The 121896-nt window shown below is 39.2% G+C and overlaps 2 protein-coding genes across 13 annotated transcripts; one reads left to right on the forward strand and one right to left on the reverse strand.

The window, feature by feature from the left end:
• Positions 1 to 74637: 74637 nt before the first annotated feature.
• Positions 74638 to 92668, forward strand: HNRNPA3 (heterogeneous nuclear ribonucleoprotein A3). Of its 11 annotated transcripts, none has more exons than XR_009743532.1 (14): positions 74985 to 75131; positions 78724 to 78835; positions 79346 to 79369; positions 83295 to 83417; positions 83508 to 83654; positions 83738 to 83948; positions 84185 to 84274; positions 84336 to 84443; positions 84554 to 84634; positions 85728 to 85874; positions 86787 to 86912; positions 87002 to 87073; positions 90144 to 90218; positions 92352 to 92668. XR_009743532.1 is itself a non-coding variant. In XM_061454340.1 (13 exons), the coding sequence occupies exons 2-12, from the start codon at positions 78770 to 78772 to the stop codon at positions 87052 to 87054; spliced, it is 1176 nt and encodes a 391-aa protein (XP_061310324.1). In that variant the 5' UTR covers positions 74638 to 74763; positions 78724 to 78769; the 3' UTR covers positions 87055 to 87073; positions 87160 to 89592. The 11 variants fall into 11 exon arrangements, 9 of the variants coding, with proteins under 9 accessions (XP_061310324.1, XP_061310366.1, XP_061310395.1 ...); XR_009743533.1 differs by lacking the exon at positions 92352 to 92668 and adding an exon at positions 90422 to 90711 and having other exon boundaries at positions 90144 to 90230; XM_061454340.1 differs by lacking the exons at positions 74985 to 75131; positions 90144 to 90218; positions 92352 to 92668 and adding exons at positions 74638 to 74763; positions 87160 to 89592.
• Positions 92669 to 95622: 2954 nt separating this feature from the next.
• NFE2L2 (NFE2 like bZIP transcription factor 2) lies at positions 95623 to 119950 on the reverse strand. 2 transcript variants are annotated; one of them, XM_061454312.1, is made up of 5 exons: positions 119798 to 119950; positions 100026 to 100286; positions 99763 to 99858; positions 99096 to 99275; positions 95623 to 97171 (listed from the first exon to the last, which is right to left on the reverse strand). In XM_061454312.1, exons 1-5 carry the CDS (start codon positions 119825 to 119827, stop codon positions 95966 to 95968), a joined length of 1773 nt encoding a protein of 590 aa, XP_061310296.1. In that variant the 5' UTR covers positions 119828 to 119950; the 3' UTR covers positions 95623 to 95965. The 2 variants fall into 2 exon arrangements, with proteins under 2 accessions (XP_061310296.1, XP_061310305.1); XM_061454321.1 differs by lacking the exon at positions 119798 to 119950 and adding an exon at positions 119304 to 119538.
• Between the last annotated feature and the right edge of the window lie 1946 nt (positions 119951 to 121896).

Below are 121896 nucleotides of genomic sequence, written 5' to 3' on the forward strand. Positions count from 1 at the left end.
ACTCGTTACTGGTCTCCAGCCAGACACTGAGCCATTGACCACAACTCTTTGTGTGCGGCCATCCAGCCAGTTCTTTATCCACCGAGTGGTCCATCCATCAAATTGATGTCGCTTCAATTTAGAGACAAGGATGTCGTGTGGGACAGTGTCAAGCGCTTTACACAAGTCCAGGTAGATGACATCAACTGCTCTACCCCTGTCCATCAGTTCTGTGGCCCCATCATAGAAGGCTGCCAAATTGGTCAGGCAGGATTTCCCCTTAGCGAAGCCATGCTGGCTGTCACCAAGCACCTTGTTGTTTTTCATGTGCCTTAGCATGCCTTCCAGGAGAATCTGCTCCAAGATTTTGCCAGGCACAGAGGTGAGACTGACTGGTCTGTAATTCCCCGGGTCATCCATTTTCTCCTTCTTGAAAATGGGGGTTATATTTCCCTTTTTCCAGTCATCGAGCTTTAAAAACAAGACAGGGTCTCAATATGAAAATGTATAGAGGCAGAACATACTCACCTGTGTGATGTCTGTTACATCTAACTGCAATTCACCAAAAAGATACATTTTAGGTATTTTTATATATGAAGAACAGTGGCCTGCATTCCTTACTGAAGTTAGCAGAAGGTAAATGGGTATTTCTTGACTTTATATTCAAAACCATCACTCCAGAACCGTTTGTTCTGATCAAAAGAAGTTGTTTAGACCTATATGCAGGGTGATTTATGCTCAACAACAGTAAAGTTGTAGCTCTAACTTATTAGTCTGAAGCAACTTATTTTTTCTTGATCTGCACATGCTTTGTGCACAGTCTTGTTTAAGGAATACACCCAGTGAATCTTTCCTGGAATATTATACCCAAAAGAGAACAGGTCACTCCACTTCCACACAGGTAAGAAAAGGTGCTTTACTCTATTCAGAATCACCTTCAAACTGTCAAAACCTAGAAAGCAGTCAAAATAGCAATTCATCCTTAAACTAACAACTACCCATACTCTCTGTTTTGTTATGAAAGACTGACATATTTCTGGTCTCTAAAATTGCTTTTCAGGATTTATGCTACATCCAAATAAAATTAAATCTCCTATATAAAATAAAATGAAGTATTGCAGTAGGATTTTTATCAGTAGCTGTGCTACTGGCCTCCAGAAAACACTTTCCCCTTTTGCTTCCATGTCCTTACACTTTTTCCAATGTTCTCCATTTAATCACCCTATCTTTTAGTGTGGTCTCCCTATGAAGACACGCCACACTGTGGTATGTGGACCTGACAAGACATATGCTTGTAATAATCTTCACTGCATTGGTCATATATGTTCAAATCCATTACAGGAATTATTCTTTCTTTTTTTTTTAAAGACAAATATATAAAAGTGAAATATCCCCTCAAAAAGTCATTTGCATGGCATCTAAGCAGAGGGTGTAATTCTTTGACCAACCTAAACGAACTGAATTCATGGTTCCAGGTGAAGTTTCAGCCTATTGCCATTACAATTAATCTTACAATTGAAATGATAAGTGATACTTGCTTCAGACCATTCTTGCCATACCAAGAAGTGAAGGGTAAGGTTGATGGTATCAGGGACAACTGGAATCTTGGCATCAGAAACACATTTGTTACAGTAGCAGTAATAAACAAAGTAAAATTAAGAATAGCAGTGGACCAGAATCAAACTTCTAATTCCAAATGTCACTGAGCTTTAAAAGCCAGTGAAGTCCACATTAAGATTCTGTGGATAATTCTCCTCTCTGGCCAAGCCAAAATCCCAAGAATAAACACAAATGAACTTTAACTGAATGTGACTCCAGATAACAGCGGAGAACAAAAAATACGTGTCTTGCTACCATGCAATATATTTAAATACAAATTAAAACAAGCAATAGCCCAACAAATGCCAACAATAATACTAAGAATAATACTAAGGGACATGCTTATGGTAAGGTACCCATCCAGTTTATAAATGAAAAAGGGTACTTTAATTGTATGCTTCAGTTTTTTTAGGGAAGGCAGAGGAAAGGCAAACAAAGCTAAAAATAACTTTATTAAGTGGCATTTCTAGGGTAAGAAAGAATAGCAAGCATTTGGGTAAATAAACACAAAAACCAGGAAAAGGCTGCCTTAATGTATGTTGAGGGGAAGGGAGGAAATAAGCACTTCTACCATTTTGTCATTTTCTGTTTTGAGTTACTGAACAAATGCTGGGATTACTGCAAAGGAATCAGCTGGATGCAATTATATAATGACACTATGCCAGCCTCAGTAATACTGGAGCTCTAAAGTAAGCTCAGAGCTCCCTCTCAACCTAAACAGTGTTATTACCTGCTGTTAAAAGATTATTTTCAATCAAACTTCAATACTTAATATTGATGTTACCTGGCCATTGAAAGATCCAAAAGGTATTTGTATCTACTGAGATATTCTGATCATTATAATAAGGCTTTTAGGCTTTTTCCATTTGGTTGTTTATATACACTTTGAATTTTTACCAAGTTTCTATTTCACTATTGTCAAGTCTTCAGTCTCTTTGGAGCAGTATCTGGATTTTTATACGAACAGAACAGATTCTATCTGTGACCTATTAAGAATACACTAATGAGATCTTATGTCGGTTATGAGACACAATTCACATTATGAAAATTCACAAAAAGCTGCCACTCTTAACTCAGAATCTATGTGTGCTATTATAGTTCTAATAAAACAAGTGTTTCAGATAAACAGTTAAAACAACTTATAGACCTGCAGAAAAATCCCTTTACCCCATATTTTTCATGCAACTAATAAAATGTTCAAATATACACACGTATTTATGCAGCATTTGCTACCTAAGACTCACTTAAGTTTCTAATAGGTTTTAGCAGAAGTATTCATGTTCATAGCGCATGGGAGATCAGACTATGTTTGGATATGACACCATATGAAAGAGAGACTAAAAGAGAAATAAAACTTAGGACATTATGCATGTGGTAAACAGTGCTAGAATTGCTCTTTGATGGAGATTTTCCAAGTACCATATTGCTATTAACAGAATAAACTAAAATATATTACATATGGAGGCTTTTGACTTCAATAGGAGCAAAAATAAGGCTGATACATGAGATACAATGTTTCTGAAGGTTGTTCATTCCCAGAAGGGCTCTTTTTGCTTGCAAGACTGTTGTGTGTTACCACCATCTCAGGTAATGAAAGAAAGACACTGATTTTCTCAACTTTACAGAGAAACAAGCATATTAAAATTGCCTTGTTTTAGACTGGTTTTGATACTGCATTGAATCTGCATTCAATGAAGAACAGATTACAGAAAATTCCCCAAATTCTCAAGGAATGATCAGCAGCCATACAACAAAGAAAAGAAAGTAGTTCTTTTATGGAGCGCATAATTAAACTGTAGAACTCACAAATATATACAAATGATGGTTAATAAATAGTATTATACAACAGTACTAAAGGGCTTCAGGTTTATTAATTCAGACTTTGTATCTGCACACTAAGAAGGTGGACTCAACAGAAGGCCAGAAGATAGATAAGGGAGATGGTACAGAAACAGAACTCAAGTGGGCTGGCAAGAAGGAAACAGCTGAAGTCTTGTGGTAGAAAAGAATGAGGACAACTGGGGTTTAATGTACTTTTAACATATAAAGAAACACAGTCAAAACACAGAAAAGTACATTACAAAGCACATATTTATTAATATCTCATTCATGATAAAAATCAAAAAGCGCTTCTCTGGAGATCTTTTAATCTAGTCACTCATTACTTCATTTGGTTGTTTGGCTTATCTGAGCATGTTCAGAGCCAGATAACACAGTAAAATCTGTGCCTCTCTAGACTGTCACTGTACAAAGACATTTAAGGAAGTGACTGGCTCTTTTGCAGCATTCTGGGAAGCAGCCAATGAATGCGATCGTATCATACTGCTGATGTTGAAAATATGATTTGCTTTTGTGGAGGTGAAAATTTTGTAAAATTTCCCTCTTGTTATGTCGGGTTATGATATCTAGACATATTATGTCCTCTTAAATAGTACAAAAATAATGTATCATAATTTCATCATAATTTTGCCTATTATTAAAATGAATACTAAATAGGCAATCATGGTGGTTTTTTGACCCTGGAGAGATAAGCACACTGTAACTCAGAATGCAGAGGAGTAATTCAATTAATATTTCTCAAAGAAATTACTGAAAGCACATACCAAAGCCTCTGGAAATATGAGAAAATCAGGTACTTAAGGCCTTCACCTTCATTCCTTCAGATATGTGTGAAGGGAGCCTGAGATGGGAAACAAGTACTGAGATGTAACCTGTGCATGTCAAAACCAAGGAAAACCACAACCATATAGTGAGGAAATATATCTCCTTGCACACCAAGAGTTATCAATCCTTCTTCACTCTGCAGCTTTCTCTCTTACCATGGACTCAAGGGCCCATTCTTCCTCTACAGAATATTTGCTGGGTTGGGGTAAAGTCCTCCTGGACTTCCACTCAGGAATCAGGATGTGAACAACAGAAGGGACTCTAGTGTCCAGAATCAGGACCTGAAGTAGCATGAGGAGCTCTTGCAACCAGCAGCTGCTGCTCATATTCAAGACTTATCCTTGGGGTTTAATTACTATTAAAAGTATCATCCTATTTCCTTCCCTCTTTGCAAACAAGTAAAATAATTGCTAGACTTGAAAACCCGTGAGCTTCCCTAGGTATCTGAGTTGCAGACAACACACTCCCCAGCATGCCCAGTGAGTGGTTAGGCCTGGTTTAATGAGTGTAATAAAACGGCTGTAAGCGTTTACAATTCTGCTGCTATTGGTATCAGTCAAAGAGAGTGGAGAGTTCCTTACACAGCCATGCTGCAGACCACAACATTCAGCCACCTTGTTTCACAGAGACAGGGCAGTTAGGATGCCTCTGCTAGCCTGGCTAACACCTCTTTCTCCCATCAGCTGGCATTTGCGTGGAGTCTGTGTGTATAAAAAGGTGCTGAACATGCAAGACGTATTGTGGACCTTGCAATATAACATCCTTTGTCAGTCACAAAGCATTGCTACTATTTCTTTTATAGCAGCCCAGCCTTTCTACCTGAAACCATAAAGAAAACAATATAGGAAGAATTATCTCACTTTAAATGCATGGGCTAATTAGCTGGTACCTAAGCATAAGATTTGAACATTAACACAAAACTCTGACTCAGTGAATCCTTAAGCTGTGTGAAGGACTGTCATTTCCGGGTGTGAAAAATACCAGGGAAATATGATGACAATTTTAATACTAGCAACTAATATCATGATAAAAACACATGTATTTATACAGCAAAGCATCCATTCAGACAAAGAAATTCCCACTAGTAACCTTTTCCCAACTACGCGTTAGCGGTTCATTTTCATTTTGCTGATGTTTCTCTCTTCTCTTTGGTTAACAAATTCCTGGTTATGCACTTTATCTAATTTTCCAAGAAGGCCTCTATTTATGAAGAGTCCCAGCCATTTTCTTCTGGATGGAAATGCTGCCCTCAAGCTGCCATTGTAACCTGAAACAAGGATGCTTCATTGCTTCAGAAAAGACCCCAAGGACTCTTCTTCATACATGATTTATCATCTTCATGATGTACACACAGATTTCCATTGCAGAGAAAAGCTGTGTGATTCCAAAAGGCTGTGCTTTTCACAAAATGAAGGTTTTGTTCAGGATAAGATTAAACCGCAGCATTTTGGGGAAGAGAAAAGAAATCTTTACAGAAAAGCATTGCAGCTACTTTACGAAAATGCACAGTGAGATCACAGTTTTTGCTGTATTCCTTCCTCCTCATTTTGTTCCCTTTCAGGTGTCTGTTCCCGTCAGTTCCCCACCTCTGTCCTCTAAAATCTGTTAGTTTTCAGCTTCATTCTTGACCCTCAGCCATAATCCTATTATTTTCCTGCACACTACTGAGAATGTTCATCTACATCCACCTTTTTAATAGCATTATTAATGATTTGAGGAGAGTAAATCACAGTCAATATAATGGCTACAAAAAATGAATAGATATGATTTTTATGATATAATATACTAGTGTACTAAGCGTCTCAGCAGTTAATTGAAAAGCACTAAATTTTATTATTCATTTGGTATTCTTTCTCTTTTTACCATTCATGCTTCTGTTTATTTTCTTTAAAACTTTTTAACCTACAGTTCAGTCCTAAACTATCTTTACTAAAAATTGCAGCTTACCTGCATCTAATCATAGCACTTTAAAACATATTTAAGAAATATTGAGTATTTGTTTTGACACTGCTGCTGGCAAGATGGGGAACACAGACTGCATTTCAGCATGTAGAAAGCTTGCTGCAGAAGGAAGTCCCAGCTTTTCAACCATTTTCCTTTAAAGCAGACTTAAAGTGCTGTCACTCTGAAGCACGCAGCCTCATCATGACAATCAAACTTAGATTATTAATGGGACAGAACACTTGCCAGTCCAGCTATATCGTGAGGCCTCTGCTTTTCTTCAACACTGTCATAATTCAAGGTTTTGGGTTTTGTTTTTCTTTCCAAAAATGCCATCTTAGTTAAAGGTTGTGTTATGCGTAAATTTGTGAAAATGAGCTGAGGGTTTTGTGGTTGGTTTGCTAGAGATTTTGCCTTTAATGTTAGCATCTTCTCTGATAGTATTCAAAAAATGCAGGGCATATCCTTCACACAGCCAATGGCTAGCAGTGTCATACACAAAAGTTATTAATTGTGTTGTTTGGTATTTGTAAATGCACCCATGGGCTTGCATGAGTAACAGACATGTTTCTTTCATAAATAAACATATTAACTGAAGCAAAATCAGTGTTAACTCTGTTTAGGTTGGGGGTGTGTGTTTAACTTTGGAGTGAGCTTAGCATTTATGAAAATATTGCATATACAATTTAGAAGGCAAAAAAGGGCTGTTACTATACATTGTGTATGTCCTGGTTCACAGGATCACAACCCTGTTACTGTCTTCCTGCAAGGAGAGTCCCACTAAGCCCTGTGATGGGTAACGTAGTTACACATTTACACAGCTACATAAAACTGATGCTAAATTAGCAAACTAGACACTCAAAGTTTAGTAGAAAGCTCCATATATTCTGTGCTAAAGCTTTTAACAAGATGACTGCATGCAGTATTTTTCCATAGATTCCCACCTCATTCAGCAAATGAATACTTATGCAGTTTTTTCTCTATATGCTCCACAACGTGTGGCTCCAGATACAGGCTTTTCCACTCCTATGTGGGCCTTTCTCTAGAGTTCCTCAAATGCATTTTACTTAAAAAGCAAAAACAAAGCCAAAATCTATGAAATGAGAGAGTATTATTTTATGTAGTACTATTTTCTCATTTTCCTGAAAGGAGAATAAAGAAGTGGGGAATAGCTACCGGTTACCAAAAATATCACCAGCAATTTTGGATGCTTATAAGAAGCTGCTAACACCTGGGATCACCATCCATAACACTTTACAACTTTTTGCATTAAAAATTCTATTTGCTTTGATGCCCTTTGTAAGTACTGAAATCTCAGACATGTCTGTCTCTATTGTCTCTATAAACTTCATTCCTTCAAGGAGGATTATGTCAGCCAGTGCCTGAGCACATAATGAGACTCCCCACACCACAAGGACCTGTCCCCAGGACATGAGCTGCAGGTTTATGTGGACTAGCCCTCTGTAAACCTGCAGATCTATTCTGATATATATTCAAGATATTCAAGTAACTGCAAGTAATATGAAGGATTTTATTTTCACTCTGATATTCTAAGTGTACATCTGAAAACATAATGAAAACCTGATTGTCCTTGATTTGCATGTGAGTGCATGCTTTGGCATTTTTACCACCTTTCCCCAAGTGCAGATACAGCCACACTTATGACAGGTAAAAAAACAAGCCCTGAATTTTCAGATGTGCAAAGCACCTGCAATTCCTGTTGTTATCAGCTGGAGCTGCTGGGCTCCCAGAACTTCTGAAACTCCAGCCTAAGCTTATAGACTGCCACGAGCATACTTATTCTTTAATGAGCAGCTAGCATTTAGATAGGCTTTACGTGATAAAGGTGCAGATGAGGGAAGCAGGAAAAAGGTGGAGTTAAACTATTCAGAAAACCTCTTACTTCTCCTGCTGCCATATGCCTAATCAACCCTGTGTCTAACATTGCTCAGCTTAGCTGAAACATTTCAAGGGTAAGTATACAGTGCACATAAAATGTATCCATAACCACCTCTTCCTCTCACATAAAACACCTTATTTACATGTGTGGAAGTGCAGGTTCTTGTAGAACAAGCCAATATATACTCAATGTCACAGTGCAACTCTTGTGCCCAGTGTAAGACTAACGAAGGTAAGAAGCCACCAATAAAGTAGCTCTCCTGGAGCTGTACATGACCTGCAGCTACTGAGACAAATGCACACTTGGAAACACATAGCTAGCTGGTTTTGCCACCATAGGCTCTGCTCTCTGCACTAGGAGAACATAATGGCCAGTAGATTGGAAGAGCAATCCTACTCTCTCTAGGAAGACTTCTGTGCATTTTATTACTGCGCTCATTTTCCAACCCATCAGTTAAATACTTCTTTATATATATATACACGCCCTGGCATATTTTATGACCTTTTGATCATACAAAATGACATTCCATTTGCCCAAAGCTATTGTATACCTTCAGCACTTATATTCATCTTAGCCAGCCAGTCCTCACCATTCATTCTCAATACCTCCATCTGTATTCATTTGTATCTCACATAACAAAGAATGTTTAACTACATTGTCTTCTAATATTAATTTACTAATATTAAGTAACAAAAGGCAATCAGTTCTATTTCAGACAGTGCTAAATATCCTGTGTGAAAAGGATGGTCTAATGCTTTTCTGAGGAACACAGCCTCATTACAACACAGGTCGTGAACTTCTCTGAGGCTATTGTAGCAGTGTTTCACAGACAAGGCATGAAATACAAATCTCAGCAGTTCCTCAAGAAACAGCATCAAAGATGTCACACAGGACTACTCCAAAGGTAAAACTCACTCTAGTTCTAAAGACAAAATTTTTTTATGGAATTCTTGAATATTTTGGCATTTTAGGAAATATTTAGAAGGACAGGGTACTGCATTTATTATCTTACGGAAGAGCCAGACAAGAGATGAGTTAAAAATTCCATTGTGGTGGAACACAACAAGGCAAATACTAACAGAAAGAATTACTTGGTTTTGTGCACTGGGTTTTGAAAGCACTTGTACAGTGTTCTTGAAAGCTACTTTTGTTGAAAGGTATCTGGATAATGCAAAAGAGTATTTGATAGGCTCAATTTTGAACCTACGTTATAGCTTAAGAAAATCATGTCAAGGTGGTCTGATGATGTCAGCTGATTGCTTTTATTAGTTACAACTGCTGAATGTAATCCTTCCACAGGGAATAGCTTCAATTTCTTCTCAAGAATGAACCTCACAGACACAGTCCTTTCTTCCAAGTCCAGACAGCAACTTGATAGACATAATGCAAGACCTGGATGTAAGCAGTCAATGTTATGACTTAAATGTCACTTTCCAGTAATTATACTCTCACCACGTTCTCCCAGTAGTAAGGACTAAGCTCTTACCCATTTACACTGGGTAGAAGGGCTGCTTTCCATTCTTTGAAGCCACAGAGCTCTCATGACAACTCCATTTGCCTCCAGATCTGGAATGGGGCAGAGTATGATACTGGCACTATAAGCTTTCCTACCCATAGGTCTGCAAGCTGGGATCATTTCAGAGTCACAGCTAGTATTATTCTTCCAAACAGGGATTCATTTAGATTTCTTTATGGCTTCTGTGTATCTTACAAGGTTTTACTTTTGTCATGTTCTGAGGATGAGTATGTGTTCCAGCATATACACAGACAGCAGACTTGTTTTAGGAAAATTACCATTGCTACAGATAAAGTCTTAATGTATGTTAACTATTTAAAGAACAGAAGGCTCTCATTCAACTAAGCACCTAAAAGATACCATGCTGTCCTGGTTTCAGTTGTAACAGTTATTTTTCTCCTTTCTGGTAGCTAGTGCAGTGCTGTGCTTGGACTTTAGCTTGAGAACAATGCTGATAACACACTGATGCTTCAGTTGGCACTAAGTAATGCTTACCCTGATAAAGGAATTTTTAGTCTCATGCTCGGCCAGTGAGGACGACACAGGAAGTCAGGAGGAAACAGAGACAGAACACCTGACCCAAACTAGCCAAAGGGGTATTCCATACCACAGCATGTCATGCCCAGTATATAAACCGGGGGAGTAACACAGAAGGGCAGCTTACTGACCGGGTCAGGCTGGGTATTGGTCAGTGGGTGGTGAGCAATTGTATTGTGCACCACTTGTGCTTATTGCTTTTTTCCTTTCCCCTTTTAGTTTTATATTCTCTCTCCTTGTGTTATTTCCTTCATCATTAGTAGTAGTAGTAGTTTTGTATTATACTTTAGTTATTGGACTGTTCTTATTGCAACCTGTGGGGTTTACATTCTTTTGATTGTCCTCTTCATCCCACCCAGACAGGGAAGGGGAAAGAAGGGAGTGTGAGCGAATGGCTGTGTGGTTCTGGCTGGGCTTAAATCACGACACATGCATGCACAAACTGCTTCACCAAAGAGTTCAAAACAAAGACTGTCCGAGCTTCTAATGCAGCAAGTCCCCTCTCTTGTTGTATGTCCACAAGTATATACTTCTCTCAAGAAGAATCCAAACTACAAGAAACTTCACGTTTTGATTCATGATTGCCCTGAAGAAGGATAGTATCGTATGCTGAGATGACTAAAAGTCATGAAGTTTTGATAAATAATTTATGTATCATTGTCTTGATTCCATATGACTAAGAGCATGTCAATGTAATGCTATAATGCATAATGACAGTTAGGTTAATGCTATACAACTGTTTTTGCTTGAAACGCTTTCAGATGCTAATTATACTTTCCTCAGATTTACAGCTTATAACTGAAGTTTCCCTTCCCAAAACGCTTTTTGTCCCTGCAGGGGGATGTTTTGCCAGGATGTATCACTCTTCTTCATCCTTGTGTTTACACAGCTCTCCCACTTCGCAAAATAAATGCAAATATGAAAATGAAAATTAAGGAGCACAATGAGAAATAAAAATGTTAACACTCAGCTAATGAAAACTCAAAAACAGTTTCTTAAGCTGGGTAAACAGAGGCACACAAAGCTGAAGAATTCCCTCAAGTCACATAAGGAGGCAATAACAGAAATAAAAGTAATGCCTATAAATAATTACTGTGATTCTTTAACTATGAAGACCGATGTCCTCCATATTAGTGCAGATATCACACAGACTAACAACTGTAAGAAGAATTACTCTGTGACAAAGCAGTAATGCTGTCAAAGTAATGATATTACAACAGTGTATCAACAGAAGAACAGCCATACCAAAATCTGTCTCATCCCCCATCCTACCTTCTGTTAATGGCCAATAAGGATGCTTTGGAAGGATTATATGTCATATACTGGTATTTCTCCAGAATAGTCTTTCATCTCCTGGCAACCTGTACTTTGGGGACTTTCTGAACCATAGCAGTAAATTCATATTTAATATTTTTCTCTCAGAAAATTGTCTAACAGTTTTTTGAATCATAATGAATTTTTTGCATGTTCAGTACTAAATCTAAACCTTGAGTTCAGGAATTCCACTGCTTACTTTCTTTTGTGTGGAAAAGGATTCCTTCTGTTACTTTCAAACTGAACACCCATTAGTTTCATTTGGATTCCTGCTCAGAATAATAGAATTTTCATTCTAATTAGTGTATAAGTTCTTGGTACTTTAGAACATATTAGCACAAGGGTAGGTGGCATGCTTGTTTGTAGTGAAGAATCTATTTTGGCTTTTACAAAAATCTAATGCTTCAAATAGATTTGGTGCGTGGAGCTGAATGGGTTCAGGACACTGCTTTTACATAGATTTAGCTATGAATTCTTACCCTGAAATTCAAGCCTTTTTTTATTCTAGGAAATCTCTGCATTTACCAGAGTCAAGATCTTTTTGCCAACGTAAAACTTAACACCAAACACCTAACACTCTTTTCAGTAGCTTCAGAGTGAATGTTGCATGATAAATTTCTACCTCAGATTGACTTAGGAGGAAAAAAAGCCAACCAAATAAACAAAAACCCTCAAAGAGTGAAGTTGTTTACATTATTCTTCAAGTATTGAAAGCTGTTACACTGGAGTAATGATTTCAGATTTGAGAATTGAGTCATCTGAAATCAGAAAAGCTTTATAGAAGATGGACCAGAAGTATTCTACATCTCCATAACAGAGAATGAAACACTGAATCCCTTTGCTGTAATTTACAATTCATTAACAAAATGCTTTTCTCACCTCATGTTATGGTGAAGTGTAAGAAAATAGTAACTTGTAATGGTTACTTCTAGTTTCTCAATTATCTTAAGCTAGAGATCTGTGCTGCGGAGTCACCATTCTACCATAAAGATTTCTGGAGACAGTCTATGCAATGGAATTGCCATTTTTATCACTGTGCTTTTTAAACGTGCTCTGGCTAATTAAGTATTTGCAAAGCCTATGTGCTGTTGTACAGTTAAGTATTTTTCCAGTATTCATTTATGCAATCAGTGCTTTACTCATAGACCCTCCCCCTTACCACAACTGTAAGTGGTATTTTAGAAATAAATCAGAATGCATGTCTATATTACAGCTTAAAAGTAGGTCTGCAATTCACCTACATATATCTGAGCTTGCTTTGAACTATCTAATAAGACTACTGATAGTTCCACAGCAACAGCAGCCACAGTGACATGGGAGTTACTATAGGCAAGCTACCACACATTTACTTCTGGCCTATGAAGGTTTTGTAACCCAGATTGAACTGTTTTCCCACGTAACTACAGAAAGATTGTCTTCCGAGAAATGCTACAGGGATTAACACTGAAACAACCCTATGGTACTATAGATAACCACATTAGGAAATAAATGAAATAGCTTCGGGCATTTGGGGAAAATGACAACAGACTGTCACTGAGAACTTCACAATCTCTAGAAGCTATCAGTTTCTTTTAAATAAAATATTTAATAAAAAGTAATATTTTGGTAAAAACAAGATTTTTGTTAGAGACAAGTAATGGTTTTAGATTAGGTTTTTGTTTTCAATCTTCAGTTTTAACAGTATGACATTTGCCCCAAAGACAGTACTCTAGTTGATCTTACTATCCCTGGGAACTACATGCCCCAGAGAGCAGTGGTTTAATAAAAAAGCTTTTATAATATAGTCAATGTAGTTAATGTTAACAAATACTATGTGCTAATAAAATATACTCTTATCATTGCCACACAAGTCATTCATCACTCCACTATAAGGGAATTTTCCAAGAAGTCACTCCAACCTCAGTAGAAAATAAATACATACATACATGCACACATACATAAGAAGTTTGGGATTTTTTAAAGCTTTATCACCGAATGTCACTTATAATGGAACTCACTGCTAAATTAAAGTTTATTCCCTCAAGGACTCTTATGTCTCCTTCAAAATGTTTTTAAAACATTTTACTCTTCAGTAGATCACTACAATGCCATGTAAATAAAACTGATTAATAAGAATTCAGTGAGGAGAGAGAGACATTTACCATAAAACCAGGAATGCTTTGAGCTCTGTAGAGATTCCTTTCTGCCACACACAGCTTGGCTGGAAACATTCCACTGGTCCCACAATGCATATGTTTTCAATTACAAGCTACAGATTTTATCAGAGTTGAAGTTAATTATTTTATACCTCTGAGATGAAAGCAATTCATGTTTAAAAACAAATGTACACATCTTCCTAGTTTAAACCAAAAATATTTGTGCTTCCCAAGAATGGACTGTGAACCCTTTGGAACAATTTTTTACTTTTAACATTACTGCGATAGGGAATCTATTCCCCTCTGGTGCTTTACTTCTCTTGGGTTGTCAAGCCTCCACAGCATAATGAGATCAAAATTGCATCTCGTAGCAGCCTATTATGGTCTTGTTATTTACAGGCTTTTTAGGAAAAAGCAGCCCCTGCACTAGCTTTTGTGAAATAACCCAGAATGCATTTTCTGCCCACTGCTGTTTTCAATGTCCAAACTGTATCAAAGTAAAACAACCCAAAGGAAATGAAGCGGTTTATGTCAACATCCCCCATGTGCCATATGAAGTATACACCCTGTATAATACTTGAGATTTATATGTTAATAATATCGCCTTGTATTTAATAAGTAAATCATATATATTGTTTTAAAAAATGAAAAGAATCATCAGTTAGCACAGATAAATCTCTAAGATATGTTACTAAACTTTATGCCAAAACCAAAATCGTAACAGTGCAGAAATGCTGTATTTTCAAAATTCAGTATTAATACATATAACACCCTGTCCAAAAAATCACTATTTTTGGTCTCTCTTCTCTGAGAGTAAACACACAATGACATCACACTGCTTAAAACAAGGGGAAAATTCTCTAGCATTGTTTTTAAAAATTGCACAATTGCCAGAAAAGAAGATGAATAAGAATTGATGAGGACTCTCATTGCCAAAAGCTTATGTCTTTTAAGGGCATTTGGAGTATAAAATCTTCATGTTTTTGAAGTAGAAGATACTAGACAACTGTAAGATGGGGAAAGACCTGGAGACTGGGGCTCTGTTTTCCTCTTTTGTCACGAAATTGCCACACAGCTGCAGGCAAGTCCACACTGCGCACAATCACCTATGAGTTTATCAGTCTGCAATAGGAAGGATAATGTTTGCTTATCTAATTTAGTAAAGCATGGTGAGATTTACATACAAAAATATTATGCATGAGTGTAAACCAGACAGTAATATCCTAAAGCAAAGGAATAACTCATCAGCAATGAGATAATTTGTGGCAAACACTCATTACTTTGGCTAATTTGTTGCAGAAAAGAATAAAACCATAACAAATATTATCTGTCCAAAATAGAACTGAACACAAAGGGCATTCTGGAAATAATTTCTGCTTTTCTAGTTTCATGCTAATTGTCATGTAAATTAGAGAGCTAAAATTTCACCAGCTGGGAAAGTAAAAGGTTTCTTTTGTTTCTTGAGTGACCCTCAGAAAAGTCGTCCCCACCTGATTAACTCACATTGTGTTTGTTTTGTGGACAATAAAATGTAAGAAGTTTTCCTTTTCCTGTCAGCAAATGATGAATACATGTGGACCAGATTATTTAATACCACTAGACCACCAGGGAAGAAGATTTAGGTGAGTAGCAGCAGAGCTGTACCATTTATTTTTATTACCATGCATTAAAAATTACGTTTACAGATAATTGTTTTTCTCCCTCCAATAAACCAAGATAAAAAAAAAAATCAGGGAGAATATTTAATAATACCAGACCACCAGGGAGGAATTTTAAAAGTTGATTTTTTTTATTGACAAATTAGATTCTCTTTTTCTTCCTTTTTTTTTCTTTCTTTTCTTCTAAATTTCCAATTAACTGCAATTTGTGGTGAGAAAATTTGAAAATAGAATGACAAAATGAGTTTTCAGCTGGGGGAGTTACACACGGATTAAGTTGTCCCTTTATAAGGGTAATTAGCTCATCAAATAGTCCCTCAACACCAACAGTTTTATAACACCTGTGTAGCTGCCCACATGTTAGATAATGTTTTGCAGATGTAAGAACTCAAAGGTCTGGTCACACAGCCCTATTTCCTACTGTTGGTTGTCATTTGTGCCCCTGCTGAATTCTGACACTAATGCTATCTGTTTCTGTGGGAGTGTTACTGGGTATGCAGTTGTTGAACTTACTGCATTTTCCTGCCAGGAAGATTGCATTTTTATATAAACCTCTGTTTCAAATTCCCAATCCCAATTTGAAATTGAAGGCTTGTGAGAAAGGTCATTCAGTTCTATGATGCTCCTCATGCTAGGACACCCCCAAAATACTCAAAACATAAGTAGTCAGTTTGCTTATGTGAGAGCTCCAGATGATTTATCTATAAAAGGAATCTGGGGCCAAATTCTCAAGTCAGAGCTCATTAGCTAAACAAAGCTGATATGGGCTTCAAAGTCAATAGTGATTTTGCCTAAGTAAAACCAGCAAGCCCGTCAGGATCTGATAAGCGTCTGAATGCCTCAGATTTACAAAAAGAAAAAGAAATTAAGCCACTGAATGTTTAGCTGTTTGTCTATTACAGTATGAAAGGAACCAGATGTTAGAAGACAAGTCTATGCTATTATGAAGTGTTGGTCAGGTCCATGCTATTTTCTATTTGAAGAAAACAAACAATTCTGCATGCACAGCAGGGCCATAAAAACATGCAGTGACACATGAATGTGCAGTGAACTTTTTCAAGTGTGCACTGACTTTGTGAGGTATAAATGTTGGCTACTCAGCAACCACCTACAGCTGCTACAAACACTGCTCGGATCTGTTGACCCGCCCTCTGTTGAGGGGGTTTTCTTATATACAGCTTTAAAAAGAAATATATATGCCTAAAGTTGACACTTGCCACATACATTTTCAGTTCTATCTTGATGGTCTTATCACCAATATACACACCAAGCAACTGTTAGCTTAAATGAGAACTATACACTCTCTAGGGAGGCCTTACAAACTTTCCTGTGTTGTTTACACATGACCTTAAGACTCAAGCAACAAAGTAGGAACAGCCTGTAGTGATATACTGCTTACCTTCTTTGCGTCTAATGAGATAAGGATCTAGTCTGAATGGCTTTTGCTTTCACAGCCAACTGCTCCTGCCACAGCGGCCCAGGAGAGCTTATGGCGTAGTGTTGCTGCCTGTTCCTCTCTGTACCAGCAGATGTTCCCAGAAGAAAGCCCTGCTCTAATGAGTACAGATCAAAAAAAACAGGGTCCCCAGAAAGGCTGAAAAAGACAAACAGAACCATACACCTGCCCAACCACAACTGCAGACTCTACAAAGACGCATACCCTTAAACTTGAGTCCCTTTTCCCCAAGTCTCCTTCAGAGCACTTGTTGCTCTTACATGACTAAGCTCTCACCCAAAGCTTACCTTCACACTGTGAAGGTGATTTCCCATGACTTTTCAAATCGAATGCTATGATGACTCAGACCCCAAATTCCATCCACTGAACTTCCCTTAACATCCTTAGACTCCTCAAATCCCAGCCTTCATTCTGCTCCTCCCCAGAAGTCTACACCACACTAAACCAGAGTATTGCCTATATTGCTGATACCACTGAGGAGTCTATCCAAAGCTCACTGAAATCTCCTGAAACTCTACCAGGAAGTTTAGGGTGTTTTATTAGGCCTTTAGCTCTGATTCTAAACTTTCCATACGGGGGAAAGTCAGTAAGCTTGTGGGTTTTTTAATATGCTGTTTTCAAAACATAGAGATGAAAGGGAATATATTGGCAAAATACCTAAATGTAAAAAAGATTAATAGATTTTTATATGATTCATGAAACTTCACATATTTAATTTGCAGACACATCAGAATATTATACCTAAAAATGTGTTTTTTCTTAATTGTTTTGCAGCTGTAGCTAAGAGGATAAAGCAATAAAAACATGCATGTTCACAAGCCATTCAGTATTACCCTCTGTGCTTGTCAATAAATGTGTTTAGTAACTAGAGTAATGGAGTTAAGTAACAAACAACAGGAGAGGGAAAATATGTTTCAAATGAGGTTTGAAATGAGAAGGAGGGTCAATGAAGCAAAGGAATGGGAGTAACATGTGCTTATCAATTGCAGAAAAGGCTTAGTTATTAACATGAGCAAGGAGGAAGATACGAATTTCTGTTCCCTCTCTGGATATTATTTGATCACAAGCAGCACTTAAAACTTACTCAAGTTCTCCAACAGCAGCTACAAACTGATTTTTAAAGAGGCACCATGAATGCTCTTGCAAGATCAGGTTGGGATACTACAGCCACTGGAAGTTTTTGTCATCTGCAAATTTAAAAACTCAAAAGCAGGTGAATCTAAAGACTGGGCTGCTCATAGAGAACTGCAAATCCTAGGGCACAGAGTCAGGAGGCTTTCTGGCTCTTCAGGTGCTGCAAGGGTTCAGTTTCAGATTCTTCACAGAGCAGCAGTCTCCTTTCCCTTACTGCTCACAGCAAGTACAAGAAGCAAACAAAAGAAATGCAAATCTTTCTGGCCAAAAAACAAGCTCAATCCAGGAGAGGCAAATAGCACACCAGTTGCCAGAGTAACATCTAGCTGATGAATGAAATAACAATGATGGACAACAAACTCATCCCTATTCCCAAGATAAATTCTTATTCACTAAGTAAGTTAGTAGAATCATCAATATCATTATTACATTTACCTTACACAGCAGCTGCCCTGTCTCTGCTGTTATATTTTATTTTGACTTCTTTAGTAACCAGTAGCTATTCAGAAGTGTAGGCACAAATATCAAGGGAGAAAGAACAAGGTGAGACATGGTAAATGGGCTTACAAGAGAATTTTATCCAGCAGTTGTACAAAGTGAATAGTGAAAATGTTTACAACGTTGAGTCTACTTCCTTAACCCCTTGTCTTGAAATGCAGTGTTTTTCTTGGCATGGGAATGGTGTTGCTAGTTCTTTAGTTTTGTTTTTTGAGTAACTGAACATAAGAATAAATGCTGGCACTGGAAATAACTTGTTTCTGAATTTTTAATGCTAATGAACATATATTTATATAATATTCATGATGCCTTGCATTTAGCACTTAGAATTCCTTAAGATTCAAAAGCACTTTATAAACAAACATAAAAATGGTATGTAAGGGTCACTCACATTCTCCCTAGCATATCAGCTCCCTGTGTCATACCACAGAAGACATTTTGAACAAGGCAAAAACAACAAGTGAAATATTATTGTTTGAAGTGAATTTGGACATGAGGAACCCAGATGAACACATCTGTCTTTACAGAAAGTGCTGTAAGGTGGTTACGGCCCTGTGTTAAATATTCCCCAGAATAATGACACACACAGAGTCAGAGCAGCTCAATGCAGACTTGTTCCTGAGCACCGTAGTTCAGTACTAGGTAATAGTACCAACGACTGACAACTTGCTTCACACATTTCCTTCAGTACTGTCTCATTTTCCTCCTTTGGCAATATCTGCACCATGAGAGACTTAATTAATGCACAAGTTCAAGACATCTTTTCATAATTTTTAACTTAGTTGCATATAGGTATAAAAAAGGGGCAACTTTTAATTGCATGTACAGGCAGCATCTCTCTGCCACTTGTGGTCTATATTCCATCTGAAATTAAGTGTTTCTTTTCCTGTTAAGGCAAAAAAAGTGTAACTTAAATTGCAGTTGCCGATGTTTTCTTTACCTGCTACTGTGCTCCCTGTAGTTTGGAAGCATCTATTGCATTGATTTCTCTGGGAAGTTACTAATTTTCATCTGTGATTTCTGTAATGCAGCATGTGCACAGGATTCTTATTTATGCACACTGCATGAAGAAATCTAGCCAGTCCAGTGATTTCTTTTCACTGACATACAAAGGAAACCATATTTGGTAAATTCAGCCTCTTTCCCTTGTTCCCCTGTTTTAACTTTAGAATTGTCAGAACAGCTGTGTACATTGCCAATCACCTTCCTAAAAACTAACAGGCCTTCAGCAGACAAAACTTCTATTCTCCTGCTAAATTTGGTTTTAATTACATTACAAGTAAGAAAAAAAAAAAAAAGCCCCAGCTGTTAACACTGACTTGGAAAGGCCAAAAGGAGATACAGAGCAGACATTAGGAAATACTTAAAGAAATTCTTGCAGTTCATCATGCCTTAGTAACAGATATTTCTGGCTTTGAATTAATTCTGAGATATTCTAGGATGACAGATTAAACAATAGACCTCAACTATTATTTTTAGATTTTAATGCCTCAAAATCTGCTTCAAAACCACAGTGTATTAACTCTGTATTTGCAGGTAAATACTGTTATTTGTCATAATAAGTTTACAACTTTGTGTTTCACCTTGTCTTGCCTTGATTGCCAAAGGTAATAGGGCCTTCTTTATTATACCCATAAATTGAGTCAATTGACTTATCCTTATATCCTGTTTCCTGAAGTTAATGAGAGATTCTGCATCATTAGGAAAACACATCATCCTACAAGAGGATCAAAAGCAAAGGAAGCCTGATAATAAGTCATTTGGATTTCAGAGAATGTTCACAGGCAAACTTTCAGAGTTTTGACCTGAGCTCAGACAAACAACTGGTTTTGTAAGTTTGCCAGCTCTTGAGTTTACTGTGCAGATGGCCCAGGAAATACAAGCAAAACTCTGCTTTTTCTGAACATAAGTTGCATTCTCTTGAGTATAAATCTGTGTGCTTTGTATGAAAAGATAAAAAAATTCAGAGCTCCAATCAAAAGAAGAAAGCAAAGCAGCAAATTAAAGGAGCTGCTTCCAATAAAATCTTAGAACTATTTTTTCAACCTTAATGTGTTTTTTTACTAGCAACACAGAACATCTATTATGTATTACATTCCCATCACAATATTTGAATGTGAAGGCTCCCATTTTATAACCAAAATAGGAAGACAAGTCTTTAAATCCCAGCCAATTGAGTTCATTGGGCATCTGGGCACACAAACAGTGCACCAGTACCATACCTGGGTGAAAGGATTCACTAATACAGAGCAGGTCGCAGGATAATAGCAAGTAGAATAGCAAGTAGAATTGCAACCCTGGACTTTAGCAGGGCAAACTTTTGCCTTTTCAAGCAATTGCTAGGGGAAATCCCATGGGCAAGGCTGTTTGAAGGTAAAGGGGCCCAAGATAGTTGGTTGGCATTCAAGGATTGCTTTTTCCGAGCTCAAGATCAGAGCATCCCGACGCGTAGGAAGTCAAGGAAGAGGTCCAGGAGACCTGCGTGGCTAAATAGGGAATTGCTGGGTATGCTCAAGTGGAAGAGGAGAGTTTACAGGTCATGGAAGGAGGGGCTGGCCACTTGGGAGGAATATAAGGCTGCTGCTAGAGGATGTAGGAAGGCAGCTAGGATGACTAAGGCCTCCTTAGAATTAAACCTGTCGAGAAGGGTCAAGGACAGCAAAAAGAGCTTTTTCAAATATATGGCAGATAAAACTAACAGCAGAGGCAATGTAGGCCCACTGATGAACGGGATGGGTGCCCTGGTGACAGAAGATACAGAGATGGCAGAGTTACTGAATGCCTTCTTTGTCTCTGTCTACTCTGCTGCAGGCAGTCCTGAAGAGCCCTGTACCCCTGAGACCTCAGATAAAGTCATGTCAACGGAGCGGTCTGTCTTAGTCAATGAGGAATGGGTTAGAGACCAGTTGAGCAATCTGGACATCCATAAATCCACGGGTCCAGATGGGATGCACCCGCGGGTGCTGAGGGAACTGGCGGAAGTCATTGCTAGACCACTCTCCATCATCTTTACCAAGTCTTGGGAAACGGGAGAGGTGCCTGAGGACTGGAGGAAAGCAAATGTCACTCCAGTCTTCAAAAAGGGCAAGAAGGAGGACCCGGGTAACTATGGACCGGTCAGCCTCACCTCCATCCCTGGGAAAGTGATGGAACACCTTATCCTTGGTGACATCTTAAGGCATATCAAGGATAAGAAGGTTATGAGGGGCAGTCAACATGGCTTCACCAAGGGGAAATCATGCTTGACCAATCTCTTAGCCTTTTATGAGGAAATAACACGGTGGATGGATGATGGCAGAGCGGTGGATGTGGTCTACCTTGACTTCAGCAAAGCATTTGACACAGTCTCCCACGGCATCCTCACAGCTAAATTGAGGAGGTGTGGTCTGGATGATCAGGTAGTGAGGTGGGCTGTGAACTGGCTGAAGGAGAGAAGCCAGAGAGTTGTAGTCTATGGGGCTGAGTCTAGTTGGAGGCCTGTAACTAGTGGAGTGCCTCAAGGGTCAGTACTGGGACCGGTATTATTTAATATATTCATCAACGATTTAGATGAGGGAATTGAGTGTACTATCAGCAAGTTTGCTGATGACACTAAGCTGGGAGGAGTGGCTGACACGCCAGAAGGCTGTGCTGCCATCCAGCGAGACCTGGACAGGCTGGAGAGTTGGGCAGGGAGTAACTTGATGAAATATAACAAGGGAAAGTGTAGAGTCCTGCATCTGGGCAGGAACAACCCCAGGTTCCAGTATAGGTTGGGGAACGACCTGTTAGAGAGCAGTGCAGGGGAGAGGGACCTGGGGGTCCTAGTGGACGACAGGATGACCATGAGCCAACACTGTGCCCTTGTGGCCAAGAAGGCCAATGGCATCCTGGGGTGTATTAGAAGGGGGGTGGGTATTAGTATTAGTATTAGTATTAGTAGGTCGAGAGAGGTCCTCCTTCCCCTCTACTCTGCCCTGGTGAGACCCCATCTGGGATATTGTGTCCAGTTCTGGGCCCCTCAGTTCAAGAAGGACAGGGAGCTGCTGGAGAGAGTCCAGCGCAGGGCAACGAAGATGATTAAGGGAGTGGAGCATCTCCCTTATGAGGAAAGACTGAGGGAGCTGGGTCTCTATAGTTTGGAGAAGAGGAGACTGAGGGGTGACCTTATTAGTGTATATAAATATATAAAGAGGGAGTGTCACGAGGATGGAGCCAGGCTCTACTCAATGGCAAACAATGATAGGACAAGGGGTAATGGGTACAAACTGGAACACAAGAGGTTCCACTTAAACTTGAGAAGAAACTTCTTCTCAGTGAGGGTGACAGGACACTGGAACAGGCTGCCCAGGGAGGTTGTGGAGTCTCCTTCTCTGGAGACATTCAAAACCTGCCTGGACACATTCCTGGGTAACATTATCTAGGTGTTCCTGCTCTGGCAGGGGGATTGGACTAGATGATCTTTTGAGGTCCCTTCCAATCTCTAGCATACTGTGATACTGTGATAATGCATGATTCATCACTGATGTGATACATGGCATGTGCCACTGTTCTGTCACGTCAGTAGACACAATATATTCTGCATTCGCAGCAACACTACAGGTTTTCTGTGGTTTAAATACAACCTACTACCACGCTTATCATCTTGCCCTTGCTCAGAAAACATAAGAAGGTAAAAAGTGAACTACAGTTTTGCAACTCAGACATTCTCAATGCACAGGGTGCACAGAAGTTCCTCAAAAGAATCTTCTGCTACTTTTCCACCTGTTGCTATAAAGATGTTTTTATGCACACACAGATAAATTCAAAACTTAAAATGGGAGTAAAGCCTAAGAAGAAAGAAGACTGTATTTAACAGACAATGTTTTCATCAAAGTTGAACAGCAAAAAGTGGAAGTATTACACATGAAGCTGATTTCAGGCCCTTTTTCAGGCAATATTTGTTTTTTTTTTCTGAATAGGAAACTTATGAAATTTCTAGTCCAGACATTAAACCAAACTGCAGTCTTGTTTCTTCAGTATGACTTGAATACACCTCTGTAGTCCCTTGCATCCCTGTCCTTGGAGTTCACAGATCACTAACAGGTTTTTTCCATTTACTATTATCTTTAAGAAATAAGGAGTAATTTCCAAACAGAATCCTATGCAATTTATGCAATACCTCAATTAAAATGATAACGTAGCTGTAAATTTAAGGTTCTGACAAACCCACTGAAGTAGCAAGCTTGATGTTAATAATAAATGCCTTTTTTTTAAAGTAGTAAGGAGTGACTGCAACATACCGCATGGTACACCATACCTGACAATCCAGTAATACTATCATAGAATCACAGAATAGTTAGGGTTGGAAAGGACCTTGAGATCATCTAGTTCCAACCCCCCCTGCCATGGGCAGGGACACCTCACACTAAACCATGTCACTCAAGGCTCTGTCCAACCTGGCCCTGAACACCTCCAGGTATGGAGCATTCACAACTTCCTTGGGCAACCCATTCCAGTGCCTCACCACCCTTACAGTAAAGAACTTCTTCCATATACCCAATCTAAACTTCCCCTGTTTAAGTTTTAATCCGTTACCCCTTGTCCTATCACTACAGTCCCTAACAAAGAGTCCCTTCCCAGCATCTTTATAGCCCTCTTTCAGATACTGAAAGGCTGCTATGAGGTCTCCATGAAGCCTTCTCTTCTCCAGGCTGAACAGCCCCAACCTTCTATGCCAGTTAATGATAAATTTTCAACCTTAATTCTGTCTTTGTGCTTGTGACTATATACTGACCTTATTGCATCCTATATTTTCTAGAAAGGTGATTATTCCTTTTAGAAAAGATGATTTTATTTTTACTGGATTCTGTTATGAAACAAACAATCCCACAGTAGAAGATTATTAAAAATTCTATGTATGTTGTCTTGAATTAATCTAAAATAATGACTAGGAAGGCTTTCCTGCAGTATGGAGTTTTACTGTCAAATGGAAGTTCCAAGAGAACACTTCTGAGACTCAGTGATCCATAATGGTTTTCCACGGCAAAACACAGACAAAAGAATTTTATATGCATGTTATCAATATGTAGTAGCAATAGAGAATGTGGAGGTGAATGTGTTAGGGAGTAGTGCAGGATATTTCAATCTGCAGACTAACAACTTCTCTTCAGTACGGATATTATTGACAGAGTAGACCACAATGGTCGACTGTGTCAAGCTCTACTTAGTCTCTCTTTAGTGCACAGATTCTTTACACTAAAGCTCATAAAACCTCCTGCAGAATTGTTACAGTCTCTCAATAAAGACTTTGTTTTAAATCAGCCACTATCTTGCAAAGTTACCATGTTCCAGGGGAACAGACATATTTAGCATCTATTTAGGTATTACACAACACATCTCAACTGTGACAATCTCTATTTTCTAAGAATTAGACTTTAAAACTAGGTACCCTGCAACTATATTTTTGCTGTTGTTCTCTTAGGCACTACATAAAAGACAGCAGTTACCAGACAGTGTAAGTATTCCCTTGGTCACACAAATACCTTTAGTAAAAGATTACAGCTGAGAGATGTTGTTCCTAGTTAAATAAAGATTACTGAACATATTAATTGTATTCCCAAATGTTGCACAGTCTTGTTTTTTGACCAGTTTAATGGTGCTGTGGTTAAGGTTAATGACAGTTTTACATCATGTAGCACATCCATCATGCAGATGGCTTCATTTCACTATACAGTTTTATAATAGCAAAGAATATGTATTTTACTCATGGCCTGTACAAAACAGTTGTGCAGAGGTACTCTCTGCTAAACTGTAGAAACAAACTTTTACCCAGAACTCCAAAGACCTTTCTGGGATGTCACACATGCCAGAATTAATCTTCTGATTAATTCCACTACTGGCAGGACAGGGGAACCTCAGCTTCAGCCTCTTGCTGCTTCCAGGATCCTTTAAGAGGATGCAAACTCTAGTATCCTCCGGAAAAAAGGAGAGCACTGGCTCTCCCAAGAGGTGGTTATTGTACCTCCTCTGTGCTTGTATATTTGTATGTGGATTGAACACAAGCCAGTTATTTTTGTAATCATCACACCAGGAACCTTCAAGGAAAATAAATGTGCTCCCTGTTTGTCATGACAGAATACCATATAAGTTGTGTAAGCCAATTTCACCTGCTTCCATGTCTCTGTTTATGAGACAGAAGGAAATTGCATGAGCAAGGAAAAAAGGGGTTTAAGTCTACAAATTGCCAACATGAGTGGTGTGCAAAAGATTCATAAATCAGGCCTTTCTTTATCAGAAATGCCACACATAGTGTATTATCTTTACACTTGTTTCTTTTCTTGGAAATACTTTACGGATGTTTAAAGGGTGTGGAAAGGATGAAACTTTTGCTGAAACACTAAAATTGGCAGGCATTCAAATTGCTGTGTAAACTTACTGTAACCAATTCTAAGTCTCTTAGCTAATATTATGTAGTGTTTTATGTAATACCTCCCAAAGGGTTCAGAGGAGAAGTTTTGAAGTAGAAAAACTAAATGCAAGTTTGCTTTTTGTATTGAAGTCTGAAATAACGAAGTCTGGGATAATTCTTTCTCAAATAAATCTATGTTATCAAATCCACATCCAGCTTTTGTGCAATTCTTTTTCATACCCTAATGTATTTCTAAGTCCTCCCACATTGCCTGACACTTCTTTGGCTTCATAAATGGCCATGGACGAGGTTGCGGTGGTGAAGATGTAACTTTTTCAGACTGCTATGGTCAGACCTAGAGACAGCTTAAACAATGGAACTGAGCTCCAATCCATAGGGAGGGAGCCAAAACATAGAATAACTGGGTAAAGTGTTGCAGTGTTACTTGCCAGATCAAGTGTTACAGTTTAACTGGGTAAAGCTTTTTTTCCGGATCTGTCACTTCACTGCTAGGTATAGTATGTAATAATACTTGCATGATACCATAAAAATCTGATGACTTATTAATTAATAATAAACCTCATAAAGAGTGAATATTTGAAAATGCTAAATACTACCACCTAAATTAGCAGGGACCACTCAGCCGAAGAGAACTCCCAGTTCTGTTTGGCAAATGCGTAAGATTCAGTTTTTCTAGAAGCAGAAACCACTTCCCTCTCTACTATTTGTAAATAACATCCTCTTCTCTCTTCCTATGCCATATATATAAAAGCATATAACTTTTGACTACTGCCTAGAATATAAAGGTTGCTGTAAGTGTCACAGTTCACAGAGATATTCAGAAAAACTAGTCGTTACTCGCAGTCAAATTCAGAACTTTCAGCAAAGCCAATCTAATAGTTTGGGGTTTATAACTGACTCCTAGGCATTTTCACAGCTTTGGCTTCACCTTTTTCCAACCTAAATGATGCTAAAGAACAGGCTGAGATTTTCTAGTCACACAGTACAAAGCCTTCACGTTAATTACATGGTACACAAATGCTGCTTTGGCTTGACTTCTTAGCCAAAGAGAAGTATTTAAATCTCTGCAGTATACTCTGGATACCTTCCCTTGGCCCGACTGCCTACAGGAAATAGCTTTTAAATACCAGGAGTACACTGTACTTGTCCAAGCTTCAAACATGGATATGAGATTTGTAAGTTTTTATCATCTTCTTACATATGCCAAAGAGGAGCACATTGAAGAGCTTGAAGCACTGGAAAAGGAGAGAGAATATGAAACAATGCCCGCATTAGGTGAACACTGGCTTTGAAGAAGGGTCATTTACAAAAGATTTATATCTTGTTTAAACAAACATTCAAAACGACTGTGCAAAGGACTGCTCTCTCATTGCCTTAGGCTGCATCCTTTTAGCTACAAAAGTGTAACTTTCAGGGCAGATTTCCTCTGCTCCATTCTGTACTCCTTCTTCTTCAGAAAAGAGTTCACATACCTATAACAGCAGTGTGAACAAAACAGCTTTACACTAGCTGGCTCAGGAAGTCACTAGAAGTCCATTCCCAATGTTCTGTTACTATTTCACCCCTCATTGGAGGAGGGAACTAACACTCTGAAATACTGAAGTATTGACAGACGATTCATAGCAGATATTTTATTGCTTCAGTGGAAAGACTAAAGTCTCACCATCATCATTATCACAAATACTGCAGTACTCTCCTAACTGAAACTACAAAAGAATATTACCTCATTTTTCAAACTGTTGAGAGCATCTGAGAACAGCAAATGCTCTTTAAGATCCTTAACAATTAAGCAAGATTACCTTTTTTTAATAAAATTTTTCATGTGTTTCCCATTTCTGTGGTTTACTGAAACTTTAGAATGTGAAAAGAATAAAGCACCATTTGTCAGCAGAGGAGGTGATGGGAATGCCTAGCTATGGCCAGAATAAAGTTCCACCTACTTCTCCATGCAGCGAGGACAACTACTAGATTATGAGCAGTATTAATTTCAGAGACGAGGGTGTTGAAACCAAGTAACTGGAAAAGGTAGTTTCTTTTTTTCCCCTTTTTTTTTTTTTTTTTAAGTAAGCCTACCATTTTAAATAATGCAATCAGAAACTTTAATTACAGTCTTGATTTTGATGGCTAACTTGCGCATGGGATGCTCATATGGCAAGTGGCATAAGAGAAGAGCAAACAAAATACAAGAAAAAAGAATGAAGTATAGCATCTGTACCAGAAAGGAGCAGAAGGAATAGAAAATAGGGGAAATTAAAAATCAAAACTTCCTAAATAGTGATGCCCTAAGTGGGCTTTATGATGTTCCTAAATAATAGGTTTACCTCTCCCTCCATAGAGAAGACACAGTGAGATAACATTTTTTAAAATGTTGCTAGATGATATTCTTAGTTGTAAGATATTTTAAGTTAAATTCCATTATCTTAAATATTATCTTTTAGTATTTCACACTGCCCTTGCTTTTAGCACATATATTGATAAAACCGATAAATAACAGAAGTGTATTTTTTCAAGATAACATTAATCTAATTGGTATGTAACATATTATTTCTGCAAAGTTAGTCACCTTCTCTGATTCATGTCTGGCCAGAAACTTATAGGAGAAAAACATTTTAATAAGAGTTTTTTAGCTTTTTAAATTTAGAGTATTCCTTTGACAAACATCCTGCTCACTGAAGAACACAGGAAGCCAAAGTCTTAGGATTTTGCAGTGAAAACTGTGCAAGTATTTAAAGAATTATCACATTTAATCATTATCTAAAGTTAAAAACCCCTACATGCTTTGTGGTAGGAAAATTCACAAAACATCCAAAGAACACTACTGAGCAAGCCACACCATCAGAAGATGGTGCAATGTCAAGCCTTATAGAGAATCTATACAGCAGATAAACAGACAACAGCTAGGAAACAACTTCTGAACAGCAAGCCAGCTGGATTTCTGATGCTTATAAACCATGGAGCCAGCTAGATGGACAACAGGCCAGTCACAGTTACCATATCACAAATGCCAAGGATATGAGGAATGAGGCAGTCTGTGGAAATGGTATTTGAGGAGCTAAATAGAAGGGAAGAAAGCCAGTTAGCAAGATACTTGGAAGCTTAGACAAGCCAGGAGCAAGCCACTCTGTGATTCATACAAGCAGCCAGAGAAAGAGCTAGCTGCCCATCAAGTGATGAACTAGGATACTGCAGAGCTTAAGAGCTTGCCAGGTCAAGAACCAAGAGAGCCTAGAAAAGAGGTCACACAGCTGTTGACAAGCTGGTTGATTGGTGCAAAACCTGGCAAGAAAATCAAAGCTCACCTCCCTGCCCGTTTTCTGTTGATAGCTGTGACAGAATGAACATTCCTGTGGAACATTTTTGTTCCATCAAACAGGCATCGTTCTATTGGAAAAAATTATGCAAGCTCTATTGAAGGAACATTCTGTCTTTCTTCTAAAAATACCTATTGGTCATAAAAGATGTTACTCTCCTGGATAACTAAGCAGTCTGTAGGACTACTTCAGCTGCTTTCTTACCAATAATGGAAGAAATGCCTCAGCCAAAATTGAGCATTGACACAAAAAATGAAGTTCTGGATTTTTGCTCTAGTGACTCTAAACACTGAGGGACTTTTAAGTAACAGATATATGAGAACAGATAACAGTGATGCATTATTACTGGAAAAACAGCCAAAAACAAATGGGAAAGAGCCAAGATGTAGGAGCTCACTACAAACGTGTCTCTACTGCTTGTATTTTCTCATTTCTAGAATACTACTTATAAGGAGGCCTAGCTTGCATTTTGTTGCAGAGCAGTGAAGATTGAGTTAAAATCAAAAGCTGTTTTCTGCCAGCTCTTTACATCAGCAAAAACAACAGGATTTTCTGGCCAAAGTCCAAGGTTTTCCCGCTTTCCTGAACTAAAGAAGTATACAATGTCAGCAAGGGTGAGAAAACTAGCATTATTATTATTTTGTTAGAATCAGGTTTTTAAGTTGCAGAGAGTAACTAAGGAAGGTTGTAATACTGCTAATACCATAGAGGTTTCCCTGAATTCAGCATCACAACATGTGACAGGTAAGAAAGGAGTCTGGTGAATAAAGCCAGCATTATTAAAGATTGCTGAACAGATCAACTGTTACAAAGACACTCCTGTGTTCTTAAGGTAGATATATTTTCCATGCCATTAGCCAAAAAAATTAGTGGCATTGAGGAGGTGAAAGAAATATGCTTATCATTTTCTTGGCAAGAGAGGGTGTGCTGTGTTCCAAGCCCATATTTTTTATTCTCATTCTGACAATCGCAAACACTTACTTAAGCTGAAATATTGGACCATAGCACAGATTTTAAAATATGATTTTTGAAACTTGAACTCTTGACTCTTATTTACATGAGAATTATGACATTCTATCCCTTAATGCTAAGGCTTGTCCATTACACTAATACTATACTTGTGTTTTTCAGCTGACCAATCCCAGCATAGAAAGTCCCACCACATAATGTAAAACGAGTGATAAATTACATATCTCTCAACACCATTATAAGCCATACCAACAAATAATAGAACTCAAGCCATCCAGTTCCTTATTTTCATAAGGCTTTATCAACCAGATATTCCTCAATACGAATTTATTTTAGAGTTCAGCAACTGAACTTGTGTTTTGTCCATCAGTCACAGAGCCCAAGTTCTCTTCTTTTTCGTTTTCTCTCAGCTTCTTGCAGCCTTTGAGCCAAAACTTTTAAACTTTCTATTCACAGCAAGCAGTGTAGCCTGGATTATATCCAGACTTACTAACATCTGTCAAGTTCATATTTGTGGTTGCAGTGGAGTGGAATAGAAAATAAAGATGGATGGCAATGGATTAACCCTAACACTTCTTTATTACACTGTAGCCATTTTATATGTCTCTACTGTACTGAGTCTTACTAAAGTTTCCACACATTATCTTCCCCTATATTCTTTATCACCTACTCACAGAAGATAAAATAATTCATTTAATGAAGCAAGTGTTAAATCAACATTATCGGTGACACAACTAAGATTCTTAGATCTGAAACACAACTTTTTGCTTATCCCACATGATTGTGCGTGATCTGTTTCAAACGCATTGAAACTCATAAAAGTACCTAACAGGAAAATAGTTTTGTCTGCAAAGAGTAAAAATAAAATCTACATATAAAGATTTTATTTTCAAGATGCCAAAAAGTAGTACTGATAATTTACACTCCTACTATGAATTGCAGCCAAAAATCTCACTTCCTTTTATAAAAATTAATTAACCCCTAAGAGGCAATACTTACAGACAGGAACTGAGGAAGATGATACTAAACAACCCACGCAAGCCAAGCAGAAAGCAGATCTCCTGACATTTTGCTTATTTGTCAAACTCCAAGCAAGGGAAGAAGAGTGCAGTTCTTTGATGTGCTAACGAAAACTATTTATTGCAACAGCCTGTTATTTATTATTATTTTACTGCTCATGTCCGTAGTGTTCCAAGTACAGTTTTTCTTCAGGGAAAGTCGGTGGTCACTGAATTCAATAGGTGTTTGTATGCAGCCCTTCTACTTAATAAGAAAGAAATCCTTCTTTGAGTGTATGGGGTAAACAACTGGGTCTTTTACCTGAATGAGTCATAAATGTGGAAGATTTGAACACTTAAAAATTCATTAGCTCCAGTTAATTTCCAGTAGAGTCTCTAAGTTTTGATTTTGTTTGTTTTTTTCCCAAAACCTCTGTAAGAGGAGAGTGTTTGCTAAACTTGCACAGGTATCAAATGAAAGACAGATATGACGATGAATTACAGCTGAGCTGTTTACAGACACTGGAAAGAAATGAGCTTGGAGTTAAGTCTTTTTTATTGATTATGTTCTATTCTGAGCATAAAGGTAAGAGGAAAGATAACAACCCTGGTCATAGGGTGTAACACATGATAAAAAGTCCCAATAGGATTATTTAAAAGTACTTTGGTATTTAAAATTGTTGGGCTTCTTCCAAGCTCAGTAAGACACTCTGCCTATTACTTTCATAAAGCAGTTACAGAAATACAGCTTGGCCTCGTGCTCTAAATCAAGGTATGTAAAAGACAGAACTTTTACAAGTGTTTAGTTTTGCTCTTATATAAGTACCTAGGGGACACGAAGAACTTGGTTAGTCAATATTTATGCTAAATTTTCATATAAAACTAGCTGATAGGAAGGCAAATTCTTCCTTGAATTTGTTCTTATTTTGTGATTGTCTGAAACACGAGTTGCAATGGTATCCAAAATCTGTCAATATACAGTGACAAAAAAAGACACTAAAGATTGCCTAATCATAATCTGAAAAAAATAGGATAGTAATCAAACACTACTAAGTCAATAAGAAAAAAAAAAGAACACAAAAGAACAAGAAAAAGCTGAATAGTTTTAATTTAATTCATTCTGATCGAAAGATCAAGCAGTCTTGCATCTCTAGGTTAAAAGCCACTGAAGTAGTTAATAAATTCTATTCTGATTTGGGCCACATGCTACTTCCTTTGTTTCTTGTCAGGAAAGGAAAGTCGTGGATTTTAAAGACTCTGTAAACGAAATGTAGGTACTAGTGATGTCATTGACTATTTTTTTAAGCATTTGCCCCTATGATATATATCAAAATATATCAAATATATCAAATGATATATATCAAATGGGGAGCTGGTTCTCCTAGTCAGGGTCAAGCTGATCTTGTTGATGTGTTTTTGAAAGTACCAGTTAGACAGGCACAGCAGTAGAATTTTCCAGATTAACAAGAAGCTACAAATAGGATTCTCCAAGTAGGACAAGAAATCTGAAGCCTACCTACTATGGAAAGACTGGGCCACATAAGCTTTTCTTAAGCTTGTTGACAATCTGTCTTCACAGAAAGCAAACTAGAATGCTCCCCCAGACCCAGAAAGTCATGAACACATAAAGGCAGTTTGCGGTCTCTCAGCTGACTGACAACACTTCAGATGAGCATCTCCCCATTCCACTGATGGCCCTGTGCAGGAGCAAGTGAAAAATTTCATTCATTGACCATGCCAGCTAATCACCATTGCTTTGGAACTCCTACTGCCATCAGCATCTAACAGAGCTGTTAACTGACTGAATTTTAGGAACAACAAACATGAGAGAGCAAAGTTCCTAAAGAAGACAATACAGAAGAAATGGCAATACATTAAAAATAAAATTAAAAAGATTGCTTATTTTGTGAGATGGAAGCATTCTTCCATCATCAATGAAATCATATCAATGTACAGATATATGGTGTATATACATTTGGGGGAACAATATCACAGCTCCCAAATCTGTACCTTTTGACAAGTTTAAAAGATTCTATTTTAAGTTTCAGAAAACAGTGCTCTTCAGCAGTCTGTTCTACCTAAGCCGTCGTGAGTTCTGTGCAACCCTATTGTTAAGGAAAGGAGCAAGGAAAATAACAACTGCTCATGCAACAGCTGTGAGATTTTGAGAAACTGAAGTTGTGGGCCATAAAGAAACCTATATAGTCTCTGCACTTCTCAGAAACTTCATTAGATTGATTTTACCACATACACTAAATTATTTATCTCTGCAAATTATTTCAGAGCAGAACTGATACTTGTGTCCTTCACTAGGTACATAAAAACAGCCATTAAAATGCTAAGTAGCTTTTTAGGGTCTTAGAAGCTCCTGCTTCAAAGTTCTGACATGGGACTGCATCTATTTCATCACTTGTTTTGACACCTGCTGCACTGACTGAAGTTCAACGGACTCATTCATAGCTAGTTCTGAATTCAGTTGGATTACTAGTCTATTCATTATAATATGCCTGCTTCTTTGCCTATTATTGTTTTAATAGCCATTAAAAAGTGTGTTAAACTAGATTTTCATCCTGGCCTATAAATATAAAAAAAAGAAACAGACATCTGGGAAGGACTTGCAATAGTTGCAAAATCATAATTTTTTCCTGGCAGATACCCCTCAATAATGAAACTGTTCCATCTATTTTTGTGCTCATTAAAATTGCTGCTTTCTACATTTTAATTTAAAATATCTTCAGATTATTCATTGTGTGGTTTTTTTTTTCCTTAAAGCCTAAAGTAGTACTCACAAAAATTGAGAGATTTAGTCACATCTAACCATCACAACTAGTACACTTTGCATCTACCACCTCTCAACAGTGTGGTACCAGTTCTACAGTGACTTCTGTCCTCAGAAGTATGGCTCACTCTGATGAAATGACAGATATTCATAACTGTAAAACAAGACAAGTTATTAAAAAGAACCTCTTACTGGCCTTCCTATCAATGAGTCAGCTAATACCTAGAAGCACCTAACTCCTTACACGTTCCTCTCTCAAACTTCAGATTTTTCTTTCAGTTGCTCGCTGATTAGAATATTTCAGCTGCCTGCTATAATCAATTGCATTTGCTATAACAGATGTATACGGTAACTATCACTGGTCATGCTTTAGTTGTACATTGATGAAATTATTCCAAACTTTGGAACGCCAGCTCTTCATCATTCTCTGCAGAGCATTCTCTATTTTACAAAGTTGGGTTATTGCCAAGAAGTCTATCCTCCCTGCAGCATATGGCCTCCAGGTTCCCTAACCCAATAATCAGACAGGCAGAGTTAAAATCAGGAGGCTGATATTCATGAATTCTCTGCACGCAAGTGTAACATTTTCAGTACATCTCTGCCAGTTTCCAAGTATGACAGAATAGAGAACACAAAAAAGTTGGAAATATTTTTCTTCACTGTATTTTTTTAAACCAGGATGGGTGTGACTAGCTGTCTTCAAGCACTTCAAACAGCAGCAGACAGCAGTTTAACCATAGTCATGAGCCAGGCCTAGCATACACATGGCTTTAAGCTGGCATTATTTATAATCCTCAACTAAGGGAGACTGCTATCACAGTGATGTAATTCTACCAACTGAAGTGCAATTTCTAGCTCTGTTGCCTGTAATTCCTCTGCTGACTTTCCTATTACTAGTAGGCAGTGTCATGCCAGTAAAAAATAAAGGGAGAGGAAAAAAAAAAAAAAAGCCAGGCACAAGACAAGAAATTAAAGTCAATGAACATTCAGAACACATCCTTCTGTGGCCCACTGTTCTACCAAAATACTTGGTGAAGCAACACAACAGTCATTCAGCAAAGTTACACCCCATTTTTGGCAGTGAGGGCTTTTATTTTATGTAGTTATATTAATTGAATAGTTTCAACTTTAAGAGGTACTTAACTTCACACACAGAATGATTAAAGTTGGAAGGGACCTCTGGAGATCATGTTTTACAACTCCCTCTGCTCAAGCAGAGTCACCTAAAACAGGTTAGCCAGGACCATGTCCAGATGGCTTTTAAGTATCTCCAAGGAGGAGACAGCACAACCTCCCTGGGCAACCTGTGCCACTGTGCAGTCACCCACACGTTTAAGCAAAACCTCCTGCTTCCTGGGCTCCTCTTTGTTCCCATTGTTTCTTGTCACTAGACACCAATAAAAAAAAGCCTGGTTCCATTTTTACACCTTCACTTCAGATATTTTTATATGCTGCTGAAATGCCCTAAGCCTTCTTTTCTCTAGGCCAAGCAGTCCCCGCTCTCTCATCCTTTGTTCCAGTCCCAGAATCATCTTAGTGGTCCTTTGCTAGACTCCCTCCAGTATGCCCATATCTCTCTTGTATGAAGGAGCCCAGAACTGAACAATGAACTCCAGGTGTGGCCTCACCGGTGCTGAGCAGAGAGGAAGAATCACCTCCTTGACCTGTTGGTAAGACACCCTCTAATGAACCCCAGGATATGCTTAACCTTCTTTGCTGAATGCCAGCACATTACTGGCTCATGTTCAACTTGGTGTCCGCCAGGATCCCCAGGTCCTTTTCTGCAAAGCTGTTTTCCAGCTGGTCAGTCCCCAGCACGTACTAGTGTGTGGGGTTATTCCCACTCAGGTGCAGGAGTTTGTACTTCCCTATCTTGAACTTCATAAGGCTCCCATTAGCCTATTTCTCCGGCCTGTTTAGGGTCCTCTGGATGGCAGCACAACCCTCTGCTGTATCAGCCATTCCTCCCTGTTTGGTGTCACCAGCAAGATTGCTGAGGGTACACTCTACCTCATAATCCAAGCCATTAATGATGACATTCAACAGTACTGGGCCCACTATTGACCCCTGGGATACACTTCTAGTTACTGGCCTCCAGCTAGACTTCGTACTGTTGATCAACACCTTTAAGCTCAGTGTTAAGCTCCTATTTACATGTGAACCAGCTCCTATTACTAAAGATACGATCTAAATAACACCAGGGGTAGGCAGGATCTCTATTCTGCAGAATCATGCAAAAAAGAGCAACAATCATAAATCACTGAAAAATAATATTTACTAAACCCTCTGAGTAGTGCACAAGTTTGCGCATTAATGTTATGAGATATGATGACGAAGGTATAAAAGACAATGATGCATCACCAGTGATGCATTTTTAGTCTGAGAAAGTGATTTGTCTTTCTTGCATGGGTTTTAAAATTTGCTACATATCATTTCAATAAAATGCAAATAGCACTTTAGGAATAAATCTAATAGACACATTTTTGCAGCCATAAACACTGGTTAAAATCTATTTTCAGTTACACACAAGTAACCCAGGGGGCTCTTGAATTTCAAACTAATGCTTAAAAAGCATGTTGTTAGGAGTCACACATTTTTCAAGTGTCGGTTTAAAATTAAATTATTATTATTTATTGTTAAAATAAAAATTATTAGTATTATTAAAATTTAAACTATGCATCTTAAAATTGAAGTTATCTAAACTAGCTGCTTAAATACTTCCCAAAACGGTGTTTCTATCTTGTCAGTAGAACAGGACTTTCACATTCATTGATATTCTACCTCTGCAAATGACATCTGGTAATCAGTTCTTCAGTACCAAAAGAATGAGTTAGAATGCAGTAGTAACGTAACATGTAAACGACTTCATTCAGCGTAACTGAACTCAAACTGACCCACTGGTGCTGAAATGAAAATTTACAGCTTCCAATCAGAGTGGGATTAGCACACACTGTGTGCTAAGCTCTGTTGCTGAGTTTACAGTTAAGACCTGAAGCAGTCGCAGTTTTAAGATTTACCTTTGGATTGAGTTGAATTTCACATGTAACTCACATGCCAATAAGTATTTATGGGAAGTTTAGTTAATTAGCTGTCTAGTCAAAAGAAAGCAAATGACAATCATTATGAGCAGCCAAAACCCCAGAAAGTAACACGGTAACAAACAATTAAACCATGCACATCGTTCCATTCGTACCAGTGGAAAATGTGCTATGATCTCTGCATTTATTCACTTAAAATTACTACAGAAGGAAATACAATTTGCAACAGGCTCTGCTTCAAGCAATAAATAAAACAAACATTTGAAGCTAGGTATACATCTACAGCCCTAAGATCAGGAGGTTATACAAAAAGCATTACTTAGTGCAATTTCTCTTTTCACTGCTTGTGGTGGAAAGAAAAGTTACTACTTTTGTTCTGTCACAATACTTGACGATTTCTTAGCGAAGCAGAAATGTAAATTCATTTTTGAAGATGCAAGTAACATTATCCCTCTTCAGTGCTGTAGATTACTGTCTAGTCAGTAACGGTCGGTTTGTACAGGGTTTTCTCTACTAAATTAATGTAACTATTTTTCGCAAATGTATTGTTCTGCGCATCTTTTACACACAAACACACAGACACACATGTGAAAAAGGTATGAGATGGCAACTGTTATCCCAGGTCAAGAAATACAGGTCTGAACTTAGGGAAGACTTTTACTGTCCCTTGCAGCAGCAGGTTCCGATTCAACTCCAACATATATGTTAATATTGTCCTCCTGACTTGAACAGAACTTATCCTAAAGAGTCCAAAAGCAAAGACAAAACCAAGTGCAAAATCATTTGTTACCACAGTTGCTTTCAAGTATCTCCTCACTACTGGTAACTTCATTCATAAAATAGAGTGCATTCATTCATGTTCCATGCTAATAGCTACTTAGTTATGAACTGATGGCATTAGATATTACTGGTAACACTAATAACTTTTTTCTGGTTGATACATATAAAACCAAACCAGAACAAAAAGCCCAAACCCAGTTATCAGCGACACAAAAGTAAAAATCGAAATCACACACAACATGGTACTGTCAAGAATTAGTTTTGATGCCACATGAAATTTTACTTCTTCTCAGGTACATAAAGAGCATGCTTTCATGACTGCGATTCTTTCTTAAAACTCCATCCTTAAAGAGAATACTGCTTTCCATAATTGTTATATCCTCTCTTCAGTACAAGTAGAATTTCACTAATTTGAGCAGTATAATTTTTTATAAAATGCTTTCCCACAAAAATCTTGCCAACTGGTATTCCATTTTCCTCACTTGCTGTATCTCTGACAAAGAAAACTGCAGTAATTTCTAAGGCCTCTTATTTGATATATTTAGCACAAAAAACACTGAAAGTGTAAGACACTCAGTTTCAAACACTGCTGAATAAATTGCTGTTTACACAATTCTCAACACAAGTAAGTACAGTTGATGTTTGGCTATGACATCATGGATTTATTTTTTGCTGTCCATAAAAGGTCACAGATGTCTATACCATATCCTCTTTAATATGAGGAAGGTATATTTATTTTTTCACATTATGCTATTTTAAGAGAGATTTCCTTTCAGATAGTTTGTCCATTCAGACAAATCTCATAAAAAGTGTTGGAAAGCATACCACCCATTTAAATACTTTAATGGAGCCAAGTGTTTTGAGGAGCTCGCGTGTGTGGGACCAAAATCTACATCATAAAGGGATTTTGTTACCTATTTTGTCATAGATTTGTTTCTGTTTGAGCAAGTAAGTTATTATTCTGTGCTACGAACTGCAATATCTACAAACAGATAAAATAACAATTATGAAGTAAGCCTTGAACCTCATGTGTATTCATATGTGCAGCAGTAGACACAGTGGAAATATTCAGGCATGGGGAAACAATAAAAGGTGCTCTAAGATTATTATATGAAATATAAAATGTGCAAATTATTCATATTCAGTTACTACCATCTTTCTATAAAATTTACTGTAGTTCAGGCACAGGTCATCTGAGTCAAAGACGAATCACCAGGGGGAATGGCCTATGGTCAAACTAGATAATCATAAACATTTCTTTTAGCCTTAAAACTCTATGAATCCATTTTAAAGCTGTTATAAATCTGAAGAGTTACATTAAAACCTCATGACTAATAAACACAAATACATCTGTTTAATTCTCTTTTAAGATGCTGTAAGTTGCTATGCACTAAAGAAATCCAAAATGAATACTAACAAACAGAGCTACAAATACAGGTATTTTATCATGTTTTCAAAGCATTTTCTTCCCATATGTATTCCATATAGCAGAACTCAGCATTTTTAAATTGTATGTGCATTTTCTTCTGTTCTCAAAGCTTTTTGCTTTACTTTTAAGTAGTGATTACTTTACAGAGTGGAATGAACAGGGTTCAATTACTGATTCCTATGGGAAGTGGCTTATATTCAACTGTGAACAAGCAATAACTCTGGTGAGCCTGATTTCTGGTGAGTCTGCCTTTTCTTTTTTAACCGATTAATTATGCACAGTGTTTGCATAGTGGGCCCTTACTAGACCTGTACAAATACTTGAACATGGGTACTCTTGAATCCTTGTTGTTGCAAGTTTAATCAACCCTTGTCAAGTGGAATCAAATTCATTTTAAAAGGATCTAAATAAACACCATCATTTAATTGTTCATATCAGACAAGCAACTCTGCTCATCTAATAAGAAGTGTATATCTGTGTTCCTACCCTCTTCATTGGGTTAATGGTGATTCAATATATTTAGAGCTGGAAGCTACTTCTCTAAGCTTGAACATTTGAATGAAAAATGGGCAATTCAGCTACATCTCCCTTGGCAAAACAATCCATTTAATCAGTGTTATAGTTTGTATCTAGACAGTAGGTTTTAATCGGAGTATCTATCTACTAATTCTGAACAGAACAGAAGTAGCAGGAGTAGAGAAGGTAGTGAGATTCATTGTACCATGGCTGAGTCAGTTTATTTCCTGTGACTATCCATCATAGCAGCAGAAGCAGCAGGCAGATGCACACTTACTTCAGAGATTACTTTTTCCCCTAAGGATTCTAGTGTTGGATTGAGACAACATCTGTTCCACCACTCCAAAAGAAGATTTAGTATTTTCTTTTGTTTATTTTTGCATAAATCCACAACTATTTTAGACTACCATGAAGTTATATCCTCTAAAATTTGTCATGGGCTTGGTACTGAAATTATGGGTTTCAGTGACAGGTGAAACAAAAGTCGCATGTCTTACATAGGCAGTTTGGTGAAATGAATATGATGGTATCTCCTTGTCATGTACAAAGATAGAGTAGGCTTGTGACTAAGGTCTGTCAGGACTCGCGCTTCCTTTTGAAAGCCTTTCTACTGTATCCACCATCTCTGATCCACCACTGGATCAGGGTGTGCTATCCCATGACACTGTTATCAGCAACACATACTGCTGCACACGCATACATTACTGCATTACATCATTATCTGATTCTCTGATGTTGTAATAAACATAAGAAAACCTAAAAGAAACAATTTTAAAGTTACTTGTTCCATCCAGACAGATTTAGGTCTAGTTCCTTTCAGTAATCAGTCCATGGAAGTGCTTTTCTAAAGAGATAATCTACCATATTTTCACAAAAGTGCCTGAAGTGAAACAGCATGAATCCTGTCCAAACTGAACAAAAAGGCTAAGATTCAGCCTTCTGGGTATTAACTAAAGAAATGCAAATCAATTACTTAATAAAAAAAAATTGTAGGACAATAAATTGCTGATAAGTAGAATTCCACTGAATTTAATGTAAGATTCTCGCTAAAACTCTGTATTCTATGTTTTTTCAAAACAAAATTTCTTAAGATACATTCCTGACATCACATATTTCATACTGTTTTTTTTTTCTATAGCATGTGGCAGTGAAACTGATTTTGTAAATTTAGAAAAATATTTTGATCTGCAACATCAACAAATGAACAGGAGGAACAAAGAAGCCCAAGAGAATAAAAGGCAGTAGTTTCGTGTGGTTTTCCTTTTTGTTTTTGTACTGACATCTTTTCTAAGAGATATCAAACAATTTAATTTAAAAATACTGAAACTCCATTTTGAAGTGATTCTTTCAAAGAGATTATACTCTTCACAGAACACTCATTTACATATTCTTTCATAGCTTTTCTTCAGTCTCAGGACCATTCTTACTAGTAGCCCTCATCTGTATATGATCTCACAGCAGCAACAGATACACGGTCCATGCTCGCAGATTACTAATTGGATTTTACTGAAGAAGTAGTTTTCTGGATCAGATTATAAAACTGGCCAGGACTAAAGGAAAAACTGCTTAGACAATATAGGCCAAAAATTGGTTGTTGGGCTATTTTCTGGTTTGGGTTTTTTTGGTTTTGTTTGGGGCTGATGTTTTGTTGTTTTGTTTTACTTTTTAGCAAAAAAAAAAAAGGAAATATTCAATATTTTAAGGTAATATTCAGGAAGAGCACATTTCAGATTCACAGTTATATGTCTGATACAAACACTCACATCATAAATCTGACCTTATAAACACAGTGGGAAAAATATCAGTAAAACTTTGGTAGCATTTTCCTTGTTTTCTTAGATTTCCTGAAGAAAGATAAATTACTTTTGCATGGCAGTATTTATATCAAAGCCCATTATTGTCAGACTTCCCCCAGCAAAAAGCTGCTGAGCCTATTGTTTTCAATATCCTATAACTATTTTCTTTTTCCCGTAAAATTAAAATGTTCAGGAAGTGCTCTGACTGATTCAGTAAGTGGTGTATTTCTCCCACAAATCAGTGTTGAAACATTTCAGCAATGCTAGGGAAGGCCTCTGGCTGATGATGGTACTGTGACTTGAATGGGACTTAAAACTTAAGTTTCTACTGATCTGAAGCACTTCAAAATCAAAGGAAAGAAACTACTAATTTCACAGGCTTTGCATCAGGTTCCAAAATAATTCCAATCTTCAAAACACCACTTTAGTGTCACAGAAGTACAGAATGGTTTGGGTTGGAAAGGACCTTAAGATCAGTGAATTCCAACCTCCCTGCCATGGGCAGAGATGCCTCACACCAGACCAACCTGGCCTTGAACATTGCCAGGGATGAAGCATTTACCATTTCCTTGGGCAGTCTGTTCTACTGCCTCACTACCCTTACAGTAAAGAACTTCCTTATATCCAATCTGAACTTCTGTTTAAGTTTAAACCCATCACCCGTTGTCCTATCACTACAGTCCCTAACGAAGAGTCTCTCTCCAGCATCCTTGTGGGCCCCCTTCAGATACTGAAAGGCTGCTATGAGGTCTCCACGCAGCCTTCTCTTCTTCAGGCTGAACAGCCCCAACTTTCTCAGCCTATCCTCACACAGGAGGTGCTCCGGTCCTGTGATCATCCTCGTGGCCCTCCTCTGGACTTGTTCCAACAGCTCCATGTCGTTCTCATGTTGAGGACACCAGAACCACAAACACTACTCCAAGTGGGGGTCTCACAAGAGCACAGTAGAGGGGCAGGATCACCTCCTGTAACCATTCAAAATGAAAATAGGGGGAGGGGAAGACTGCTGGAGCACTGCTGTTAGAAACATGCCATTAGAGCTAATGAACACATTTTGCAAATATACGCCATTGGCCTTCCCTTAAAAAAAAAAATCAATACAGCGTTCCATGTAAATATTTTTTAACATAACTACCTTTTGACCTTGTATTTTTCATTTTCTAAAGGTTAAGTCAGAGTGTAAAAAGCCACATTTGTAACACCAAATGTTTATTTTTCTCCTTTGCTTCCTGAAAGGAATAAGCGGGCACAGCAGTTGTAGAAAAGGCATCATTTAAGTCACAATACAAAAGGACTTTTACTGTACTTTGACAATAGCATTATAAGCGAACAGGAGGAAAATGTGAACTTTGCCACTTGATGACGTCAAACGTCCAATAATTGTATGCTTAATCACTTCAGTTTGCTTTGATATCATCCGAATCAGATGATATGGTCAAAGGGGAAATAATTAGCATCTTAACTGATAAGGGTACAATGTTAGGACAGTAGAAAGCTATGAAATTGGACTGGATTCAAGCTGAGAATTGTTTTACTGTGGAAGTGTAGTGATCTCTAGAGACTACTCTTCAATTGAAAATCATTTTCCTGTTTATAAATATACATCACTTGAGGTTGGGTTGTTGGGGTTTTTTTGTTCAAAGTTATTATCTTTTGAAAATTATCTTGGCTCCCAGGAGTTACTGAATTTATTTAAGATGACAGCTTTCTCTTTAAATTGCAATCCAAACCCATTTGTAATTCTGTAGTTTTAGCCCCTTTCTGACTTCAACAATTAAAAATGGAAACAGGCATTTCATTGAGATGATTTAGAATTTTAATCCTATAGTACCAAGGCATCAGTTTTCTAGGAAAACAAATCTTACTATGGGAAACTTGAGTGTTAACTGCCAGGAAATAACCAATTCTACATCACAGCTGTCGAAAATGTGCTTTAAAAACACAACAGAAGAAAGCCCATTATTATTTAGCTGTAAAGATGTTCTATGTGCTTTCATTAAAAATAGTGCAGTAATCATTGAAAAGAAAAAAATCTTGGGTAATATTGGACAGATTCTGAGCCTAGTTACAGAGTACTGACTGTATAGGCAAATACTTCAATATAACATAATAGTCATATTCTTTTATTCTTGCTCAAATAAAAGTTGTGCAGTCATTTTACTCCCGATATTTCTACCATTTCCCCAAAAATACTCCATCTTAGCAATTATCAATCCAGTTAACTACAGGGGCATATGGCTGTACACAGACTAAATGAAAAACCATACTGTGATTTAGATAGAATGAAGAAATGGGGCTTCTGATCTTAAGAAAAGCATGTACCTATAAATACACTTGCTGCACATACATCCTGTGACTGATAAAAATGTTCAGTTATATATTATAATAAGGTATTAAAGTACCATAAACTGGATCCACAATGTATATCAGAGACAAGGCGGGTCCAAGTCACCTGTATACTCGGCAAAATCAGAAGTCTACCCTCCTTCAAATTCCCAGGAGGAGAACATGAGCCTTAAAAGATGACATAATTTTTAGTGTCTTGTAAACAGCTGAAAGGATCCTGTTGTCACAGACGTTCAAAACCCTGATAAAAAAGAGTGCACATGCTGCATTCAGAGAATTAATTGCATATTATTAACGCTTCATAGAACATCTACTGGAGAAATGCCCAATGGAAATGCTGCTTTTGGTTTTTAGCTGTTAATATTTTTTTCCACAAGACTCTATTTTCTTCTTATTCACACCCCTAATAACTGCAGTGAATCAAATTCAACACCAATTTACATCCTGCACTTACCTACTGAATTGAATGGCCCAGTTCCAGACCTGTTCTAACAGAGTATGTCCAGCAGAGTTCCATATATTTCCATCAGGACTGGATTCAACCATTAGTCTACAAACAGCTCCTGCAAGACCTGTTCATGTAACATTTTGTCATTATAAAAAGCCAGACAAAAATAACCGTTTGACCCAAGTGTTGTTTGTGGATTAAGTTTTGGATAGAAACATTTCCTCCCATTCTGTTTGTGATTGCTTTAAATAAATAGATATTTATAGTTTGTGTAGGCATGCAGAAAACCAGTTAAACAGAATTCAAACAGAAGTAACATCTACAGGCTGTTCCAAACCACCACCATCGATTTCATCAACAATGAACAGTTCTCATGAGAGAGTCTACAGGTAGCAGCCAAATTGATAAAACTTGGTACATGAGGCACAGATCCAGCTGCTATGCACTGGAAAATATCACCCTTCAATAGCCAAACAAGACTTTGAACTTGCAAGTTCTCCATAAACCTAACTAAAGCAAAAATTACTGTAACATCTAGAAGCATCCTGATAAGCAGAGAGAACGAGAATTTCAACTGAGAACACGAGAAGATGATGAGGACTGAAAGACTGAAAGAAAAGAACTTCAGATAAATTATTTCACATGATCCCTATCTGGCTGCAGTTTAGAGCTGCTCTGTTCTCTTTCTGCACAGAAGTCTTTTAAGATTCCACTGCTTCATTTGCTGCAGAAGGCCAGAGGGTGCAGGTGTATTCTTAATATGCAGTTACAGTGAAAATTCATGTGCAGTGCAACTTTGGCACTCAGGAGTCTGATATTTCCAGAAATACCTTCTGGACCTCACAGGTCTCCTCAAATCAGATTTTCTACTTAATATGCTTGCAGTCAGCCATGAAACAAGTAAACACTTTCATGATGCCTGGGCTGTTTCATAAAGCTTTATTATAATGTTTGACATCTCTCACTTAAGATCTTTTTATTCTCTTTACCACAATGAGAAATATTTGTTACACTTATGTGGGCTAAGCTATGCAATTAAAAGAACTGAAAGTCAGGTGAAGCAGTATGAATGATTTCTTGAATAAGACGATGGAAACCTGCCCTAAGGAACTAGATGCTATTGCTGACTTACACAGTCTGTATACATTGGGCAAATCACTCAAAGCAAAGTTTTCTAAGTGATCACCCAGTGTGTGTTCTTCATGCATGGCAGGAGTAACTGAAATCAATGGAAATAGTACAAAACAACCCTATGAGGATATAAGAACATACCTCAGGAATGTAAAGATTGCAAGCTGCAACCTTTCTGCTTTTCTTTTCAAAGGCAACCACTAAAAATTTAACTAAAAAAATGAAAGAAGTATATTGTCCTGGGTTCAGCAGTAGCAGTCATTTTTCTCCTTCTAGGTAGCTGGTGCAGTGCTGTGTTTTGACTTTTGGCCTGATGTTTTGGTTTGGCCAAGGACTTTGTGAGCCTCATGCTCTGCCAGGGAGGAGGGGAAGCTGGGTCAGGACACCTGACCCAAACTGACCAAAGAGGTATTCCATACCACAGCACGTCATGCCCAGGATGTAACGGGGAGTTACCCAGAAGGGGCTGGAAGTCTGCAGGGTTGGAGGAGGTATCGGTCGGTGCTTGGGCGGGCTGGGGGGGCGAGTTATCAGTTGGCTGGTGGTGAGATGTTGTATTTTCTTCCCTTGTTATTTCCTTTATCATTGTTATTATTGGTGGTAGCAGTAGTGATCTGTGTTATACCTTAGTTACTAAACTGTTCTTATCTCAACCCATGGGAGTTGCATTCTTTTCGACTCTCCTCTCCTTCCCTCCAGGAGTAGGGGGAGGGCAAGAAGGGGGGAAGTGAGTGAACGAGTTGTCTGGTTTGGTTTAAACCACGACATACATAAATGCAAAGTTTCATATTTCCAAACAGAAAACACTCCATACAAGACCACTTTGCCTTTCAGAGGAGGGACTTTTTAGAGATCCAACTTCCACCATCTTCACCTTTTTTCAAGATAGTCTCTTTTTCCCAATTTTTACATGTGTATTTCTATAAAATACTGGCTACTGGCCAAGCCTGACACTTGGATAAGATTTCTACTGATTCTTGAAAACTTGCCAGAAAAGTTGAAGCCAGGGGAAAATCTGCTTCAGAACTGAATATGGCCTATAGGAGTTGGTGTTAAGGCAACTACAGATTTTCTAATGCGTAACTGCAGAAGTTTTTGTGTACCCTTTCCATCAGCTTGCTAAAACCCAATAATTATCTCCTACAGAATCTCCTATGTGACAGTGAAGTCGGTTTTAGATGGAAGAAGCTAGAATTTTGTACTGTACCTAGTACAAAAAAGGGAAATTCTGTCTCCCCTCTCCACTCTCGACCTTGCACATCTCCATGCTTCCTTCTCTCAGCTCCTGCATCTGACTGCACAATCCTGTCTGCTCCTTCCTATTAGCTCTGGTGTTTTCTTACTTGATGCCTCAGCAAAGCCATTTAACTCACTACCAGCAACACACGATTCCTCTCTAAAACTATCCTAAGTTACAAAAGGACATGGATTGAACATTTCAACTGCCATCGTAAGCAGTAGCAAAGCACACTGAAGTGGGGAGAGAAGAAGTTGACATGGGTTAGAGGAAAACACTCTCTTAACAATGGTGAAGTGGTATGTCAAGTCCTGCTCCACCTCACTTGGTTTCACTGGTGTTAAGAGCATGTAGTCAACCTTTATCATTTTGTCTGCACAGGTGAAATTTAATACTATGTATGTGCAAATCTAATTCTAATCAGAATGATCAGTAACAAAGCTAGAATGGTGAAAGAGGCAGCATAAATACATAAATGTGTTAATAAATACATAGATGATCAGTGGGAGAAAGCACAGAAAATAATTTAGATTAACATAGCTTTTTCAAAAACTATACGAAACTGCACACTGTAAATTACTACTGGCCTTCAGGGTTTTCTTCTCACTGCTAAAAAGAACTGCTGCCATTGTTTGACTGCAGGTTGCTTTGGGTAATTAATAAATGCCAATTATACTAAAAATATATATGATGTAGGCAAAGTGCTTCATTTAGTTTTAAACAAGGAAACTAGGGACAGAAAGTAAAAAAATTCTGACATCACTTAATTCACCTGGTGCTTTGTTTGCCTTATGTCTCTCCAAGGTCTTTCACACCATTTCTCAACAGCAGATATGAGACAAAACATGTATGATATTCAATGAACAAATCAGATATATTTCAGTTGCTAGAGCTCCTGAGTGAACAAGTCAACACACAAAATGGAAAACAAATGCCAAATGGCACAGAGAAGCATACAAGGAAAATGCCATCTGCACCTGAAGCAGCTGGTACACTCACTGCACTACCTGACACAAATACTACTGGAAAAAGTATCACTAGAAATGATCATGTCACAAACAGAAGTAAGCACAAGGGACTGAATGGAGCTGGGTCATCTTGTATTAAGGGGACTTAAATGACTATCTACCCAAACTATCAAATAAAAAAAGTATTCGAAATCTTTTAACCTGGATAAAAATGTAAGAAATATTTTCTTTTAAAATATGTACTCTTCACCTTAACATGCAAATTCTAAATTATATAAATGCCAAGAAAGAAAACTGTCTTAGAAAGGTAGCTGTGAGAAACTAGACAATGTGGACATGGAATAAATGCACTGTAGAGCAAAGATGAAAAGAATTACAAATAGCAGATACTTATGGCCAGATAAGAGTCACACTGTTTAGTTTGCCAGTTTCAGAACTGCACAAGAATATTATTTTTTTCAGAATTGTAAATTCTATGTAATTAGAGATTCAGATAATTCAAATATTCTTGAACACCATCACCGCTAATTTGCCATTGCATTCTTTGTGATACTGATTTATATCAAATTCTCTCTATGTAACAGCAAGAGGAGATAGTAGGACAGGTGATTCTCATTGGAAAACATTTTCCTTTTCTGCTTGGGAGCTTTTAACCAAGAGTAGTTCATTCTTAGTATTTATAGTGTATGATTGCTCTCTTTTTTGTCATCTTTTTATTGTTTTATTAAATATTCCTCAACCAGAAGATTTTTTTAGGGCTACTCCTACTAAAACGATGAACTTCTCTAGAAGTCTTGTCTTAAAACATCTTGTGTTGGAAATAAAACTAAATTATCTTTTATGATTAATAAAACAAGACTAAAAGGGTATATCCTCAAAATATGAGGAGCCAAAACACTAAAAGACATAAAAATTTTATTCTCTCCTGACAGTAGTAGTACATATTGAAACTGTAGTTACTAACAGTTGTCAGTGACAACTTAATGGATCAATTCTTTAACCTAAAAATCTAATTCATTAAAACTACTGTACTTCTTGAAATCTGCAACTATTATTTACTAAAATATTATAGATTCCATTAATACCTCATATTATTTGCACATATAAATATATTTCTAAAATAGAAGTTGGGATTTTCTTCAGAAGTCACAAGAGTTACATTATATTCACATTGATCTTTCACATTTTTTTTAACGTCACAACTTAATAAATGGGTAAAATCTTATTTTAAATGTTTGATGTTCAAGTACAAAATCAGAACTGGTCCAGTTGATAAGAATTCTTAGCAACTCTGTGTGTCTTCCAGATTAAGAACTCACAGTACTTCAATTAAATAACCCTAGAGCCCTTCAAGGCAAAATTCATTACTTCAGCCTTCACTGGTGACATGGAAATTATGTACAGATCAATGGGGCACCCAAAATAATTCACACATACAAACTCACTCATCCCATTGGAGTCTCTTAGCTGGACCAGGGTTGAATCAACTCGACACAGACCCATTCACTTAAAAAGGACAGTGATTAACACTACCAAAGGGTTTGGACATCTTGTTCTATAACAATGACATTGATGTATTCAATAAAATACATGAGCAGGATAAATTTCCCATTTAGGTATCAAATTTGGCTGCCTATTCTGTGGGACATCCTAATTATCCATGCTTGTGATTTAGTAGATTCTTGGTTTAGAAGAGACTGTAATCTGACACATTCAATTTGAACACAAATGAAAGCTCAGCTAGATACCAGATCTACTGCAAAAGTACTGCAAAATACAGTAACTCATTTGTTTTGAGCTAGTTTTCTGATTCTATTTTTACTCACTGTGATTTACCACCAGTATCCTCTGGGTGATAGTTAAGGAAACAGATGCTGGGAATCTCTGTCCCTTCAGTTCCTGAGAGGAGAGCTCTGACTCACATTTGTGCCTAGTTTCTTCTTTGTACTCACACATGCAAAGGGTGGTTGTGTGAAACTTAAATTACTGCTTGATTTCCAGTTTCTCATTGCCAGTTTCCTCAAAGTTTCCACTTACGTATTTTACAGCTTTACCAATTTCATTTGAGCTGCATTTTATTATGCATTTCCCTTTCCAAAACCTGAACTGTGTGTTCCCAGGATAAAGTTAAATTCTTTTATTTTGAAGTGCTCTACTTATTTGGGATTTTCCAGTGGCACTGGATAGAAAAAATCTACAAATCTGGGACAAAGTTGAAATTAATTTTTAACAGATGTTTTACTCTGATTTTTTCCTTTTCAAACAAATGCATATACAGAACATATAGAACAACTGAGCAGAAATAAATACAGCCCATGCCTGTTTATACGGCTATCATGGAACTTTCCACTGTCTGTGTGCAGATACGAAAAAGCCTTCATAGTACTTAGAATGTGACGGAAGAACACTTCTAGACTGAAGGTATGGGCAAGGCAGCAGCAGTGTTCCTCCCTGCATGACAAGAGGTACACATCATTATGACCTAAAATGCAATTGTTATTGTTTTGAAAATGTGCCCAAAACACAGCCTTAGAGTAATGCAGAAGTTAAATGACATGATTTAATTCTTAGAAGATTTCTATTTGACTAGAATTAAAATCATAGCACAGTTCAGAGAAGACGTCTAGTGTCATTTAGCAATGAGCTGCCCTGGCTGAGTTTCTAGGAGAAATAGTCACAATATAATTAATCTGGTGGAACAGCTGGATATACAGACCAATTAATTTTGCTCTGAGTATTAACAGTCCTACAGGAGTTGAAAAGAAATGATACCAGTCAATAGATTTTTGAATTAAGTAGGTTGTGGGCAATAAAGCAAATTATTGTTGATATTGTAAAACTTGTTTAAATCAACTGAATGGTTACAGTAAATAAATCTGTATAGTACTCATTTCATACAGGGGAAAAGAAAAAAAAAGATTCAACTCTAACTAAAAAGGCAAGAAAAGTTTTCTATAAACCATTGGACTACTTCAGTCATTAAAATGAACAATGTGGACTGTTTACCGTTTCCTAGTTTAGTCTGTAAATACCGTATCAGAACAGTGCATAACTAATATCCATACCTCAGAAACTCATTCCTTGATTATCCAGGGATATAGGCAGTATCTCTTTAACAGTTTCTTTCAGGGAATATTTCTCCAGTAAGAGCTGGTCTTCTGAACAGATGGTCACTGCACAAGAAACAGTTGAACAGTGGCACCCAGAGGTGAAAAGTGTACTTTCCTAAAGAGTTACTCCATTTGTTGTAATCTATTTTTCGTCTTTTCCTTCTGTCATTCCCCTCTTTTCCAAGTAACAAATGCCAGAAAAAGAACATGCTGCAATTTGGAAGAACATTTGTTTAAAAAAACAAAGCCCCTGCTTTGTAACAACCACTACAGTTGCGAACACATTTTAGAAACGCATTTTTCCTACATATTTTCTCTAACAAAGGACAGGATAAAAATAACCATAGAAAAGAGAATATTTTCACATGCATCTCCTTGGACAGAATTCTGAAGCTACAAAGCCCTGTATTCTCCCTAAATCCCCTAGCTGAACTTACTGTGCAGGATTGTAACAGGAACTTGAATATCCAAACACAAAAGTTGCTGGATTTTAGGAAAAGGGCTTGAGATCATAGTACATTTAGAATTATAGTTGACACAAACTGTCCATACTAACTCAGATGACGTCTTGACTTCAGACATTTGGTAAGACCTATTGCATCATTTTCCTGAAAGCTCCAGGCTGAGAGCACCATCCCAGGCTCCTTGGCCGATACCTGGTTTTATATATATGCATACATGCATTATATGAATGCCAGGTACTTATTTCACAAGAGTTTTACTTAAACACAAAGAATGGTGTGGCTACCCAACATCAGTCTCACAAAGGCCAAACAAAATGAGGCATGCTGATTTTTAGACAAACAGGCCATACTTCTGCAATTCATAGTGAGCATCTTGCCATTAGAGTGGGACTCTCTACCTGGGCTAAGCTACAGTGAACCACATCCACACTCTCTAAGGAACCTCCAAATAACCTTCCACTTAAGGAGCCGTAACTTTTGGCAAGCATTTGGTCGGAAGGAGAAGAGAAAAAGAAACAGGTGATTACTTTGCTTGAATTTTAAATATAAGGTTTATTCCTGTGAGTTAAATGGATTGGGTGAGGTGCCCAGAACGTTTCTGCTGATTTTCTCTAGTAGTACGTCCTTTTGTCCGCTCTCCTTTTCATACTGGTTGTTACAAGTATTGTTATTATTATCATCAGCATCATTACTATAACCATCATTACTTACTATCATGTAAGGAGGAGAGGTACTGTGGTGGGCAAAAAAGTGAAATTCACCTTTCTATATCTGCATCCCCAAACCCAAACATGAGAAATGAGTTTCCAGGAACACCAGAGGCAGATGTTCCTAAACTCATCTCTGTATCCAGTGTGTTCAGGATTGCACTTAAACTACTATCCATACAAAACCCATCAACTGAGGTCTATTTCCAACAGTTTACAAGGTAGGACATTTCTCCACATCTGCCTTTCAAGCAGGATTTTAAACAATTATGTGAAAGCAAATAAGGAAAGGCTATATGCAATTTGATACCCTTCCTCCCTCACGCTCCACCTTTATTTTCCTATCTCTTTATAAAAACGGTGGCTATCTGCAGAAATACGCCATTGCAAAGGCAGTGACACACTGCAAGGATTCCCCACTGAACCCAGAACGCAAGGCGCAGCTCTGCTGTGCGGAACTGAACAGACAGCAACACCGTTTTCACTACAGTGATCACATAATTATCACACTATCAGAGCTACACCATCGTGTGTTTTATCTTGGGGCGGACGAAAACACGGACAAGCCATCCGCCGCCACCGCCGCCACCACCGCCGCCACCGCCGCCACCACCGCCGCCACCACCTTCTTTACAGTGAATGCGGCGGGCGGCGGCGCCCCCTGGCGGAATTACGCGGCGGTGCGGTGGAGAGGCGGGAGGACCCCGCGCTGATGAGCGTGTTCCGCGAGGGGTGGCTCCGGTGCTGCCGTTTGCATGTAATCTGCCGCTTGCGAGAAGACTCGAGTGAAGGCACAGTTCGAATCCGTAGTGAGGGTGGGCAACGAAACAGCTCACCTGTTCCAGACGCCTCATAGAGGATGCATCATACATAATAATATGTCCTGTTACACTCGTTTTTGTCTCAAGATGTCCAGAAAACATTTTAATGAACCTGTGACCATGTCTGGCTGTTTCTTGTGTTCAGTTTATGCTCTTCTTGCACATACAGGCAGGGGGGTGGGTACATTGTTTTCGAATATTTGGTTCTAGTTCCCAGAAAATGTCACCTTAAAAGTGATCTATTCCTTCTGAAACAAAAGTCACTTAAATGCATGGCTGGAAACACAAAACCTAACAACAATGTTTAGACCACAGCTCCTCTTCCAGGATTGTGCTGTAAAGAAGGAGGTGTACAAATAAATAATGTTTATTGCCAGCCAATAAATAAAGGCAACACCTTATAATTCATAAAAATACATTAAAAGAGGAGAAATGTTTTGTGGAAGGGTGGAACAGAAAATCAGTACCTATTTCCTTCTGCAAGAAGTAGAGAATTTTCTGTGGTCAGGTGTGCTTTATGGGTGGGGAAATAAAAAAGAAAAAGGGGGGGGGGGGAAGAAAGAGCAAAAGAAGTCAAAACACCAGCCCTATCCCTACTGAGAAAAGACACCTGGAGTTAAAAGAGAAGCAAATGTTCTTGTTTTCAGCATCTGCATGAAGGTAAGTGCAGTGTGGGAGATGGGGAGGGGGTTTTGTAGTTTATAGGTATCCCTTCAAAACAGACTGCTTTTTAAAAACCTCTCAGAGGAAAAGATGTAGCCCTCAGTACCCTACCGGCAGCACTTGGGCTGGCGATTCTCACCCATCCCAGCCCCAGCCATCTCCCTCTTAACTGAAGGGAGCTTCTCGTAGTTAATTGCACGTGTTATACTTCACAGCTCAAACACAGGTTTTTCTGTTTAGCAAGCACCACAGCTTATTCCGCTTCACTGGGATGATACAAGAACAGACCTTACAGCTTTTCACTGGGGGCTTACATACTAAAAATTGTGAATTTTCCTTTGTAATCATATCTGCTTAAGTGTGCCGGTACAAAAATATCTCAGTATATTTTACATACCCCCCAAATGCCTTATCCAGAGAGCTAGTGAGTAGCCCAGACTTCTACCATTCTCAATGAACGATGGAAAGCAATTATCACCAATATCAGTATGTGGCACAGATTTTCAGCATTTCTGGCAAACCAGACTGCCAAACAATCTAACTGATGGTCTATTTATCTAACCTAATTTTACACTGCTCCAGGGGCATATAGAGGAGCTTTCCATGAAGTACAATTCCAGAATAAGCAGTCCAGTTTGACACAGAAGTTAGCAAATTTCCCCCCGAAGTATAATGGGTTATATTCCAATGTAAACCACTGACTCTAAGGTGTCTGTGAATGCCATTATTCCTGAAGTTTGATACAGGAAGACAATTAGTTTTCCATTAGAAACTAAATACTCTTCTGAGAAAGCAGTTGATAAAGTGGAACTCTGCAAGAGGACTAACCCAGACAAAATACCATACATTGCACGTGTAGGGCACTGGCTGTGTCCTGCATGTGTCAGGAGATCATTTCCATTTCTAACTTCAGTGGCTCTATGATTTAAAGGTTACAGAATACTTGCACAATTATTTTACATAAACTATACCAGCACCATATAAGAAAACTAAATGGTATGTCTGGATGTATATGTAAAATAAGTAAGATAGTAAATCAGGCAATTTTACAGGTTTTGTTACTATTTTGAAAAACATGTTAAGCAAAACCCATTCTATAAAGCCTAAAATTTGTATTTGAATCTACATTGGTAGATCCTCAGCCTATTCATTATGCAATTGTATATTAGTACATTTATTTAGTAAAATCAAATGACAGTAGATAGTTGGCTGACCATCTGATTTTAACCAATACAACTATCAAAATGACAGTATTATTTTCATAGCTGCCTGAATGTAAAAGTAAGTTCCATTTGATATATAATGTTTATATTAATCCTTTTAAACAGTTAAACAGTGGGTGATCTCTGCAAAATGTGTTGAGTGATTTATTAAGTCCTGACCCAGCAAAGTGCAGAGAAAGCTCATCTCCCACAGGCTTCAGGAACTAAGGGCTTCTCCATGCACCTTTCAGGATCAAGCTCTGAGGATAATATGGCAATCCTTCTCGACTATGGCTTTGTTCAGACTTTTGTATGCTAACTTTCTTTATTATGCTTTCATTTTGCGCTGAGGTCAAATAACAGCTGTATCCAAACCCCTCTTACTGAGCAAAATCTTAATATGAGTTTCAGCAAGAAAAGAATACAGGCATGAGTAAAAAGTTTGTTATAGCTAGGTGTTATATGGAAAAATTTACTTAGGGATCTCATACTATAAAGGTTTCACAATCTAGACTGAAAAAAAAATACAGCTATCACAGTTATCAGTTAATAAATAAAATATAGCAAAAATATTTCCAGCACAAGTAGTTCATACACCTAAAATTAACTTCACCTAGCCCATCTGTGTTTCTCACCCTACTAAAAAACAGCATGTAAACCAATGGAAAATATTGGAAAATGTAAATCCATAGTAGTTACTTTACTACTAAAAAGAAAAGCCATTTTTCTAATTTTTCTTGTTTGCTGTTTGCCCTTGTACTCCAGAATTTTATTTATATATATATATATATATATATATATACACACTTTTTTTTTTTTTCTATTTTAAATCCTGGTTTAGGAAGTCTGTTACATAACAGTGGCATGAAAATCCACAAGACATTTGAAAGGAACCAAAGGATTTATGTGCATCTGAATGAACTCATTGACTAAGTAAAATAATAGTTATTTTTGATAAACATATACTGCATTTCAGAACACTCAGTGTTATAACAGGTAGTCTAACTTGATCACTAGAAAAAAAGAGCACAGCATTTTTAAATTCCTGAAAAAAAAAAGTGGTGTTCTTTTAGTTGTGTCTTTACTAACAATTTGGAAGCATCCATTGTATTACTACTGCAGTGTTATTGAGCTAGTTTTATTAAGGCAAATTTATAGCAATGTTAGAAATTAATACCACTCTTATTTCCTCCACTGCCTGGCTTTATTGAATGCCATGGGGCATATTAATCAGTAAAGCCAAGTAGTGCATGAAATAAAAGTATAAATTAACCTGTAACATGAATGTAAAAAGGGGCTTAATAAAATAGAAATAAATAACACTTAAATGATAATCAACCCCGCCTGGCTTAAGCAAGCACATAGTGTAATAATGCTAAATACGAAGAAAAGTACTTAAATAAAGTTTAAATCATGATGCAAACAACATAATTTACAAAGAAATCCTTAATTCACTGATTGTTTAAACACACATAAGACTGTATAAAACCCCACACTTCTGACCCAACACTTCTTCATGTAAAATTCCTGTCAACTTTGGGAGCAGGCCAAAGGCACAATGACTATGAATGTGAGAACGATTTCAGAGCGATTGCACATTCTAAGAGTCTGCATATTTAGATGTAACAAAAAAAGAAGTCTTTGCACAGTATATTTTGCATACACACAGAATGTACCTCCAAATATCAGCTAAAACCAGAACAGTGTATTCAAGGCTATTTCACACAGGTGAACTGCACACAATGCATGTAGTGATTTATTAAGGGCTTGACCTTGCAAGTGTGTGAAGTCATTTTAACCTGCCCTTAAATTTATGTTATGTTTTTTCTAAAGACAGTGTATTCTGTGGTATAATAGAAGGGAGCTTGGGGGGGAAAGTCTCTTCTCTCCAGGGTCAAAAAACCCTCTGTCCAAAGAATTACTCCCAGTACACAAATTGATAAATGCTAGGACTTATAAAAGCAAAGCTAACAATAGACTGCTCAGCTTTTCCCCACAGTTACTGCCCTTCCAGAGCACAAACATTTGGCCATGGTGTCATACATACTAGCCACATAAACAGAAATACATGTATTTACAAAAAGAATAAAAATTGGCCCAAGTCTGTAAGTATCATAAACCACCAATGTGTATGCTCCCTCTGCTGGCTCTGCTGCAGAAATTAACTATGAAACACACCTGCCATAATTGCTCTGCTACTAACAGTGCTAACATGAATGTGCCACAACCTTGCTAGAAATTGCTAGAAACACCAAGTAACAAGAAGAAAGGTAAGATGAGCAATTCTGCATGAGTGACTGCACACTTAACAATATAAACATGACACTAAAGCAAAGGTTTTACAAATACAAATGTGTTATATATTGGAAATGCATTAGAGTTCATTGCATCACAGTTCTGATATTATTATGGAGGCATACTAATATGAGATACAGCCAAAATGTAAAAGATACTGTGAGCTATGCTTGTATAAAAAAAGGGTTGCAGAGTGTTTAGATTCAAATGTACCCAGAGTCCAACAGAAATGGTAAAGGATCTTACTCTGCAGAAAATGCAGTGGCACTGAACAGGAGGCAAGCTTAACGTTTAGTCCAAGTGAGGTCCCCATACTCTTGGATGATGTTTGCTAGGAGTTCTGTCACTAATGAGCTGAACCATCTGTAGCAGTTTCCTGACAGATGTGGCCAACTCCCATACTGGGCCACTACATCTTCTGACACAGAGAGCTCTGGAGGGGAGGGCAAAAAATGCCACCACCAGGTACTCAAATGTGGTAGCTTTTTGTAAATAATAAAGCAGCTTTTTTGCCAAAGAGCCTTCCAAACACATTCCTTTTGGCTTCAAAACTATTGTAAATCTTTTTTTCCTCTTCATCAGTCATAGTATAAAATTCAGTACCAACACATTAGTGGATGCAAAGGAATTAAATGACAACTCAAATTAGGTCTTTTTTTTTCTTACTTTAAAATCAGGGTTTCTGTTTACAATTTGGATGTTTCTAAATCCACTGAGCTTAATTTATTATACAGATTTTAAATGCATAAATTTCACAGACTTGTATGCGATGCAGAAGGGTTTCAGGGTTAGAATACACTAATTAGGTATTATCTCAGTGCTATTGTAACAAGATGTGTTCTACAGTAGTAAAGAAAGCAAACTCTTAAATTCGTATCTTATTTGGTAAACACATGAAAAAAAACACTTTGAAATACCTTTAAAAATAGTTTTTAAAATAATCTTTTTGTATCATTTCTGTCTTCTTATTTATTTTGGAAATAATACATTTGGAGTACAATACCATGATAGTTAAAGGACTGCCAATCCAAACGATATTTGACCATAATAAATACTGGTCACTGTGTTTAAATAACTGAACTCCACTTTTATTTTGTTTGGAAATCAAATACTTTGATAATTTAACCCCAGTGCTGACAGCATTATAGTCATTAGTCTGAATAAATGACTTTCTAGGTTTTTTTTTTTTCATAGTGGAGTTCCAATAAAATAAAATAGTATGGCATAAATATGGTGGTTTAGTTGCATACTGATAAAATATTTATGGACAGTTGTTTAATTTAAAGCAGAAAAAGAGAAAACTGAAGCTGGAGAATGCTGCTTGTTGGTCTCAAATTCAAAGTGTGCACAGAATTTTCCATGCCAGTCATGACTGGGCAACACATGGTAAGTTCTTTGAAAAACTAAAACCTTATTGAATCAACAGTTATGTAAATGTAAGAGACTACCAATTTGCAGAATATCCCAAATTATTTCAGCAATAAATTAGGAAAGAGCATGAAAGAAATAAACCCCACAGTTAAAAGATTCATGCTTGCATTTTAATTTTTTAAGAGACATAGGGCTTTTTATTTAAATATTCCCTGTAGTATTAAATTAAAGCAACCGTGTTGTAACAGCACATGAAAAAACCAACAAAACAGAACAGAAAGTGCACATCTGCTGCAAACACACTGTCTATGGAAAAGAACCAAAAGGAAGCATATGATAAAAGTATGACAGTACATTGCAAGTAGTTACATGCAAAGAAACAAACGTGCACCATGGGCCCCTGAAATTCTTTCACACCTCTTAGCATACAGTTTATTTTAGTAACAGAAGATTATTTCTTGCACAGGTTAATATTTCAAGCATCTTTTTAAAATAAATTCCTTGTGTGTCTAAATCAGATGATTAAATGTTGTAAAAAAAAAAACATTCAATTTTCTTTATCCCCTTGGATTAGAAACATCCCTGTACGTCTAGACCAATGCAGTCATAAGCATTAGATGGGAAGCGAGCCTGTGAAAACTCTGCTTACTGCCTGCAGCTGTCACTAACATGAGATCTATCTTCACAAATATTATTACAAGTGTGTTCATCTGAGGTGTCCTTATTCACAATAGCTGACCTTCATGGCTATGTCTGACATTTAAAAAGAAAAGTTCTGCTTTACAACCTTCAGTGTTCCTTCAGTTATAAATTACTTGTAGAGTATTAGTAATAATAATTGATTTTAGCAGTAAGTAATAGAGTTATAAACAGCTCCTACTATTTAATGAAAGAAATGCTTCATCTTCTGGTTTTATTTATTAGTATTCAGGAGCCTTCCACAACCTCACTGAGATCAGTTATTGCTTAATTAAACTAAAAAAGATGGGCTGTCAATTACTCTTTGCTCAAAAAAACATAAAAAATATTATTTTGTACATTTCTTTATAAATATTTGTAAGGGTTGCTTATTTTTCTGTTGTGAGTTTACATGGACACAGCGTATGCAATAATGAACTGTTCAGATTTTCCTTACATGCTAATACAGGGTTTTCATCTAAGTGTGGTGCATCAGTTACAAGTAAGTATGATTAATTCAGAGTTTTACCTTTACTGACCACACCAGAGCTCTCCTCGGTGTTCACGACTTGTGGAAACCATTTACACAGCTTTTTGCTGCTCACAACTAAACTCTGCTGCATTTTTTACAGAATTCAGTTTTCTAGCAAAGCAAAAGGGCACCTACAGGTTCATAACGCATCAGAACTGATGCTCACACGCAAGAAACTAAAGGCTAAAAGACTTCCCTGGCAAATGACCTGATGAATGATGCAATTACTCTGTCAATTAACGGCAGGAAGGTTTCAAATAAACACCACCCAGTTAAAATCCGACTGGGAAATGACAGCAGCTGCTGATTTTATTTTGCCTTTTTTTTTTTGATACGAGGTAGTGATAACTGACAAATAAAACTTAATGTCACCTTATCATGATGCAAATAAAAATATAATGTACGCTTACGTAAATGTCAAGCTTGAGACGCTATCATCCCTCACCACTAGCTGGCACCATAGCTTTAAAAATGTAGTGATACGACTCGTTTATCTCTTCCTAATTAACAAGCCAGCTACCTAATTTTTAACAGAAAACAATTATTCAAAGCAAACGAGAAATATTTGGGGCTATAAACTAAAATGAGGCTGAAAGCAATATTCTCACTGACGACTGGTAAGATACATCCTGCCGAGGGAAATGGGTAATAGTTAACAGACTCAGGGGTTGTTTTTATTAGATGAAAATAAACGGTACTGTGCACAAATAGGAGCCTGATGTGTTTTGCTACTAGCTGGGAGACCATAGAGGTCATTATCTTGGATTATGAAGAGGATGAACCCCAATAAACTCCTTCTCTTACTAGGCTTTTCATCCCAAATAAACTCAGGGGCCACTTCAGGTTCATTCCCAAAGAAGCAGCTTTATTGCACCAGCTAATAAATTTCAGAGTCTGTCTCCTTCACTGGCTTCCCTTTTCTCATTAGAGCCCACTGCTTTCATTGTCTGCTGGCTGGATACAAATGCCCTAAGAGGCGGGGCCTCGGTTTCCATTCCCTGACTGCAGTGGTTCTGACACTGCAATAGACTTTGCCATGTTCTGCTCTAATTCTTCCAGACTAGTCACCGTCAGCTGACCCCACACCGGCATTGGCACACGCACCCATACATTCAGACACACACAAAATTCAAAGCAAGGGAGTTACAAGTTAGTCAACTACTGCCCAGCCTCGGGAGAAACCAAGCAAAAATTCAGGCAACTGTTGCAAACTGCCTGTGAAATTTATATTTATTTACAAGTTGGGCACAGAAACCCCAAAATGTTCACAAAATACCACTAACACAGCACGGTTAATTTACAAATACATCATATTTGTGGCCAATCTCTCTGCTGTGGTCTGAACAGAAGAAATACTTCTATAAGTAAAGTTTGTTTGTTTGTTTTTTTAATAAGAAAATCCTCCCTAAAAGGAAAATAAAGCTTCCTCCTATTATGGTGCAGGTTTGTTGCAGGTGTACAACCAAAGCCACTCTTAAAGCTGGGACATACAGGCAAGATTTCTGTATCAGTAATGGCAGTCACCTCAAGAGAACCCTGGCATTCTGGCCTTGGCACCATTAGACAGCTCATAAAGTTACACATATTCTTTTTTACAATCTTTTTACAATCTTCCATAGGACCACAGAGAAGATAACGTACACTTTGAACAACAGAGCTATGCCTGTCACAAACTCTGCAGCTGGTTCACTACAGTATCAGCAGTACCACAGAATAACATGTACTGTCAGCTATGCAGGAAAAAAAAAGCATTCTAATACTCTGAAAAAGGTCATCTCCTGTATCATTTTATAGTGACATTTCTGTTCTACCCAACAGGGAAATGATGAAACTTATCTACACTTTCAGTATTATCTAGACCACTCAGCTTCTGCTATTAGTACTAACTGGTACTGCAGTACCAGCTAGTCTTGAGCTCACTTTAAATACTGTCCTTCCATCCAGCTGTACAGCAGAGCAAAAGCAGCTCCCATACAGTCTCTAGTACTGAGGAGATTATGCATACAGACTGCACCTGTGTTTCCAGGATAATCACTGACATTCATGAAAGTGCTGTTGTCTAAACTAACACAACCAGTTCTCACTAATGGATTGATTTGGAGAGGTGCCTGAGGACTGGAGGAAAGCAAATGTCACTCCAGTCTTCAAAAAGGGCAAGAAGAAGGACCTGGGTAACTATAGACCGGTCAGCCTCACCTCCATCCCTGGGAAAGTGATGGAACACCTTATCCTTGGTACCATCTTAAGGCATATCAAGGATAAGAAGGTTATGAGGGGCAGTCAACATGGCTTCACCAGGGGGAAATCATGTTTGACCAATCTCTTAGCCTTTTATGAGGAAATAACACGGTGGATGGATGATGGCAGAGCGGTGGATGTGGTCTACCTTGACCTCAGCAAAGCATTTGACACAGTCTCCCACAGCATCCTCACGGCTAAAATGAGGAAGTGTGGTCTGGATGATCAGGTAGTGAGGTGGACTGCGAACTGGCTGAAGGAGAGAAGCCAGAGAGTTGTAGTCTATGGGGCTGAGTCTAGTTGGAGGCCTGTAACTAGTGGAGTGCCTCAAGGGTCAGTACTGGGACCAGTATTATTTAATATATTCATCAATGATTTAGATGAGGGAATTGAGTGTACTATCAGCAAGTTTGCTGATGACACTAAGCTGGGAGGAGTGGCTGACACGCCAGAAGGCTGTGCTGCCATCCAGCGAGACCTGGACAGGCTGGAGAGTTGGGCAGGGAGTAACTTGATGAAATATAACAAGGGAAAGTGTAGAGTCCTGCATCTGGGCGGGAACAACCCCAGGTTCCAGTATAGGTTGGGGAACGACCTGTTAGAGAGCAGTGCAGGGGAGAGGGACCTGGGGGTCCTAGTGGACGACAGGATGACCATGAGCCAACACTGTGCCCTTGTGGCTAAGAAGGCCAATGGCATCCTGGGGTGTATTAGAAGGGCGGTGGTTAGTAGGTCGAGAGAGGTCCTCCTTCCCCTCTACTCTGCCCTGGTGAGACCGCATCTGGAGTATTGTGTCCAGTTCTGGGCCCCTCAGTTCAAGAAGGACAGGGAGCTGCTGGAGAGAGTCCAGCGCAGAGCAACGAAGATGATTAGGGGAGTGGAACATCTCCCTTATGAGGAAAGACTGAGGGAGCTGGGTCTCTATAGTTTGGAGAAGAGGAGACTGAGGGGTGACCTTATAAGTGTCTATAAATATATAAAGGGGGAGTGTCACGAGGATGGAGCCAGGCTCTACTCAGTGGCAAACAATGATAGGACAAGGGGTAATGGGTAAAAACTGGAACACAAGAGGTTCCACTTAAACTTGAGAAGAAACTTCTTCTCAGTGAGGGTGACGGAACACTGGAACAGGCTACCCAGGGAGGTTGTGGAGTCTCCTTCCCTGGAGACATTCAAAACCCGCCTGGACGCATTCCTGTGTAACATTATCTAGGTGTTCCTGCTCCGGCAGGGGGATTGGACTAGATGATCTTTCGAGGTCCCTTCCAATCTCTAACATACTGTGATACTGTGATACTGTGATTGTGCATGGAAGGACTTCAGTTAGTGAGCACAGTTATATATATTCAAACTGCTATGGCACAAATTCTTACCTTCAAAAAGAAAGAGGGAAATGGAAAGACAGAAAGTAACGGGAAGGACCCACCTACATCCAACTATTTTGGTGTTTAAAATCTCCTGGAGTAGCCTCATATTTCCTAGGGAATTTTATCCTTCACTGATACAGATATTTTGTGTTTTGTAAAGCCTTATTCCGGTCCCACTTTGGCCAGTATGTATACAAGCATTTCCTTGCTAATTTTAAATTGGAACACAGCAGAACAATTAAGAGAGCATATTTATTTCTCTTCTACTTCAAAAAATGCTATCTAAGGAACACATATTAGGATCACATTTTTTCTTTCCTAAGAGGAAAGTTTACACGGCAACATTTCTTCATTGTACCTAGACTTCTCAAATACCTGCCACTGGCAAGTTACACTTGCAAAGTTCACTCTCTAGCCAAAGGTTTTGAGTCTTTGCTTTGTGTAATGAAAACCACCAATAAACAAGTTCATTGCCCTTGAGATTCTAACAAAGTCATGGAAGCTGACACTTTTTTTGCCACATACACTCTACAGGATAAACATGCTGCCAACATCAACTAATCATAGTGGTGGGTTTGCCTTGTTCCAGAGTTATTTTGAGGTCGTTCTGGTAGTCCTGCATATAGTCAACAGGGCAGCCCCTTGTAACTGAGTCAATTCCACAGAATTCAGGACAGACAGCAATGTGAGAAGAAGGATCATAAACTGGAGAAAAACCTGTTCTTGGTGAATGCAGCAGAGAAGCTTGGAATGAGGTATAATAAAGAAGTGTTCGAGTTAATCCACTGCTATCTGTCTTTATTTTGCTAAGCCAGTCAAGTGGACACCAAAGCATTGAGACTACATTAATCAACGTTTGGAATGACCTGTTTTTCATTGCAAACTGCGGTTATCTTTCTTTACTGATTGGCCTTGACCTGTCAGCTGCATTTGGTACTGCTGACCCTGAGGGCTCTTCTGAAGAGCCTGGAGTACTATGAAAGGTTGTCTGACTCTGTTCTTTCTTGGTTTAATTCATATTCTACTCAACATACCCATTTTATTTCCAGTAGAAATTGCTCATTTAATTGCATTGTAAGTTTTATGGGGTATGCCCCAGGCTGTGTTCTTTATGCCAAGCTTCTCAGTATTTATATGTGGAATGATGAGGAGGAAAAAAAAAGAAGTCCCTCACAAAGCTAGACCAGGCTTCATAATACCAGTAATTTCCACCACTTTAAATTGTGCAAAAAACCTGTTTTAGGAATAAACCAAATGTATACATCACTATCTGAGGCTGACTTGACAAATGCATTGTGTAGTTTCAAGACAGGTTCATCCTTTTTAGGAATTTAGCAACCCTTTCTTCAATGCTAGTATATACAGAGTCTTGTGAGAGAACTATATTACAACTTCATATCTAACCAACCCCAAAGATGGCTGGATGAGAGCTTTAGTACAACAAACCCAAAGAGTTCACACTCAAGAAATCAATATTAATTCAGATAATACTACTGTATTGATCTCAAAAGTATTTAATGTCTTCCTTTGCAAAAGGGATTCAGGTTTGATATCTCCAATCCTGATTCTTCCCAAATAAATGAAAAAATGGTGTAGTTTGCATAAATCTGCTTTACTTGTGGTGTTGCTGACACATACAAGATTTTAAACCTGACACCCCTTTATCAGTTTTATTAGTTAATCTATCAATGAGGAGATGGCTTCAACTATTATGCCACACATAAACTGCCACCTTTATTAATAAAAGGCAAATTGTACTCTTTCAACTAACATTAAAGTTTGCCAGCCCACTTGGACAGAGTCAAAATGAAGAGAAATGTTAAGTGATTTAGGAATGTAATATGAAGAGAAAGACTCATGGTAAACTTCGATTTTATTTGTAAAGAAAGACTTCTTCTTTACCAAGGACCAACTGCTGTACAATGCTGTGCAAGGATTAGAAATCCATGTACAATGATGAAAGTCCCAGATTCAGACCTCAAAGCAAAATACTGAGGTAGCATTGCAAGTAAAATGTGTTTATTATAATCACTGCTTATTAACATTTTGTCAAATTTACTTTGTGCTGTCAGCCATCTTATTTAAAATAAAAAGTAGAAACTGAAGAAAAATGCAAATTATGAATATAAAAATAATTATTAACTTTCAAAACTTACATCCTATTTTTTTAAAACCAATGATGGCAATAAAAATGGAATATATGATCAAAAAATCGAAAATTAAGGGAAGATACAAAAAAGCAAGGCTGTAGTTCACTCATGAGTAAAAACAAAGTAAAAGACAATGTCTAATGAGACATCAGAAAACAAACCCAGAAACTAAACAGGTTGTGGAATCTATTTGTCTGATTGTGGAAAAATGCAGCTTGGAATATGAATTTTATGAGCTAGGACATATCACTAGGATAATAGATGTAAGCTCTGATGAAAATCTTTAAGCCTAATACATAAATATTTGAGCAAGCTCTATATGGACTTAAATGTTTATTCTGCTGTTGTGTGCTCTGATTTGATGCTAATTCCAGGTGAATTAGTGCCAATGACCTTATCTGTGAATATAATCACAGCAAGGTCCAGAGTCTGAAATTCACCAAGCATACAAATGGAAAGAAAACAAAAGCAGCAGCTTGTTCTTGTAATCTCCCCCCCCCCCCCTTAAGTTCACCAAGCCCCTTCGTTCTTATATCATTTTCTTATGCTATATATACAGTTTTTAAGAACAACAGAAAATAATTAAATATAAAACCATTAAAGTGTTCTTTCTGATTTTCGCTAGGAGCTGATGACGTTGTTTCCCTTGCGGTGCCTCACCTTGACTTTCTTTTCCTGAACAAAGTCTGCCCGTTGAGCAGTAATTGCCAGGGCAGTATTGCACAGAATAAAACAAACTGCATTAATGCTTTAACATTTAGCTTAACTGTAATGCTAGCACATACGTTACAAAAAAGTAAAAACATACACACTTTCCACTTTTGATGAATGTCACAAATTACTGATAACAACATGTGGCACCAGAACAGAAAGGAGCCAACAGCTGCAGAGATTTAAGTCATTTGCACACTGCCTGTTGTCTGGTACCTCCCCTGCTGGAAGTTACCATTTTAGGAAAACAGTAAGGAAGAGGGGAATGTGGGCATACTCTTTAGCTGCTTCAACTCACGATCCAACATGTTAAACCACAGGATGTAGGAAAACACCCTCAATTACCATAGCTGAAGTCATAACCAATCTGCCAGAAGGAAACGAAACCCAAAACCTATTCAAATTCAGCATTATGAAAACAGCATTTTGCCAGATTTTATTGGAAACATACCAATTCCCCCACCCTCACACCCACCCTCCCAACCCCCCCGGAAGTAACAATGAGCAATTATGTATTACTTGAATTTTTCAAAATACTAGTAATTCTGTGGGTATCTCTAACCCACCTCCTTCCAGAATGGTGAAAGTACAGCTGATTGTCACAACAAAGATAGAACTCTAGTGTATTCCTCTTCCCAAATCACCCTACCTAGGCTGTGAACTTTAAAGATTGAATGCAATTTAGAAGTAACACGGTGGCAGTCCTACAGTGTTGTGTTAACAAATTTGACATACAGTCTTCAGGGGAAGCAGGAACACTCACAGAGCTCTAGAAGAGCAGCAGTGTCCAGGAAAGTCTCAGGAAGGCCTGAGACAATGTTGGTAACGTCTGAGGAAACTTTCTCCACTGGTGATATTCATAAAATGGTAAATAACGTGGGTTCTAGCAAACTAACATCATAAGGCAGACAACAAAGGAACATAGCCTCTGCTACAAGGAACTGAAGGTTTGTGGGACAGCTCTCAAGCTAAGATAGTATCTAGCAGCATGTAGGAGAGACATACATTCCAAAGGAAACTGTATTCAAAGACCAAAATATTCCCTTCTCCTCACTACCCTTCTCAGAGAAGTAATTCAGCAAAAGCTGTTTTGGTCCAGCAATTAGCTTTTGTTAAAGGAGCTTGCTACTGCAGACACACAGAAGTCATACTAGAGCAGACTGAAATTTATGTTCTATTCTTACTGGAATACCACTAAACCAAATCTTAATAAGGGGGTGAAACACATACAGACATTTTTCAGCTTACATACTGCCAATTCCCTCAGCATCCTGAGACCAAAATGAATGTAAACCACTTGGAAACATGCATGCTTGTGTTTCAGTGCAAATGGGATTGCAGATACAGATTTCAAATATACACACCAAAAAAAGACTTGGGTTCAGAAGTTCCACTGATGGACTATAGGCAGATTTTAAAATCAATATTTACAGATTTAAATCTGAAGGTTACAAAAGGAAAATCCGCCTCCTGTCACTGAAGTAAGCACAACAGAAAAAGGAAGAGCTTTAGGCTGGTGGCTGATGTTTCAGAAGTGCTACACTCATGTATAATTTAATACTCCATGACTGGCTAATAATATTCTTCTCTATGTTCCTATCACAAGTTTTGCAATAATGGGCAAGATTTGTGGTTTCCAGCAGTCAGCTTGGAATATTGCCTCACTGCTCCAGGCCTGACACAGTAGTCCTAATTTTCCACCAGGATGTGCTATATAATTGCCTCAGTCTGCTTCTGAAACTCTTGGGAGGGTGTTAAACTTAAAAAAATAGTCAAGACAGAGGCTTTGTTTGGGCACAGGACTACAGAACAGAAGAAAAAGTTACTAATTCATTTAATCCCATAGCTAACTTCATGAGAAAGAGGGAATAAAAGCAACAGGTGTACTGAGGGTTTAGCAATTTCCATACGAGGACATAAAAACCTGTCAATTCTTGCTCAGGTAAAATGGCAACTTTAATTTAGAGAAATAGCCAGCTGTCTGTTTTCTGTATTTATAAGTTACAGGCACCTTTCTTGACTTTTAAATAAAATATTGTATACTGATTCTAAAAATATTAGAAACTATTTTTGTAATTGGAAATCCTGTGGTACAACTAAAGCTAATATTCGAAACAATGCAGCCCTTGTTTGATTAAACTTCAAAAGCAACTCCAGTCACAGAATCTGAGGTGATGCTCCTTCGAGTTAGCCCCACTGAAGGGAAGGAAACAGACCCATGTTTTGAGTAACCAATCTCTGAAATGCCACCCAGAAAGAATATGAAAATGGATAATATCTGCATACTACTTAGGCCTGCTTAGATTGTAGGCCTCATCCTCAGCCAACAAAAGTGCAAGGAATGTGCATCAGACAAGAATCTGATTTCATAACTCCAAAGCCTTTATCCGGAAGTTTTTGTACACTTTAGGGATATTGTTAAACAGTTTATTAAATCCCTTAAACACCACAAAATCAAACTATGTTTTAACTATATTTGGTATGAGATACTGTAACCAAGTCCTCTGACATCTGAATAATGTATATTGATGAAATATATGTTAAATGCAGATGATGCAACTACAACAGTGTGATGGTAGTAAACATTAAAAAAAGTACTAGTTTTTATATCACATTTCACCCAGAGTGATAGGTTTGTGGGGAAACTGCACAAAAACAGTCGTTAGCTTTCATTTTTCCAAAAGCAAAATAGCAACATTTTAAATCTGAATTGTTCCCATCTAGACAATGTAACTTGTTTGAAAGCTGCAGCCTTAAACACATTTTTATGAATTAGATAGTTGACCTTATGTTAGATCTGTTGCATAATCTATCTGCTCATATTAATATCCTCTTATTAACACATAGAAAATGATTAATTATATGGCAAATGAATTCAAACCATGTGTGTCCTGAAGGCAGAAATGTCATCAGGTTATATATTGCCATAAATATTTCTACTACTCAGCATTTTCTAACTGTGTTTATTGCCCATGACCTACAATATTTGGTAAACAAGCATATGCAGCCATTTCTGTGGCAAATATTCTATAATTACCGGGCATCTTTTTAAAATCAGAATACTATTTTCCATGGAAAACATCAGTTCATACACTTGAGCTCTCTGAATGTACAAACAACTACCAGCTGCAGTTTCCTCACCTTTGGCTATATTCTCGCAGCGGCTTCAATACATTTCTCTTAATTAAAGTCATCCAATCAGCCACAATGAGTAGATTGGTTCTTGACATTTTCTAGAGCTTTATACTACTTGCCCAGCACCTCCATTAAACTCCTGGTATTGGTCAGTACAATCACTGTAAATGTAGTGAGAAAGAATTATCAGATACTTAGGAGATACTATTATAATGCCTATGATATTGGTTTAAATTACAACCACTTGTATTTTAGGGCATAACAGTTTGTATTTGGCAATATCTATTTCTAGCTAAATACAAAATTTCTATGTTAGGAAAAGAGAAAACTTGTATGGAATTCATTATGAAGATGTGATGATTTTTTTTAAAACAGATATGCCTTAATGTTCCAAATGCAAGTAATAGCACACGTGGTATTACCCTCTGGAATTTAAATTTATTTTGGCAGCTTTTGAGAGACATAATCTTATTCACATATGTTTCATGCTTTATATAAAGAACTGTACGTATGTGCTGACATCAAAGTAATCTAAAAACCTCAAATAAATATTATAAAATGAATAAAATGTTTCTCAGCAGCAACAGACCATAAAATAATTATGTAAAGAAAGTTATATGTTTTTAGAAATATCTGACTTGCCAGGGGAATGTAACACTTAATACTGGAGTCCAATTTACAAACAGATTAAAACGTAGCATGCCATCAAAAAGCATGATCCTAGTAGCTCACGCATAGCTGAGAGAGTAAGTGCAGGAAGAGCTCTCTATGTAGCTGTGTATTTAACAAAATCCTGTCTGTAGCAGTTGTTGGCAAAGCTGTTGTTACAGAAGCTACAGTGTACACCAGATAAACAGTTAAAATGATGTTTGATATAAATCAGTCTGAAGAAGGTGTTCAAATTCAATTTAGAAAAAACAAAAGAAAAAGTGAGATGTTTTCATGTTTAGCAGTCAGAAAAGGCATTTTGTGCCACACAAATCCAGTGCCAGATGTAAGGCTAGCTATTGGTTGAACACTGACCATGTGTTTGAGCCGTGTGGATATAAAAACCCCTCCCAGAGCCAGATCTGCATTGCAGTCAAGGGAAGAACAAGATTTATTTCCCCAGCCCTAGCCTCTTGCACAGATACGTAGGCTAGCAGGAAATCCACCTTAATAAAATGTACCAAAAAATATTTAGCTAGCTGTACAATTACTGCTAACTAGTGTTTTCCAAATCTTAGTAACAAAGAATGCACACTAAGATGAAGTATAGTCATACACTACGTTTTACGATTTTGTTTTCAGGAACAGCAGATGTTACCTGCTACATTCTCTGTTTTTCTTCTTTCTTCTAAATCTCAAGGGGTTTCTTCTTCCTGTGCAGACAACACAAATCCCAATTAAAAATTATTCTACGAATCTTTTTACTTCTTACCTTTTTCCCAGTTGTGATGATATTTTCATACAAATTTTAACACAGCTGACTCCTCATGCACTGGTATCTCAAACAAAACATACTAAATTTTGTTTTACCTCGAGTTTTCAGTTCTGTTTTTCCCTCTAGCAATAGATACACTCTATTCTATTTGATCTACATTAAAAGAAAATGTATGTTTGCTAACAAAAAAAAAAAAAGAAAATCTAGCATAAACAAAGTATATTGTTTTTAAGGCAGCCTTAAATATACCCTAGAGCCTTGTATAAATCAAGCAGCACAGAATGTTAGACATACAATACTTTATCTCAAGGAAGCTCCTTAAATATGATACTTGACACTTCAACGTGACACCTTTACACTTTGTCTAGGGCATAATTTTGCTAGTAACAGAATTCCTCCTATCCCAACATCTAAACAATAGATAAGAAATTCTTGTGCACAAAGAGACAACTATGTTATAATAGCACCTCAGCAGGCCATCTTTACTTCTCTGCTAGAGGATTTTTTGTTTTCTTAGTCCTAATATCATTCCTAATGCACACTCTGTCCTTTAATTTTTGTCAAAAGTGTTAAAGGAAATAAAATTTTAAGATGAAAATTCAGGTAAAACAGAGACAGAGCAGGTTATGGAATAAAATAGAGTCTAGTATGTTCAAATGTAATTAGCACCCAAAGAAGAGCAGAATAAATGGGGAGAAAAAATGTTTAGGAACCTTCATTTTTATAGCAATACAAAATGTAGGATTCTTTTCAAGATTATGTATCTGTTACAAATACAAAATATTCCAAAGAATAAACATTTTATATAGAATGAAACCAAAGTATACAAAAGGGAAAGCAGTTTAAAAGAATTTTTAATTCAGCTAGTTGCTAATTGTTTGATCTCTCATTTCCTGAATCACAGCCCTGAGATGTAGCTCTTGATGAATACAGTCATGAAAAATTGATCTAAGGTCTCTGACAGATGGAGTCTAACAGACATAGTTGCAAGAGTTTGGTGTTATTTCCCCAAACGTTTGCTGGAGATGACTAAACCTGTACTAGGCTGGTGGACAAGTGTGTGTTGTTTTGCTTCAAACTAGCTCACAGGCTGACAAATTATTTCAAATGCACCTTTATCAATTATTAAAGTTAATATAGGAGACTAAACTGAAGCAGCTTTCGTATCTACATGAAGTGACTTTCGCAGGAAAATAGCAGACAGAAAGGAGAAATGCTATCTCAAACCCTTGCAACCAAGTCCTCCAGAGACTAGCAGAGTTTTGGGGCACAAGACACTTGAATTGGCACAATCTCAAGTAGAAATTTGTTGTTTCTGGATTTGTTTCTCAGGATTTGTTGTTTCTGGAGTGTGTGTGAATACAAATGCATATATGTATATATATAAAGAGTATTAATAATTTCTGACATAAAGCAAATATTGCAGCAAAATAATACTACTAATTCTGATACTGAGAATCAGGTTCTTGGTTCTATGTATTTTTAATTAATGAAGTGAAAGGTTTTCATTCACCTTGTGCTGCATACAAGAAGAATTACCAAAATGCTAGCAGATTTTACAATAATATATTATCCTGTCTTTGTTCAGTGAAGCTCAGCAATTTAAATCAAACTGAGAGATGAAAACAATTGTTTCTAAATGAAGAAGAGAGCAGAAGCTGCAGCTGCTTGCACCATAGTCAAGTGACTACAGGAACACTTGCCTATGCTTAAAAATTTCTACAACCCAGAAAAAAAGAACTCAATGTTAAACAATCTTTTGTCCTGAAGCTCACATAAACATTTAACTATACAGCCCAAGTGCCTTCTTATGAAAACTGTAGTGTCCTTTTCAAAGCATAGAACTTAAATATATTCAAGCCAACTGCATTTGCGAAGCTATCATCACAATAGTAACATCTAATTAACAAATGAGTCCATTCGTATGTGCAAGCTAAGAGGCTTACGGAAAATACACTTGTTTCAGTGAATTGTCTCCATTAACATTACTATTCTGGAGATTAGAATACAAGATCAATTTCATATTCACATCAACCTCTGTCTAACACTAAAAAAAAACAACCGTGGTCAATTTCACTGTCAATATTTACATATCCAAAGATTCACTTCACAAACAAATGCCAGGTAGGAAACAAGCAATAAAAACATCCAACAAACCCACAACAAAAAAGGGCAGTTAAGAAATTGACATTTCAGCTACAGACATATATAAAAGTTAAATTTTATTTTTTTTTTTTAACCAGGTACAAACTACTGTTCCCTTGGCTTAAAAAGAGGAGAGTACGTGCTTGCAAACACTGCTAGGAAAAGAATAAAAGCCTGTTAGCCATCTGCCTAGATCACCAATACTGCATCTGCTACATAATCTGAAACTTCATCTGACTGTGAAACTACATCAACCAGAATAGACACAGGTATATTTAATGCTGCATTTTCTCTTAAGGAAATGGGTAACCCAAAATGGGAAGCAATATTCTATTAGGTAACAAGGAACCTGAAAACACTTTACTTGCAAAAAATTTGTTTGCCTGAAATTAAAATCATAATTTTTCATCTAAGACCTCAAACTTGTGGATAATTTTTATCAGCAACTGTGAATCTTTGTAAAATGTGCATCTCCCTCATTTACTGGCTTGTCTTTTACATCAGTGGAGTAAGCACACTATTATAAAATTATTACATTCTGTACAATTGATTTCACATATGGGAGGACAACCATGAACTGAAACTGTGACATTCAAATGTAATCTGCCTATGGCTGTGCAATCAAATGAGACTGCAAGACAGTCAGCCTCCATGAGTGACACTTAACTGTGAAATGAATGACAATCAAACTAATCAAGGCATGGTATTCCTCAAATTCCATGAGGCAGCTCCTGTATAAACTACAAGAACCTTGGAAACATATTCAGCCAGCACCGTTACCTATTTCACAGCATCCTCACCCTGTGGGTAACAGAGGCAAGAAGCAACATCTATTAAGAATGTTAACTGAAATAAAAAGTGGTTTACTAGGGAGAAGGAGCATGAGAAATTGCTGGTTTTGGCCTAAGTGCAAAGAGTATCTGGAGGCTGCTGAGATTTCCAGTGAGTTTTACGTCCTAGAAAGTCACCTGCCTTCTCATAGAGATCAAAATGTAGGAATAATATAAAAATTTAACTTCTGTAGACATTTACAGCAGTAACATTTCTAAACATATTGGGAATATCTCTATGTATTAAGAAAACCCTCTGCAGTTAATCAAACAGGTTTTGAGGCCTTTGTATAAATGAAAGATGCTAATATGAAACGCAAAGATTACATTTTCCTTTCCTGGTTTTTGTTGTTGCTTTGGAGATTTTTTGTGTATGAACTGCAGGGTAAAGACATAAAGAACTGAAATTAGCACCTAATACTAAAGTTCCAGTGATTCATAAGCCTTTTGGTCAAGCATTTCACATGCTTCGGTACACACGTACAAACCTTTCAGTAAACCGTATCAACTGGTTTACCCTTTGTAGAGCATAAAGGTATTTTTAAACGTGGTCACTGCCAACACTTTCTGTCTAGGTTAGGTTTATCATACTGAAATAGCTGCTGGTACTGTGAGAGAATAGTTAACCAAGTCTGAAGAAACTTCTGACTTTAAGGGTAGGGTTTTATGTCTTCTCTCCCACCCCCCCCCCACCCCCCCCCACCCCCGATTTCATTTCCCAGATAAGGAAAAAGTTGTTATGTATGCACTTAACTATGCTTTATTCTGGGCAGAATGACTGCAGGACACCCTCTCTTTTGAAGTCTCTGCTAGTTCATGGCGACAAACGCCATTAAAAGATACAGGCAACGCCTCTGCTGGAGAAGACACAGAGGTTCATGAAACGGACTGCTTGTTATTTGTTTTGGTGCTCAACCATAAATACACTAACCTACCCTTTCAAAGGGTGAGTGCTGAACAGCGTCTGAAAAGCAAATCGTTTGAGTTGTCTCTTTGCAGCGTCTCCAGAACAAAAACAGTACGTGGAAACAAGCAACTTCGCCGAAAAGAGCCTGGGCGCCTCAAGTAAACCCTGACACCCCTGAAGGAGTCCTCTGTAAGCATCTCACTCCTTCACTTGTCTTTTCTTCCCTTTCCTACGAGTGCTTTTGTCCCGTCAGACCAGCGACCCGACATCCCCTCATTCCCTCCCCCCTCAGCAGCCACACACGCCCCCACAGCGGGCGACGGACGCGCTGACACGCATGCGCGGCTCTCGAAGCGGATGAGGGGTGGGGCGGGATCAGCGAGCGGTGTTACGTGGCGAGGAGAGGCGGAGTCCGCCTGCGCGCGCTACTCGCGGCTGCGCGCTAGGAACGGCTACTCCCACAGCGGGTCGGCGGTGGGTGAGCGGGGCCGGCTGCTGGCGTGGAACCGACGAGGGCGGGAAGGCGCTTGAGCTGAACGCCGGCACGGTTATATCTTATCTTCTTTGCTCACCTCTGCTACCCTACCTCCTGCACCTTCCCTCCTCCGCTCCGGCTGCACTCGCTCCCGTCCTTTTCTACCCGCTCGGGGGAGGGGAAAGGGCCGCCCCGCCGTAGTGCGGCCCAGGGCTGGCGGGGGGGGATGGGGAGGGGCGGCCGCCTCTGAGGAGAAAGCGGTAACGGTCGTTGCGCGCGCGCTGTTCTCGGCCCAGCCCTCCCTCCCCCCGCATCCACGGTGTCGCGCGGTGCCCGGAGCCCGCCTTCCCGTCACGTGGCTTCTCTTTCTCCCCTCCCCCTCCTCCCCTTCTTGGCTCCATATTGGTTCTGAAGCGGGCGAGCTTGATCACAAAATGGAGGTAACTACCCGCCGCGTGGAGGGAGCGGGGCTCGTGAGCCTCAGCTGAGGCAGGGGTGGAAGGCGACGTAAAGCGGCCTCCTTTCCTACCGCTGGTCCCTTACTCCTCCATCTCCCCCGCGGAGGTAGAGCTGCTTCAATTCTCCCGACAGAGCCCCCGGGCGGGAAGGGGGAGTAATGGGGAGGGGGAGGCACGTAATGGTGCCCCTCGCAGTTCCGGCTGGTGTACCGGAGCGGTCGCCGCCTCTTTGTAGCGTTTCTGCCGTCTTCCAGACCTCATTTCCCCTGAGACACGGCGCATTAGACTGCAATGGCGGCTGCTGGCAGGAAGAGGGAGGATGCGGGAGAGGCTGCGCTTCCGCTATGGGCCCCTCGGGCACAGCGGCTGCGGCCGCCATTTCGCTGCTTCCAGCGTGCGGCTAGGGGAGGCCTGGCCTTCTGCTTGGCACAGAGCTCTGGGTAACAGAGGCGCCCTCAGCTATTCTGGGGAACACCGAAATACTTGGGTGCAGGTTCGAGCGAGAGTGGAGAGAACTGAGGCCCATGCCATGTGTGTGTCATTGTTCTGTTCTCCCTAACCCCCCCCCACCTCTTCCCGTGTAAGCTACCTGGAGTAGTTCGATAGGTGTATTATACCACAAATTTTCCTGGGAACGGACTTTTAAAGCGTTGTGTTCGTGCTTCTCGCTGAGGAATGCTGGTACACGTTGCAGCAGCTCCCCGCTGCCCTTGTCCCCTCATTCCATTCCCGTGGGGGCTAGCGCGTGTAGCGAGCTTTTGCTGGCCGGGGAGGTAGGAGAAGGTATACTGCGAAGCGCTCTCCACTTCCATTTCTCTTCCCCCAACCACACGTGCAATAAGGGCCGTGACACTCGGCCGTGACACTCCCGCCATGATTCTGGTGGGAACCACGAAGAAGCAGTCCTGCAAAAACCTTGGTTCAAATTTTCCACAGCTTGAATGAAGTCGAGATAAAACGTGCGCTCGGGCAGTCACCCACACCCTGCGTGGAGGGAAATACGCTCATGATTATTCCCCGTTGCTTTTCTTTCCTCCTCTTAACAGAAGGTTGGTTTTTTTTCTTTTTTTTTTTTTTTCCTCAAATAGAGTACGGTGAGCAAAAATGGTGCAGGTTTTGTGTGTGGCTTTTTTATTTTGACCCCCTTCACTGCAGGCAGAAATCTTACAAAATTCAGAACAGAGAAACCAACAGGTCACAGTAGTTTCTGTACCTACATTAAAAGCAGACAAGAAACTGGATCCCGTAGCAAAACAGCTAAAAATAACCTTTCCATATAAGCAATTGTTTTCACTGCTTCAGGGTTGTTGAATAGCTTGACAACTGGGGGGGATAATGCATTCAAAGCATTTGAACAAGCTTCAGTAAAGCTTGGAAACCCATCACCCAAGTTATTAAGCTAGTATCTTCTTGCTTTTTCTCCCAGTAGACGTTACTGTTAGCTTTGGGAATAAATTGCCAATGCACTTAGAGCTGGAAATCTGTTATTTTGCTGCTTTAACTCTTAGGTTTGGCATGATACAGTGTATGCATGTTAGGTCCAACTGTAATTATTTGGAGAAAAGACCAGTACATCTCCATAGTATTCTCTAACAGGTAGACATTCCCAAGCTGGATGTTTATCTTGCTTCTGTTAACTTTTTGTCCCTGTAGGAGGTACAGTAGTACTGTAAGTTCATTTGAGTGATGAAGCATCTCCTACTGACTTTTTTCTCATTATAACAGGTTTGTTCTGAGATCACTTTCGGTTTTGTAGCTATGTTGTAGTATACAACCTTTTCAAGGCTAGTTTAACTCAGCTGGTAAGTGTTCTGATTATTTTTATTTAGAGTTGAATATTTTGCTAAGTGTAGAAAAACTGATACTGACAGCTCTTCTTAGCAACATTCTATGAAGCGAAGTAGGAATAGGGCTGACCAGGGCTGTGTTCCACTTCAGTTGATAGTGTGCAATAGCAAGGAGACAGTTCTGTTTTGACCATCCTGGCCTTGAGAGGCCATCATGGGAGTGACATGTCGGATAGCTTTAAGGTGGCTGGCATGGAGCCTCCTTGGGGAAAGCAGCAGGTGACAAGATCAGAGGGGGACTGCATACTTTTCATTACTTAAGCATAACCCTTTCCTGCCTAACAATTCCCGAAGTTTTATTTTGCCACACAGCTACTTTTTTTAAAAAAGCTCTTGAACTGTTAATGTGCTGTTTCATACCTCTCCTGTATGACTTCAGGAATTGAACAGCTCAGTTGAAACACAGTGTCCTGTGTGTAATATCTCTTAAGTCAAACTGATGTTTGATTTAAAGGATTTCAGGAGCAGGTTTAGCATGGTGTAAAGCGGAACTGAAGGTAATACAAACACTTCGATGTTACATAATCAGTTAAAATTGTTAGTGCAGTAAATCATGGTACTCATGATTTCACAGTTGAGTTTAATTTGAAGCTGGATTTTAGCATGGAATTACATTAAATAATTTCCACTCTGAATAACAGTACGTGTTGGTGATTAGCAGGCATCTGCATGCCTTGCCCTATGCAGTGTTTGCAGGAATAAAACTTTCTTCAAACAAACAAAACTTGCCACAGAAATACACCTAATCTTGTAAATACCAATGTTTTTGATGTAGCACAAGTGTAATTTTACAGAAACGTATTAGTTATTGTATTTTGGCTACTGTAATAAAATTTCAAGAACCATCCAAAGTTGTGTGGAGTTGTAGCCAAAGATACTAATGCATTATTGTAAGAAATAACTTACTGATCTCAGAAAACTTGAAATAAAGGCTAAAGGGAATATGTTTTTTGTTAGTTTGAATGTTTATCTATGCGTTCATTCACTGAACTTGTGAAATACTTGATTTTTATAATAATATGTATATGACTTTGTTAATGGTTATTGTAAAAAGTTTGGAATGTAAGTAGAGTATAGGGTAGTAATCAAATACATCACTTGGAAGGAAAAGTAATGCAGATGACTAGTGCTACAGATTGCTGAGGATCAACTGTTAACATTCATGATGTTGCAAGAGTAGAATCAGTAAGGGATTCTTGCAGTGGTGTTAGTGGAAGGTATTTTTCAATACAGAAAACATTTAACACATCCTCTAGATTTCCAGGCTGCTGGATAACCAGATGCAGTAGGTTACACATAAGAACTTTTAATAAATGATATTTGCAAAATGTTAGGCATTTTGTGGTTTAAGATCTACGGAAGTAGAATTTATGCAACAAGTTTGGGTACAAAAAGTGGGATTTGCTTGCCCTTTACCAGTTAATAGTTATGAAAGATGGCAATCAACATAGGCTGTTTTCTACCAATTCTAGCATTAGTTTGTACCTAGTTATTCCAGCAGTTGTAAAAAGCTTTTACTAGGATAGCAAATGTTCCTTCTGCAGCTCTTCTTAATTGTGAGCAAAATAGGCAGGATTTTCACTCTCCCCTTTTGAATTCTTAAGGTTTTTTCTGTTTCCCCCCTCACCTGTTTCCACCTGTAAAGCCACACCCATGCACTGCAGCCAGAGAAGGCCCTGCTTCACAGGAATCGGGGTAAGTACTGACTTATCCAACCTGTTTTCTAGGTTTCCTAGAGCTAAAAGAAAGGCTGAGTTAGAGTACCCCTCCAAAATGGCTGCTCTTAAGGAAGAGAGAGAGGTGGAAGACTACAAGAGGAAAGGAAGACGATCCTCACAGGTGAGAGGATTGTTGGTTTTTGTTGTTTTTTTTAATATAAATGTAGCTTTAAGGGGGAAAAATGAGAAGACCCACAACTTAACCATTTCTATCTGATGTATTAATTCATAGTTTTTTTTTTCCCTACGTTCTTCATCCCTGTACTGACGGAGTAACTTTAAGTTGCAGTGTATTACATACAATTTTAAGGGGTGGGGTGTTAAGCATAGTGGGGAAATTTTGCTTTTATAGTTTTTCTGTTCTGACAAAATTGATTAAATGTATGTTTGTGATAAAAGCAAGGTGTAGTTATTAAGAAATTCATGTATCCTCAGAGTATCAGCAGGAACTTGATTCCTTCCTATCTTCAAAATGCTGGTTTTGGTGGGAATGAAGACAGGTTCTTTCTTTCCTTTTTTATCTTTTTTTTAATCTTTTTTTTTTTTTCAATTAAAAATGGTTGCCTTATAGTCACTGCAAATGAAAGTGAGGCTGTACTAAGTAAAAATAACTGTTTTCTTTTGCTTCTAGCAGAAATACCGTAGACTGAATAAGGTGCGTAGTATAGAGAAGATGTTGGGGCTGTTCTGGGAGGATGGGAGCTAGTTACTGTGGGGCAGGGTGTGGAAGTGGGAGGGGGGGAAAGTCTTGATACCCTTTAGACAATAAACTTGACAGCAAAGAGGGTATTTAAGATTCTTATATAGCTTATAACTGAGACATTTTCTGGTTGTTTCTTTTGACTTGTTTGCTTTCTAACATTACTTTTCCAGGGTGCCTGAATATTTTAGCTAGTTCAACTTTTTTGGGAATGATACATACTGCAATGTGGGAGGGCCTGTGCACTTCAATTAAGAACAAATCTTGTCTGAGTTGCATGTATCTGGTAGCGTTTGGTTATTTTTGTATTGAAGTATGGTGTGTAAAGTCCTTCTGGAAGAAATGTTGCAACTGTCTCACTGCTTTGGACTTTGGATAGAATGTAACTGGGGTCACTCAGTTGCCTACTGAATGAGCTCTTACAGTTTGGAAAAGTAGCTTGCCCTGGAATGTACTTAAAAGCTATTCAGTTCCTAGGGAAAATACTTCACAGGGAAAGCTGGTGAGTTCCCAGTTCTCTGTAGGCTTTCCCATTTAGGGAGGCAATCTAGGATTGGGCTAGCGGGGGGGTGGAGCAGTCTCGTCTTACAGGTCTACCTGCAGATGAGTGTAGGTGTGATGCCAGGCACTTTGTGGGCACTTGCTGGTGTTCACAGAGGTACAGTCCACTTCAAAACAGTGCCATTAGAGAGAAATACTAGTTCTAAAAGGCTGTTCAAAACCCTGGACATATGGAAGTTAAGCGTATAGCAGACTTGTCTGCAGCAGTGTTGTCACTTCTGCAAAGATTAGGATTTACATGGGGGAGGGGGAACAGTTGCCATTTTTTCTTCCTCTTACGAGAAAGGCTTAGTTAGGCTGTGCTGAGTGTTTGGGCCTTTAGGTAGGACACAGGAGCCACAAGTTCAGTTCTGATGGTGACAAAGGGTGAGCTCACGGCACCCCCGTTTCTCCCTGCCCTGCTCCCGGACCCCAGCCTTGGCGGCAGGACACTTCCATGGCACTACTGCGGGTGGTGGGGTGAGCGCTGCTGTATGCGCCTTCCTGCTCCTGTGAGCCCCGCCCTCCGGCTCCATATTGAGGGTGGAGAAGATGAGATCGCTCACAAAATGGAGGCAGTCGGTGCCGCTCAGAGCTTTGGCCTGAGTGAGGAAGTCAGTAATCACAGCTGGAGAGGAAGTTCCCGGCCTCCTCAGAGCCCATTAATATGTTTGGGGAGCCACTTAAACACCTTAGGGAGAGAAACAAAGCTGCTTGCTGGCTGCAGGCAAGCTGGGCATTCTTATTGCTACCCCTCCTCCTTCCCCCGCTTCCCCCCCCCCACAACTGAAGGAGCACTGCAGAATGGCATGCTGCCCCACAGTATCAGCTGAGTAGGCGGGACCCTGCTGGTCTTGTTGAAGTACTATGGTAGATAGACTAGGGAGGAAGGGAAAGATGTCTTGTGCAAGGTTTGCTGCCCACAAGAGATTGCTGTTAAAACCAACTTCAGCAGAGAAGGACTGAGAAACAATGTCGTGTGTGATAGAGAACAGTGCTTGGAAAATTCTAGAGATGCTTATCCCCAGTAAGAACAAGCTACCTGAAAAAAAAAGGAAACCCAATTAATGCTGTAAGAAAATGTTGCCTTTTGTGTCTGTGAACAGTTCTTATGACAATAGGTGTGTTCTGGGGCTAATTTCTCTCTGATAAAGAAGCTGTAACAGCAGATGTTACTTCTCCCATATGAAATGGCAGTTCACATGCATATAATAAAAATAAGCAGAAAAAACCTTCACTTTTCCTTTCAAGAGTGACCTGAAGAGTTTTTTGGTTATTCTGTTAAGGCAAAAGCAGTCAGAGTTGCTAATTGAAAGCCCCATAGCCTGGAGGGGGTGCCAGAGAACTGCAGAAAGTCTCTCTAGTTTTGCCTCATAAGGCTTCTGGCTTTGGATGAGTCCAGACTCTGCAGTTTCACAATATAGATTTTCTTTACTGTGTAGGAGAGTTTGAAACGCTTAATAGTCCCAGCTTTAAGATAACCTAGATAAAAATGAAGTACTGTCAATAGATAAAAAGCCCAAACAATGCAATTAGCAACAGAAAACAGTATTTTACTTAAAGCATGCTTCTATATACAGTAGATGTGTTACTCTGTAAGGTTTTAAGTTAACATATAGTTGGAAGAGATATTTTTTAAATTATACTTCTGTAGTCCAGACCACTTGGAAGACAGTAGAAAAGAAGCTTTACTTTGTAGTCACAGGACCATTCAGTGTCAATTATTTATATAATATTCCTGTAGTTACAGAGTTACTGCCTTAAATAGAAAGTTGTTACTGAGAATGCTGGTGCTCTTCTGTACGAAGTTCCATAGGAATAAGGTCAGGGGTTACTTCCCAGCCAGCTTTTCATAATCTTGGGCATTATTTCCTGTATTGCAAGTGGAACATCATAAACCAAGTGTTTCCTAAAGCAGTATATAGTTCAGAAATTGTATTTTGCCATACACTGCTTCATAATATTCATTACTCTTCAGGGTGGTTGTGTTGCACTCAAAGGGACATACACTTTTCTGGCCAACCCTAGAAAACCCACCCCCCTGTATTTAAACTGTGGCAGAGCTTAAAGAATTTCACCTTCGGGTTTGAAGCAACGCATCTACATGTAGCAGTCTGGCTACTTTTATGTAGTTCAGCATTCAGGCTAATGCTGCATCTGGACTGAGTTAACCCACTGCAGCAGAAATGCTGAAACTTATTATACATTCATGCTGCGGAATTAAAGTCATATGCAGTGTATCTAGCCAGCAGTGTAGTTGGCCTGCACCTTGTGCAGTGTTTTACATACATACAACTACCAGCTGGCTAAATAATATTTTAATCTGGTGGCTTTTCATAAGCCTTTTCTGTCTTGGGGATGGGAGAAATCTATAAAGTAATTTTTCATAAACTCCAGTCAAGTGTATGAGGGTATTCCTGGCCTAACTAAAAAAAAGCCCTCATGCAACACTGAAAGATCAGAAACACTAACATGCTTGTAAGCCCACTTTGATTATGATGTATAAAACTGGGCTTTTAAAATAGCACATTTTATGAAGTGGCTGGTCGTATTTGGGTGATATTCTCAAGAGCTTCAATTATACTTGTTTGGTTTATTATGCTTGTTAAGGTACCAGTCTTATTGCAGTAGTTGTATCCACTACTGGTCATTGATTGGTCATTACTCAGGACATCATTTGTCTGTAAGACATAAGTCCTCGTTGAGTCACATTTGAGAGGTATTTCCCATAACACTGAAAACTGCACATGTACTTCTGCTTTCTTGCTTGCATCCATACAACTTACAAAATCATCAGACTAGAAAATTTACAATTTTAAGGAATTAAAAATGGATAAATTTTTTCATAATGCGTAAAAATAACCTTTCACAAAGGATATCCTGAAGGACTGGACACTCTGGATGATAACCCTTTTTCTTTCACATGGTGTTCTTAAATTTTTTTTTATAGTTCCTCACGAATATGCTTCGTAAAGTGTTAGAACCTCCTTTTACCTAGCAGTGCTTCATTGCTAATCCCTACAGAGTGATACGCAACAACATAAGATAGTCGTAAAATGAACATACTCCTGGGGCAGTGGGGAGAGACCAAATTATTTGGTGTATTGAAATCTCTTTACTGATGTGTGCATTGGAGCACTTAGTTAGTTAGTGTTTTAATTAAAATCACACCTCATTATGCTTACTATACTGCTGTCTGAACCCATTAGAAGTCATTGTTTTTATGTAAATGTATTCCACCTATTTGTAGTATAATGTGCACGGATAATTTTTTTGTAATTCTGTGAAATTTTAACTCTGGTTTATAGTCAAAATACATTTCTGATTTTTGATTTTGTAGGGCCATGAGCCAAAGGAGCCAGAGCAGTTGAGAAAGCTGTTCATTGGAGGTCTGAGCTTTGAAACAACAGATGATAGCTTGAGAGAGCACTTTGAAAAATGGGGCACACTCACGGACTGTGTGGTAAAGTGTCAAATACTAGTTTGTGCTTTTGAAGGATCGAGGTGCTTAATCTAGCACAGAAATGCAGAGCACCCCCTATATTTTTTGCAGGTGATGAGAGACCCCCAAACAAAACGTTCCAGAGGCTTTGGCTTTGTGACTTATTCTTGTGTGGAGGAGGTGGATGCTGCCATGAGCGCTCGGCCTCATAAGGTTGATGGACGCGTGGTTGAACCAAAGAGAGCGGTTTCAAGGGAGGTAAGTTAAGTGTTTAAGTTAACCTAATTTCCTAATCTTTACCTAATAATTTAAAACACTGAATGGAGTTTTTGGTGTTGTAGGATTCTGTGAAGCCTGGGGCACATCTCACAGTAAAGAAAATATTTGTTGGTGGAATTAAAGAAGACACAGAAGAATATAATTTAAGGGAGTACTTTGAAAAGTACGGCAAGATTGAAACCATAGAAGTCATGGAAGACAGGCAAAGCGGAAAGAAGAGAGGCTTCGCTTTTGTAACTTTTGATGATCATGATACAGTTGATAAAATTGTTGGTATGTAGCTCTTCAGTGAGAAATGACTTGCAGGATAAAAGTGTAACATGAGATTTCAGAGGAGTGGTGTGTAGAATGTAAGCTGTTGGCATAATCAACTGTTTTACTATTGTAAAAGAAGGGATAGATTTAATGTTCCTTTTAAAAGTGTGATTGTGCCTTTCTGTGACAGTTTTACAGCGTATTGCTTTCAATGATTTTATTTTCTAACTGTCCTATTTCACATTTTTCTCTAGTTCAGAAATACCATACTATAAATGGACATAACTGTGAAGTGAAAAAAGCACTCTCAAAACAAGAGATGCAGACTGCTAGCTCTCAGAGAGGTGAGTTTGGAGTTGTACATTGGTATTGTATGGAGCTGGTTTTCAATTAATGTAATTGAAGTAAAATATTTTGTAGGTCGTGGGGGTGGCTCAGGCAACTTCATGGGTCGAGGAAACTTTGGAGGCGGTGGAGGGAACTTTGGCAGAGGAGGAAACTTTGGTGGAAGAGGTAAATACCTGGAATACTTATACAGAAGGGGATTCCTATTTTTATTTCCTGTGTCAGTTGACTTAAACACTGGATGTGTGTTCAGGAAAATTATCTGTTTTGTGTTCCAGGAGGCTATGGGGGTGGTGGTGGCGGTGGTGGGAGCAGAGGAAGCTTTGGGGGTGGTGACGGATACAATGGATTTGGTGATGGTAAGTGTACTGTTCATTCCCTCTTCCCTCCCAAATGTTATAGATAGCTGTAAGTCTTGCCTTCGCTTTGAAAACAAAGTCTGCTTTGATAATAATGTTTCTACATTGTAGAGCTGTGAAGAGTTAAAGGGTTTCTTTTTCCCCACAAAATTATGGGTGGAGAAAAAAACCCACCTCTGTATTTACCTTGTGACATGAGGTTATTTAAAAGTTCATGCAGCAGCTGTTCATGATAATTGAGAACTAAATGAAGATTCTGCTGTCAGCTGAGATGACTAAAACTGAATAAAGCAGTGATCTGCTATAAGAGAAATATCTTCAACCAACTGTAAGACTTCTCGTGGCTCAGTAGTGTCGTCTTTTATGGTTAAGTTTGAATGAGTATCCAAAATACATCTGAAGAGAACTGTGGCAATTACCAAACGGCTGTGGAAGTAGTGGGGTTTGGGGGGGGGGGGGGAGGGCGTGCACAAGTTGGGGAAGTAGCATGTGATTATATGTCCTGAATCTATAAGCAGATAAATATAGTTATGTTGAGTTCTTTGGAACTATTTTCCAGTTTGGGATTACTCCATCAAAATGTCAGAGACCAGGTCAGCCTCTGGAATACCAAGTCTTTCAGATACGCTTTATGCGATTAGAAAAAAAGAATTTTCAGTAGCTTTGACACACATGTAAATAAAGCTGTAGGCCTAGATAAAAACTGTGAACAAGAATTCTTCTGAGGACCTATCCTTCATGAGACGTTTTAATTCAGAGGAATAGAGAGGATGGTACACAGTACTGACAAAGCCATTTGTGTAAAGAGGCAGTTAGTGCAGGTAGTGGGGGGAGTGGTGGTAGCAGCCTGTCTGTATTTTCTGTGAGCCAGAATGAACTGAGTAGCCTTTCTCAAGTGTGTACATAAATGAATGGGGTTTCTTTGTTTGGGTTAAATAGTTTAGATAGGTGATAAAACTGCAATTAATATAATACAGGGAAAGCACTGGGAGGAGACAATCTTACTCAGTATTTGGTTTTTGTTTTGTTTTTAAATGGACATTTCCTCACCAGTTTAGCTTTGGTGTGTTCAATTTGATTCTTTTATTCCAAGGGGGAAACTATGGAGGGGGTCCTGGCTATGGCAGCAGAGGAGGTTATGGTGGTGGCGGCGGACCAGGATATGGAAACCCAGGTGGTGGATATGGAGGTGGAGGAGGAGGTTATGATGGCTACAATGAAGGAGGAAATTTCGGTGGTGGTAAGATGCCAGTTTTCATTAGATGTTTTTCAGACATGTCTGAGTTGTATAGTGTCTTGAGTGTGATACTGCTTAAAATGAGTTGTACCGTGAGATCTTAATGTAGAATACTATGTTACATAAGGAAAGTTCTTTTCCATCTGAATCAGCTTTGATATACTCTATACATTGTTTTGCCTGGAACTTACTTTGCAAAAAGCAGCAACTGTAAATCTATGTAGAGTAGGAGAATTTTGAGGCTTTTGACCGTTTGAAGAATGTCATTGCTGTCAGATACCAGTTCACATTGTGTAGATGGCATCTTCCTTGTGAGGACTATAAGTTTATATAAGCTTTTTAATTGTTTGCCCCAAGTGTGGGGATTTAAGGTGCAGAATATGCATACTTCATTATACCCTCTGATGTGTATATTCAGCATGGCTTTTGTGGTTCTGTCACTCAATGGAGCAAATAAATTCAGTGTACTTTACATTATTGTCATACATACAAGGAGTTGGGCAGTGGAAGAATGACGGTGAAACTCACGTCCTTCTGTAAGTTTGGAGGCCTTAAATTTGGTCTGTTGTGTTGACTTCAGATTGCCTACTCAAATCTATAAATTTTCTAGTATCATGATGTTTTTCATTTCCAGTGAAGTACCAGTTTCTAATCTTCAAAATGCTAAGAGGTTTTCTGTCGTTTGTGCATTGCAAGTAGAGGGAGTGTGCAAAATGCTTACAATTCTATTTTTAATGGTTTTAAATTATTAGAATTAACATTGGGTGTCATAATTCGGCAAGCTTCATATCCTAAGTGTCGAACAGAAATGGGTTGGTTTTAAATTATTAAATTAACATTGGGTGTCGTAATTCGGCAAGCTTCATATCCTAAGTGTTGAACAGAAATGGCTTTATAAATCTATATTTGTTTCAGGTAATTATGGTGGAAGTGGAAACTACAATGATTTTGGCAATTACAGTGGACAGCAGCAGTCCAACTATGGTCCCATGAAAGGTGGTGGCAGCTTTGGTGGCAGAAGTTCAGGCAGTCCCTATGGTGGTAAATATGATTTTATACAAACAATATTTTTTTTCTAGTTAAAGTTTCTTGGCTTTCTTGTACTTAAATATACACCCTGTTTTTTGTAGGTGGTTATGGATCTGGAAGTGGAAGTGGGGGCTATGGTGGTAGAAGATTCTAAAAATGCTACCAGAAAAAGGGTAGGTGTAATGCATATTTCTAATGATGATTAATTATGTACAACTGTTCACTGAGAGTAATAATTTTCTTATCCTGTATTCAACAGGCTACAGTTCTTAGCAGGAGAGAGAGCGAGGAGTTGTCAGGAAAGCTGCAGGTTACTTTGAGACAGTCGTCCCAAATGCATTAGAGGAACTGTAAAATCTGCCACAGAAGGAGCGATGATCCATAGTCAGAAAAGTTACTGCAGCTTAAACAGGAAACCCTTCTTGTTCAGGACTGTCATAGCCACAGTTTGCAAAAAGTGCAGCTATTGATTAATGCAATGTAGTGTCGATTAGATGTACATTCCTGAGGTCTTTATCTGTTGTAGCTTTGTCTTTCTTTTTTCTTTTTATTTTCCCATTACATCAGGTATATTGCCCTGTAAATTGTGGTAGTGGTACCAGGAATAAACAAATTAAGGAATTTTTAACTTTTCAATATTTGTGTAGTTCAGTTTTTCCACATTTAGTACAGAGAACTCTATAACAGAAATAAAATGTAGTTTAGGGTGTTTCCTTGTTAGTTAATAGAGAGGATTAATGCATTTTCTCAATTACTATTTTGTATTAATTTAAAGTTAACAATAGAAACACCTATTGATTTGCAGTCTTAAGGGGTCTAGTCTCAGTGTATATATGTAACTGTCACTGACATGAGTTACATAGGCATACAGAGGGAGAACATCTGTATGTTGCATTATAGTTTGTTTAGATGTATAACTAGGATTGAGTTACTCAAATTAGTGTTTGTGAATTATAGAACTAAGCTTTACCTTAATGAAAATTTCAAATTACTTTTTGGTTTGTGCATATTTTTTTAATTTGTAGTTCTGTATTAGTACTAGCGCTTCAAGAAAATAAGGCATGATAAATATTTTAACAAGACCAACTTTAGACACATTAAAGCTGTCTCCCGTCTCATTTGAGATGTACAAGGGATAACTGCAGTTGCTTAAGTCTTGGGTGAAGAGAAAAAGAAACTTGCTTTTTACCTTTATATTTATTGTAATTCCCGAGAAGTTAAGGTGGGGGGAATCAAGTGCCTGTTTCCTTGGGATATACAATGATTCTGTTTCAATAAAACTATACATACTTTGGGGAGGGTGGTTTGGAATTTTCATCCCCTTTGTCCTCGGGTCCCTCTCCCTCACACCAGACTGCACTGTTGCGATAAAATAAGGTGTCATAGTGAGAGTAATAGGTGTGTTCCTCAATAACTTAATGGCTATATACTTTCTTGCATGCACCCTAGGCAATTTTCTGGACACATTCTTCTGACTGGGAGCCAAGGGTAGCACAGGTGTAATCACTGACAGTCCCAGGTAACGCGTTCCAAAAGCCCCTTCACCACGGGCTCTGAGTAGTATAGTTTTCAAGCCTTTGCCCTTGCGAATGTCTGCGCTCAGCTGAGAGCTCGAAGGTGAAACAAAACACGATCTAGTTGTAATTTACTGACTAGAAACACTTGCCACAATGTAGAATGGTACAGTCTGAAGTTCCCACAGGTAGAATGATAGTGTGTGACAACTCAATTTTTTTTTCTTATTGCACTGGAGTAGCAAATCTTATCAGCACATGTGGCTAGAAATTGTACCTCATTCTCACTTCTGATCTCCAAATTAAGGCACTGCAGCCTGTCCTTTTCTCATCTGATGCCAATTCTCTCCACCATTGCCAGGACAGTGCTTTCTGTCCATTCAGATTCAGAAGAGTAGGGATGCAGTCAATAGAAGAAATGCTCAGACACTTGGCAATGTGGTAATGGAATTACACCTGTCTCACTTCTGGGTCAATGTGCAGTATAAGGTAAATGCAATTCCAGTGTAGGAATAAATCTGCAAAGATGTATGAAATGGCTCGAGGCATCATCAGTCATATTAATAATGAATTATAATTTTAAGAAGTAGTAGAATAATGAGTGTGTTGTTTGAAAAAAATTAAACAATGTTATTTAAACACTGTTATTGGAGTGTATTTAGACTGCAGTACGTTAAAACAAGGAACTGGTGTCAAGATGGTAGCCTCCAAACTGGATTTCAAAAGTCTGCTTATTCTTTTCTGTGGAGTTTTAAAACATCTCTAAAGCTAAAGCAAGAATTGATGATTTAGTGAACGCTTCTGTTGCTGTACATACTAATTTGGGCTTGGGGTGGGAGGGAGGCTGTATTTCAATAAAGGCATTTTTTAAACAACCCATTTGGAGTTTGAAAACATGGAAAACTAAAATGCAACTCACTAGGGAGTGAGCCACCTAACTGCCGACTTGCTTTGTACGTTACTACGCTTAGAAGACGTGTAGACTTGTACCTGGGGCCTGCACCTGGTTGCAGGGACAACAAGGATGGGGTTGATGTCCCTTCTGACAATTGATCTGGTATTTCTAAATTTTTTAGAATGTATTGACAGTGTTCTTTTTAACAGGGCCTCTTGTAGCTGTACTGTGACAACAATGTTAACTTTGAACAATAGTGTCATAATAAACTTTATGAACAAGATCTGTATGCAACCTTTTAAGAGATGATGTAAGTGACGGCTTTGTAGGCGGGTGGGGTAGCTTAGATGTTGTCTGTGAACGTGGAAAAGTGTAAGCCGTGAGGACAGTGATTAACCAGCTTGAAAGAACCTAGGATGTACTCCTCTGACCCATACTTGCTAAGGAGACTCTTAAGACAGGACTTCAGCAGCCTATTGAGTATGGAGAAGTCAGCATAATTAAAGAATGACGAGGCAGCAGGAGCAACAGCTTCAACTTCCAGAAAAGTGAAGGCATAAGATACTGTGCTGATAGTGAGCAGCTTCCCAAAGGCTAGTTAAATCTGCTAATCACAGCTGAAATATCGAAGAAAGTCTAGCAAGAGTTCTTCACCCTTTGGAACCTCCTTGAGTGATAGCTACTTGAGTTGACTCAAAATCAATAGGTCTAGCATTTAGACCTGAAAGGAAGGGCAATGAGCATAGGTAAGGTTTGCCTTTAAAATTTTTCATGAATTATAAAGAGTAGCGGGGGTTTTTTGAACAAGGTAAGAGTAATTTCTTTAATTTTCAGGTTGAATGAGAAGCTCCTGCTTGACAAAATGGGGAATGTCTTGCACATCCTCTTCAGTTGAAGGTTTCTGACTGGGTAAGATTTGTAGTGTATAGTAAACCACTTGTTTAACCCTTACTTCCTTCTAGGCTTTCCTTTGCCAGCCTCAAGGAAAGCCTTAAGTACTGAGGAGCAAGTACTCCAGCATCCATCATCCAGCACTCCCTGATCTGGGTGGGGGTTGCTTGCTGGCATCATTGCTATTCAAGAATCTTCTGTTGTTCCTGGCAGGTACAAAGCTGGCGTTTGAGATCAACAAGAGAGAAATGAGAAACGCTTTGAACTATGTGCTGTAAAAGTTACTGGGGTGCTTGGGGGAGGAGGGCTGGAGCTGGGGGAGAAGCTGTTGTTTCCCCTTTGATGGAAAGAGGTGCCCTGCAGAGACCCAGCCAGGGAAGATGGGAAGCGGTCCACGCCAGGTCTCATGGGAACTTGGTAAAGATACTTTGCGCTGCTCAGGGCAGTGAGTTCCCTGCCTAGTAAACATGCCTTGTCTCTGGGTATGCATTTGCGCAGTGCATCCAGGCAGGGGGCTTTAATGCTGTCATGTGAAGCGTGGCTGGGTGCGCAGCTGTGTTGCACAGATGAATGGCATTAAGGGAATCTTTCATCAACCTGTTTTAATGCAGATCAGTTCTTAACTCTTGGAACATGTATTTCCTTTTCTGCATCTTTGGTCGTTACAGGCCTGGAGTATTTTTAGCTCCTTTTATATTTAGAGTAGCCTAGTACCTATTTAAACGTGGCAGTAAATTTTTGAGTCTGCATTAGTTTTGTTTCTATTTTAGCATCGGTTATGCTTCAGTTACTGAGAAAATAGTCAAACAGAACCCCTGCATTTCAGTTTAACCTGGAGCTTGGGCATGTTCAGAGACTGACTCAAGTATTTAAACTTGTTACCTGCTGTTGGTAAAGATCCAGAAAGCATTGTAACTTAGAATTAATTTGAAAGTAACTTACAATGGTGATTGATGTTGAGATTTTCATGTAATCAGGAGCTACTTAATGGAAACCTCACAATGACTGTGTTTTTGACAAATGTTGAGAAACGTTTTTGCTTAGCAGAGGTTGAACCAGAATTTGAATCTGGTGCAGCAAGGTCACAGTCTCCTTAGTGCAGCATAATGTGCTGGCAGTGAGCTGCCAAGCTGACAGCTTGCTGTCTTACGCCTAGGATGGGAATACCATTGCTTTTCCTCTGCTAGGCAGGGTTTCCTTGTGAGCTCACCTGTACATGGCACCAAATAAGTGGGGAAGAGCAGCAGTGTGTCTCTGCTGAGGGCAAATGCTTCTGTTCACGGGGGAGAGGGGAAATGTTCCTGGTTTTTAACAGCAGAATCTTAATGTTTTAGCAAAAACTCTTTGTATCCCATTACTAGGCCTGTGTGTAGAGCACAGCTCAGCCTTAGCATGAGAGGAGTCTATGTGGCTGCAGACTCGTTCTGTGCTCTGGAGGGGTTTTTTTGCACCACGTGTAGAACTAGATGGTCACTGTCAGAATTATTTCCACACTTCGATTTGTAACACTCCTTTTAGACTCATTTGCCCAATTTCAATTGTTCATACCCCAATTTGCTCAGAAATAAACTTTGTCAAAGGTAAACCCATGATCTTTGCCCAAGAGGTGCTTCCAAGAGTTAAGAATTCTGCTTTGTGGATAGGTTTTTCTGCAGTGGCTGCTACTGAAAATAGCTGTAAATGGAGATGTAAAGTCAATGACGCATTGGTCCCTAAGCTGCAGTTCTACAGAAGGTTATTTGCTGTTTAAACCTGTAGCTTAATCTAAAAGCAGATGCTACTTCCAAGAAGTAAAAATGTATTTCCCCAAAAGGGGCCCAGGTTGATGCGGATGTGATGAATATTTTGTTATTATAGAACCCTGAAATTAAACACAGCATCTTAACTTTGGTATCATTTAAATACTTAATGTGGGAAGGGGAATGCTCCTCTCTTTCAAGCACTGGTTTTGTGATATACTGACTTGCTGTCTTTGGTTCCTGTGTTCAAGACATTAATATGTTTTCATCAGACTGTTTCACCACAGTGGAATATTCACTTACGTATCGGCCTGTGGTCTCTGATGGGTGTTTGTGGAGCATGAAAGATCCTGAGTCTCTCTGAAATTCGGGTATCTGATGGATGGTTCTTTTTCTGCTGTGGGTGCTACAGGTTGACATCTCTGTCTAAGATTAGCTTTGTCCTGAACTTAAAGTAACCCAAGTATCTCCATAGAAGAAAAATGGCCTTCATGTAGAAGATAATATCGCAAGATTGGAAACAGAATAATATGTTATAATAACTGGCAAAGACTTGAAGAGCAATGGTGCCAGTGTGCTGAGATCCTAGAACTTGTGCTTAAACAAGTTTGAAAATAGTATGGAAATTTTAAATTTTCACTATAATCCATAATGGATTGAAATTTGTTTTAAATATTTCCATTTTGTATCAGAATAAAGTGTATGCTGTCAAATGACTCACATCTAAAATGTGTTGACATCACCTTTTTTTAAGTGCTGTGCAGAACACAAAGTGGTCCTAACTTGCTGCAGCACACTGAGTTAGAGGATCAGCTTTTCAGCTTGGGACTGGTGGCTCAGCCCTACTCCTCAGCTTTGCTTTTAATGGTTGTTCTGATCAAGTGGTCTCCACAGGGAGAGCTGGTGTCAGCATTGGGATGCGTTAGACTTGGCGGTATCACAGTCACTCTCAGCTTTGGGAATATACTCTGTACCTCAGTAATAATAAAGTGAAGGATATAGTTTGCAATCCAATGTTTTTTTCATATACCCAATTTAACATGGAATATGTATTTCCTTGCTGATGTGGGTGTTCTGATGTGAATACAAGGTTCACTGTGCTGGTGATACAAAAAATACTGTTTTAAACTGAGTGTGAGTTACTTCAGACTGATTGTTTGCCTGGTGGAATTTGAACAAGGATTCTGCATTAACTGCAGGTATTTTGTCATTTCCCTTTTCATCCTGGTAATGGAGTAAGTATCCCAGTGTTAGGTTTTCACCATGTGGGTAGTACATGTACAGCAGCTCCTGCAAAGGCTGGTTCTAATGGTGCTGTTTGTCCTTTGCTTTTGCATTAGCACTAAAGGAACAAAGTGGAAAAGCAGGAGGTTACTGAGGTCTCTGTTTTATACCCAATTTGTAATTAAAGTATATTGCAGCTAGAGAGAACATCTTGGATGTCAGGTGTTTAATAGCCTGGTTAATAGTGGCGGGGGGGAGGTGCTAACCCAGGAGCTCCTCAGATTCTCTGTCCTTTACCAAATCAAATCGAGTCTCTAGGTTTTCAGCTGCTGGTATTGTCCATTAGCTCCCAACAGGAGGCATATCCTTGCATTCTGAGCATGTGCAGGGCTGTGCAGTGGGATGGACTGACAGGCAGGTAACAAGCAGGTAGTATAAACAAGGTAAGTGGCCTCACAGTGCAAGCGGGGGTCACCTGGATTTACATTTTGTAGTGTCTTTGGCACCACAAATGTTAGTACTTAATGTCAGGGCTGGAACACCTGATGGTGCCAAAGGCTTACTTCTGGTACTGGCATTTCACCACTACACTTGCCTGTTAAAGAAGAGATAGTCAATAGGATTGTGGTTCCTGGCATTAGGTTGCACTGCGGCAAGAATTCCCTTCCTGGTGAAGCTGTTGTTACTGCTCTGCTTTCCTCCCCTGCTTTACTCTGGTTAGCTAAGGTTGTGTTGCAGGTAAAGTGAAAGGCATGTCTGTACTCTGCTATTCAGAATTAATGAGTTAACAGGAAGATGAATGGCAAGTGACAAAGATTGGAAATGAAATTATTTGGGAGCAATAAAAAGTAATGAAATGGTTCCAATGATCCTACTGTGACCACCTGGACAATAAAACAGCAATTGAAATTCTGTGTATAGAGTGAAAACCAAACCTGGTACCCAAGAGTTGTAGGCTGCAAAGGAGTTGATGCTGTTCAGGTGAGAGGGGCCCAAGGAGTTGCATTGAAAACAACCACCAGCACACAGCAACTGAGAACAGGAGACCTTCCACAGCAGCCTGTGACAGTCACATCACAACTCCACTGTTCTGTATGTCACTCAGGACATCCCTAAAATGTAAGATAGTGTGGAACTGGGATTATGTTAATTAAAAGTGTTTCTTGGGCTTTCATGGCCAGCCATGAGATGAGATGGCTTCTGCTGTGTGCAGCTCCAGCACAGTTAAAAAGTTAAGAGGAATAAAAAGCCTGAATTCACCAGCAGCTTTATCATTTTGTTTAGCATTACCCTAACTTTGTGAATAATGAACTAATAATACAAGGCTGGGTTCCTGAGCTGATGTCCCTCTTTAAACCCTTTTTCCTTTTAACAGTGTGGGTCCTACTCTGCCATTTTCCTTCTTATGAGAAAGAAATACCAGAAGGTGTTGCAAAACAACTTGTTTATTATACTAAATGGAGTTACGCATAATATTGTTATAGACAAAAGATTTGGAAAATCATATAAAGCATCAGTGACAGAGAAAAAACTCAGATGAAATACACCTTCTGTGTCATAGGGAATATGTAAGAAGATGATGCGTTTTTTAATGTTCAGATCTACACATGGACTTCAAACAAATGATGCATTTCCTGTATTCAGAAAATCCCCAATGGTCAAGTATGAGTCAATGAGAAGAGCAAACAATGCAATGTCAGTGATCCTCCTGCTTGTTACTCTCTTAGAAATCATAATTTAAGCTCACGTCACTTTCCCGTTACCTTAGCACAGGTTGCAGGCAGCATGGTTGGTTGGCCACTGGTGCGCCGCCTTCTGTGTGCTCTGACACAATGTGAGTGACCAACTCTGACCCGAGTCAGGCCCCTTCAGAGCCACACAGTGCATATCCAGAACAGTTACTCAAGAGTGTATGGAATCTTAAGTTGGAAAAAACGCTTAATGCTGCCAGTGACCGAATTCACACGTTTTAAATGGCTTTGGAGGAAAGATCTCATCATGAATTCAGGTAGCGTTCAAAGGGCAAAACACAAATGACATAAACCTAGCATAACGCAAAACTCTGCTACACAATCCTTCCAAAGGGCAGTTAGAACTAAGCTGAACAAGGCATTAGTAATGCTGACAGTGCTGTGCAATATGTCTCTCTGGTTATTAAGTACATTTGTTACATGAAGACTTAAGCCTTGGAAAACTAGGGGGGAATTCCTTTCGTTAGGGAAATAAATGTGCATGAAGTAGAGTTAAAAAAAAAGGTTTAATGAACTGATAAAAATCAAACTTTAAGTATCAACTTTTATACTATATTAAAATCATATTAAATATTCAGCAAGTATAAATGTGCAAGAAAAATGGGAAACAAGCCCTATTGCATATTTATAAAAAAGGATCAGAAACCATGCTGTTTGTCTTACCAGAAATTATATTTAGAAGGCTAAAATCACTTTTATATATATATATATATATATCAAATCAATCTATGAATACAAGAGATAGGAACAGTATATAAATACGGTATCTTTAAATATTTACATGTATATGGAAACTAGTCAAAGTGGTGCTATAAGAAGGAAATGTCTGTTATAAAAGTGAGATTACAAATCTTGCATACCTCCATCTGCATTACGCTGTTAGTTTTAAACCTGCATCTTCCATGAACTACTCATTAACTTTTAAATCATCATTGCATAGAATTACTTGAAAAAATACTACCTAATTCTGCATTCCACCTCACAGTAAAAACTATCAGGAGGATGATATAAAAATAAGAGCTCTGAGAGCAGTAGCCAGCTGTGCTGCCCTTCAGAGTTTAGTCTCTGACTTCTTGCCCTTAGGAATAAGGAAGACATTGCCATCTCTGGTTTGCTGCAGAGAATATTCATTAGGAGAGTAAGACTTGCCATCTTCATCACGGAGCATGCTGAAGACCTCAAGGTATAAGGAGGTCAGCTGCTTTTTCATTTGACGAAGGCTCTTGTCGTGCTCTCCTTTCTCCTTAAGCAATTTCTCTTTCTCATCCTTCAGGTTATTCAAATCTTGCTCCAGTCCCACTATATTTTCCAGTTTTCTTTTACGGCAGTTCTGAGCAGCCACTTTGTTCTTGCCTCTCCTGCGTATATCTCGGATGAGCGCAAGCTGGGCTTCGTTGAACTGCTCCTTAGACATCATTTTATTGAAGTCATCAACAGGGAGATTGATGATTTTTTCAACAGGAAAAGGGATCTGCAGAGCCTTTGCTCTTTGCTCATCTCGTGTGAGATGAGCTTCGAGGCGGCTTGAAGATTTATCCTTTGTGAAGGGAGATTTGGGGTGGCCAGGGCTGGGAGGGGGTTCCTTCTTTTTTGTGCATGTACTCTGCAAACTTGGTGTTTCAGCACTTGGCCCCATGGAAGAGAACATTTGATCCTTGAACTGCAGTGAGTGCATGCTAGCATTGCTCTGCGGCATACTGCCAGGACGACTATCCATGTCTTCCATTTCAGAGTCACTATAGCCAAAAGTCTTATCTCTGTAGGCAGATGATTCCACAGAGTGGTCAGGCGATGCTATGCTAGAACCTGCATTCAGTGAAATACCCGAGTCAGAATCATTGCATTCTGGTCCAGTTCCTGAGAGGTTGCTGTTAAAAGCTTTACACAGTGAGAAATCAGAAAGATCAATAGGTTTACTTAGAATCTCTGCAAGTGATTGTCTGGCAGTGTTTGTCACTGCTGTGTCACCGTTCGCCTTTGTGTCGATAAAGGTGGTGTAGAAATCCTCACAGAAATCGGAGTTTGAGGGGGACATGTCATTTAAAGAGCTCACGCTCAGCTGGCTGGTGTCTTCTGGTGGTAAAATGCCAGAAAAGGGCCCCTCAATGCTATCCAGGAACTCTGGACCACAGTTAACATCCTTCCTCATGGTGGGTAATGAGCTGTAGTAATTGTAGTTGTGCATCTCTGTTGACTTGGTTTCAGGGCTTGTGATTGTGCTTACTTCAGCCAGGTTATCATTTTCAATGTTAAGACACTGCATGGGAAATGCAAAAGAGAAGTTGAGCAACACATCTCCAATCAATAAAGCCTTTTTCTATAACCCACAAACACTAAAGACTCTAGCAGTCAGTATGCACTTAACATGAGTCTTACAACGTTGCTACAACCTAGGTGACTACAACATACTTTTACTAAGGGGAGGACAACATACTTTTACTAAGGGGAGGCTTACTAGGAAGAAGATTAGATACCTAAGCAAGAGCATGAAGCAGTGCATTCTGGACAAAGCTAGTTAGATTCAGAGAGCAGAGCCTCTCAAACTCCTGGCAAGATGCTTAAGAGACCCATGTCAACACTGCATGGAACCTGCATAGAGCCCTCCTGCTCTGGTAAACTGTTACTGAAATAGACTTTATGAGCATTTCTAGCAAACAATCACTTTTAGCACTCTTTAATTCCATGCTATGCAATACATTTCCTTACAGAACAAGATTCTTTTAGGATGTACTGGAAGAGGCAGCTGCTCAGTGCAGAGAAACATAACTCTCAAGAGTAAAGAGAGCACTAACATGAAGCCTTGCAAACATTAACTCGCCACACACACTTTTAGTTAGGCTGGCTGACAACAGTGTGAGCACCCAAGACTTACAGCTTTCACTGGCTACAAGACCCATGATCTTTCCAAAGGGGTGGCAGTTTCTGCGCTAAAGCTGACATAAGAGGGTCCACTGTCCTGAAGAATTAGGCCATTACCAAACTTATTCTGTTTCTCTTAAGAAGGGACCACACACTTGTTATTTAACCAGAGATTGTCCAAGGCTTAAGCTAAGGTTTTGGAGCGAGAGCTCTTTTTTTTTCCCCTCTCTCTTCAAACATAATTTGTGAAAGTTGATGCCCTCAATTGAACTATCTCACTGCTTTCAGAACATTATTCCATCACTACTCAGAATTACTGAAAGAGAGTAAGTTTGGTTTGGTCTCTTGCTGCATTTTCAGCATTGCTGCTGCCCCTCCGCAGCCAATTGTCCTTGTTACTTATGTGGGGCTTTTAAACCTACCAGAGCAGTAAGACTGGGGAAGTAGGGACACTTTGAAAACTACAAGAAATTGAAAGGAAAATGTACAGGCCCAAAAAGCACTCGCTTCCAGCAAACATTTGTTTTTCAGTGTTTTCAGTTTACAGGCATTCTACTGAGCATTCATCTCTTGTGTTAACAGCATAAAGTAGAGCTGCATCATGCTGAAGCATGATGTTGTTGTGTGGTAACTTTATTCAATCTTATAGTCAAATCTAAGGAATATATAAATAGAAATACGAAGACAGGAGGAAAAAAAAACCAAACCCTGGATGTTCTCCATAACACATAGCTGAGGAATACAGCAAAGTGATTCCTTTGTTCCTTTGAAATATTTGGTTCATGTACGTTACATGGCTAGTTCTTCCTGAACACATATAAACAGTAGTAGTTCTTATCTTAACGAAACCTCCTCCTCAGATAAAAGTTGAATGCAACTATAAATGATTTACACAATCATACACTGAAAAAAAGAACAATATTTACAGTAACACTCATGGAAACAATTCCCGTTGCAGCCATAATTCGGAAGTGTCCATTTTTAAGCAGCTGAAATTTAAACCATGATCATGCTGCAATGAGCTGCACGCAGAGAAAGAAAGTGATTTGCTAAACATGGGGAAGTTCTGATTGGGAAGCCAGACCGCGTGTTATTAAGACCTTGGATAAACAACTGGTATTTTTCAATATACGTGTTTTTCAATATATTCTTAAAAAATAAAGCTTAAATTGAGTTTTAGACATCCTGCAGGTGTAGGATCCAATACACAGTGATTACAACTATCGCGTTAAGGTGCTATTGTACTGCCTTCTCCGAAATACAATACTCTTGCAAAATACCACACTATTTTTTTCAGGTGCTTATCATACCAAAACCTTTACCTGTAACTCTGTAAGGGACAATAATTCTTCCCAAACTTGGTCTATGTTCTGCATGTTCTCCACATCTGTAATTGGATCAAGAACAGGCGATTCAGGTGGCTGAGTTTCATCAGTAGAGATCAAGACTTGGTTGTGATCGATCTGAGCAGGAACCAGCGACTGAAATTCAGCTGAAGCAGCCTGGAATGTTTAGAACAAAAGAAAAAAAAATACAAATTAACCCCCCCCAAACAAAACAGTAACAAAAAGGAAACCCCCACATAAGAAACCCCACTTCGTATTATACATCAAACCGTCTGGGTCAGCACATGGTAATAGAGCAACCAAACACACTGACTCCCATGAGCTGCATGAAGCTCACTGTAACAAACTGACCACTGTCATTTGCAGTAACTGGCAGGGCTGTCATCAGCTGGTGTTAAACACCGAGTCCTGCCTGCAGGATTCAGTCAGTAGAAAGAACACAAGAACCACTCCACTCCCCTCCCACCAGACACAGCCCTAGTTCAAGCCCCCTACACTGCTCTATTCCAGCTGGAGTCAGCTTGAGAACAAAACCCAAATCATATCACAGATCAGGATTATGCTGCACACAAATCTTGGTGATAAACATGAGACCAAGCTCCTAGAAGACCACCCAGGAAACCGCTGCATTGAGCATTTTTACCTCATTGTCATCTATAAATGGGAATGCTTCTGCCAAGAGCTGCATGCAGTCATCAAAGGAGAAGGCCTCTGCTTCTGGTTTTGAACTCTGTGTGGTCTAAATAGGAAAGTTATGACAAATGTTAACTGCATCTTTGAATAACTGAAGAATCTTCCATTACAGCAACGAATGCAAATTCAGTTTAGGTAACCACTAACATTATGTCTTCCTGCGAATGGAAAAAGGTTTAAACATGCTTCACAAACACACATTAAGGAGTTTACCTGTGAAAAACCGACTGGAGGCTCAGTATTCTCTGGCTGAACGTGCTGAGCAGGAATAAATTCACCCGTTTCCTCGTCTAGCTCCAGCTGAGCCAGCAGGGCTTTCTCCTGCTCTTTTTGGAGCTGCTCCTGTCTTTCCTTTTCAAGTTTCTTCTGCTTCTCAAGTTCATACTCCTTCTGTCGTTGATTAAAGTCAAAAACTTCACGCCCTGCCCCAAGGTCTATATCTTGCCTCCAAAGGATGTCAATCAAGTTCATGTCCTGTAATAGAAATGCTTTTTTAAGCAAAGGTCTTCCCCAGCAAAACTAGTTTAAAACAACAGCAAAGCTTTTAATTTCTGCATCAAACAGGCAGACTGAGGCTTATTCTCTTCATCCTACAGAATGACCTAAATAAAATATGACTCTATATGACCTTTCTGAAGTGTGTGAACTGATGGTTCGGTTGCTGTAGCCCATACACAGGCTCACAGAAACCAGAAGTGTAAAGCAATGAATGAACCAGACAGAAGATAAATACATTCTTCTTTTCCTAAATTCACTCACAGAAAACATGAAGGAATGAATTCTACCACATGAAGAAAGCAACTTTTATGAGAAAAGAATTGTTTTCAGATGATCTTATAAAATTGTAAAAGCTGACTCAAACCACAACAGGCTCTGTCTGAAGTAACTGCTCATAGCACTGCTGCAATATGGGTTTTAAATTATGTATGTTCCATCTTGGTATTAAATACTAATCAAAGATCAGCAGGACAGAGGAAAACCTGGTTTCAAAGTCACCAACTGACATAACACTGCAGCACTAAACGCAGTTATTAAGACTATTACGATAAAATTGCAATTTAAAGCTTAGTCTAAGTTGATGTTTTAAGTGCAGCTGGTTTGGAGCAACTGAGTATAAACCAGGGGTCAACAGGTCTTAGATACTGTTCATCAGTTGGCCCCTGGCTCATCATCAGACAGCTAACAAAGACCTAGGTTTCTTGGCAACTGGCTACCCCTTGCACCTTCAGAAGACAAATTAAACTCTGCTATTTAGGGAAAAAAGACCAGTTAATGTTATTTGATTTAGCTACAACTTATTTTGATTTGTTTCATAAGGGTTTTTCTGGGGGGAGGGAAGAGGGAAGGTGATTAGAATCACAGAATCGTTAGGGTTGGAAAGGACCTTAAGATCATCAAGTTCCAACCCCCCTGCCATGGGCAGGGACACCCTATGCTAAATCATATCACCCAAGGCCTTGTCCAGCCTGGTCTTGAACACTGCCAGGGATGGAGCATTCACAACCTCCCCGGGCAACCTCTTCCAGTGCCTCACCACCCTAACAGGAAAGAATTTCCTTCTTATATCCAACCTAAACTTCCCCTGTTTAAGTTTTAACCCGTTACCCCTTGTCCTGTCACTACAGTAGATCTGTAGTCCTGTCACTATTAGTAGATTGTTCAGTAATTGACTGTATAAGGGCAGGGGGAAGTAGTTAGTGAACTGTTTTGAGTTTTCACTGTTCAAGTACTCCGTATTTAAGTGCTGAGGTTTACATTATTTTCTTCTGTAAAGAACCCCTAACACTCAAGCCCCACGAGTTTGGCTGTCAGCTGACACAGAATTTTCATACTTAGCAGCCACATTTGTCAGATGGGTAAATGCCAACAATTTTTGGCTGATGCCCGGCAGTTTTGACTTTATGGCATATTTCATTAGTCTTCAAATTGCCCTTTAGCGGCAGCACACACAAATAACGTCCAGTATTGGGCATTCATCAGGCTGGCACAATACAAATGATACACTTAACACTACCTTTCATTTACACAGAACTTTACTGCCTCCATTAGCAGTTCTATACCCAAGATACATTTATTTTGTCATCAAATTAAAATGTTCCCTTATTTCTGAAGTGTATTTTCAAGCAGAGAAGCAAAGTAACCTGAACGCTCAGTTCAAAGTGATCACTTACCTCCATGCAACAGTTACAGCAAAAAGCTTTAGGGCAAGTCCCCATTTGAACAAATCAATTCAGTATTCTCATTTCTTTGTTAAAACTTTTATACTATTAGCACCCATACTTATACATGGCATGAACTACTTCTACCAATTACTAAAAAACCCCTTATTTTTCTCTAAGATCAGGCAGTTACATAAAATATCTGTGTGTAACACAATGTAGGCATTCCCAAATCCAAGACAAATTTAACATATCTTGCTGGAGAGACCGAACTCAGCTTTAATAGCCAGCAATGAAGAAACTGAAATAACTACAGTGGCTGTCCAAGACAATGTTTGGTCTTTCCAGCTTGGCAGTGTAAAACGAACTAATTAAGTTCTGCAGTAATTGGAGCTCCTGCAATATGGCAGAGCTTCATTAGAGGCCAGTAGTTTACCAGCTGCTCACTGTCTCCTTCTGCAGCAGATTCGGAACAGTTTCCTAGTCTCAGAGCATTTGCAATATGCTCTGGATGAAACTGCAGGATCTGGATTTTAGGGCTCACTTCTGAATTATTCATTTACACGGCACCATTAAAAACACGGCTCCAAAGACATATTTTTTTTGTGTGTTTAACTCACAAGGCTGTGAATTAGCAGAGCTGTTTTCCTCCCCGAGTTGCAACATACAACAGCACAGAAATAGCAGAACTGGTGCTCAGTTTCAGTTTAAGCCACAAAAAACAAGTGATAAAAAAAAAAAAAAAGAGATACAGATGGAATGGTATCTTTTCCTTAAGAAGAAGAAACAAGTAGCCTTAGTGCCCAGGCACTGCTAGTAAATCTGCCATACTACTGGCTATATCCATCATCAAGGTAAGTAGCTTTGGGTGCTGCTTCATTTGTGGGAAGAGAGACCTCCAAAAACACTAGCTGGCCAAAAGCCCCCGTAGCCATGGCTATGCACCACCACCTCCGTGTGTGCAGCCATCACTTCAGCAAACAGGATTCATATTTGGATCAATATGCTTGCCTGGTTTTCAGGGGTTTTCAGGATCTTGGACTATTTCTTGCTGAGAAAAGTCATCACTGATTGGCTCCTGTCACCACTTTCCAAGGGACCATATTTCACCCGCTATCTTATCTCTGGCAAAGGGCTGAGCTCTGCTAAACAGTGCTGTGCTCTACACCCTGGAGAGATGCTTGCTGGGAGCACCTTTCTTTCATTTAGTTGTGCTGGTGGCACTTAAAACCAAAAGGGTGTTTGGGTTTTGGGGGTTGGTTTGTGATTGGTTTAGTTTTTTAATTATCATGATACAATTGTAAAAGAGCCCTCCTATTTTCAGTCAGAAAAGTTGTGCATAAATACAGCAGTAACAATTCAAGTAATTACTGTTCACGTGAATGGGTCGCATGGAGGAAGTGTTCTGTTCAACATGCTAGTATATGATATCAATCAAAGAGCACACTGATGTAAATATCAACCTGCCATGCACTTATCTCACGCACTTACTTACTACTTCAGCCAATGCTGTTAATAACCCTGTCCTTTTCTGGGCTTTAGTCCAAAGCCCAGGTCAAAGTTAACGGAGCCAACACTGCCCAGTGATTCACTAAGGAGTGAATCACAACCCCAGCATGAGGTGATGGCAAAGAAATACAAAATAAGATTGCAGTCTAAAGCAAGTATTTTGCAGTTTTGCTCCTCAGTCTCCCCACAGCTTTCCTCTTTATTTGTCTGCTTTGTTGAACCCCATCACACACATACACAGAGGTATCTACACAGGCAGGCACTCTATGTTTATCACTGCAGCATTTTTCCCCTTCCACTGTAAAAGCATCACAAAAATAACTGTGTATTTGACACTTGCAGTGTTCAACTAAGGCTATTACAAGCTGTTTTACCTCTTGCCTGTGCAATAGCTACCCTCCAATTTGTAGATGCCTCAACAGGATGTGCCTCTCGGATTTATTTGGAAGGACAAGTGAGCATGGATTGGTACCCGAACTGGTGCATGTGCACTGAGAGCCCTGTGAAAGACTCATCCAACTGAGGGCTCACTGCTGCCCTTTGGAGCCCCACTAACCACTTCCCTTAACATCAGATGTCTTTACTGTAAGGGCGCCAGCCTCATGTGACTGAGTCCACAAGCGCCCGTTTGTTCTTTCCTCTGTTGTGCAATGCCTTGGATTGCATCAGAGGAAATGATGGCTCTGGCAGCACAGGAAGAGCCTCCCGGGCAGGAGGAAGGACTGTGCCTGGAAAGGAATGCAGCCGCTATGCTTCCCCCTTGTCTAGAGCTCAGCTCTATCCCACTCAATACCAACGCCTATTTTGAGGGGAAATATGTTACAGTACTTAATGTATCACCATTTCCCAACACTTGCAGCTTCTGGGAAAGTAAATATGGTTTTAATATTCCTCCCAAGCAGAGAAGCAGTGATTTGGTTTTGTTTATAATGTTTTCTTCACGATTTTGTAAACAGAGAAAAAACTTCCCTCACAGAGGACGCACTCTGCATTCCTATGATGCATGTAAGCAGGAGGTGTCTTGTACTCACGGGTTGACTTTTTTGTTCATTTAGTGATATGCTCTTCCAACCACACTGATGGCTTAGTTTGGACATATAAAGGCACTTTTAATAAGATAAACACAAATGTTAAACAATTCACATTATGGCACCATCTGGCCCCCAATGGAAATTTTCATGTTTAGATTTACATATCAGCATTTGTCATCTGGGCAGAGTCTGTTATACATTTTATGAGAAAATCTCTGACTACATTGTAAAGTTTGACAATTAACTCTTATTGCTTCTAAACAAACATATTTGCAGTATAGTAAACAAAGGGAAGAGACTCTGGTTTTCAAGTTATTCTCATAGATGGACTTCTGGCCTTCAAACAAAATGCTCATCTTTCATTTCATCCCTGTTTGGGTTATCTGGCTGGTTTTGGTTTTGATTGGAAGACATTTGCAGGTAGCACCGGTAAACTGGAAACATCCAGCAACCCAAGTGTCAGCAGAGAAACAATCTGCTATCTCAGCCAGTGCTTTCAGCCCATTATTAGCTATCCTTAATACAGAGCACATCGTGGCCTTTGCACATTTACTTCATAAAACTCATGCCTTTCACAACATAAACTGGGATAATACTAGCAGAATCTCTTATCAGACTAGGATTTGGTTTTCCTTCCCATGATCCATTAGCACCTAACTCCAAGAAGATTCACATGCCAGCATGAATAAATCAGAGCAACAGAATCAATGCCTACTGCATCCAGCAGAGAGATCAGACCGGCACCCCACAAGAAGCGGAACACTCCCATAGCTTACTCACCGAAAGTATCACAAAGTATCCCTCAATTCCTATTTGCTTTCCAGGAAGTGAAAGGAATGAACAAAAAAACTTCACATTTTTGCTTCATCCAAACGAACCAAAAAAAAAAAAAAAAAATACCCAAAACACCACAACCAAAACACATGGGAAGTGAGGAACAAGGACCTGAGATAATCCAAGGCAAGAATGAAAGAGAGGGGATCAAGTAAGAAAGTAAGTGCAAGAGAAGGAGCTGGAAGCATCTTGCCACTTAAGAAAAGCACAGGCTGTGGACACAACAGCTGAGTATCTTCCCCACATTATCCTCAGGAGGAGCCGATTTTGTTCAAGTAGGCTTTAAGAATGGTTTGTAAGTCACTTCATGTTTTCAGATGATCCCTGAAATCTAGTGGTTTGTCTTCTTAATCCTTTTCAAGGTAAATTACTTGTTTAATTACAGCTCATAACGGCAGAAAAGCTCCAGGACACACAGGCCTCATGTTTCAGAGGAATCACAGATAGTTTTAACATTTAAAAGCAATTACATTTTGAAAGCTGACCCATACTTTAAACCCCTTAGAACTGGAAACTGAAGAACAAAAGTTAACTCAAGAATGCAGAAGGGACAGTGAGGACATGAAAACTTTGAACAAGCAGCAGCTCTTACGGGAAGAATGGGGAAAAAAGAATGGCAAAGCTATTCACAGTGGAGGGCAGAGGTTTACAGTAGCAATTTTAGATGTCTGGCTTTAGGATCTGGAAGAGTGACAGAACAGACAGCTGTCCAACAAAGCCATGTGACAGCAACCTGTGACTGTAAATGCACAAGGTCAAATCCCTGCCTTCCCTGTGGAGCTGCATGCTGTCCCACATTCTTCACCAGCACCTTCCAGGCAATGTAGGAGGAAACAGGGGGTTGGGTGGGTGTGAGGGGGTACTTCTCTCTTTTGTATCTGTGCCACTTACTGCTGGTGTGACTGGACTGACACTGAACTTGACTTGGCCTTGGCTCTAAACCAGCCTGCTTCTGCTTCTTCATGGCCATTTACTCTTCCCAGCCCTCAAGAGTCTTTGGATGCCTGGTATCTTGGCCAGCAAACTTTTCAAGCCCTGGCAGGGGGCTTTCCTTACCCGAAAAAGGACTCTAATCAGGTTGGAAAGCCATAACCTGAAAGAACTGATGTTGCTAGAGAATTTCCATTCCATGTCTATATAAACAAGCCTGTTGAAAAATGCTGACCATGTGTCTCAGGATGTTCTTCTGCCCCAATGGAGACACATGAGTTCAGTCCCCAAAATGTGTTTGAGGGCAAATTTAATTTTCTTACTGAAGAAACCTCTAGAATGCTTTGCCAGACCAGGAACAGAAGTCTTCCTGGTATTTCATTAGCTAAAAATGTTTAGCCTCTGTTTTCTCCTAACATTCATCTTATACTTCAGACTGTACCTCCCTGTATTCCAGCTGGCTCTCCTAATAAATGCCAAATTGTCAGGACCTACTCTTATAAATTAAATTAGCTGAAATCCTCCTTGGCTGGATTGTCCAGTGTTATTAAAGTTTCACTACAGGCCTTGTCTGGGCATGATTCTGATACAGATGGGGAGAGGCTCTATTTGAAGGACAGTCTTCCTTCCCCTACAAGGGCAATTCTGGACACTAGTCACTCACTTTCCCACCCCTCACTCCAGAAATAACTCCTCTGAGAAGTGGCAGATTTATGTATTTCACCTGAAGTATCATCTTCCAGGAATGGTATTAACAAATGCTACCACTGTAAGGTTTGTACAGCTTCCAACATGATGATTTTCCCATGTACACCCTATGGAAAGTAAGCTTTCCAAACTGCCAGGGGAAACACGTACCTCATATATTCTCCAACAATCATGAAAAGACAGGATTCTTTAAGCCTGAAGAACATAAAATGAGTGAGGATGTAACTGAAAAAAAAAATAGCTGTTTTAAGCTCTTTATGGTCATTAATGTACTAACTTCAGTTCAACTCCAAAAGCCACAAAACCCTAACGCTAACAGTAGAGCAAGGCCACATTAAATACATATATGTATGTATATTAAATATAGGTGTGTGTATATATATATATATATCTCCTTTTCTCTCCACATTTGGTCTGCCTTAGGGTGACCATTTCTGTCACAACAGATCAAGGGATTCTTGCTCAGTGCTGCAGATCTTTTTGCAGAAGACTGTTTCATACCCTCTCTCAGACACCCTAGAAGCAGCTGTGTTTTACTTAATTGTTTGATCAATCCATATTTTAGAATGTAGCTTCAAAATAACAAAGCTCAGTATAGAGTAAGTGGTTTCCAGGGTCTGAATGGTCCCAGGACTGATCCTGCCTCAACACCTTAAAATAAAATAGGAAGAAAAAAGCCCAACCCCACCATCTCATTTGCATGGCTTACGGAAAGCAAGATCTTAAATCTGACATGGATAATTTTCTTTGTATAATATCTGATTTATCAAAAGTTATTCTCCAGTACTGATGGCCAGACTGGTCATGCATTGTAACTGCTCCCAATTCCCCTATTTCTGCCTTAGCCTAAAGGAAAGGCAGAGTGAGGTCTAACGCTGATGATGATGAATTTCTCTAGAATACATTTAACTCTGCCCATACTTACAACCGCCACCCCGGCTGCTAAGCAAAAGCCAGAAATGGTCATAGGTGTCATTCTGCTTCAAACTTAGTCCTCAATCTCTTGACATCCCAGAGCACTTTCTGGACCATCAGTAGCTAAAGCAGCAAATCCTATGTGTTTTCAGAGTTTGGCTGTTTCAGTTCAGAGTTTTGGCTGTTTGAGTTCAGTTCTTCCCTTTTTGGTCTTAATTATATTGTATTAAAGTAAACTTCACTTCTCCACAGTGTATTTGGCTGGTATGGAAGTGTTGTGGCCCCTTCTGCTCAAACTCCAAATCCCTCTTTCAGCTTTACAGAGCCCTTGACTTGCTACTACTTTATCTTGAGTCAGCAGCATTACAAAATGATTAACTCAATAAGCACACAAAGTTAGTATGTATTCAAGTTACCATCTATTACATAAGTTGCATAATGACATTGGGAGGTTGGCAAAAATAGGAGATTGTTTTCTGAAAGAGTAGGTTAGTCAGTCTGTTTGGTTTTTACATGTTTGATACATCAACAAAACTCTGCTGTGTTGCCTCAGCAAGTAAACCCAGGGATTCTGTTGTGGCTGACTCTCTAGCTGTTGTCTAATCACCACATAACTCCATTTTCAAAGGCATTCAAATAGCAGCCATCTTGGACAGAAGTCTACCTCGTTTCAGGAAAAGCTGGTCCTAGTTGCTTTGTTGGTGCTTGGGTTTTTTTTTTTCCCCTCCCAAGTTAGAACTTCATCATAAGAAAATGATTATTAATCGCAATTTGTCATTTAAACAACAACAAAAAAATCCTTACCCTACAGGTAAGCAAATAATATAAGAAAACACACAGCATCTGAAAATCCTGCTGACCTTTAAACTATAGGAATACAAAAGCCTTTGTGTCCCAGTTAATTTCATATATTGAATCTACAGTACTTGGAAAACAATTACCTGTTAAATCATTATCTTCAAGCTATCCTGCTGTACCCAGCCAGGCAAGTGCTGTGTGCGGACACTGCCACAGGCTACTCATTAGTTTATCTGCAAGAGGATTTGTTTGTAATAATGGCTCAGTCATCTGGGAAACATGATCCAGTCAAATTGCAGCATGCTCTTATGTCCAATGAAACAAATCACGAAGCAAGAAAGAATGAACACAGAAACAGAGAAAAGAACCTAACCTAACTGTCAATAGCCCATTTATTAGGTTGTATTAACCTTGGGTTATAACCTCTTGGCCAATATTTTGATTTATAGAATCACAGGTTGGAAATGGAAAGGACCTTGAGATCATCTAGTTCCAACCTCCCTGCCATGGGCAGGGATGCCTCACACTAGACCATGTCCCCCAGGGCTCTGTCCAACCTGGCCTTGAACCCGATTTCATCAGATATTTTTGATTACATACTTTCTGGAAAAGGGTCTTTCAAACCAATCATGCAAACAGTACATCTGTGGTTCAAAATATTCTCCAGGATTATGTAGACCCTTTGTTGTACTACGCATTTTCACTGCACTGGGATGTTACTGTAAAACCCCCATTTCTAGCTGCTATTTTGATGGTGACTGGGCAGTTACGGGGACAGACACCAGACAGGTCATTACAGCTGCACTATAGCCTGGATATGGCAGCAGCATGTTCTAGTATCACAAAGAAGCATGTCTCACCAAGTTTCACTTCACTGATCTCATAAGCAACTTACTTTGTTCATGGGCCAAACTACAATGGCAAGCAACTGCAATACATGACAGTTAGAAAGCAGCGAGGTTCATGACAGCACACATCCATCAGCCCGCCTTCAGAAATAGACATCTATTCCATAAGGCTGCACTTCCAAGCTGAGCTAACAAAGAGCAAGGATGCTTTCAGACTCTTGAGAACTTGCTACCCATACACCTCATCAGCCTAGAAGCACTACTGTAATACTGAAAGCTTAAGAATACAGGTAAATTGCAGGGAATAGCTTATTCCAGAGGTGGTCAGCTGTGACATGTTCAGTATGCATCAGCCCACCTCTAGTAGATTACACAGGTGCCTACCAACCACTGCAGCCTGCGGGGCTCAGTGTTAAGTACCTTTATGGATCAGAGTTTGGTAATTTCTGTGCACTTTTCACATACAGATAGTGCTGGGAATTTAGAGTGAGTGCACACTTTTGACTAAATAAGTAGGGCCACATTTTATTTATTCTCTTTTTAGTGTTCAACTTTAAATAGACATGGAAAGGTTATTTAGTTTCTACAAGGGGAAAGAAAAAGGCCAAAAATACACTGCTATTCAACAGCTCACCACTGGACAATACAGGGTAGTAACAGATTTGAGGAACAGAGGCCCAGTGTGGCAAATTTTCCCTGTGGTGACACTATTTTTCCAAACAAATAATTCATGGTTAAATGGTTTATTTGCCACCATGCACAGCCTTCATTAGTGACATACTGCAGAAAGGCTTCAGTAAATAATACCATTCAACTGCACACTAGTAAACAAAAATTATCTAAATTTACATGAAACAGAAATTGTTATTTAATTTGCACAAAAGGAGTTAGTACAGCTTTTCTTCTTCCCCCAGCCACACCAGGATGTATTATGAGTTGTTTATACATAGAATAAGGCAAGGATAGATTTCACTCATTTTTCACATATTTCTCAGCAAAAATACCAACAATCCTCTAAAAGTCATCAACTCCCATAAGGGTTTCAGGAAGCTCTTCCACTTAAAAATCCTGCAAAGTCAAACAACTAAACCAGAAAGCTCAAAAAGAGCCAACATGCCAGGCACCTACAGGCCAACCTACTGGTTTTATACCTGATGACAGCTTTTACTTAAACGTAAATACATGGAGGAACTGAACAACACTTTGTACAAAACCTAAAGCTTCGTTTGTGTACTGCAATCTAACCCTCGCTTTTAAAAGTCTTGTGTAGTATTCAATTTATCTTTAGTATTCAATTTACCTATTCTGAAAGCAAGGGGAGCTAATTCATCTTCCAAGGCATGGACCAGAGTAGGTGAATGGCTTTACACCTCTTACCAAATGATATAAAAGCAGTAATTCTTGATATCCGCAAAAAAGCGACAAAACCCCCATCCTCAACCACCAGTAATTGTGTCCATCCTTCCATCCAAATCAAGAGCCTCTACTGCCCACTGCCTTCCTGGGGCTTCCACCATGTTTGTCCCTCTGGAGTACACATGAGGCTCACAGCATTGCAGGGATGCCCCTTTCAGCCTTCTGATTAAATGGGCAGCCGTACCTAAGGAATGAAGGTAAAGGCCGACTGCTGATGTGTGTCCTCTCACACATTCTACCAGTACCTATGATGGCCAAAACAAAACTGTTTGCCACAAATAATAAACATGTCAATATACCTCTTCCAGCCATAAACAGCAAACATACACCAGGCATGTTAATATGGGTAATATATAATACAGTACACTGTATTTACCAGACTGTTTCCAAAAGCAGCATTTACAACTGATTTTTTTGGAAGACATTACAGAAGATTTGATTGCTTTCCAGATGCAATTAGAATAAATTTGTTGAGCAGAAAAGGTCAACAAAAGATCATCACTTACAAAGTAAGAAAATACAGAATGCAAAGAAAATGCTCCATTTGGATCTTATGCAGTTTTCCGCCTTTGACCAGAACACTTTCTTATGCATCAGTAAGAACCTGGGGGAGGGGGGAAATCACATTATAGCAAATTATTAGTAAAAACTGTAAGATGCTAAAATTCCTCAATACCACAGTTAATTTAGATAATAAAAGACACATCTTGTTAGGGTAACTCATTACTTACAGAGTCAGCTACGAACTGCTGTCATTACTGCTTTCATTTTCTAAGACCTTGTTCATCATCTCTGCCACATACACATACTATTTGCCAAAAACTCTCATCCCAAGCTTAATTTTGAATTTAAATAATTCTGTAGCTCTGAACTCAGTAACAGAGTTTATCAGGACAATTTAAAGCACTCTATTAACAGTTTCATTTTTAAGAGGCTTCCATTCATTTTGCTAGCAAAGGAAACTTCAAGAGATTAGAGATGTCTGGAGAAGTTCACATTGGTCATCAGCTGGGACTGGTAGATCCTGCAGTGGCAGGTTATAAAGGATCACAAATCAGGCTGGAAAACACTCCACAGAACTACAAAATTCCACTGAGTTTATACTAGTTGAAGAATTGACCTGAAAATACTCTAGTTCAGATATTACAACCAAATGAGAAAGCACAGTATCAGAAATCACAATGCTGTAATTCTCTCTGTTGTGGCACACACAGCTATGAGGCACCTAAACATGATATGCATTGCCACAGCCAAAAATTCAATGTAAATAATTTGAAAGAGCAGCTGTCAGGAGTGATAACTTAGTGTAATATGAAAAAACAGATCTTAATACTACCATTTCGGTTACTGAAGTACTTCCATTTTCATCCTTATGTATCTTAAGTCCTACTTGTTCCAAAAGTTTACTCAGGTTTTAATTACAAATATCGGTAGGGCAATCTTCCAAATTTTCACGGCTGACACAGATCTGCTCAAGACCCATCTACAACTGGGAAAAAAAACAAGTGCAAATATGATTCAACATTACAAAACAGAAAACATGCCTGCGTATCTCAGGTCAAACAATTCACAGAAGATTGCACCAAGGTCTATAGTACGTTTGTTCCAAGGACACTTAATGACTGTATTATCTGCTCCGGTGCATATGTATCAGTCACGACAACTGTGATGGTGGTGAAGCCAAGCGTTAGTGTAACAAGCTGGGACAGAATCCTCCCATTGACACATCCTGGACGACCTCTGCTGCTAAAGTCTCCATGTTCTCCTTCCAGCCATGAAGCTTCTGAAAAACTGGTACCCATGTGAGCTGAGCTGCACCAGCCTTTTGAGCTGCCCAACCACGCCTGCCACCCTCTTCTGCCCATTGTTTTATTTACCCAGGGGATTGCAGAACATCTGATCACATAACTGCACGCAAACTGGAAATACCCTGGGGTTAAGGACAAAATTCAGCCTTCTTACCCAACAGCATATAACTCAAGCAAACAGCTCCTGAAGACAGGAAGGAGAAATGACAGAGCCCAGGTTTAGGTAGCACACCACACAGATGCCAGCTGCAACAATGACCGAGACTGACCATCTTGCATGGGAGCAGGCAGCATTCAGAGAGGCAGACCTGCACTAACCACGTACTGCCTGGGAATTCTGAATGGGGCATCTTCCAGCAGTCCAAGTAGCACAAGAACTGCTCCACTCTAATTATAGCAGTAAGCAGGGAGGTACTAATTTTATCACAAGGGTTCAAACAAACCAACCCCCCAGGATCAGCTCCTTAGGGCTGAATGGCAGTGATGATCTGAGCAGGAAGCAAACCAAAGTAACAGCAACTCAACTGTAGAAAACTCACTGTTTCAACATTTAGTGAGCATTAATTCCAAACACAGCAAACAGACACGCCCTTAATCATAAAACAAACCTCATCTTAAAGGCAGGCTATCTCTTTCTGAGTCAATTTCTCAAGTATGCAATCTTTGTTTTGCAAACAATCTCCAGGAGTGGATTTTTTTCACTTACAAGAGGCACGATGTAAAACCAATGCAGCAAGCAGCAATAAAACTGGAATTGCAAGACAGAGGTGGGGGGCAAGGAGGGAAAAGTGGATATCTTTATATTTCATAGTCATACAGAAGACACTTCCTTAAAAGGTTTGAAAGAGGTGGTTTCAAACTGGTCTTACATAACTTGTTGCTGCAACATCAAACTTAAAATAGGGAAGAGAAAGTAAAGTTACCTTAATTGCACATATATATGTGCTCATAATAATATTGCAGAAGTTGGACTAAGTCTTAAGACTCTGCAAGACAAGTATAAGGTTGGGTGGTCTCAACTCCCTCAGTACTGCAGTAGCATCAAGAACAAAGACATACTCCTTGAAACGGTTTAGTTTAGCTGTAAAGATGTAATTTAAAGCACCTCCAAAAAAAAAACTAGCTAAAAATAAACACTATTTTAGATTCCTTCTTCCATCACAAAAAAAAAATGCAGCTAATCAGACCAAAATCAGAAATTTAAATGGACACAATGAAAAACTCCAACCAGATCCGTAGTCTATAAAATGCACCCACCTAGGTGTTATTTTTAAGCTATTCCCATTCTATTACAGCCTTGCCAATTAGTACTTGTGCTGGGGATTAGTAATATACCACTGAGCAACAGTTACATTCTGCTGGTAAAACAATGCTAGCTTTGTGTTATTCACTCTTCCTAATTCCTATTAGCTTTTCAGTTATCTCCATGATCACATATAGAAACACTTAATTCTTTTAAAGTCAGTATTAAAGTAGAAATTCAGAGCTAAACACAAAGTCTGTGTATCAACACACAACATTCAAAAATCAATGTGTCAGTTAAAGAAAGCTAAGCAAATACTTCACCAAGAAGTCAAAACGGCTCAAGACAGAAAACAGAAGATGCTTCACAAGGTGAAGACGAATCCTCTTCTCCAAAGCAGTCAAACAATTAAACACTTTCATCTTTACTTGATGTTGCTACAGACTGATTGGTTATCCAAATTAATATTTAATTTAAATGTATGGTTCTGAAGAGACTTTGCTTCTATTTGAAACAGGCACAGTTGGACTATGTACATCTAGGTAAAACTAAGCTAATATTAAAACAAGATATTCTCCTGGTGAAAGTATTTATTTCCTTATTCTAAAAGGTGGCAAAGAAAAATAAAGAAAACCAAAAAAGTCTTGAGACAGAGCTGTCCCTGTGCTTCCATACTGTGCTGCACAGAGTACCAATATTGTTCTGGTACTGCAGAAAAAACATAAGCACCGTATGATCAGCAAACCTCATGCTACTGCCAACTAATATGTGACTGTTACTAGCTTTGCTTTTCCTCTACAGAGAGCAGTTACTGGGTAGGAAAGATATAGCATATAATGTCTATCTTAAGTTGAAATGTATTTGCCGGTATCTGTTTCAGATAAGCCTGCCATGGTTTAAAGCAGTTTTATACCACAGATAGCATTGCTGGCTACATTTCTTACTGGCTGGTTTGTTTACCTTAATAAAACAAATATGCCATAAAAGTATTACTGTTGCGCAATCCTGAGCAGGATTTCAGTTCACTGTACATCAGTTGCCTTTGGTTAACACGCAAAGCTGTGACTCGCAACTCCTCCTACCTGACTTTCCATTGGTCTACGTAGAAACACTTGTCCAAGTAGCAGATGAAGTGTTTCCAAAACAAGCTAAACTAGATTATAACTGAAAAGAACTACACACTATTTTTTTACCCTTCACCTAAAGCTGTATGCTGTGGCACAAAGTCCAACTTTGATATAATAGACTGTATCAGAAAACTGAACAGGCTTTCAAGTTAACTAGGAATGTGCCATATTAAAATAATAGCTTACTTAGGGTTGGAATGAGATGGAGGCCAAGACAAACTTTAACTAAGTGATTAACCTGGAGACTTTGGAGGACTCTTTGCTGGCTGCAATTCAAGCACAGCAGCAGGAGATTAACATTTAATTCACACTGACAGGTTACTGCCTGGACTTGTACTGCACTAGCCTCAGCCAACACAATCACTGCAAATACATCACACTTTCACGAATTCACCTAATTTTACTGAATGGTTTAGTCATCTTAAAGCTCATCTTCATCATTTCAAACTAAAAAAGGGGGAAAAAATAAGGAAATAAGTAGTGCCCTAGATAAAAAAAAAAAAAAAATTCCTTCTTTCCAATGAAGCAGACATCCAGTGTCACAGGCATACGCACGCTTGGCATCATCTACTGTCATCATCAGGACTTTCTATGTTTTCTTCTTCTCCCCTAAACTCACCCTCTTCTGGGCCTCCAATTGACTCTTTAACTCTCCTTTAAAAGCCTAATGCATTCCAAAAATATTCAAGGAAAGCTTTTGCTACTTTGGGGGTTGTTGGTTCTCTTGAAGGACCAAATATAACAAACTTGAACAACTATATAGGGAAAATTGATTTTACCAAGAACCCAAGCAAACAAATACTTCACTTCAGTCCTTCCACTGCTAGTGGTCCTCAGTGACATCTCACAATGCCCAGCATATTCCACAACAGTATCTGAGATTTTTTTAATGAAATATGTTCAATATGCTGCTGCTACATTCATTTCAGTCAGGATCACAAAATTAGCAGCATCTATTGAACAGGTATTTTTCTGCTTTGCAAATTTAAGGTATAGAGCCTGAGGAAAAGAAACCAAAAGAGTATGTAGGGGCCACAATAGAGACAATCTGACACGTTTTCAACAATATCCTTGTTGTTCGCAATTGTACATAACCTGCCGCATTCTTCCTCAGGGTAAGCATGAAACCACCCCTATTTTTTCAACTAAAAAAAAGAAAAAAGGGACAGAGTGCCAAAATTTATATTTGCCCATGACCATTAGCGGGAAGTGTACACAAACCTTCCTAACCACCCACACAGCGCCATAAAAATGTCTCAAGTTCTTTAAAATACAGGAGATCATCCAGCTGCCCTTTGCTTACACTGAATGCTCTTTTTTGTTCCAGTTTGGTGTCTTTCAAAGATTTCCCAACAAGCTTTCAAAACCAAACTCTTCTCCAACTTTGTGAGTGCTAACCACAAACTTCAAATCAGTTTTTCAGGGCCCATTAACTTCTTGCATGCCTGTCAATTTCCAGTATAATTGTAAATTCTTTGCACACTTTAAAGACAAACTACAGAACAGTGTTCATTTGATGGATATTTACTAATAATATCCAATTAGCTATTCCCCTGAAGGGACTGCCAGTCAGCTCCTATTAGTCTATACTCCTTTCAGCCAAGCTTACTATGTTGCATTACCTCTATCGCTGGCTTAACTGAAAGATAACTTTTGTGAGTTTCGAGGGAAAAAAACCCTCATATCAATGCAGCTTGGTATCAAGGTAAGCACAGAAGAACTAAGAGGGTCAAAACGAATGTATTTTTACTTAAGATAAAGCTTGTCATATTCTGCCATCTACTTCTTTCAAACTTGTCCATAATTTTAGTAGACAACATTATATTCGGAAATGGGGATGTTTTCTTATATTGAAATTTATCTACATAGATAGATAAATAAATATTTCTACAGATACCTTGATCAGATATTCCTGTTCAATAGGGATATTAAACCTCATTATCAAGAAACAAAACAAAAACCAACCAACCCAAAAACCAAAGACTTGCTGCCAGGCCTGAGCAGTGTGCACTTGTTTGCCTGCGGAATCTACCTGGTGTCCTTTCCAACCACAACCGTTCTCTCATTCTGCCTATAAATGACAGGCCATTAGGGAATAAAAAATAAACCCATTAACTTTACAACTGAATACAATGTGTCAAAAAAAAGTATGTGTGATTCCTCATAAAAGTCCTTTAGACTGAGAGGATTCACACTAACTGAGCTGGAGACTCTTCAGGGCCCTTCTCTTGGTAGAAAGCCTTTAACAGATACATTTACACAGGCACTCAAATTATTTGCTTACTTGGCTTTGCCAGTTGTTAGCTGGTTTTCCTTCAGCCTAAGCGCAACCCACACCTTCACTCTTTCTGTTGGAAAGTGAATGCTTTTTGCTCTCTTCTTCTTGTAAGGCTCAAAATTTAATAACTGGTTAGCTTGTTGAGCTGTTTTACAAGGTTACAAGCGACATTTCAGTAACTTCAAAATTACCAAGGAGAAGAAGAGCTACTAAGAGACTATCATGCTTTCGCAAGTGTGATTTGAAACATCTTGACACATTGCATTCTTTTTTGTTAGACGCTTTGATGTCTGTGTCATTAGCGTGCAATAGCAAAATCCCATTTCACCCCTGCATACGGACATGTATCCTTATTTCTGGGCAAAGAGGCACAACAAAGGAATACTTTTTCCAAGAACACTGCAGGGTTCTACATATCTCCCACAGAAGTATATAGCAGAAAACTCTGATTTTAACATTCTGGTTAAGGAGCCAGACCAATCCTAGTCTTTCACATTCACCTTTACTGCTGCCATTAATTTCTAACAGGCACATAAAAACCAAGAGCTTGTACTGTACTTGCACAAGTGCACATCATTCCCATCTGCTGGGGACTGCAAAACCTGAGGGGCTAAATGAAGACTGTGCTCCCAGTTGCCCAGTTTGAGGGAACATTTCATGGGAATGGATATTTTAATTTTCCATTTAATAAATACATTTTAAACCCTATGTCCAAGATGGTAATCATTTACTATCTAACAAACGCAGTGCCTTTCAGGCTAGGTCTGCAAGAGAAGAAACCAGCAGCTGCTGAGCTCAGATAGGGACACTGCAACAGGTGGCTTTGGTAGAAAGGGGTTGACAAAGTAGGCAAACAAGTAACAAAAGCTAGGTTAGCTGGTAGAGAAGGCACAGTAGACTGGGCAAGAAGGTACAAAAGCAGGTGCGCAGGAACCAGTCTGTCACGATTCCTGCAGAAGTAACAGCAAGACTGCCATAGCTGGATGCTACAAGCAAAAAAGGCCTTCATGGGGTGTTTACGCAGCACAGGCTGAGAACATGATTTTTGGTGCAGTGTTTTCCAAGATACTAAGGACGCAAGCTGGAGGCCACAGCCATGCTGCCTGGGTGAGAAAAACAGATGGACCTGGCACAGCTTTAAGTGGTCTGAGATAGAAAACGCAACAGCAACGTATATACAACACTGCTAGAGAGATGTTACTTGTAGGAAGCAACCACTTATATATCCTAATGGATGGACAAGTAACATTAAAAGAAACTCTATTACATAGCATATATTGTACCGACTTACACTGAAAGAGCCTCAAAACTCTTGAGTCTTAAATTTGTAGAAGAATTAAAGCAGCTCTAGATTACTTGGTTAGAGATTAAAGAAGTAATGCTTTAAATCTTACTTGGTAAGGATACGTTCTCCATTTAAAAGCCCAAGGAACACATGTAACGATCATATAAATTTAAAACAGGGTTCTAAATTCAGTTATTCACCCCACTCTTGTGCAACTAGTTTGCCATACAGAAGTACTGTAGGCTTCACTGTACTAGAGTACAAGACATGAACACACCCAAACACCCCTCAGCCTCCAACAGATGAGCCTTAAGGGAGACCAAGGCTTCATCCCCTCATATACCAAAACCCTAGCGAAGCCCCTGGCTGAAACCCTTCCGGGGGTCCCCAGCGGGCGGAGGTGAGCGCCCCGGTCGGAGATCCCACCAGCAGCACAGGCACAGGCCCAAGCAGGGGTCAGCCAGGTTTAGACTCCCGGGGCTGTGTGTGGGAGGCCGAGCCAAGGCCAGAGCCGCCCCGGGGGGAGCGCATGATTGTGAACAGCCCCCGCGGGCCGGCTCCGGCTGCGCTGCAACAGAAGGGCCGCTGCGGCGGTAACTCACCGAGTGGGGAGCGGGAGGCGCCCGGGCACGCCGGGGGCAGTGGCGTGGGGCTGCGCCTGGCCGGGCAGACCCTCCGCCGGCGAGTGCCTCCCCAGCCGCTCCCTCAGGTGCCGGCTCCGCCCTCTCGCCCTCCCCGGTTCCTCCGGGTTCCTGCCCCAGCCGAGACTGCCCGCCGCGGACGGCGACTAACGGCCCTGACTGACCCCTGCGCGGCCGGCGCGGGCTGGAAGTGCACGGACCAGACCCGGCCCCCCGGCGGCGGGAGGGGGAGGGCTGCAGAGGCCTCCAAGACACCGCCCCCCCCCCGTGACTCAGCGCGTTCGCAGGGGCGGGGCGGCGCCACGTGCTCCGCCGGCCGCGTGACCGCCGTCCCCGCCCTGTTCCTCGCCCGCACACCGAGCCGGGCCCTGCGGGGGGAGAGGGGGGTGTCGGACCCCCCCACTCCGGTCCCCGCCTCGCTCCCTCCGCCCCCCGGCCGTCCGCCGCGTTCTCACCTGGGCTGCGGGCGGCAGCTCGATCTCCATGGCGCGGGTCGAGGCACGAGAGACCGGGATCGGCGGCTGCTGCCCCGGCACGGCCTTGTCCTATCTCTCGGGCGCTGCCTCGGGACGGAGGCGGCCCGCACCGCCCCGCGCTCCGCCCCGCCGGCGCCCAGCCACTCAGCGGCGGGCGGGAGCCCGCGGACGCGGCTCGTTTACCGGCAGCGGCGCCCGGCAGTGCCGGGAACATCGCCCGCCCCCGTGCTTCCGCGGCCCCGCCGTGGGGATGATGCGTCGGCAAAGGGCAACCGGCAGCAGGACTTCATATTCCCGTGTGCCGTTGTAGTACCGCTTTATTCTGCGGTCTGAAAGAGAACCCAGCTGACTCCAGCTGAAAGGGCTCTGGAGGAACAAAAGTGGACTGTCACAAGTTAGAAAGCCTCTGAGTACAGCTGCTGCCAGCTCCTTGCAAATGATGTTTTTATCAAGTAGCGGGTTTTGACTATCCAGTGTTAAAAAAGACCCAGCAAGCGGAAGACCCAGTTAGCACGAAATGAGTAATACACAATGTCAGAAAGAAAAAGGAAAGCAAACGTGAATATCAGGTGCTGCCATAGTGCAGAAACAGCTTGCTTGGAGCCTGGGGTGGAAGAAAAAGGCAAGGACACTTCTGGCCAGGGCAGATAAAAGGGCATTGGCTATATATTTAATTTGTGTTCCTTGCTTGATTTCTTTTCTCCTTTCCTTATCTGCACACCTTGAGCTCAAGCAGACTAGTGCTTCACTTCTGACTGACAGGCAGCCACCCAAAAACCAGCTTAATAAAAATTCTGCATCTCTGCACTATTCCCACTGTATGCTGCTGACGGAGGACTTGTATGGCATTAGGGGCTTCCTGAAACAAAGTATGAGCAAAACTTCTGCAATATTCTTGTTTTCATTTGGTTAGGCAGCCTGAAGTACCTGGAAAATGTTTTCTACTAACATTGCATCCTTCTAATACTGGAGTATATTTGGGATATAGTAACATCTCCATATGGTAAAGAAATGTGAGCCCACATATAATGCTTTGGTCTCTGTCTGTAAATACGAACTTTTGGTCAAGCACATAAAAACCCAAATGCTTTTTCCATTTGCTGTATTCCTGTTACAGAATATGTTCATTTAGCTTATAAAACTTACAAACCTAGTCTATGTGTATTGACACCCATTATTACAATATTACAGCTTACATGCAAATGAATAGACATCATTTCTAGGAAATTTAAAGTAGCTGAAATACTATATTGAAGTTACCTGTTTTTATTTTAGACATTCCCATTATTCCTACTCTTACATTAGACTTTTTAGGAAAACACTTTAAAATGCTAGGAAAATGGAAAGATCTGGCCATATTTTCAGATCATGCACTATTAACAACATTCTGATGAAGTTCTTTCTAATGTATCTGCATAACATTTTATATTATTTTATATTAGAATAAGTGAAGATAAAAACTTCATAGTGCCACCTACTGCTGAAAATACACATTTTAAAGACCTTGCTAGTTTGGATTCCTTCAAACAAAAGGACAGTGGAAGAAAATATCTGTTGGAATAAGACCTTTCAAACCTCTGAAGTATGGTGAAGACAAGTCTTGACTTGCCAAGTGCACTTAAGTCACACTGAGTTCTTTAACTTTGAGCCAGTGGCTACTTTGACTGAAGCTCTAATGAGGAGTGAATGAGGAGCTGGGATTTTGACTAGGAGTTTTTTCGCTGTTACATTTTTAATGAGAACTTTCACTTTAAAACTAGTCCCTGTGACATCACTAAAAAAACACTGATGAAAGGATTCAGTGAAGCAAAATGTATTTTTCACTCAGTGATAAGGAGACATCCTCTGTTTCACAGAGAACTCTGCATGAGATGTAAGCCAAGGACCAATAGAATCAGCCTCACATGTGGCACATCCCTTCTTACATCGCACAGTCATAAGATGGGCCATGGAACTCTGCTTGGTTGTTGGCATAAGATGGTATGTTCTCAGCCACAATGGGTGGAATTCATCTCTCTCACCCTTACCATCTGAAAGTTAGATGAGGCTAACTTACAGTCAAAAGTACAGTAGCTGGT

This window comes from Pezoporus flaviventris, unplaced genomic scaffold (genome assembly GCF_033815535.1).
Source record: "Pezoporus flaviventris isolate CSIRO_AGI_PZ_B2104156 unplaced genomic scaffold, CSIRO_AGI_Pfla_v1 ptg000001l, whole genome shotgun sequence".
NCBI lineage: Eukaryota > Metazoa > Chordata > Aves > Psittaciformes > Psittacidae > Pezoporus > Pezoporus flaviventris.

What these genes read in the sequence shown, in the direction of transcription:
- HNRNPA3 (XM_061454340.1), top strand. Translation starts at nt 78,770, where the DNA reads ATGGCTGCTCTTAAGGAAGAGAGAGAGGTGGAAGACTACAAGAGGAAA. An exon ending in AATACCGTAGACTGAATAAG is followed by an intron (nt 79,370 to 83,294) that starts GTGCGTAGTATA and finishes TTGATTTTGTAG; the next exon opens with GGCCATGAGCCAAAGGAGCC. An exon ending in AGGAGGAAATTTCGGTGGTG is followed by an intron (nt 85,875 to 86,786) that starts GTAAGATGCCAG and finishes TATTTGTTTCAG; the next exon opens with GTAATTATGGTGGAAGTGGA.
- NFE2L2 (XM_061454312.1), bottom strand. Translation starts at nt 119,827, where the DNA reads ATGGAGATCGAGCTGCCGCCCGCAGCCCAG. An exon ending in AGCTGCCGCCCGCAGCCCAG is followed by an intron (nt 100,287 to 119,797) that starts GTGAGAACGCGG and finishes TTTCTATTACAG; the next exon opens with GACATGAACTTGATTGACAT. An exon ending in CATTTATAGATGACAATGAG is followed by an intron (nt 99,276 to 99,762) that starts GTAAAAATGCTC and finishes TAAACATTCCAG; the next exon opens with GCTGCTTCAGCTGAATTTCA.